Source organism: Rattus norvegicus, chromosome 3, assembly GCF_036323735.1.
Source record: "Rattus norvegicus strain BN/NHsdMcwi chromosome 3, GRCr8, whole genome shotgun sequence".
Taxonomy (NCBI): Eukaryota; Metazoa; Chordata; class Mammalia; order Rodentia; family Muridae; genus Rattus; species Rattus norvegicus.
Window position 1 is genome coordinate 29742417 of NC_086021.1, and position 137897 is coordinate 29880313.

The 137897-nt window shown below is 51.9% G+C and overlaps 5 protein-coding genes, 3 long non-coding RNA genes and 5 other non-coding genes across 31 annotated transcripts in view; 7 read left to right on the plus strand and 6 right to left on the minus strand.

Moving 5' to 3' along the window:
- LOC103691754 (uncharacterized) overlaps positions 1 to 5738 on the plus strand; it is a 22737-nt gene extending 16999 nt beyond the window's left edge. For 3 of the 6 annotated variants that reach the window (XR_010064735.1, XR_591439.4, XR_010064737.1), the window contains one exon: positions 1 to 5738. This exon is cut by the window's left edge. This is a non-coding gene — a long non-coding RNA (uncharacterized LOC103691754). The other 3 variants (XR_010064736.1, XR_005502060.2, XR_010064738.1) reach the window with 2 other exon arrangements.
- A 25235-nt stretch (positions 5739 to 30973) lies between these two features.
- Positions 30974 to 42928, plus strand: LOC120101512 (uncharacterized). The gene is made up of 3 exons (XR_005502062.2): positions 30974 to 31247; positions 35901 to 36012; positions 40567 to 42928. It is a non-coding gene; the product is annotated as an uncharacterized LOC120101512 (long non-coding RNA).
- A 7773-nt stretch (positions 42929 to 50701) lies between these two features.
- Positions 50702 to 50809, minus strand: Rnu6-198 (RNA, U6 small nuclear 198). Its single transcript, XR_005503011.1, has one exon. It is a non-coding gene; the product is annotated as a U6 spliceosomal RNA (small nuclear RNA).
- A 9255-nt stretch (positions 50810 to 60064) lies between these two features.
- On the plus strand, positions 60065 to 72550 carry Egfl7 (EGF-like-domain, multiple 7). Of its 4 annotated transcripts, none has more exons than XM_039104248.2 (10): positions 60065 to 60477; positions 64842 to 65004; positions 68357 to 68481; positions 68645 to 68761; positions 69726 to 69853; positions 70033 to 70128; positions 70281 to 70445; positions 71003 to 71067; positions 71637 to 71799; positions 71916 to 72550. In XM_039104248.2, the coding sequence occupies exons 3-10, from the start codon at positions 68390 to 68392 to the stop codon at positions 71936 to 71938; spliced, it is 849 nt and encodes a 282-aa protein (XP_038960176.1). In that variant the 5' UTR covers positions 60065 to 60477; positions 64842 to 65004; positions 68357 to 68389; the 3' UTR covers positions 71939 to 72550. The 4 variants fall into 4 exon arrangements, 3 of the variants coding, with proteins under 3 accessions (XP_038960176.1, NP_001386116.1, NP_001386117.1); NR_174164.1 differs by lacking the exon at positions 60065 to 60477 and adding an exon at positions 63215 to 63333 and having other exon boundaries at positions 69956 to 70128; NM_001399187.1 differs by lacking the exon at positions 60065 to 60477 and adding an exon at positions 63215 to 63333.
- On the minus strand, positions 70734 to 70851 carry Mir126a (microRNA 126a). Its single transcript, NR_037353.1, has one exon. It is a non-coding gene; the product is annotated as a microRNA 126a (primary transcript).
- Mir126b (microRNA 126b) lies at positions 70758 to 70830 on the plus strand. The gene has a single exon (NR_031871.1). It is a non-coding gene; the product is annotated as a microRNA 126b (primary transcript).
- On the minus strand, positions 72508 to 84153 carry Agpat2 (1-acylglycerol-3-phosphate O-acyltransferase 2). 6 transcript variants are annotated; one of them, XM_039105202.2, is made up of 7 exons: positions 83949 to 84153; positions 83473 to 83597; positions 76614 to 76747; positions 75754 to 75929; positions 75549 to 75644; positions 74132 to 74204; positions 72508 to 73186 (listed from the first exon to the last, which is right to left on the minus strand). In XM_039105202.2, exons 1-7 carry the CDS (start codon positions 83964 to 83966, stop codon positions 73011 to 73013), a joined length of 798 nt encoding a protein of 265 aa, XP_038961130.1. In that variant the 5' UTR covers positions 83967 to 84153; the 3' UTR covers positions 72508 to 73010. The 6 variants fall into 6 exon arrangements, with proteins under 6 accessions (XP_038961130.1, XP_038961135.1, NP_001101291.1 ...); XM_039105207.2 differs by lacking the exon at positions 83473 to 83597 and having other exon boundaries at positions 83949 to 84077; NM_001107821.3 differs by lacking the exon at positions 83949 to 84153 and having other exon boundaries at positions 83473 to 83741.
- A 26140-nt stretch (positions 84154 to 110293) lies between these two features.
- On the plus strand, positions 110294 to 119832 carry Dipk1b (divergent protein kinase domain 1B). 3 transcript variants are annotated; one of them, XM_039105361.2, is made up of 5 exons: positions 110294 to 112219; positions 116028 to 116162; positions 118133 to 118240; positions 118332 to 118508; positions 119007 to 119832. In XM_039105361.2, exons 1-5 carry the CDS (start codon positions 112157 to 112159, stop codon positions 119661 to 119663), a joined length of 1140 nt encoding a protein of 379 aa, XP_038961289.1. In that variant the 5' UTR covers positions 110294 to 112156; the 3' UTR covers positions 119664 to 119832. The 3 variants fall into 3 exon arrangements, with proteins under 3 accessions (XP_038961289.1, XP_038961288.1, NP_001014200.2); XM_039105360.2 differs by having other exon boundaries at positions 116028 to 116153; positions 118851 to 119832; NM_001014178.2 differs by having other exon boundaries at positions 112079 to 112219; positions 118851 to 119832.
- Positions 119833 to 120288: 456 nt separating this feature from the next.
- On the minus strand, positions 120289 to 123188 carry LOC100911266 (uncharacterized). Its single transcript, XR_591441.4, has 4 exons — positions 122959 to 123188; positions 122573 to 122627; positions 121291 to 121346; positions 120289 to 120899 (listed from the first exon to the last, which is right to left on the minus strand). It is a non-coding gene; the product is annotated as an uncharacterized LOC100911266 (long non-coding RNA).
- On the minus strand, positions 121096 to 121226 carry LOC120102017 (small nucleolar RNA SNORA43). The gene has a single exon (XR_005503059.1). It is a non-coding gene; the product is annotated as a small nucleolar RNA SNORA43 (small nucleolar RNA).
- On the minus strand, positions 122370 to 122501 carry LOC134478804 (small nucleolar RNA SNORA17). The gene has a single exon (XR_005503077.1). It is a non-coding gene; the product is annotated as a small nucleolar RNA SNORA17 (small nucleolar RNA).
- A 4937-nt stretch (positions 123189 to 128125) lies between the features above and the next one.
- Positions 128126 to 132888, plus strand: Lcnl (Lipocalin like). 4 transcript variants are annotated; one of them, NM_001408963.1, is made up of 6 exons: positions 128126 to 128531; positions 130068 to 130201; positions 130556 to 130626; positions 130707 to 130814; positions 132450 to 132551; positions 132698 to 132888. In NM_001408963.1, exons 1-6 carry the CDS (start codon positions 128442 to 128444, stop codon positions 132724 to 132726), a joined length of 534 nt encoding a protein of 177 aa, NP_001395892.1. In that variant the 5' UTR covers positions 128126 to 128441; the 3' UTR covers positions 132727 to 132888. The 4 variants fall into 4 exon arrangements, with proteins under 4 accessions (NP_001395892.1, XP_063140616.1, XP_063140617.1 ...); XM_063284546.1 differs by having other exon boundaries at positions 128160 to 128531; positions 132450 to 132888; XM_063284548.1 differs by lacking the exons at positions 128126 to 128531; positions 130068 to 130201 and adding an exon at positions 130267 to 130392.
- Positions 132889 to 135015: 2127 nt separating this feature from the next.
- Positions 135016 to 137897, plus strand: part of Lcn4l3 (lipocalin 4 like 3) — a 4209-nt gene continuing 1327 nt past the window's right edge. The window contains exons 1-4 of the mRNA XM_039106051.2: positions 135016 to 135108; positions 136399 to 136532; positions 136892 to 136962; positions 137043 to 137150. Coding sequence (XP_038961979.2) covers positions 135019 to 135108; positions 136399 to 136532; positions 136892 to 136962; positions 137043 to 137150 — 403 coding nt within the window. The 5' untranslated portion in view covers positions 135016 to 135018. The remainder of the gene's footprint in view (positions 135109 to 136398; positions 136533 to 136891; positions 136963 to 137042; positions 137151 to 137897) is intronic.

A 137897-nucleotide genomic window follows, 5' to 3' on the forward strand; every position in this document is an offset into this window, starting at 1 on the left:
CAGTGCTGAAGAGCTGGAGAATGTGAAGGCAGGGACCATCAGATGCTCTTCCCACTTCAGCACCAGCCCAGGTCCAGGCGAGCCTGCAGCATGGCTGCTGGGTACCTATCCTCTGCTGGATACCGACAGGCCTGTAATGATCTTTACCTTGGTGCCTTGCCCAGTCATGAAGCTATTTGTATAGAACCTACCCAGCGTCCAGCAGAGCAAAGCCTCTTGGAGAAGACGATATGGAGAAGACAGGTACTTTATCTGGCCTCCTTCCATCTAGAGGGATCCCCTATTTAATCTGGGATCTGAGAAACACCTGTTCCCTCTGTGAGCCATTAGGGTAGGAGGGCTGTGGTCTGAGACTCTTTTCCTAACCCTATTCATTCTTTTTCCAGTTTTGTTTTAATCATTTATTCGTTGCATGCATTTGGATCAGAGGACAACTTTCAGGAGTCAGTTCTCACCTTCTGCCATATGGGCTCTAGACATCAAACTCAAGTCATCAGGCTTGGTGGCAAGGGCCCTTACCTGAAAAGCCATAGTATTCTTTCTGAGACAGGGTCTCATGTAGCCCAAGCTAGATCTGAACTCCAGAGATGATCTTGAGCTTCTGATCCTGCTCTCTCCACCTCCTAAATGCTAAGATCACAACACCTTGTTTCTAAGCGCTAAGACCCCTGGTGGCCATTGCTACGGCTTGTTTCTAAGTGCTAAGATCACACCTTGCTTCTGTAGTAAGGGGTTTAGAACCTGGGGCTTTGTGCATATTACATGAATGCCTTATCTCTGCCCTCACTCAGTCATTTGTTCATTTGACATATGTCTCCTGATTCATTTGGCACAGGATGCAGACCAAGCCGGAGAAGCTTGCTCAGAGCCCTACAGGCTGACCAAGGCAGGAGATGGCTCAACATGATATCCTAAGGGGGTCCTAGCCTAGCAGTACACGGTCTAACCCTTATGGTGTCCAGAACCATCGGCTTTGTTGTTGGGATGACCCCGGCATGGACACAGGGTGAGCAGCACCAAATTCACTGGGGACTATGCATAGAAGACAGGTCACGGGTTGGGGATTTGGCTCAGTGGAAGAGCGCTTGCCTAGCAAGCGCAAGGCCCTGGGTTCGGTCCCCAGCTCCGAAAAAAAGAAAAAAGAAAAAAAAAAAGAAGAAGACAGGTCACCTATGAGGCACAAGGATGTGACTTGTTGGGTCCTCTCTGGTGGAGAGAGAAGTTAATTTCTGCTGTCTCAAGACCCCCAGTCTGTGATGCTCTTGACACATAGCACATGCATTGTGGCAGTGGATTTTCTAAGAAAAGGACTTGACTAGCTTGCTGGCCCAGAGAGAGAAACCTGCCTGGTTACCTGTGTGCTAGAGTTTGCCCATTCTGTGACCATCTGTGTCTGCTGTGTATAAATGTTTCCTGAGTTCAGGTGGCACCTGCCTGCCCCTCCCCCAAGCCTTCACAGGCTTTCTATGCTTCTTTGGGCTTGGGGGGATGCCTCTTCAGGCTGGCCAGCCAGCCTCTGCCCGGATCTATGGTGTCCCATCTCACTAGAGCCTGCGATAAGGGCCCAGCTCAAAGCTGCTTTGTTCAGCCAACAAAAGGACATTTCTGCAGCGTCCTGGGAGCCAGCCACAGGCTGGACATGCCAGGGAGGCCCCAGCCTGGTGGTGGCACCAGTTTGGGAAACCCTAGCCCAACCCTGGCTGGGACCTGGGGGTTGGGGACCATGCCTGCCACAGGCTTCCCAGGCTCTTGGACCCACAGGAGGTGTCTTCTTTCTATGGCCATGCCGGGCTCGGCCCACAGCTTTTCCTACCCACAGCTCTGTTCTTGGCTTTGAGGACCAGAGCCTTCTAGGTTCATGGTAAGGAGGCAGGCCACCCATGAGGGACAAGGGTGTGACTTGTTGGGACCTCTCTGGTGGAGAGAGAGAGAGGGAATTAATTTCTGCTGTTTCAAGACACCGGGGCTGTGGTGCTCTGACACACAGCACATGCACCGTGGCAGTGGATTTTCCAAGGACATAGGACAAAACTGGGTTACAGACACTGGTAAGATGTCCTGGTGCCTTAAACCCTATGGCATGGCCAGTAGCCGCCCGGAGTGATCCCCTAAGTCCCTTGGACTCCATGCTAGTCAGGACCCATAGCTGGGAGCTTCTTACACTAAGGCAGTGAACTCCTCAAATGGACCGCATACAATAAGTCCTCAGCTCTGTTGTTCTGACAGCCATTTCCAAATCAGCTGTCCTGTCAGCTGGTCACAAGGAGCCAGTCTCCAGGGACAGCTATTCCCACCCACCTGCGGCTCCTCTCCCCTCCTACAGTCTGGGATCTGCAGGCCCCACCCCTACCCTACTTCCTCCCTCTCCCAAGCTGTCAGTTCACAATAAGCAGCTCCCACGGGCTGTCACCCTTGTCCTGGGTTGTCTGGAGCCAGCCTTCCTTCCCCCTCAAGACTGCTTCCCATAGCCAACCAACTGCTCACCACCCAGCCTCTGTGCCTCAGGTACTCTGGGTCCTTGTTGGGAGCCAAGACAGCCATGTTCAGAAACATGTACAGAGGATGGAAAACTGCGCAGGCCCAGCAAGGCCCACTGTTGACGTCACCACACTCTGGGTGAGTAGGGCGAGACCTGCCCAGATGCTAGTTAGATTCCCATCCCTGTCCCTGGTCTCTGCTCCTTCACCCACTTGAACCTGTAAAGGTTAGCCGCAGCATCTGGTAGAAGCCACTTTCATTGCCACAACCTAAAGCCTTTTGTAGAATCCCTTGTATGACTTTGAGCAAAGATTCCAGTTTGCTGTCCTTGATTCCCCTGGGACCACAGTGTGGAACTCTACAACCCTGTCCTCTTCATTGAGTGGATGGGGAAATAGGGAACAGGATCCCTGGGGGTATTCCTGGAGATAGTACTGTGTGGTATACAGTTGTCTCCATGGACCTTGAGTCCCTTTCCCCGTATCTCCCTGCTCTTCTTGGTCAAAAGCACATCTCTCTATCCATTCATCCATCTATGTAGTATGCAGCTATAAACCTCACCAAGTTGGGTCTTGTGTAAGGCACAAGAATGTCCTTGGGAGCACAACATGCTGATAGCCCCAGAAACATAAACCCTTATTGTGTAATAGTTTCCTCCCAGATGGTAAACAACTCCAAAATATCTTCAGGAAGTCCCTGAAACTGACAAGATTCACTAGCCCCACACCCTTCCTGCCTTGTTTTTTGTTTGTTTGTTTGTTTAAGAGGTACTTTTCCTGGTTGGTATGTCACTAGACCTTAAAGGTAGCCATTTTGTCCGCTTTATCAGAGTGTCTACTTTTAGCTTAACACTTCAGCCTTTTACTGAAGATAAGAGGCGACACACTCCCTTCTGTAACTGCTTTCCCATATGAAATTGGAATGTCATTGTCAGGGCCCAGGAAAGCTGGCCCTTAGTCAGTGGCCAGGATGGGATTCCGACAATGGCACTTTCATCAGAAGCATTCAGATCTCTAACCCAGCTGAAGAGACAGGGAGAAATCACATTGGCTGGACTGTTCACATCAGCTTTCAGCAAGCCCAGAACTTTCCAGTTTTGTAGGACTACCCAGGGCTGACGTGGTGAAGATTGCTTTCGGAGCAGTTTGTAATCTACCGCCAATTTCTGTATAGTATCTAGTAGCTGAGTGGAAATCTGTTGGGACAGATATAGGCTAGGGACAGAAGTCAAAGTTAAGAAACTTAAAGGGAAATCTGACATTTGGAACTTTCAGGCCCATGGTCCTGGTAGTTGGGAAGGTGAGGAGTTCCAAGATGAGGGGGTGGGGTGGAGATCCTGTCCTCAGGAATAGGAGGTGGGGGAGACAGTGTGTTGATTGACAGGAGTACCTGTCTGGAGTTCACTTGAACTGTGAAAGCAGGATTCAAGTTTTATGACTCCTGTGACTCCCTGAAGCTACAAAAAGAGATAAAGGTTTTAAATATACTAGCATTACCAACCAATCATTGTAATCTATCCTGAAATCCACACTATAGAAAAAGCAGCTAATAGGTGCCTGCAAAACCGCTGGGGTTCTCAACTCTTGCTGTGAATCGCAGCAAAGGTGAAGGCTTTAGGTTAATTAGAGAAAGCTCTTTTCTCTGTCTGCGTGGTTAGAGAAGTAGATTGGACAGAGATGTTTTAGCCTGATGAGAAACGTCTTCACGTTTATACTTAGAAGACGCCCAGAAAACATTTAAAATCTTTCACTTCTGGCAATAATAGCAGAGAGTGCTTTTCGGAGTTTATTTCCAGCATCCCAGAACTTCATTGACTGATGTTTAAACTGTGAACTTTCGAAATCTCAGTATAATAATATCATAGAGGGGAAAAGAATTCTGAAACATTGCTCGTTTAAAATTATTTTTATATCTTTCGGCCTCGAATTTTATTTTATGTATTTTATATATATTATATATATTACGTATTTATGTACTTTATTTTCTTGGACCCTCATACTTTATTTAGCCTTTCATATCCTGGATGTTTATAACTTGTATTATTTTTGGATCATTATAATGTCTATAAGTCTTGAAAATTTTAAATCTAATTATTGGGGTTGGGGATTTAGCTCAGCGGTAGAGCACTTGCCTAGAGAGCACAAGGCCCTGGGTTCGGTCCCCAACTCTGAAGAAAAAAGAAAAAAAAATCTAATTATTTACCATTAGAAAACTAACTGGGCTGGAGAGATGGCTCAGTGGTTGGGAGCACTGGCTGCTCTTCCAGAGGTCCTGAGTTCACTTCCTAGCACTCACGTGGCAGCCAACAACTGTCTGTAACTCAAGTTCCAGTGGATCTGACTCCCTTACATGTAGCCCAAACACCAAATATTCATAAAGATAAAAAGAATCTAAAGTAAGAAAGAGAACCAACCAAACGTTACCACCAAAGGCAATGCGGATGGCCATGGTCGTGATGTCACTAGAAGCCGTCTGGGTCCATGCTCCATGCTCCTGCTGACCACGAAGGGCAAAGGAGCCACTTTTGCAGTGGTGTCGATGACCGCACACTCACAGTTGAGAAGGAGGGACACAGAAGGCCTTTGTGACAACCCCTACCTCCTACCGCACACTCACAGTTGAGAAGGAGGGACACAGAAGGCCTTTGTGACAACCCCTACCTCCTACGCCCACGTAATCCCCCCAAAAGTAACAGCCTGGAGAGGAAGCCGCCCAAGAGAAGTCTTTAAAAATGAGATGAGGATGCTGAAGTGTAGCTCTCCACCACCGATGGCCTCGGCTGGCGTGCGGGTGAGGAAGGACTTTCCGTAAGGGACTGGCCACGGCTATTTTGACCATGCTCCACGAGCATGTGGATAACACACATTGAACTTTCCTTTTTTTTTTTCTTCTTTTTTGCAGGGGAGAAGTCACGAGGGTGGGTGGCAGACCTAGAGAAGTGGGAAGTGGTTGTGATCCGGGTGCATGATGTGAAAATTGCTAATAATCAATAAAAATATTACATCGTAGAAGAAGGAGGGAGAAGAGGAAAGGAAAGAAAAGAAAGCTAAGCTAGCTTCCTGGAAGGTTTAGACCAGGACACTTGGAAAAAACACTTTCAACCCGTTGAGCTGCCTGCAGACTGCACAGTTGCTCCAGGTTCCCAGCCCTGTGAGCTGTCACCCACGCTGGGTGGGCTTGGGTGATGTAGGTCTTTGAATCACTTCTGCTCCTGTAAGTAAACCAAATAAAACTCATTGGTTCGCCAAGTTGCCCTTTGACGGGATGGTGTCCCTACTTTGGTCTGTCATGGGCTCCTTATCTGACGTGAATAGACAGGTGTGTTGATCTCCCCAGGAAATGTTTTGCCACACAACACGAGTGCGTACATGGAGACCATGAGAACCCTGGAGTTAGTGCTGAAACGGGGGAGGGGAGGGAAGATTGGCAGGGATGCCTAACCACCTGGGATTGGTAAACTGGGGATGTAATTTACTGTAAAAACCAAGAGTGAGGGGCTGGGGATTTAGCTCAGTGGTAGAGTGCTTACCTAGGAAGCGCAAGGCCCTGGGTTCGGTCCCCAGCTCCGAAAAAAAGAACCAAAAAAAAAAAAAAAAGAAAGAAAGAAAAAAAAAACCAAGAGTGGTTAAAAGCACTTATTGCTGTTTCAGAGGACCCAGGTTCAACTCTCAGAACCCACACCCCAGCACGGACATGGACACCAGGTTCCAGGGAGCCAGTGGGCTCTCGGGCTCTCAAGAGAAGCAGCAGGACCTTTCTGGGTGAAACGAGGAAAGAGTTTGGAGACTCCAAAGGAGGGGGCTTTTGTATCATTTCTGCAGAGCTCTGTGGCTCCGGAGGCCAGAAAAAGAGGACTTGACCCACTTCCGCTACCCGTGTGCTCCCCGTACACTCAACTGCCTATGCTCACGTACCGGGCCTTCTCACTGGCACGGTGGCGTGGTAAAGTGTACAGGTGAAGGGTGCGATGAATTGCAGAAAAGGCCAGGACAAGGTGTTTGCCGTCCTCCAGGACAACAGGCGGTGTGGGGAGCCTGAACCCCAGAGCCAGTTCCTAAGACACTCACCCAAGAGCGTGTGTGTGTGTGTGAGAGTGTGTGTGTGTGTGTGTGTGTGAGAGAGAGAGAGAGAGAGTGTGTGTGTGTGTGTGTGAGAGAGAGAGTGTGTGTGTGTGTGTGAGAGAGAGAGAAAGAGAGTGTGTGTATGTGTGTGTGTGTGTGAGAGAGAGAGAGAGAGAGAGAGAGAGAGAGTGTGTGTGTGTGTGTGTGTGTGTGTGTGTGTGTGTGTGTGTGTGAATTCCAAGTGGCAGGAGCCAACCTGAAAAAGCAAGTCACTCATTTGCTTCTATGGAGGGGACCAATCCAGTCTCTACTCCCTGGGTTTGGTAGCTGGAGGCAATCTTGGCTGCACTGTGCCAAGACTAACTTCTTGCAGCTTGGCAGGTGCCTGCGTGTCTTCTGGGTACACACCTCTCCTCTGTCCAGGTCTGCAATGCTGCTACCCCTGAAGTCTTCAGGAAGAGAGGCCTGTCCTGTGAAGCTTTGTGGTGGCTTTTGGGGTCCCCTGGGTCAGGCCATCTTGACTCTGCTCTGAGTCTTCACTGATGCAGATCCTGGCAGAGCTGCACTGGCAAAGGCTTGGGGTGAGTGACTCTGTGAAACAGTCATTTACTCCATAGAGGGTGGAGGGTGAACTCCAGAAACAGCTTTGTGGGGTACAAACGTGTGTGTGTGTGTGTGTGTGTGTGTGTGTGTGTGTGTGTCTATATGTGAATTTTGCTCAAGTTCTTGCTGTCATGTGTGAAAGTATATATGTATTTGTGAGTATGTGTGTGTGTGTGTGTGTGTGTGTGCGTGCTCACATGCATGTGTAAGTTCCTGGTTTTATACTCTTACTGGTATGTAACCTGTGGTGTGTGCATGTGTAAGCATATATGCATAAACAATAACATTGAGTGGCGGGGGAATGGGGGGACGGAGATCACCCAGGTCCAACCTAGAGGACATGGGTCTCTAGCAAGGGTTGGCCTGCAGAGGCTTGACCCTTGTGGGTTCTCCACAGTGATACAGAGGTGAGCTGAGCTGTGTGGGCTCATCCTCCTCCTTGTGAATCTGCTGTGCTGTTCTCCCTGATGAGAACATCTCCAACTACTGCATGGGGACAGAGGGAAGGCAGGCTCAGGGAGGCCTGAGGTCTGTGCTGGTCAGACTCAGGAGGCCTGGGTTTCTACTTGCAGGCAGATTAACCTGGTGGCCTCCCCGTTCTTGGCCTCCCTATTTGTGCCACACGGAGGGCTTGCAGTGCTCTAGTTCTGATGTTCTTAGCTGTGTCCTCAGTATAGATCTGCACCCCTCCAGGTCCTATTTATTCCAGGCTGGGCTCCCCAGAGAAAACATTTCCTCACAGCACCCCCCCATGGGCGACCCTCCCAACATCTGGTTGGTGTTTGCAGCAAGCTGGGGGCGGAGGAGCATCTGCTGAGGGAATCAGCCGTGTGGGAGTCTGGGTCCTGCTTCTGGGGCTGTGAGAACTGGTGTGTGGAGGGCGGAGCTGGCCTGCCGGTCACAGGGACAGATCACATTTCCTGGCGAGTCCCAGGCTAGTGTGTGTGTGTTGGGGGGAGGGGGTGGCCCAGGACATGACTCAGAGAGTTGGTGAGCAGGCCAAAGCAGTACTAAGATGTTCAGATCAGGTGTTGATGCTGGGGTGGGGGGAGGGGTGCCTCCTCCATGGACCAGGCTTCTGTCTGGAAGGTTTAGTGTTGTCGTCAGTGTCTAACTCTATAGCCTAGGCTAGTTTTGAACTCACGACGGCCCCCAAGCTTCAGCTTCCCAAGTGCTGGGATTACAGGTATAAATTGCTAACTTATAAGTATGGGGGTTATAACGCTGCGGAATGAAATCCAAGGTGTCAGGGGTGCAAGGGGAGTGCTCTACTGACTGAGCCCAAGAGTGCATCCATTGTTATGCAGAGAGAAGGATTTCGGAAGAACATACAGTCCTGGGTGTTCCAGAGGATCGCAGGTGGGTACAAAGGAGGTCCTTAGTACACTGGGGCTGCATCTGGGGTCCCAGTGGACTTACTCCACTCCTAAACTGGTCCTAGCTGGAAGGAGACCCCTAGGTTTTGGGCTTGGGGTACACATCTGCAGGGGTGGCTCAGACCAGATCCATAACCCACTGAGAGCCTCCGCTCAGCCCTTCCGGTGAGGTAATGGGAAAAGCTTGCCTTGGCTGCCTAGCCCCCCTGCCAGAACTGAACATCCCAGAACCCCAGAGCTGCCTGTGAGTTTATTCTGCACTGCGGGGTGGGTGGGACGAGGTGGGATGTCGGAGCTTTGCAGCAAGGGCAGGAGCTGATGTTATGGCCTCCTCCAGCCTCAGCAGGCCTGGCTCCTGGTCAGGTGTGTACGCCCCCACCACCCCCTTCGCATCCTAGCTCCAGCCGGGGCCTGGGGAAGCGTTTCCTGGTTCCCAGACTTTACACGCCAGGGACTTATTTATTGCTGAACGTTGTTTTTTGTTGTGTTTTTTTCACACAACCCTCCCCCCATCCCAAGTCTCAGGAAAGCCAGGCGCCGGGAGCTTGGAGGAGCCTGGCCGGAAAGGGGACAATTAAATCCAGGGGAGAAAGAGTTAAAGCCAGCCCCCAGCCATTTTCCCACCCTCTACAATTCACCAGGAAATAAACAAGAAGGTTTGCTTCCATTCACCCTCGGAAAATTCAAGGATTTCCTCTGCTCGGGTGGGACTGTCCCCCAGATCCCTGGAGCCATAGAGTGGCAGGGCAGGAAGGGAACCCTGGGTGGGCAAGGGCTCCCTGTTGACTGGGAGAAGGCCTCTTGTTCTCTGTCTCCAGAAATTCCAGCTAGGTGGTCGGGGTCACTTGGGACTCTGGGAGACACCTGGGCCTATGGGAATCACACAAGTCACCCAGAGCCACTCAGTATAGAACCTTCCTCCAATCATCCTCCATTTGTTTCAGGGACTCTGATGCAGCCTTAGCAAGACAGCCCCTGACTCTAGGGGGGAGACCCACTCTGAAGTCCACAGTTGCACCTGCATTAAAGCGATGGGGACAGGCTGGTTGTGGTGGTGCACCCCTTTAATCCCAGTGCTTGAGAGGCAGAAGCAGGCTGACTCTGAGCTTGAGGCCACCCTGGTCTACAGAGCGAGTTCCAGGACAGCCAGGGCTACACAGAGAAACCCTGTCTTGAAAAACAAAACAAGCAAACAAACAAACAAACAAAAAAGGTCACACTATCTGCATGCCCCTGTGCAGCCTGGGCAGAAAGGTACTTGATGCCTCCAGGAAACAGAAAAGGGTGACTAGGGCTGCCAGGCAACTGGCAGGTAAAGTAACTGTCACATGCTACTTCCTAGGCTCTGGGACGCCCTCTGGGTGTTGTTGTTATTGTTGAGACAAACTGTCACTGTACAGGCTGCATTGGCCTTGAATCACAATCTTCCTGCCTCAGTCTCCTGAGTGCTGGGATGGCAGGGACACCCCACAATACCTCCAGATACACTGCATCTTCATCTGGCCCTTAGGGAAGGCCCTTAGGAAGTGGATGCCGTGACCCATGATTGGCTATCTGAAGCTGGCTTGGGTTAAACCCAGGGTTGAAGAAGGAAAAGAAGCTGCTGCAGCCGCCCTGGGAAGGGTGGACGGGTTCCCTGCTGGGAATGCTCGGAAGCCTGCCTGTAGGGCACAAGCTTCAAGCTTACTTCTAGGTTTGAAAACCCATCAACCCCTGAGCTAAAAAACCCCACCAGTTCCTGAGCTCAAAATCCCACCAATCCTGGGCTCAATCCAAGCTCATGATGTGGAATCTCCCCAATCTCCATCCACCCTGGAAAACTCTGCCCCCAAGAAACCCTATATAAAGCCTGTCTCCTGCTCAGTTCAGTGCTGTTTCCCATCCGAGCAGAGGCAACCACTCTCTTCTGTCTCTACCAATAAATCTCCTGTGCAAGGTTGGTTGTACAGTGTGACTTTGTGGTATTCCTTGGTTCCTGACTGCCATGATACCTTTCTTCCACTGGGGAAGCATTTCCCCTCAGAGCTGCAACGCTTGAACTCCCTTCTCCTGGCAGGAATGTGGTGGTGGTGGGGGGACCTAGGGCCTTTAAAGTGAAGACAGGCAAAAGGCTGAGAACTGGGCCGGCTCCTCATTGCTCACTTGCTGTAGCCCTGGCCCAGGTAGAAGACATGTTCTCAGGCCTGTGAGAAGGCTTAGAAGGTAATGAGCCTGTGGCTAAGTTCAGCAGCCTGAACTTGGGGCCCAGGACCCACATGGGGGAGGAGAGAACCAACTTCTAAAGCTTAGTCACTGACCTCCACCGGTGCACACATAGCGAGTGCCAACACACACACTCATGCACACACACACATATACACACATACATACACATACATGTATATATATACACAGACACACACAGACACACACGCATGCACACACATACTCACACATGAACATATATATACATATATACATGCAAACAGACACATATGAACACACACATAGACACACACACATGAACATATACATACACATATATACATGCAAACACACACATATGAACACACACACATAGACACACACTCACACATACACACAGACACACACACAGACATGCACACACACGCACGCACATATACATACACATATATACATGCAAACACACACATGAACATTTACATACACATATATACATGCAAACACACACATATGAACACACACACATAGACACACACTCACACATATACACACAGACACACACACAGACATGCACACACACGCACGCACGCACATATACACACAAACATACATACACACATATATACACACACAGATGCACACACACGCCACAATAAAATTTAAAATTATATAGAATGCCTGATCTCCTTTCTTGCCTCAATGTTACAGTGGCCATAGGAGCTCCTTACGTGTGAATAAGGTGCAGAGAATAAGTATGCACCCTGGGGGAGACTGAGACCTAAGTTGAGGAAGGCTTCCTGGGTTTCCTCCCAGAGGGTTGAGGTCTCCCCACCCCCATGCTCCCTCTCTCACCCTTAAGGGCCCTTGGCTTAGAGTTCCACTATGATAAAACACCACAGCCAAAAGCAAACTGGGAAGAAAACGGTTTATTTTGTCTCACAGATTGTTAACATCTTTCGTCATTGAGGGAAGTCGAGGCAGGAACTGGTGTAGAGGCCATAGGAGAGCTGCCCTGCTTAATCCTAGCACTCAGGAAGCAGAGGCACCGAGAGTTCAAGGTCAGCCTGGTCTACAGAGTGAGTTCCAAGACAGTCAGGACTGCATAGAGAAACACTGTCTTGAAAACGATGACGATGACGATGACGACGACGACGACGACGATGACGACGACAACAAATGTTGTCCCTTTCCACGTGTATCTAGGTTGTTTCAAGCTGGCACAAATCAGTCGGCAGAAGTGTCTGTTCAAAAACCTGGCACCTGGCCAGGAGCCTCCTGGCCCTCACTACTGCTCATAAGCAGGCCCCAGCTATCACTACTGGGTAGTGCAGGGATGGACGGACGCAGACCCATGCCATGCCCTGGGAGTGAGCCACTGACTATGAAGATGGTCACAGTTGGCCAGGGATGGTTCTCAACTGTCTCCTACCCCAGGGTGAAGACAGAGGTTCCTTCTGTCTTTGTCCTATGGCTAGATTTGGCAGCTGGCAAACCTTGGCCTGCTGTTGGATTCCTGGGGACCTCTTCGATTGTGATTGGTGCTTTAGAGGAGGCCCTAGGGCAGTCTGGGTTCAGCTCTGGGCCATGAAGTAAGAGTTCACCACGAGTCTAGGTATGTCTTGGCACACCTGCTCGGCAGATCCACTGGGGAAGCAGGTTTCGTAAGGGAAGCTGGTTACTTACCTGCGTTGGAGATGAACCTAGAGTGACTGGAGGGCCTTTACATCTAATCTCTGGGGTGCTGGTCCAGCGATCAGGGTAGAACCTCCCGAGTCCATATTGGCAGCGCCTCACAGTGTAGCCTTAGTTGGGACTAACGTTTGGGATGAAGTAATTTAATGAGGAATCTTGAGTTGATGTTATCTGAAGTTTAGGTCACTCTCAATCCAATACCAGGTGTCTTTCCAAGAGGAGGGAAGAGGGGCAGCAGTTGGAGCAATGCTTGCATGGGCCTGGAGGACTTATAGGCACCGGGATCAGGAAAAGACAGGAAGGCTCCCACGCAGAGCCTGGAGGCCCTGCCACAACTCACCCCAGATCTTGGCAGAAAAACTCTTTCTTCCATAGCCCTAAAGCCTCTTGCTTTTGACACTTTGTTGTGGCAGCTGGGGACAATAACAAGAGTGCTGACTACTGGACACGGGACATGGGGACTGAACCACATAACCCTCTTGCCTCACATGACCAGGCGTTAACATACCTGGGTGTTCATACCGGAAGAGGTGGTGTTGCCCAGCACTGCAGATGCTTCCTGCTCTGAACTGTGCTCTTGACCCAGGTAAGGCGGTAGGGCTTGTGTCAAGTATATTTTAACAATATTTTTTTTAATATTTTATTTATTTATTATATATTATGATTACACTGTCGCTATCTTCAGACACACCAGAAGAGGGCATCAGACTCGTTTCAGATGGTTGTGAGCCACCATGTGGTTGCTGGGACTTGAACTCAGGACCTCTGGAAGAGCAGTCGGTGCTCTTAACCACTGAGCCATCTCTCCAGCCCTTAACAATATTTTTAAAAAGAAGGTCAGAACCTGTAAGAAGTGCTTTAAGGACTGCTCCATGAGGAGTTACAAAGTCAGACAATGGCGTGTCGTCATTGGGTCACACGGACCCCTACTCCCCCTCCCCCTGGCCAGGTCTTCACGTCTTCACAGCAGGCTCAAACCAGTACACACCTACAGGGATGGTTCTAAGAAGCCACATCTCTGTAGAGAGTGGCATAAAAACATCACACTATGGGCTGGTGAAGTGGCTTTGAGGTTAAGAGCACTGGCCGCTCTTCCAGAGGACCTGGGTTCGATTCCCAGACACCACATGGTGGCTCACAGCTGTTTGTAGCTCCAGTTGCAGTGGCTCTGGTTCCCTCACACTGACACACATGCAAAACGCCAACGCGCAGAAAATAAGTGGAAAAATGAATCTCTTAAGAAACATCGCACTATACCAACTCGTTGAATGATGGAACTTGTCACGGCAGCTGTGATGGGACAGGGCACATTGCAGGGGACTGACACTTAGAAGTAAGAAGAGAATTTGGGTAGTGGCTGAGCACTGGTCCCATATGTAGATTTCCTGTGGTCTATCGTGTGGCCTTGATAGACCCCACAGGGCAGAGCAGGGCTGAGCTCAGCTGTTTTAACAGTGTCCCTGGGATGAGTAAGGCTGTGAGTAATTCATTACTATGGAGGGAATGAATGGCTGGATAAACAAATGAAGGAAGGTATGATTCCAATTTCATGAAGCAGGATGCAAATTATAAAAACAGAGAAAAACAGGAGACAAGCAGGTCTCAGGCTGCCTTGCATCTTTGTGTGCACCAGTGTGTGTGCACAAGTATCTGGTGGGGCCCCATTCTGTGTGCGCGTGTGATGTGATGTGTGTATATTTGCACACATGATTGTGTGTAATTTTGTAAGTGTGCCACTTGTATGTGTGACCGAATATGTAACCATGTGTCTATTCATGTCACATGCCTGTACGTGACAATGTGTGTAACTGCGTGTGTATCCATGTATGAGTGTGCACACTTCTTTTGTTACTTCAGTGACTGAGAAACTCTTGAAATCACAGGAAAGATCCCTGGACATTCTATAGTGGTGTGTGGGGTTCTTTAGATTCACCCCCATGTTCTATGAGGGTGGGTTGGGTGGGGTCATTTTTAACCTGAGTATGGCTGCCCCCTCTACTTCCCAGCCCCTGCATACCCCCCATCCCCCTCCGTGTGTAGAGTAGAAAGCCTCTGTGACTGCCATGAACCTGCCGCCTATAACAGGATGATTCGGTGCTGGGAAAGGAGAGGCTATGAAGAAAGGATCCCTGATACCTCATCCTGCATGTGGAGGGAAAACACTGTGCTTGTCACTCAAAGGCTGCACGAGGCCTCTTTGTTCCTCCCAGCACTGATGGAGGGATAGAATTTATCTTCTCAGCAAAGGACGGGGCAAGGGTCCAAGCCTGGGCTGGCCCATTTTTATGTGACCAGAAGGACACTCCTCTCTGGGACCCTCACGCCAGGACATTGCTCTTGCCCCAGCTCCTTGGAGATGTTGTCAAGTAGCCAGTGGTTCACCAGGGTCAGACAAGGCAGGTGCTGTTTTGAGTATGTGCCAGGGGCTTGGCACAGCCACCAGCTGCCTAGTGACAACGGGGGGCACTGAAGTAGGAAGGCAGTAGTGGGCCCCTCTGGAGCTAGCTCGCAGTGTCTCTGTACGGGAAGAGGATCATGTCAGAGGGCAAAGTCTGGCCACTTGCTTGGCATCAGGGGGTGCTTGCCGGCCACTGAAGCTCTGGGTAGGGGACCCCGAAACCAGCATGTTCCTCATTGTCCCTGTCTCCACTCCACTTGGGCTCTAATCCTGGTTTCAGCCTCCATGACAAGCTGGGGAAGGTACATCCCCAACCTTCAGGAAGAGGGTGCTGGGCTGGCTGCAGCACAGGAAAGGGGCTATGCCACCAGGTTCAGGGATGGTTCAGTCTGGACAGGCCTGGGCCACCTTCTTTACCAAACCAGCTTCAGACTGGCCCCAGAAATGGGTCGGGGGGAGGGGTTTACAGCCTACATGGGAACAGAAACAGGGTCCATCTACTTAGCAAAAATGGGGAAACTGAGGACACTCAAGTCTGTGAGCAGGGTAGTGAGGTGTTCTGAGGGCACTGCCCCCTTCTCGCCCTCTCTGGTAGGTTCCAGCTTCAGAGGGGGTATGCTGGGCCCAGGCTGCAGGAGATTGGGTTTGTAAATGTCCTGACTGATTGGGATGGATAATAAAACTAAGAGGAAGTACCTGGAGTGTGGGGCTGGGCACTAGTCAGTTGAATGCTGTCAGGGCCTTCTGGAGATGGCTGACTTGAACAAGTTAGGAGACTTCTTCTGGCCTGTCTAAAGTATCTGGGCCCTTGTGGGCAGCAGCAGGCCTGAGGGATAGGATTGTTGAAATGCCTCTGGGCCCTCATGACACTTGGCAGCTGTCATATGCCACCCTCATTTATCCCAGCCACAAGTCCTCAGCCCTCCCAACAAGACCATCAGGACCACTCCTTGTCTATAGGACATTTGTCCCTGGAGTGGTCTGTCATGTAAGTAGGTTTCTCAGGACTCGAGACTCCTGCTGGGTATAGGAAATCTCACACAGTGCAGAGACGAGAGCCCTGGATTTCTGCTAGCCCTGTCCTAGACTCCATGCTCTACACTGGAAGAGCCCGTAGGTCATGTGCTGCCTTTGCTGACCTCGGGCTCTCTAGCCACCCCTGCTCAGACCAACTATGGGGTTGGTGCCATCCCTCTGCCCATCCTCCTACTCACCTCCACAGTGGAGTCCATGGTAGACCTTATACATACAGAGCAAGTCATGGAGAACTGGCCCATCTCCGCTGGGTCTTGGGCTGTCCTCAATGTCAAGGGACAGGAACCTTTTGGTTGCTGCTTAGGAGCCCGAGATATCCCCACACACATGCTGTGGCCTCAGTTCTTCAGGGCGAGGCTCCCTGTATCTCTTCCAGGACTGAGTTGGGTAATCGAGTTTAAGGGCATCCCATCCTATTTTTCCCATGCCAGAATCCAGTGAGACTCAAAAGGAAGGGCGAACTGGCTTGGGTCTGAGACCCCTGTGACTCTCCCCCTAAGCCGCTTTTGCACTTGATCCTGTGACCTGTGGTCTCAGGCAGAGACCCCGCTGACAGTGAGTGGTGGTGGCCAGTGGAGTTCTAGTGGGCTGAGGGCCTTGGGTATCCTCACTCCCATGTCCAAGAGAGGCCTCTGAGGTTGAAGGTCAAGTCCCTTATCCTATGGCCAACTTGGCTGGGGTGCCTGGGAGGAACCTATGCTAATGGCCATTGTTTGTCCCTGTGGCTTTGGCATGCAGAGGGAGGACTGCCTCCAAGGAACTCATTCAGCTGCCTTAACCCAAGGCAGAGGGGCCTTGGCTGCAATACAAAGGCCTCTTTGTCTCTGGCTGCTGGACCCTGCAGCCCCACTGTCTATGTCTAGAGCCATTTTTCAGTGTTGGTGACACTGAGGTAGCTGGGAGGCAAAGCTTCCTCTCTACATCCATGACCAGCTACCCCAGGGTCTGAAAGAGTGGACATCCCCACCCTACCAAGCCTTGGTCTCTTGAAGTCCTCTGAACACCATCCTAGACCCAGGGCTTGAGGCCCAGAAGCACAGTACACAGGGCCTCTGGGCTCAGGGTAGCTCTATTCTATCATCAGCTCCCCCATCCATTGTAGAGGGCTTGCACCCATATGCACGCCTCTCCATCGGTTGAACAAGTCAGGATCCGCAGACGTCAACACTTCCTTCCCAACTTCCTGGGGGTACTCTCTGACACCCAGACACGTAGCCTAGGGCACCAGCATCCTTCCCATGGACACAGGGAGCTGGAACATCCCAGGCAAAGGTGGGGAGGTAGCGGCAGAGACAGCTTCCCCTTAACTTTAGTGGGCTCTCTGCAAGGTTGTGAGCGTTAGGTGTGCTATGACTGCCCATGCCAACCCTGGGAGTCACTGAGAGAGCCTGGACAGACCCTGTCTTGCCCTTGAGCTGCCAGGCTGGTGTGGGTGACACAGAATAAGAAACTGAGGCTGGGCAGACTAGCATGGAAATTCTAGAAGGGTGCAACATGTGTGGACTTCAGAGGCCCTGGTTGTAGACACCTGGTCAGGAGGGCACGTGAAGGGCCTTCCTATGCACTGGCTCAGCACTGGCAGGTGGCAGCAGGTGGCAGCTGTGGCTCCTGTGGCTCTGGCTGTGTTTTTTTTTAAGTATTGTAAAAGGAGCTCCCCCCGCCAGTCCACCCCGCCATGGCCTGGTGTCATGGGAACCAGTTCTGGGCCTGCACCTCTACTCCCAAGAGGCCTGCAGAGCAAGAGAAAGGAGGGACGGAACATCTGGGATGGGTGGTCCCTTGTTGATCACATGGCAAGAACCATGGGAACCCTGAGAAGGGAGCCCTGATTCAGCCTCTCCATGGTTTCCTCCAATCCTCTTACCAAGGCTCTTTGCTTACTTACGTTGAGCATAACCACACCCAGCATCTAAGTCCGGTCAGTTAGCAGACACTTGCACCTAGCGAGAATGGTGTTCTCGCCTCGGTACCCTACTGGGCTCTAATATAGCAACTCTGACCCAAATGCCTGGCACTGCTTAGCTGCCCAGAACAAGAGCAAGTGTCCATGCCTTCTCCCCTGGGTGATCTCCTCATGACAAGCCCTTGGCTCTTCTATCTGAGGACCACAAGCCCTGGAGAACACTAGGACAGAGCTTTCTGCACAGTACCCTAGCCACACGCCAGGTTTTACTGGTTCTTCAGTACTTAGCAGGCCCTCTTCCAGGCCTCCTATAATCCTGGGTGCCATTCACGTCCCAGCTGGGGACACCATGGTTGGGCTCATAGACTGCTGGCGTCTACAGGGTGAAGCGGATGGATTCGTTCACAGTGTACCTGGTTGGAGCATCCATACAACAGTCAGGACTTTTGCAAAGGTATCCTGGACTTCGGGCTCTTTTGGATATGGAGGTTGTACGTCTGAGTTAGAGAAACTGAGGCAGGGGGGAACTACACACAATTCCAGACTGCATAGCCAACTGTGGCTATAGCTGAGATCGGAGCCTAGAGGTTAGGCTCTTTCTATGCTGGGATCCTGGGACCTAGTACTGGGCAGAGTGGGTGACTGTAAGAGACTGGCCAGCTGGGAACAGACTGCCCTGCCCAGAGCAACTTAAGCTGCCCAACTGTCAACATACTCTCGTGCCCAGGATGCTCCATGTTGTCTGACAGAGCTGGACACACTCTGTTCACTGGCCCAGCCTCCTGCTCCTCCTGCTCGGAAATGCATTCTTTTTAAACGTTTGTTTGTTTTATTATGTTTTGTTTTCGAGGTCTTGCTTGGTAGTCCAGGCTACCCTTGAATTCATGGTCCTTCTACATTGAGTGCTGGGATTGTAGATGTGCAGTGTTCCACCTCTGCCCAGAAGCTATTTTCTTCCCTTCCTTTCCTACCTTCCTTACTTCCTCCCAGACATCACCCCATTTGCTCTTTTCCACTGAGCCCCGACACTAGGGGTTTGAATTGAATGGAGAGTTTGCACATGCCCGGTAGGTGCTCTGCCATCATGTTTTATCTCCAGTGCCTTTTCTTTTATTTTAATGTGTGTGTGTGTGTGTGTGTGTGTGTGTGCAAACACATGTGCACATGTGTGTACATGGTAATGCATATAGACCAGGCTGCCTTCAAACTAATAGAGGACTGCCTGCTTCTGCCCTCTGAGTGTCAGGTTAAAGGCACTGTGCTGGCCCTTTCTTTGTTTTGAAACAGGGCCTCACTAGCTGGCTCAGGTGGCACTCTGTAGTCCAGGCAGGACTTGAACTTGCAAATCTTCTCACCTCAGCACTCCAAGTCACTAAGATTACAGGCTTGTGCCACCTATCCTGGCTTTAAACTTTGTTTTGAAAGCAAGGTCTCAATATGTTGTACAGGATGACTTTGAATTTTTTGATCCACCTGCCTTAGCATTCTGAGGGCTGGACTATAAATGGACTATAAACACCACATCTGGCTAAGGCCCAACCTATGATTCCTCTTAGGGCAGGCTGTGGAGGCTTCCTGGTCCCTGAGATTCTAGAACTCTAAAGCTGTGACCTTCCACACTTTCCTAAGGAGAAGGGCTACCGTGTCTGAGGCTGATAAGTCTGCAGCCCTAAGAGGACAGGATCAGAGGTGAGGGTGGGCAGCTTAGGAGTGGAGCCAAAGTACAGAGGCATCCAGATGTGGAGGGTACAGGGAGGTCTATGGCTGTAGGCACTGTCAGAAGGTTGTCTCAGATGCTTGACAAGTCCTTATTGAGCTCTGAGACCCCCACAACTCCAGGACCAGGGTTTCCTGAATGACTATACCTTGAAGCACATGAATGGGTTGTATTCCCAAAGCTGTTCCTAAACAAGAGGCCAGACTCGCTGCAAAGCTCTGTTCAAATCAATGGTGAAGAATGAAGGGAAGAAGCGGCCAGACCCTCCTCTGTCAGCAGACCCCTGGCTTCCTCTATCCACAGGACGCAAGCTCCCCTGCCTGAAAGCTTGTCCCCAAATCTGATGCTCATCCCCAACTATGCCCATTAAGAGCCCTCAAACCCTCTGCCACTGCACACCAAAATATACCCAGGAATTCTGCACACCATTCCTGGAGTTGCCTCCACTCCTCTTTGCTAGGGTCAAGGAAACCTCTTCCTCTGGGAAGCCTAGTGACCCTAACCCACCCTGGGTTGAACTGGTCCATCTGAGATGCTCTGCCAGATCCTATCTGTGATGGAGCCTTTCCGAGGTGTTCCTTCAAGGCAAAGCAGCTAGCTCTAGACCTTGCTAAGGTCTACCAGACACAGAGAGTGGTTTTTGTTTTTGTTTTGTTTTTGTTTTTGTGGTAGGGAGATAGAAGGAGGGAGGGACGGGAAGATAAAGGGATGGAGAGAGAAATAGAAGGAGAAACAGAGAGAAGCAAGCAGATATGGAAGGAAGAAAAAGTGAAGGAGTCCCAGCCCTAAGCGTGCTGCCCCATCAACATGGAGCTAGGCTTCAGAGCCAGCAATGGGGAACTGGCATGTTACTCGGGGATAGAGTGACTGTAGCTCAGTCTGGACTGTGCTCCCCCAGGAAAAGGAACCTCACCTAGCCCAGGATCGTGCTCTGCTCCAAACTCCTAGGTCAAAGGAGATGTTGGCAGGAGACTGGGCATTAGATCATCTACACTCATATCCTCACATTCCCTAAAGACAGAATATGCGATACTAGGCAAAAGGGAGCAAACTCAGCAACAAGGAATATTGCAGGGCGCTGACCCTTCTACTTGGCCTTCTTAGAACATCTTGGGGTACAGCCGCTCACCCTCCTGGGGTGACAAGTCACAGAGCTGAAGACCCTGCTCAAGTCAGGAGTAAGGCCAGCTTTGTCCTGGGAGTCAGGACTGGTTTTACTCCCTGTGAGAGAGTGAAACTTGCTGTAATTGCAGCTTGAACCATCTCACCTCCCAGGCTGCCCCACTTCAAAGGCAGCTGGCCTCAGGCAGCCAGGGAAAGTTTCTGGGTGTCTGTGAGCCCTCCCTCTCCACCTACCCTTTCAGGAGCATCTGCCTCAGGCAAGAGGTGCAGCCTGGAGACTCTAGAGTCTCACTCCAGCCCCTTTGCTCCTCGTGGGCAGGAAGGGGTCCTGAGAGTGGGCAGGCTGCCCTGATTAGACAGGTGGCAGGTGCTGAGGCTCTCACTGTAGCATGCTAAACAGTCCTGGTTTGGGGATCAGCTCCTTTCCTGGGGCAGACCCCACTTTCTCTCAGCTCTCTGTTCACATCCATCTTGACCAACTGTCCTGGGTATCCTGCATACTAACTTTTATCCACAACGAGCACACGGGCACAAACATAATCAGACAGACAGTTCCGGGGCTGTGGCCAGATGGGAAGGAGTGAGCGGGAAGAAGCTTCCCTAGAAGCTCATGGAGCAATGGCCTAGGGGATGGATGTGGGGTGTGAGGAGGCAGTACCCAGGTTCCCAGGACATGGCTCAGTAGGTAGAACCAGGGGCTAATTAGAAAAGGGGGCTCTGTAGAGAGGTGGTCTCCAGACTTGACGTGGATGGTTCCCTCTGCCTCTCTGGCCCAACCTAAGCCGGTCCTGGGTCAGCACTGGCTGGTTGAACAAGTCTCTCTGGCCTCCTACCTCCTTCAGGGATACCTGTGGCCTTTGAAGCAGCTCCTGCTAGCATGCTATAGCAGAGCTCAAATAAAACAAGCACCTGATGTTGATTTCAAAGGGGTCTTTGTTCCAGCCTGTGTCCTGCTGGCCTGTGGGCCTGACAGGGCTCCTGGTTTACCTGTACTTCTACAAGCCAGATGACTTGGCAATGGCTCCCTCTCACACCAGACTCTTGTCTGTCCTTGGTCAACACTGGGATTCCAAGATATCTCTCTCTCTCTCTCTCTCTCTCTCTCTCTCTCTCTCTCTCTCTCTCTCTGTGTGTGTGTGTGTGTGTGTGTGTGTGTGTGTGTGTGTGTGTGTGTGACTACAGACCATACTTCCTAGGAAAATAGACACTGCAGGTCTCTGAATGGGAACAAATGGCAAATGGGCTGGATCTGTCTCCTGGGTGGGGGAAAGCCAAGCTGACAGCTGGCCCACAGCCTCGCCAAATGGTGTATGTGGTATGGACACCTGGCTCCCACAAGGTCCCCCACTTCTAGAGGTGTTGTACTCCTCTTAAGTCATGGACAGGGTACAGAGTGGCCAGAGAAGAGAGAGTCCAGTGATACTACGATCTGAGCTGGAGTTTGCCCATTTCTATTCTGTGAGATAGCCAAGGCCCCTAGGTAGGGCTGGAATGGTAGCTTCAGCCAAGTGGAGGCCCCAGCAGCCAGCTTTGCACCCATCCCTCTCTACAGCTGCCCCTGAGGGCGGTCTTGGAAACTACTAGAGCTCCAGGCCCTAGTCAGCTGCTGGTTCTCACATTTCTCTCTGGGTGCCCCTCCCACGCATCAACTGCATGCCCCAGGGCAGTTTTATCCTGGCCTTGCTCTTTCCCTGACTCCTATGGCTCAGCTTCCTTGAGACCCATTGCTTGGCAAGTACCTAGGTGGCCTCATTCCTACCTGCCAGGGCTCCTTAGCTTGGGTAGGGCTTGTCTAGGATTCATTCCTCAGCTTGAGGGTAACATGCCAGGCTTCTGGGGAGATGCCTCCCTAGGGATCATCAGTGTGGTAGATTCTGCCTTCCCAGAGGACTGAAGGTGACTCTGACACCCTCTTCCTCAAATTTTTCCTGAACGCACGTTGTGCACAGGGCCCTTGGTACTCTGTGTTCCACAGAGTCCTACCCAAGCCCCAGATACAGTCCCTGAGAACCATACTGCTAGGTCTGTGGCCACTGGTCTTGGGCTTCTGGGTACCTCTAGGCTGCCTTGGAAGCCACTGGTGGAGCTCAGGGTTCAATCTTCATCCTTACCCTGGCTCTTGTCTTTCTACCTAGCCATTGTGGCAAAAACTTCTTCCCAGGCCCTGTGAAATGGCAGGCCTGACTCCATATAGGGCAGTCTACAAGGACAATGGCATCATGGGTAGGGAAGACTACAGCATCCACAGTCCTTGTGGAAATAAGAGAGCCTGGCATGTTGAGTCAGGACAGGAGCAGTGGTTTCTAAGGGGCGAATAAACAGGGCTAAAAGGTCTGAGGACCTAACATCCTATAAGAGCACAGTGCCACAACTCAGCCAAGCCTTGAAAGACCACAGTATCAGGGACCAGCTGCTCTGGAAACAGGAGAGCTAGGGTACTACAGCTGCTCCTGTCCAGATACCCCAGTACCTGCCGGGTGCCATCTTGGAGGGAAACAGTGACCCAAACTTTAGTTTCCCCACAAATGTAGATGGCACACTCACCTTTCAGGCCATTGGAGGAAAAATGACAGGCATTCAGAATGGGGATAGGGTGGTCCCTGGAGGCTGCTGTGCCAATGCGTGTAATGGCTCGTCAGGGTATAGAGTTCTTTATGTGTGTATGTCTGCGTGTGCAAGCGGAAGCCAGAGGTCAACCTTGGGTATCATTGCACACACCGCCTCGTTATTTTGAGACCAGTCTCTCATTGGAACTCAAAGATTAAGCTAGGCTGGCTGGCCGGTGAGCCCTAGGGATCTGCCTGTCTCTGCTTCCTCAGTGCTAGGATTATACGTATATACTATTAAACCTGGCGTTTTAAAATGGAGGCTCTGACCAACTGAGCCACCTCTCAGGAGTGTCAAGTCAGCTTATTTTCTTGTCTGACCTCAAGCCTGATACTTCCATACCCACCTAACTGGCAATGGTACTCACTGTGAGGCTGGCCTCCCCCCAAGAGGTTATTGGGAGTGTTTGGAACAAGGGTGCTCGCGCTGCATATCCAGACCAGCTGGATGAGAAGCTGACCAGCAGGATGCTGTGCATTTGACCCTGCCCCAGGCTTCCTGGGCTGCGGCCAAGCACTCAGAAACAAAAGGCCTGTGGTATGAGGGAGACCACAGAGTTGGAGCCTGTGACGTCTGGATCCGGAGTTAGGGAGCTCCAGACTCTTGCAGAAATTTCCAGAATTCTTGATAACCTTCTAGAACTACACACGTGAGTTTTCAGTTTCCAGGTTCTCTAGCTCAATAGCCAAGCTGAGCCTTGAGCAGAGTGTGGGACTTGAGGGTAGAAGGGTCCTGTGCCCCTGGAGAAAGCCTAGAAAAAACTAGCCAGTGGGGACCAGCTTCAGATATCCATCTCTAAACCCACGTCTCCGCTGGAAGCCGGTACCAGATGATCCTGTCACTAAGCATGGCCACAGACTAAATGTCCTGCGAGGATATCACATCCACAGAAAGCAAGGCATTGAAACCTGCAGCCCAAAAAGCTTAGCTGTTTGAGGGGAGCTGGGCCTGGCTATCGTGGATGGCAGATACACAAGCGTGACTCAGCTCTCAGACGGACCAGCCACAATAAGGAAAGATGGTCTGACAGCTGCTGGTCTAGGAGGAACCTAGAAGGAACTCAGAAAGCTGCGGAAGTCACATAGCAGGCCACAATTTATGTCACTGTCTCAGAGACAAGTCTACAGAATGGGACCCATCAAGCAATATCAACTTGAGGTGCTGTGGATGGATGGTTGGGTCTGCGGGGGTGTGCCAGCCTGTAAAAGTTCCAGGTGAATTAATTCACAATAAAGTTGAAAAAAAAAAAGCAAAACTAAAATTCTTGCCCTGGGTCCACAACTTGGGTGCCAGGTTTATGTGGGCCTGGGGCAGGGCTGTCCCTTCCCTCATGGCCTTTTACAGTACAACGGGAGTGAAGAGGGAGGGTTTCATCTGGCTGCAGTTTGCTCAGCAGGCCGGGCCCCAACTGTGACCCTGCTAGACCTCCTCCCTCCCACAATCTTCCCAGAAGGAAACAGAAGAGCAAACAGCATTTGGACTGCGGCCCAGGAAGCCTGGTGGGGGCTGCCCCACGTCCCACCCCTGCTAACAAGTGGCCTGTGTCCAGCATCAAGGCAGAGACCCTCTGAGTGGTGAGACCCAGGACTGCCCAGACCGTGGGAAGGCTGTGCCCACTGTGAGCTCCATATATAGGGCCTGTCACAGACCCTGAGTATGAGGGCCTTGAAGAGAGACTCAGGAAGGAGACTCATGCAGTCCCCTTTGTGGGTGACATCCAGGCCTCTGACCCCTGTCCAAGAGTGAAGGAATGCTGGGCCAGAGAGGTCTAGGACAGCTAGGCCGTCCATTGCCTGGTGGCCCAGAGAGTTGTCCTTTCTCCAGCCCTCTCTCCTTTCCCACCCAGTACTGGCCTTAGCCACAGTCACACGTCTTCCTGTAGATGACCCCATACTGAGTCCTGGGCCATCAGGATACAGAGGCAGGGGTTCCCAGAAACTGGCATGTTAGTCACCAGTAGCCAAGGTAGCTACCTACTGCCCAGCCCCACTGGCTGACCCTGGGTCCTGTGGGTCACAGAGTGGGTTGCTGTTCATGCAACCCCCTGAACTGACTGTATGTCCCCCAGGACTGACTGTGCACCCCTAGGACTGTCCAATGAGGACAGACCACATGCTCTTAACAGTGACTACATGTCTTCCTGGACTGACCACATGACCCCAGACGTCATGTGTCTTTGAAATGTCAGTATTGATCATTTACCTCACCCCCCTTCCCAGGACAGAGTTCATGCACCCCAAACTGATCACATTATTCTAGGACTAATCATACCCTCATGACTGCCCATGCAGCCTATGTGACACTAGGACTAACTTTCCACTCCCAGGAATGACCATGTGTCTCCAGTACTGAGCACATGTTCCGGAACTGTCCATGTGCCTTTTGTAACCAGCTTCAAGTGGTGTCAGTCAGAAGCCATGACCCAAAGCACTTTAACCTCTGCTTTTATTGTTCCTGTTGGGGTATAGGACACTTAGGTACCCCAAAAGAAGAGGAGTATCTCGGGGTCGGCTGAGAAGTCGCCCTGAGAGATTGCTGGACAGAGTAGGTATAATATATATAGGATGTGTGATATTGGGCCTTTTACAGGGGCTTTCTGGCTTCTCTTGAACCTTCTGTGTCCCAGAAGCCACAGGAAGCTAGGAAAGGCAATTTCTGACTCCCAACAACTACAACTGGGGGTGTGATTGTCAAAGAGACCAGAGGAAAGGATGAAGCTACACAAGTTGAGGCAGGCCCCATGAGCCCAGACCTGGGCATTAGGGGGACATTAACCCATCCATGCCCATCTCCTTAATGGGGTGAGGACAAGGGAGCCAGGCCAGATCTATCACTTGGCTTGGGCTATGGTAACAGAGTCACATAGATTAGCAGCTTAAACAACGTGAACTTAGGGTCTCAAGGTTCCTTATAGCCAGATGTCAGAGGTAGAGGTTGTGACATAGATTGCTCAAGGCCCTGGACTCCATTTCTCATGCCACATATATGAAAAGCGGTCTGAGATCAGAGGGTCACTGTTGAAGAAAGTTTTAATCCCACTCTGGGGTTTCCATCTTGCCAGTATTAGCCTTAAAATACAAAGGCCAACCTGTAGGTCACAGGGCTGGTTCCTCTAAAGATATCCTTCTAAGACTGCAAAGGCCATCTATTCCCTGGTCCCTGGTGTGACCATCCTTCCCGGTGTGTCCTGGTCTCTTCTTGTAAGGAAGACATCTGTCATATTGCCTAGGGATTTCTCTCACACCCCACTTCTTAACACAAGCTCTTTAAAGGCCCTGTCCCCAAAAGCTACATATTGAGGCCCTGGGGGTTGGGGCTTCAACACAAGAATTTCAAGAGGACACTACTCAGCCCCTGAAACCACTGGGGATGAGGCTAATCCTGGGGGACTTCCTCCTCAGTAGGGAGTGCTCTCTTGCAGGATCAGCCTCCTCCCAGTATCTCAGATCTCTCAGCCAGTATACATCATCCAAGGCAAGAGAGAACTGGCCTTTTGTCCCTGATGGAGCTCTCTCGGTTTTCATTATCTAAGGAGACCCATGCTTCCCAGATGCGCCCTCTTCCCTGCGTTCAAGGTCCCAGCTGACCCCAAACACCCCATTTGGTCCCACCATGAAGCCTTTAGCCACTCCCCTCCCGGGAGGCTAGCCATCCTGAATACCTCACCTTAGCTGTGGTATTGTTTCACCTTCCTTCTGGGATCAAGGGCATGCATGAACAGAGTAAGGGAGGCAGCACTGTGACGTCAGTTACTGTTCAGTATGGGGCTTGGGGTAAACTGCCTAACCTCTCTAGGCTGCAAAACCTCATTAGGAGAATAGAACCACTTACCACGCAGGGCTGCTTTGAGCTTGCCCTGGGCTGGGTCAGACTAGATAAACAAGCATCCCTTTGCACCTAGGACGTTCTCAGGAGCTGTTCCTCTGGGCTATCAGAACAGAGGGACCCGGAGGGTCCCAGAGCAAGCTCCTCACTGACCAGAGGGTCTGTTGGCAGCTACACCCTGTCCCCATAGCAAGGACATTTCTCTCCAGCTACCCCGCCAGACTCCATCTCCTCTTCTAACTCTGAGAGACCATCTAGATTGACCTAAAGGCCTCTCGAGGCCTTTTCTGTCTCCTAAGAAGCTGGGCAACTCTACCAGCTATTCTGAGGGCCATAGCGGCTCTTACAAGCATGCTTCCATATGCCCCACCTCTGTGCTCTCAGCAGGGGAATGGGGGCCACAGGATGCAGAGGATTTTGCTGTCTCTGGCCACGAAAAACCTTCCTCACATCTTTCTGAAGCCTTTGGGAGCCATACATTCCAGAGCCTTCTCCCAGAGCCCCCACCCTTTCTGTGTTCTCCCCATTTCGGACCCAGAGCCCATGCCTCATCAGCTCACCACCACCGTAAGGCACTTCCCTCCCTCTAAAGGCTTCCCACAGTAGTGTGCAGCTGTCCACACAGCCTGCAGAGCCACCTGGGAGCACTTTCTACTGATCTCACCCCTCCAACCTGCCTTCCCAGGCCCTGAGCTGTGGGATCAAGCTAGGGGTTGGACAGAACTTCCTGCATGGCTTGAATGCTGTCTTGTCTGGAGAACACATCAGCTTCCTGTGTTTGGGTTTTAAGAGGGGGACAAAGAGGGTACCATGAGGAGCCCCTCAGGACTACAAAGGACATAGGGGAACCATGTGGGTTTGTGAGAAAGGACCAGTGGGGTCTGTGCTCTCGGTGTGAGGAACCCAGCAGGATGCCAGGTCTGGGGCTGATGCCCAGGCTGTATTCGAGACACACATTGGTGGATGGAGTGGCAACAGCCCACTGGTTTGGGGGGGTCTTGCCAAATACCCGCTGCGTGGATGTTCTGTGTCTCTGCTGCAAGGCCCATGTAGGATCAGCTCAGGCCTGCACGCTACAGGGGATGGGGCTGACTGTGACAGAAGACCTGGTGAAGGCGGCTGTGTCTCAGTGTTCAGGGAGGGATGTGCAGTAAGGGAGTACTGGAGGAGGCTTAGACCATCCTCGAGGGAACTTCTTACTCTCTGGGCCTGAGTCTAATTTGTGAGTTGCCTGGCAGCTTGCATGGGGGTTTCTCGATCTCGGCATAATCAGGAGGAGGACAGAGCTGCTCTCAGACTCTTCCTAGGGACTCCCTGCACTCAGAGGCTGAGCCAGGACACCTTCTGACAGGTGCAAGGAGTCAGGCCACAGCTGTGTATAGAACCTGCGTTTCGGGGGCAATTAACTCCCCAGCAGCCGAAACCTGGAGGAAGATGAACCAGCTTCTGCCCAGGCCTGCTCAGGCCCAGCCCAGCATCAACAGGGCAGCCCCACCCGCTTGCTGGAGGCCACAGGTGACTAGAAATGGGGTGGTTTGCAGGGCTGGGTGATGCTGGGGGTTTGTGAGGAAGAGAGTTGAAGCTGAGTGGGGGATCACTTTCTCATGGAAAAGATGATCAAACAACAAGTCCTGAAATAAAAAATGGAAAAAAGCTGTCAGGCTCCGGCCTGCAATCAAGGCAACTTGTTAGATTCTGTGAGACCTGTCTAGAAGGCCTGAGACTCAGGCCGCCGGGCAACAGGGATGTCCTGTTTTTCTTTTGTTCCCTCTACATTTGCCAGCTTCCCCACATCAACAGAACCTGCGGCTTGTAAGCCTTTGGCTAAGCCAGTTCTGCGTGCTGCAGGCCGTACCTGTCTCCAGACTTGGCTTGGGTGACAGGTGTAGGTATGCTGGCGCCCACACAGTTTCTTTGCCTCCTGCACATCCTCTGAAGTACACAGGTGGCCCTGAGGCCACCTCCCAGAAGAGAACACTCAGCAGAATGGGCCCTTGTGGACAGGACAGGACTGTGATTGACCCATCCTGGTGGATACCCACTATTTGGTAACTGGGCCATACATGGACTCACTTCATGTCCTGTTTCTTCTCTCTGGGAAGAAATTACCTAACAGAACAGAACAGAATAAAACCCACAAAAACTAAGGAAAGAAAGAAAGAAAGGAAGGAAGGAAGGAAGGAAGGAAGAAAGGAAGGAAGAAAGGAAGAAAGAAAGAAAAACAGACCAAAGCAGGCTAGTCCTCTGTTTCGGCCAGCATGAGGGAGGCCCCACTCAAGTCTCTGTGGGTGGCATTGGGTTCAGGCCCTGAGTTATGTCCTAACCTCCATGTCTACTGGGATAGGCAGCTGGACACAGGCTCTGGACACAGGGACCATGGCCATAGCATGAGGCAAGAACAAAGGTTCTGGGCTCTGCCAGACTGTCCTAGCTCTCTCCAGCTCCACTGTCTTAGAGCAGACAGATCTGTGTGGTTTAGAGGTGTCAGTGCCAGGACAGAAAACAGCTCTCTAGGTAGAGAGCAGACACTCAGTTAGAAGATGTGTTAATCAGATGAGGCAATCAACAATCTTACAGAGTGCCAAGTGTGTACAGAATTCAAGAAGTACCTGTCACCTGAGGAGACAAACGCCTCTGAGGGGAGGGCTGTCATCCAGAAGGCCTTCCTGGAGGGAGAAGACTATTTCCAGAGTTTTCAGAGGCTAAGCAGTCCTCTGTGTGATGGGAGTTGGTCCTATCTGCCCTGGCCGTTTCTGGTGAGGACAGATGAACCTGTGGGCAAGGCTCCAGGCTCCTTCCCAGTTTGTGCTTCTGTCTCTGTGTTTTGGGACAGGTCTGAGAAACACTGTGCTTTGGAGTTCACTGGGGAGCCAGGCAATCTGGGGGGGCCGAACCCATCTCACAAAGCCTGTGGCTCCAGTGATTTACTAAGCACATGGGCTCTCTGGATGGGCAGGATCGTAGCAACTGGGCCTCTGCTTGCCCTTGGCTAAGGCCTCAGCAGAGCAAAGAGGAAGCAGGCACAAGTTCTGGTGAAAGAGGGATGTTTGTGTAGCTGACCCATGAACTTGTGCAATGGATGTGGGGCCCGGAAAGCCTGCTGTCTGTGGCTGCACGCGAGGGGCAGCTGTGGGTCATCAGGAGTAGCCCAGGGTGTCTCCACCAAGCCATAGCAGGGTTATAACCCCCCGGCTGGGCTTCTACCCTGCAGGCTGAACCAGGCAGGGGATCCTACCACAGGCTTGCCAGTCCTCAGCTCTGCACCCACCCTTGATGTGGCTCCTGTGCCACCTACTCTAGAGCCTGGGGGACAAGACCACACTCCTCACCATATATGCAAACACTGTCTTCCCGCCAGACCTGGCTGAGTCCTTGATGTCTCTCAGAACAAAGCTGGAGGCCTGGCCCTTGGGTCAGAGCCAAACTCTGGTCTGAATGATGGTCTGTCTAAACTCTGCTCTCAGAAGTCCCTGTGGGAACTGAAGCAGGTCCTTTGGGTGAGCACTGGGGCAGCACCCTGGGTAGACTAAGTAGAAAAGGTGTCAGGTAAGACCCGGGGCTAGGCTGTGAGTGAAGAGCCGTAGTACCCCAGAGAGCCTGGAGCAAGGACAAGCACTGTAGTCACTGAGTTTGGCATCTACCCTGACTAGCAAGAGAGGCTGGGAAGGAGCTACCCCCTGCCTCTGTGCCTATGGGAGGGTCGGGATTGTGTTGAACAGAGCAACAGCAACAATTAACATAAGATGTTTTGGGGGAGCCCTTCTCATCCTCCACAGAGAGGTTCCAGAGGGCAGGTAGGTGCCCAAGTGCCCAGTTGCCTCCAGGGGTAGCAGTGTTCTGAGGGACAACCCTGAAAGTGCAGGGGAGGGAAGGGGACAGGGTCGTTGATTACTGTGGCGTCCCTGATTAAGTATAGAACAGAGCCAGGGCTCCACCCTGGCCACCACTATCAGGGCCTGTGTGCATGACCTCAGCAAGCCAGGCTGGCATGGGGAGGAGCGTGGGTCCCCTGTCCTCCGGGCGGCATTATCTGGAGCTGCCTTGCCCTGCCAGAGATAATTGTTTATAGCTGGAGCAGATGGTGGGAACTTGTCACAGGGCCAAGGAGGGAGATCTCACAAACATGGTCAGGGGCTGTGGCCCTGGCCAGGGAATCTCAGAAGTCTACAGGGGCTGATTCGGCCATAGTGGCTCTTCGAGGGAAACCGAGGCGAGGAAAGGGAGGTGACATGCCCTGCGGTTGCAGGTACGTGCAGTTACATGGACTACACGCAGTTACATGGACTACACTGGGCCCTCCTCCTCTCATCATGTGGTCACACCACTGCAGGCCCTGCTAGGTGCTCTCTGGAAAGGGGGACATGGTTGGAGGGACAGCCAGCCAGTTTCCAAGAGCTTGCCTGCCATGTTCCAGGCCATACTCCCCCACCAGGCTCTTTGCAGACCAGGCATAGGATTCATGACTGGAGACCAGGAAAGAGACCTGCTTACCTCAACATTACTGAAGGGACACCAGCAAAGGCTTCCTAGGAGCAGACAAGGAGTTGACTCTCCATGTGGGGGGTCTCAGAGAACCTGGGGCTCTTTGGGATCCCATAGAGCCCCTCATCCTACACGGAGCCTTTCAGTCACCCCCACCCTCCTCGGTCCCACCCAGTGCCCGCAGCCAGCCTTCTTGCTCCTCTTGCAACATCATATGAAGGCTGTGGCGGAAACCCTCGTCACTTTCAGGCCCCAACCTGCTGCCTGCCTCGGGCTCCCAGGCTCTCTCCCACGGGGGAGGGGGTATCAGCCCAGAGACCCTGTGGAGACATGTCCCTGAGCTGCAGGTCCCTGAGAGAGTGGTGGTGGGCACTGCTTGTCTCTGTTGCCTGGGAAATAATGCCCTATGCCCAGACCCCAAACAACCAGGGCCTCACAATAATCACTGGGTCCTGCTGCCTTGGTCTCTGCATAGTCAAAGGGTCCTCTGCCCAAAGCCCCCATCAGATGCCTGGGGATGCCACTTCTCAGCCTGGTCCACTTTGGGGAAATGCGTGTGAGCGAGGGACACACTGAGATCGGCTCCTCTTCCTGGTCCCCAGTTGCACCCTATGCCCTCGGGAGGGGGTAGCGTCCTATTTCTCAGAGACCCTGGGTGCCTAGCGGAGTTTTGCCCAGGCATGTCTGGAAATTGAGAAGTCTCTTTGGAGTATGGACCAAGCTAGAGAGAAAGGCAGTTTGGGATAGACACACGGGTGGGGGGCCTGGGACCTACATGTAGCCAAGACCCAAGCAGCCCCTTCCTTGCTGGCTTCTCCTGGCTGCAGGCAGGTGGGTGGTGGCCCCATGCCCTGGACTTCCTGTTCACATCGCAGGCTGCCGCAGGTGGGGCCAGTGACAGGGTTTTCCTTCCTCTGGGCAGATGAAGCAGAGGTAGTAAGTTGGGGATAAACAAGGAAGGTACTCTCCCTGCTGGGGCACTGCTAGAGGGGGGGTGCGGGGTGCGTGGTATAAGGGACTGACTTTAGACAGAGGCTCCCGGAGGGAGCAGCCTCCTCTCTGTGCCAAGGAAATACTTCTTTGGCCTTTCTGGATGCGCCTAGCAAAGCTCTCCTTGCCATGATGCAAGCTGTGCACTGCTCACCGGACTCAGCACTGCAGCAGCCAGGCCTACCCCAAGGCTCTTTCAACGGTGCACATTGGAACTCAGACTAGTGTGGTACCCTATTACCCACCTACACTTCTTCCTCAGCTCCCTGGTCTCCTCTTTCCTTGGTTTCTTCCTTGCCCCACCAGTGTTTGATCATGGTACAGGCCCTGTCTGACCTCTCTATTGCACTCACTGTTCTGAGGGCTTTCCTACAGCTACTAGGGGGCTGAGAAAAGCCTCTCCAGGGGCCTCCGCCCTCAGTGTCCAGGACACAGACCCAGGGAAGCTTGGTGACAGTGGGGAAGGGCTCAGAACAGAGATGGGCGAACAAAGGGTGGCACCAAACAGCCCAGGGTGGGCCCTGGTCAGGGCCGGGCACAGTCTCAGGTGCCCATCCACACCTACCTGCCCCTTCCTGCCTTGTAGGGCACCCAGCCTGGACCTTCATGGCCAAAGCTCCCTTCCTCGGCTCCTCAGGATGTATCTTTTCAGATATAAACAGAGCATAACTCTGTGGTCCAGGGCATGTCCACCTCTTCCAAGGGCCCCCTGCCTTTGACTCGACCTCTTCATGTCCTGGAACCTGGACAGGCTCTGAAACCACACCAGGGTGTCCTGGGCAAGCTATTTATTAATGCCAAGGTCAGTGCCTGAAGACCACTATTTAGCTTCTCTAGTGGTAAGTTACGGATGATGCCTCTCAGGGCAGCTGCTGTATCAAGCAGGGCACATGCCCGGGCAATGCTCGATGCAACTAGATGCTAGGGATGGATCCCCTGGTCCCTAGAGCTCTCTCTCTCCCATCCCCAGGGAGCCCCTCTTACTGTCTCTCCATTACCGAGTGGCTCCTAAGGGACCAGGGATCACCCAATCAGTGTGCCAAGCCCCGAGTGTCTCTAGTGTAGTGGTTCTTTACCTCCATCCCTGAGCCGTCACGGCGGCCCCAGAGGACTCTAGATGTAGCTCTCCATCCTCATACTAGGGGACAATAGCCTTGGGAGTATCTAGATTCCATAATTCTGATTTCCACAACCCTGGCCAGGCACCAGTGTCCTTTGCCGATCATGTGGTCAAAGTTCCCAGTTCTATCTACCTCCTGGCAGAAGCAATTACTGAGCACCAGCTGTGTACTGTACAATGGCGATGTGGGCAGAGCCAATGGGGTAGATAGGCTTGCGTCCTGGTCAACTTGGGGGTATAGAGGGAGGGTTCCTCCCTAGCCCCAGTGGTGACCTGGACAACCAGCCAGGGAGCAGCTGGGGCTGGACAGCTTTGTGGCTTCCTGAGGGGGCACTCGCTGGTGCTCACACCTGGCCACCTGCCACTCTTCCCTCCTCTGCTCAGCATGTTCTCACGCTCAGAGCTGGCACAGAGACCAGGCCACGCTGAGACTTGTTGTCTTGGTCTTTGGAAGGTAGGAGAGGCTCTCCTCTGGGCCCGGGGGGCAGGAGCTGCGGCAAGTCTGGACATGGCAGGAATAGAGAAGTTGTAACACGGGCCAAACAGCTCTAGGAGGCCCCTGAGAAACATACCTCCCAGACCCCAAGCCAGCTAGGGCATAAGCGCCTGTCTGTCCTCCCTGAAGCTAGTCTAGAGGCCTGGACCAGCCAGGGTCCTGGCCTTCTCTGGTCCTATCCCCACCTCTTGAAGCTGGGGTGAGAAAGCTGGTTGGGACATGCTTACGCAGCCTTGCTCAGCCGTGTTCTTTATCCACCACAGACAGTGGCACCCTCATCTCAGGCCCCGGTGAGACTCCTTGGAGAGAAACACAGTGATGGGAATGGCTACTTGGGTGCACAGATCTTGTCTCCCCACCAGGTGGTCATCTCTTTAGGTCCTGTCACTAACAGACTGGTAGTTTCTACCTCACTGATCTTATCTAATATTGGATTCAGTCCCTGGATGTGTCTAGCTACACTGGTGGATTTCCTTGGCCCCAAGGAGAGCAAGAACTACCTTGCTGCCCGGCAATGGCTCTGCCCTCTGATAGTTAGCTGCATACCTCTGGTAACAGACCCGAGGGGAGTGAAAATCCCTAGAGTCAGGCTAGGCCTCTGACCCCTGAATCTTCTCTCTATCCCACTAAGCCCTGGGATGGGCCTGTAGTTTTAAGGACGTACTCCTCTCTGGGAGTCCCCAGGCTAACGAAGTCCCTCCAGTGACAAATGGAACTCCTGCACATCCCCCACCTGTCAGAGCTGCCCCAGCAGAGGGCCCTTGGATAGATTCCATGCTAGCTGCCACCTATCCTCACTCTGTTATCACTTTGGGAAACTGAGGCCCAAGGAAGCACAAGTCCATACTCAACCTCAGGAATTGCTACTTCGCTTGGGGGAAATAACTTGGTCTTTTAGTTCTGGGGAGCAGACCTCCCAAATTCTCCATCTTCTAATCCTTGCTAGGGCAGGAGGATGATGGACCCATGAGCAGGGGTTTTTCTGCAGGAGCCTCCTGTGGTGGCAGAGGCAACACCTAGGAGGGTAAGACGCAGGCCCCCTAGACGGCAGCCCCCAACACTCCCCACCCACTGGCACCTTCCCAGGCAAGCGTGGGAATGTGGCTGGCAGGAACAGGCCTCTCCCCCGGGAATCAGCACCTGGGTGCTGGCCAAGAACACTCTGATCTGAAGAGGAAGCACAGCTCCGTTGCCCAACACGACCCAAGACCACTGGAAAGTGAGGAAGCCTTGGGTAGATGCACACTGTCCAGGCCGAGCCTTGGGACGATCCCCAATTCCTGTTATAGTCAGAGCCTGGATTCCAGTCACAGTGTGAACCCTGATTCGAGACACGGATGGAGGCTTTGCAGAGGCACAGACTGCCCTGGTCATGAGTAGCCCTCCTGACCGCTGATCCCAGATACAGATTAACTTAGGCGATTCATGCACTAGTCTTGATGCTATCTGCCTAACAGTTTTTGACCCCAGCCACAGACACATACATAATTTCAGATACAAGTTTGTCTTTGGTCCTCGTCACAGCCTGAGCCCCTCAACAACATCCAAGGCGAGCCCTGATTCTAACCCAAGCAGAGCCCTAATCAAAGCCATAGACCCGTCTCTGATCCTATCTACAAACTGAGCTGTGGTCCTGTGGAATCCTGATCCCAGCCACACACTGACAGAGCACTGACTAAACCTTGATCCCTGCCACACACTAAGCTCTGACACAAGCACAGAATAAAAGACTGACCAGGACCACAACCTGAGCGTGGCTCCTGACTTTAAACTGATCCGGACTCCAAGGTGAGCTGGCTTTCTCTTTGCAGGTTCCCAGCTCTAGCTGTGCCTGTCTCAGCCCTGTGTCCCTCATTCCCTAGACTGAAGACCCTGTGGGTTAGTTGCCTTAGGGGAGGCGAGGTGAGCAGCGGAACACAGAAGGTAACACCCCGTCCCCACTGGGCTCTGAAACTTTCCTGTGTTCATTTTCAAAGTAAATTGGGGCAGCTAGTGCAGGGTTAAGGACAGAACCCAGCTGTAGACCTGCAGAAAGGCTGAGGAGCTGGGGGATAGGGGAGGGGAAGAGGAGAGGGGGCTCCCGGGTCTTCTGAATACTTGCTGTATCATAGCCTTTCTAAGCTAGCTCCAAGGAGTGAACAGGATTCACTGGGCTTTGCCCAGGCTAGTCCACCCTGTGCCCAAGTACGTACAGCTGTGGATGGTGTGCTGAGCTCTGACTAGGTCAGTTACACGCTAGGAGCAGACCTCAGTTTGACAGGTCCAGACATGTGAGGCAGGTGCCTGGGTGGGGTGCTTTTCAGATGGGGGTGGTCAGAAGAAACAGAGACAGCAGAGGGAAGGGACATTATAGGGACTCAGCCAACAGACAACACCAGCTCCCCCATGCCTGTCCAGCTCCCCACGCCTGCCCAAGTCCCATGCTGATAATCTTGTACTTAGGGAGGAAGCTGCTTGTCAGAGATGAACTACTCCTCTAATCTCTGCACCTTATCTGCCTCCTATTTGCCCCTATCTGCCTCCTATTTGCCCAGTGAGAGTTTAAACATTAGGTCTGGAGGTCAACGGAGTGGGGAGGGATGGCTGATGTTTGCCCAGCTACTTTCAGCCATGTTATAAATAGCCTGGAGCTTCTTGGCTGTGGGTGGTTGCAGGGTCCTCCACAGGCACCGCCTAGCACTTGGGCACCAGATGCCAGGTGGCAAGCCTGAGGTATTGACATTCCCCAGCTCTGTGTTTGGCTTCCGATAGAGTCACCGACAATGGCAGGGTTGGAAGAGCCTTTTCTCATAGGGAAGCCCCCTGCTCCCTAAGGCTACTCCCTGAGGTTGTCTGGAGCCACACCTGCACCGTGGGAAAGCCCCAAGGTTGTGTTGTTCTACGGAGAGCCTCAGGGGGTCCAGGGCTGGGCTAAGCCTCAGACATAGGCTCTGGCTCTCGCTCTACAACAGACAACTGGTTAGACTTGGGGAGTGGCAGGAAGTAGAGCCCTGCCCTGGGTCAGAGCCCTTCCATGGAATGCCAGACTCTGCCCGAATGAGAAACCTGCCGCTGATGTATCCAGAAGGTGTCACTGACAAGAGCATCATGTAACTAAGGAGCCTCAGTTTTCTGGCTATAAAATGAGATGCTTAAAGCACACCTTTAACCCCGAGGCAGAAACAGGTAGATCTCTGTAAATTCAAGGACAGTTCAGTCTACATAGTGAGCTCCTGAGCAACCAGAGTTACACAGTGAGAACGTGTCTTGAAAGAACAACAAAACAAAACAAAACAAACAAACAAACAAACAAGTTAGGAAAAAATGGTTTGGTGGATACAGTATTTGCTGAGCAAGAATGGGAAGCCAAATTTGGATTGCCAGCAACAGGCAAAAAGTTGTAAATGTTGGGGCCCATCAGTAATCCCAATACTAGGGACAAAGACAGGCAGATCCCAGGGCTCTGCTGGCTGATTAGCCTAGCCAAAATGGTGAGTTCCAGGTTTGGTGAGAGACTCTGTCTCAAAACATAAGGTATAGAGCAATAGAGAAAGACACCTAATGTTGACCTCTGACCCTCATGTATACATATATGAGTGAGCACCACCATGCATACATATATATACATATATGTATATATATGTATGTATATATATAGTATACACACACACACACACAAACACACACACACACACACACACACACACACACACACACACACAGGTTTGCTCATGGTGTCTCATCCCAGCCTTGTGGAAGAAGACAAACACACTGTCAAATTGTCAGCAACTCTCAACTATATGTTCTGTAGAGCTCTGGGCCACCCCACAGGCCACAAGCCAAGAGAGCATGTTGGGGAGCCAAGTGGGTTTGCTGTCATTGAGGGCCTCAGGGGGACAGTCAGACCTGCAGGTGCCATGTCCATGTATGCCTGGCCCTACTCTCAGTCCAGCAGGATATCCATCCTAGAGAGTGACATCATGACAGTCAGGCTAAGGTGAGAGAGCCCTGGGGCTGGTGAGTGTGGTACACAAGGTCATCCTCCCTTTCCACCACAGAAAATCCCAGCACTCAGGAGGCAGAGGCAGGCAGATCTCTGTAAATTGGAGGCCAGCCTGATCTACAGAATAAGTTCTCAGGACAGTCAATGCTTTACAGAGAAACCCTGTCTAAAAAGTCAAGACCAAAACCAACCAACTAACCAAACCAGAACAAAGCAAACCAACAAAGCTCTGTGTCCCATCTACTGGGAGAATGAAGACTATTCTGAGCACTAGACTGTTGACATCTCAGACAGTGTCGACGTCACTCTGAAGGGGTGCACAGTCACTATGAAGGACCCCAGAGGAACCCTCGGGAGGGACTTCAATCACGTCAATGTCGAGCTGGAAAGAAAAAGAAGAGGCTCGTGTTGACAGATGGTGGGGTAACAGAAAGGACTGGCCACTGTCAGAACCATCTGCAGTCATGTTCAGAACGTGATCAAAGGTTTTATGCTGGGCTTCCGTTACAAGATGACGTCTGTGGATGTTCCCTTCCCCACCAACACCCTTATTTGGGATAGTGGAATGGGTCTTTGGTTGAAATCTGAAATTTCTTGGGTGAAAAAAATACATCTGCAGAGCCTGGATGAAGGGTGTTGCTTGCTCTTTTTCTCAACCTCAGAAGGATGAATTCATCCTTGAAGGAAATGATATTGAACTTGTTTCAAAGCCAGCGGCTCTGATTCTTCAAGTCGTAACAGTTAAAAACAAGGACGTCAGAAAGTGTTTGGATGGCATCTATGTCTGAAGAGGGCCCAGAGTGACGAGTGGAACCTAAGCTCTGGAAACAAGATCCCGATTATGAGTATGATTTGCGGTGTCTTTTGGCATGATAAATGACATACTTGAAAAAAGAAGAAGGGGGTTGGAGGGATGGCTCAGCGGTTAAGAGCACCGACTGCTCTTCCAGAGGTCCTGAGTTCAATTCCCAGCACCCACATGGTGGCTCACAACCATCTGTGAAGAGATCCGATGCCCTCTTCTGGTGTGTCTGAAGACAGCTACAGTGTACTCATATATAATAAATGAATAAATCTTTAAAAAAAAAAAGAAAGAAAAAAGAAGGAAAGAAGACAGAAAGGGAAAAGAAAGTCAAACTAGCAAAAGCAACGCTATTAATACTACAAGTAAAACATTTTCTTACCCCCAAAGGTTACTTTTCTACCTTGTTTTAAAGGAAGTTAAGATAATCCATGTGATGCTATCAGAGGTACCCTGCCCCTGATATTGTTAGTGACATTCTGCTACACGTGCAGACAGGAGCCTGGCATAACTGTCATCAGAGAGGCTTCACCCAGCACCTGATGGGAACAGATGCAGAGACCCACAGCCAGACGTTAGGTAGAGATTAGGGAATCCTGTGGAAGATGGAGAGGAAAGAATGAGGGGACAGAGGGGTCAAGGACACCACAAGAAAACCTAGAGAATCAACTGACCAGGGCTCGCAGGAGGAGCCTGCATGGGACTGAACTAGGCCCTCTGCAAATGTGTAACAGTTGTGGATCTTGGTCTTCATGTGCTTCTAACAGTGGGCTTAGGGGCTGTCTCTGCTTCTATTGCCTGCCTTTGGGACCCTTTCCCCCTACTGTGCTGCCTCATGTAGACTAAATAGGAGAGGATGCTCCTAGTCTTACTGCAACTGGATATACCAGGGCTGTTTGGTAACCATGGGAGGCCTCCCTTTTTCTGAAGAAAAATGGGAGGAAGAGTGGATAGGGGTAGTGGAGAGGACTGGAAGGAGAGGGGGGAGGGAAGCTTCAGTAGGATGTAAATTTAATTAAAAAGATAATTCATGTGCTATGCATGTCCATTGGGTCATGTGACCTAGGTCTGGCTGGGCAGGTTGGATGTCAGAGAGCAGAGAGGTCTGTCAGGATATAAGGGTAGGAGATTGAAGGTAATCTGAATAGCAGAGGACAGAGGGGCCCAGTGGCCCTGGACAGTGGAGCCTAAGCCCAGGGTCTGTTCTGAACTTCAGAGCAGGTCAGACTGGACTAGGAGGGTGGGGATCAACATAACAGAGTAAGAGGTGAGGACATAGTGATGAACTGAGGCCACAGCCTGGGGCCTCAGGGAAAGGCTGCTGGGGTGTAGAAGGCTGTGTGTGCCTGGTCCCAGGCTTCCACAGGCTCACTGAGCAGAAAAGGCCACTAGATAGACCAAGAGGACAGACCTCAGTCTGCAAAGACAGCCCTGGAGAGCTTCCTTAAAATCCAAGGGGGGAGGCATGGGCTGAGGGAAAGTGTCTTCACCAGTGTCTCAAGCTGGGGTCCGGGTACCTGCACAGACAAAGCCCTGTGCACGTTTCTCCTCCCCTGGCCACCTGGGGCTGTTTGCCCAGCAACCACACAGGTCAGCCTCAAGTTATCCCTCTCTTTCACTTGTGAATAACAGCTCTTCACATCCCCAGGGAGATGTGGCCACCAGTGACATCTGCTTTCTCCTGTTCCCACAGTCCTTGCCCTCCACAATCTGTCTTGGCACCCAATTGGGGCTTGCCATACTTGCGAAGGCTCTCGGGGACACTGAGGCATGCCACCAGGCTGCGGCCTCAGGGCTGTGGACCTGCCTGCAGTCCTGTGAATGCCAGGTGAGCAGCTCGAAGCCTGCAGCCAGACACCCTGAAGTTGGAACTGCTTCTCAGAAGAGGAAACCCAGACACCACAAATCTCTGGACAAAGCCTGTAGCTCTGTCCTCCCCAGCCTTTGTATCTGAGTGCAGAGTGCAGAGCCCTAAGCTGCCTTCCAGTGCCGTAAGTGTGGACACAGCGCCGTGCCTCTGCGTAACAGAACTCTGCACGTGCAAGCTCAGGTGTGGCTTGTTTGGGACTCTGGAGACTGGGGTCCTCCCTGGACATCGCACCCACTGCCTGTTCTGCACCCTGGTTTCTCTGACAGCACAGTTACCTGTTGCTCTGGGCCAGCTGGGAGCCAGACTTGGCTGTAGCCAGTGCCAGGGATGGAGCTGAGCAGAGGCGGTAAGGCGGAACAGGGATGGGCTGTGATGGGACCTTGGCAGCGTCCCAGCCCACTCTTCTGGGCACACAAAGGCCTGCTGACCATATGCTGCTGCTCTGATTTGTTGGGGCGAGGGCTAGAAGCGGCTGACACACTCCACCCTACCCACCTTGGCACAATGGGACACCCTGCAGGCAGGCTGTGCATGTCCTTGTGCCCCATTAGCCTCTCAGAGACCCCCCTCAGCTGGGCTATAAGCATCCCAGCTGCCGCAAGCCAAAGGAGTTACAACTCAGCCGCCTGCTTTGCTGCCTGAGCATGAGGTACCCTGTGAGGGGCTAACCAGGGGATGTCAGTAAATGGAACCTGAGAGCAACATCAGCTCCGGAGGCAGCAAAGGGAGGGTGGCTCTCTGCTGGCCTCGGGAGCTCCAACACACATCCTTGTCTGCCTTGCCAAAGGCTTCTCCATTCCACAGTAGCACTGGTGTGGACCCACCTGTGGCCCTGTGCTGACTTCCAGTCAGGACCGTCAAGTCTGTCAGCTCTTGAGGTCTGTGTCTCTGAAAATGGGGAGCTCCCCTCTGAGGGAAGGCTGGAGAAGAGGCCTGGACTACAGCCTTCCTTCCCTTCCCTTCCCTTCCCTTCCCTTCCCTTCCCTTCCCTTCCCTTCCCTCCCTCCCTCCTTCCCTCCTTCCTTCCTTCCTTCCTTCCTTCCTTCCTTCCTTCCTTCCTTCGTTCGTTCTCCCCACCACCATCATGTCTTCTCCCATCCTGCACAAACCTTCCTCGTGCCCCTTGGTAGGCCATGAGGATACTGAAGGGCTTCCAGAGGCTTGGATATTGATGGACATTGGGTCTAGGCTGGGAAAGAAGCTGAGGAAGGTACAAAATATGGGGACCTGGGAGAGAGTGGGATCATACACACCTGTGTACACAGTTCATGTCCATGACTGTTTCTAAAGCCACATTGTCCCCTTGTGGTCGCCTGTGGTTCTGCATCATCTGGGTTCTCTCCCAGACCAGAAATGAGAAATACAAGGTGCTGAGAGCAGGCTGCCAAGGATGCTGCTGGCCACTTGGGGCCTACAGGGCCCCAGGAAGGAAGGAGCTGGGGAGCCCCTTGCTCTAAAACATTGTGGTTTGGACTCAGAGCCAGGGTTTCTGGCCTGGAAACCTTCACTTCCCTCATACACCCCAGTGTTGGAAAGAAGAGGACTCAGGACCTCTCCAGAGAAGGGCCAGGGCCAACAGAGGTAGGTTAGGACCTGCTCTTCCCCGTGATCCAGGCCTGTGTGAAGGTATGGCAGGGCTGCCACCTCCAAGGGTTGTAGATGAAGAGATTAAATACCAATAAAGCAGAAGAAAAATGAGTGGATAGAATTGAAATTAAGGGGCTGGAGAGATGGGTCAGTGGTTTAGAGCACTGACTGCTCTTCCAGAGGTCCTGAGTTCAAATCCCAGCAACCACATGATGGCTCACAACTATCTGTAATGAGATCTGATGCCCTCTTCTGGTGTGTCTGAAGACAGCTACAGTGTACTCATATAAATAAGAGGTAATAAAACATTTTTTAAATAAACAAGTCTTTTAAAAATGAATAAATAAATAAAATGGGCCAACCAAAAAGTCAGTGTAATGCGGTTAAATCTGGAAAGACTTATAAAAAGGTAGCTCTCCAAGGAAAAGACATACTCCACCAAAGTCAGGATCCAAAGACGAAGCGTTGCCTCACACTCAGCAGACACTGGGAAAACAATATTTCAGTCAGGAGCCACTGCGTGATCAGCACTGAGGAGGAAAAGACCAGAGGAGAGCTCATGGTTAGCCCAGGGAACATCGTGGGATGGGGAAGAAAGCGGAGACAGGAAAAATAATGTATCAGAGTTATAAAACACCTGATGGTCAAAATTTTGGCAACTCAGATGACATGTAAAAATTCCTCGAAGGACAAAAATTACTAACACTGACACGGGAAAATCCTGCACCTACTAAAGTTCAATTAATAATCAAAAGCACTTGCACAATCAAAACAGCCCTGAGATTCCACCTCACACCAGTCAGAATGGCTAAGATCAAAAACTCAGGTGACAACAGATGCTGGTGGGGATGTAGAGAAAGAGGAACACTCCTCCACTGTTGGTGCAATTGCAAACTGGTACAACCATTCTGGAAATCAGTCTGGAGCTTCCTCAGAAAATTGGACATTGAACTACCTGAGGACCCAGCTATACCTCTCTTGGGCATATACCCAAAAGATGCCCCAACATACAACAAGGACACATGCTCCACCATGTTCATAGCAGCCTTATTTATAATAGTCAGAAGATAGAAAGAACCCAGATGCCCTTCAACAGAGGAATGGATACAGAATATGTGGTACATCTACACAATGAAATATTACTCAGCTATCAAAAACAATGACATCATGAAATTCATAGGCAAATGGATGGAACTAGAAAATATCATCCTGAGTGAGGTAACCCAATCCCAAAAAGCACACATGGTATGCACTCATTGATAAGTGGATATTAGCCCAAAAGCTCGAATTACCCAAGATGCAATCCACAGACCCCATGAAGCTCAAGAAGAAGGACAACCAAACTGGGGATGCTTCAGACCTTCTTAAAAGGGGAACAAAAATATTCATAGGGGGGATATAGAGGCAAAGTTTGGAGCAGAAACTGAAGGAACAGCCATTCAGAGCCTGCCCTACCTGGGGATACAGTCCATATATATATATACAGCCACCAAAACTAGATAATAGCTATGAAGCCAAGAAGTGCATGCTGACAGGAGCCTGATATAGCTGTCTCCTGACAGATATAGCTCCTCAGTCAGAGCATGACAAATACAGAGGCGAATGCTAGCAGCAAACCATTCAACTGAGAACAGGGTCCCCATCGAAGGAGCTGAAGGGACTTGCAACCCCATAAGAACAACAATACCAACCAACCAGAGCTCCCAGGGACTCAAAGACACCATTAAAGAGTACACATGGACAGACCCGCGGCTCCAGCTGGATATGTAGCAGAGGATGGCCTTGTTGGGCACCAATGGGAGGAGAAGCCCTTGGTCCTGCCAAGTCTGAACCCCCCAATACAGGGGAATGTTGGGTGGGGAGGCAGGAATGGGGGATGGTCAGGGAAGGGGAGCATCCTTATAGAAGGGAGGGGGATGGGATAGGGGGCTTATGGCCTGGAAACCCAGAAAGGGAATAACATTTGAAATGTAAATAAAGGGGCTGGAGAGATGGCTCAGCGGTTGAGAGCACCGACTGCTCTTCCAGAGGTCATGAGTTCAATTCCCAGCAACCACATGGTGGCTCACAACCATCCGTAATGGGATCTGATGCCCTCTTCTGGTGTATCTGAAGACAGCTACAGTGTACTTGTATATGATGGATGGATGAATCTTTGAGAAAAAAAAAAAGAAATGTAAATAAAAAATCCAATTTAAAAAAGAAAGAAAGAAAGAAAAAAAGGAAGAAAGAAAGAAAAAGGCACTTGCTGCCAAGCCTGAGGACCTGAGTTCAAACCACAGGTCCCTCTAACCTCTTCATACATGTTGATACACATACACATAAATAAAAATAAACAAATAAAATGTTTAAGTGTGAAAAAAAAGGGAAAAGCCCTTGCCCAAGATTGGGGATGAGACTTAGTTGGTACAGTGTCTGCCTGTCACGAATTAAGCACTAGGTTTGATTCCCAGGGCCACATAAGACAAAATGAAAACCAAAACAAGCAGAGGACAGGGTGAGATGGCTCAGAGGTTAAAGGTACTTACCACCAAGGTCTATGGTCTAAGTCTAACAGTTGGAAGGATCCTGTTCCATCCCTGAGACCCACAAAATGAAAAATTAGAACTGACTCCCAGAAGATGTCCTCTGACTTCCATATGAGCATGATTACACACACACACACACACACACACACACACACACACACACACACACAGGTATATACACACACATAGACATGCACACATACACACATATCTCACACATATACACCTCACACAAATAGTCACACACATCTCACATAGACACACACAGGTATACACACACATACACACAACATACACACAGACACATACACATACACACAACATGGACAGACACACACACAGACACACGCACACACACATCTCACACATCAGATACACACACATACACACGACATACACACAGACACACACAGACAAACACACATCTCACACAGTCAGTCCTGCACATCTTACACATACACACACACATATATAGACAGGTACACACATACACACATACATACAGCATACACACAGATATACACACACAGACACACACAGACACACATAGACACACACACACACACACACACACACACACACGCACGCACGCACACTAAACTTGACTGATGTAGTGATGCACACCTGCAATCCAGTGCCGGGAGAGTGAGAGGAGCAAGTGTGGGACTAGCCTGGGCTACAAGACCCTATGTCAAAAAAGGTGGGCACAGGACAGTCAGGCTGAACAGAGGGTTAAGAATGTGTGCTGCTCTTGCAGAAGACCCAGTCATCTGCTAGCATCCTTATCGGGAAGTTCACCTTGCTTCTAACTCTATCTCCAAGGGATCTGAGCCCTCCTCAGCAATCCACCGCACACACGTGCACATACCCCATACGACTTAAAATAAAAATAAATCTTACCCTCTCATCACTCTCATGAGCTCAGGGCCAGTCCTCCTTACTGCTGAAGAGGCTCATGCACCCGAAACATGGTCAGACTTAGGTTCAGCCTATGCGGAAGTCAATGGCAACACTTAAACACATTTAAACCTGTGGCACCTCACAGGCCACACCCACACCTCCACATGGGGGCGAGGACACAGTACCTTCCTTTTCTAGGGGCAGGCTGGGATGGCAGCTTCCCACAGAGCAGCCTAGCAAGGTTCTTCCTGGCCATCAAGGCTGGTGCATGATGAGGGTGGCCTCTGCAGGACAACACCGTAGTTACAGCAGTTATAAGCCACCAAGGGGAGTTAAAACGTCCACCCAGCTGGCCTCTGAGCTGCCAGGGTCACCAGAGAACTGAGTGTCTGAGGCACGTCATAGCCCAGAGCTGGCCAGGGAGCCTCAGGGAGCCTCTTTCTGTACTTACCTCTCTAGTGTTGGGGTTACAAACACTCAGTAGTTTGTATAGTTCGGGCTTTGTGTGTGATTTTGTGACTGGTGCAAATCTGACTCAGGGCCTACAGCTTTCCCAGCAAACACTTTACAGCAAAATCTCTGTCTGTGTGCTTGGTTTTGTTTTGGGGTTTTGTTTATTTGTTGGCTCGTTGGTTGATTTGTTTTTTTGTTTTTCGAGACAGAGTCTCTATACGTAGTCCTGGTTGTCCTGGAACTTGCTGTGTAGACCAGGCTGGCCTTGAACTCAGAGACCCGCTCACCTCTGCCTCCCAAGTGCTGAGATTAAAGGCCTACACCACCACCACCAGGCTTCCAGCTTTTTTTTTTTTTTTTAATTTCATTTTAAATTAAAAGGATATGTGCATGTCGTTTAAGAACTTCCCCAAGATGCAAAGAGTCATTCACTGCTCCATTCCAGGAAGTAAGCATCGACTGGTGTTACCGTTCTCCACGTTGTCCCCTCTATGAAGCCTTGAAAGGGAAGGGAGTTCACACACAAGTTCCACCACACTCAGCAGAACCGACAGTTGCAGAAGGATGAACATTTGCAGCTCCATTTTTCACAAGCATTCACGTGTCAAGTTGACGTTCGCTAACTCCCGTGTGCCCAGATATTTGACACCTATCATTCTGGACATATCTGTGGGATGTTTCCAGGTGACACTGGAATGACACTGAGTAAAGTTGATCACCCACCCTGGTAGCAATCAGGGGACCTTGTCTAGTCAGCAGAAAGCCAGAGTAGAGTGGAGAGGGAACAGGCTTGGAGATATGGCTCAAGTGTAGACGGTGGTTCTGGTGCTAAAGGTCCTATTTCTTATTGGTTCTTGATGCAGCAATAGAGATGCTAGTGGCCAATGAGCTGGGAGGAATAGGCGGGACTTCGGGATCCCCTTAGTCAAACTAGAGACGCAGAAGAGAAGGATTTTTTGTCAACTTTGGAGTGAGCAAAGATGACCATCTATGTGACATCTCAGGTGGAGTGGCAGGAGACTAGAAGCAATTGGGTCATAAGGCAGGTTGAAAATTATATTAATGGTATGTGTGTTTCATCCATGGATCCAAGGGAATCTGGGTGGGGGCTGGTAGTGCAACCCATTCCCAGAGCTTAAAGCGGGGTAGCAGAAACTACACGATACACAAGAGTACATGCTTACTATGTGGGAGGCCTAGTTGGGTTCTTAGCACTGTGGTGGGAGAGGGTAAACGCAGAGGGATCAGTTGTGGTGGTCACGATGCATCTAGAACACTACCTGGGCCGACTGTCACTCCCACTCATAACTTGAGATGTGGAGGTGCTGGAGGGCAGGAGAGCAGAAGTGTGTGTGTGCAGGGGGAGGCAGAGAGAGATGTAAACGTTAGGACCTCATTTTCCACCCTCTGGTCAGAAGCTGACCAGAATAGTAGTTAAGAGCGCTGGCTGCTCTTCCAGAGGACCTGGGTTCAATTCCCAGCAACCACATGGTGGTCCACAATCACCTGCAACTCTGGTCCCACAAGATGCACATGCATATGCACAGATGAAACACCCACACATATAAAATAAGTTAAGAAACCAACCAAATAAAAACCATAGGAGTCGAGCACCCCGACCCTCCTGTCTCCTGACGCTGCGTTCCTGGGCAGGATTGCAGTGTCATGGAGCTGGGTTGCACAGTGAGCAGACCCAGGAACTGAATACAAGTGGCAGGCTGGACTCTTGGCACTCCCGGGTTTTGCTTGGAACCTCCTTGTCTTTATCAGGGTTACTAAGGCTGTGATGAAATACTGTGACTAAAAGCAACTCAGAGAGGAAAGGGTTTGTTTGGCTTACATATCCTAAATCACAGGCCAGTGAGGGAAACCGAGGCAGGAACCCAATCCAGGCAGGAACCTAGAGGCAGGAGCTGATACAGAGGCTATGAAGAATCGTTGCTTACTGACTTGCTCCTCATGGCTTGCTCAGTCTGCTCTCTTATAGAAACCATTAGACCAGGGGTGGTACCTCCCACAATAGGCTGGGTCCTCCCATATTAACCCTAATTAAGAAAATGTCCTGCAGACTTGCCTATAGCCCAATCTTTGTTTATTCAGTTGGTTTTGTTTTGAGACAGGGTTTCTCTGTATAGTCCTGGCTGTCCTGGAACTCACTCTGTAAACTGGGCTGGCTTTGAACTCAGAGAGCCACCTGCCTCTGCCTCCCAAGTGCTGGGATTAAAGGTGTGCACCACCATTGGCCAGCTAGAGCCCAATCTTATGGGGAGTTTTCCTGATTGAGGCTCCCTCCTCTCAGATGACTCTAACTTGTGTTAAACTGACATAAAACTAGACAGCACACCTCCTCTTTGCTTTGTGGGTTCATACCTCAAATGCTGAAATCCAACCTAGGCCAGCTGGTCCCAGAGAAAAAGCAGGGCCCTAAAAGAGACCTCCTGTGGGCAGAGCCTGGCAGGCATTCAGGGAAGTGCTGTCTCCAGATTAGCTCCCTGAAGAGGTGCCCACCTTTCAGAACAGTAGCAGTCAACCAAGCAGGATGTTGTGCCATACTGAATTAGTAAGACCTTTCATCTTTGCGTCTCAGGGACCTTTTGAAGGAAGCTATGCAAAGTCGCCTCGCGCGATGAGCTGGCAGTTTGTTGCTTGTGCTTTCCACACTCCGTGGTTTGGAAGCGAGGCGTGACTGGTACCAGGAAGTTCTGAGTTATTCCTGATTCAGGATCTTTGCCTATATGTGGAAACACCGCCCCCGTGTGGTTGGTTGGTGAACTGCATGAGCGGGGTCTGCCTTTTCTGCTGAGGCTTAAAGGATCCCAGTCCCAGGAGTCCCCAGTGGTCATGAGAACAGGACTCTACCCAACTATGTCCCTGGAGGGGACAGGTATTGGTGGCTTGGAGGTGGTGGCCCCTGGGCAGGTTGGCTTAGGCTTTGTGTCTTGGGTGAAGACTCAGAGATACCTGGAGTCTGAGCCCCAGTCTCAGTGAATGTAGTACAGAGATGAAACCCAAGTAGGAGCCCAGTCCCAGGGCTCCAGCAGGCAGGTCCTGTGGAGTGTAGGGTTGGGCCTAAGCAACAATGGTCAGCAGCCAAAGGGTCAGGCCTCCACAGCACAGCCCTCGCTTCCTGGAGGAATGGGTGGTGAAGTCAGCAGGGGAAGTTAGAGGCCACTGGGGCCTCTGGTTCTGGGATTCATGGAGTCAGAACCTTCCCCAGGCCGAGCCAGGCCAGGGCTAGCATTCGGATGAGTTCCAGACATGAGTGTAGGCCTCTTCTTGGGCCACGTCCCACCCTCCAGTCTCCACAGCCCAGGCATCACAGGGTCAGAGCAAGCCCTGACCACGTGTTTGCTGGACTAGGAACTGTGGCACAGATGGGTCCAACAGTTATGACAGATCCGGTCAGCCACTGTAAGCTGTCGGCAGCAGGCTGGCCTTGCCCCGGCTGTTACAAGGGTAAAGAGGAGGAGGCAGGCAGAGCCAGGACTCCAAAGTCTCTCCAGGGTATGAATGCCCTGCTCAAGTAGGCTGTGTGGAGTAGGCTATGTGGAGTAGGCTGTGTGGAGTCTCAGTACTCAGGAGGGGTGGGCGGGAGGATTACAGGCCTCAGGCCAGCTTTAGCTACTCAGTGAGACTGTCTTAAAAAGAAAGGAAAAGAAATAGAAAGGGTGAGATGACTCAGCAGATAAAGGTCCTTGAGATGACTCAGCAGATAAAGGTCCTTGAGATGACTCAGCAGATAAAGGTCCTTGAGATGACTCAGCAGATAAAGGTCCTTGAGATGACTCAGCAGATAAAGGTCCTTGAGATGACTCAGCAGATAAAGGTCCTTGCCACCAAGCCTAAAGACCTGCACTCCACCCTCACAGTAGGAGAGAAGTGCGTGATCTTCTGTACACATGTACTCTAGCACACGTGTATGCATACACATACATTTGTACCGACACACACACAAAACGAATAAACTGTTGGTTAACCAAAGTGAAAAGAGAACCAGAGAGAGGATGGGAGGGAGCTGTGATTTCTGCTGGGGTGGAAGGAATGAGCTCAGGCTGTTGATCCCGTTTTACAAACCAGCAGCAGCAGCAGCAGCAGCAGCAGCAGCAGCAGCAGCAGCAGCAGCAGCAACAGTAGCAGCAACAGACAGACCATCCAAGAAGGACCTGAGCAGACAGCAAGGTTTCCAACCTACTGCCTGCTTCCCCAGGAGGGAAGGCGGGAGGGAGCAAGGGAGTGCAGCGCCCCTTGCCACAGCCTAGCCTGCCCAGTGCTGTTCCACATCCACTAGAGGGCGGCTGCGGCCTGGGCGCTTTTCTTCTTTTTTGGATATTTTATTTATTTACATTTCAAATGTTATCCCCTTTCCCGGTTTCCCCTCTGCACACCCACATCCCATCCCCCGTCACCCTGCTTCTATGAGGGTGCTCCCCCACCTACCCACCCACTCCTGCCTCATGGCCCTCGCATTCCCCTACACTGGGGCGTCAAGAAAAAGTAGGGAAACGCTTTACCGGTTTGCCTGTCATCTTTGCCCAGGAGCTATGCTAATCTTCTCTGTATCGTTCCAACTTCAGTGTATGTGCTGCCAAAGTGAGCATGGGGCTTGGGCTCTTACAGCACCGTTGCACAAGGACTGGGAGTTTGTTAGTCGACAACCCTCACCTTCAGCAGTTCCAGCTCCCTTGGGGACTGCAGAGCTTTGGCAGTAAGTGCCAGGGTGGGAGCTTGTATGTGTGTTGAGCTCCCTTCCTAGGTTAGTATGACCTGCAGGGCTCACAGCTTCTCTAGGCCTCCCTCGGTTCTCTCATCTGACAAACGTGGATGGTTTTGGCTGCCACGGTGCAGCCCAAGGCTGAAATGATGTCCATGCATCTTTCCAGAGTGGCTGCCAACTGCCCTTTCCCTTTCCCTGCTGGGAGTAGGTGTTGGTCCCCTCGAAGGCCTCCCCTTTCTCCTGCCCCTGGTAGCATAGGGGACAGACAGGAAGGCGGGCAGAGTAGAGCAGCATTTCCTCTTGGGCCAGGGGGAGCAAGTGCAGGCCCTGATAAGGCACACATGGCCCTCTGCACGTCCGCCTTTTGTCCCAACCCCACCAGCCTTTCCTGCTCATGTCTGCCAGGGCGGGAGGACTGTGGCCTGCCTGTGTCTCCCTTCCCTCTGCACCTCTCAGCCTGGGATGGTAGAGAATCTGAAACCCCAGGCACAGCCACTCCTGGAATGAGCACACACAAGAGAGTGTTCACATTATAGGTGCAGCCCGGGCCCACGGAGAGCATAAGGCCCTCACCAGGGCTCTGGGTTCTCCTCTTGGGTGGGGTAGGGTGTGGGAGGTAGACAGCCCTCCTACTCTCCTTGCCCTGACAGCATTAGGCACTCCTGCATCTGACTCCACTCTAGGGTCCCTCTGTGACTTTCTAGCCTGGGAACCCAAAGAGGCATTGGCCTGAGAGCAAGTCCCTAGGCTGCTCTGTCTGTCTGTCTTCCGTGACACTGCGCCCCAGCCCAATGAAAGACTGAGAGACTGACATCCTTGCCCCCGTGGTCCTCACAGTATTCAGTGACCAAGCAGTGACCACCTGGAGCCCACACAGTAACATTAATGACCACATTGTGAATCCTTTGTGACCATCTAGCTATCACAGTGACCACCCAATGACAAGCTAGTTGCCAGTCGTGACCACTCAGTGGGTACTGAGCTGATGGAAGGACCTCAGAATAGCTTCACAATAATTACTGGCTGCCGATGGCCACACTGACTAAAGTGGCCATACTGTGGACATCCAGTGACACAGTGACCACAAGGAACACAGAGTGAACTCAGTCCCCATGCAGTGACCAAGTAACTACAGTGGCCATGCACGAAATGGGTCACTGTGTTCAATGGTGGTTACTAGTGGTCATTACATGTCCTTGTAGTCATGGTGACTGCATGACTGTTATGACTGTCGGTGACTACTATGGTCACTTGGCAGTCACTGTGCTGCTGAAATTCTGTGATCACTGTGGTCACTGGATGATCACTGTGTGGTCTTACCTGGTCTTTGGGTGACAATGAGGTCACCAATGTCACTACATGATCACTACCTGGTCATTATGTGTTTATCACATGCTCAATGGACTGTGTGGTCCTCATTGAATACTCACTGTGGTGACCACATGGTCACTGTCAGTATGCGGTCCCTATGGCCATTGAGATTATCATGTGATCACTACACAGTCCTTGCAGACACTGTGTAGTCAAAGTATGAAGTATGATTGTTGTGTGGTCATCACGCAGTCGCTACGTGCCTGGCGGCTGGTTGCTGAGTGACCGCTTTGGCAACTGCAGCCACTGTGAGGGTTCTACGCTCAGGCTCTACGCGAGCGAGGTCACAGAACTGTCTCCCCTGCCTAGTTAATTCTGCTGGGGTGAGTGATGGGCTCTCTCTCTTCTGGGCGGTGCTCCAATGCAAGTGCGCGTCCTCCCCACCCGTCATGGCCAGACTGGAGCTGACAGCTGCCCTGGTTGCTGTCATAGCTCTACAGTGAACACGGGAGGGTGATGTCCCTTCCAACACTGACCTCGTGTTCTTTCCCACACCCTTTAAGGGGGCTGCTGCTGACCTCACAGTACTTCTCCTTTGACATTTAGAGGAGCCCACACTCCTTCCCAGGTTGCTTTTTTGCCATCTGTGAGTATCTTTTAGTAGAATAAATGTACTCACAATGTGATCAGCATAGTCATTTGTTCCAAAACTTTTTCCTCCTTCAAGCTGAAAATTTCCCCATTAACAGCCATCCCCGTGACCAACTCCTGTGACTACTGAGAAGCTATTTCTGTTTCCCACATTGGACACCCCAGGTACATGGAACCACTAGTGTGTGTCGTACACCATCGGCTTCCTCCCCTGGGCACCTCCTGGGCAATTCCCCCATAGAATAGCATAAACCAGAACTTCCCCACCCGCCTTGAGACAAGGTCTCACTATGTAGCTGAAACTGGCTATATAGACCAGCTGGCCTCACACTCACCAGTGCTGGGATTAAAGCTTGCACTGCCACACCTGGCTGTTCCTTAATTTTTATTTACTTGCTTGTATTCTGGGAACAGAAGCCAGGCTCTTGTGCATGCTCTGTAAGTAGTGCTCTGAGCCCCCGGCTGATATCACCCATCTGTGGCGCTCTCCTCCTCACTCTTGTAAATCCTAGTCCAGGCCAGGTAGACGGAAAACCCACTTCCAATCTGTTTGGAGGCTACCTGGGAGCAGAACTGCTGGAAGGTATGGTAATTTTTAGAAATTGGGGCTGTTTTATTCTTGTTGACACAGGGCATCGTGAGTCCTTTGAACCTTCCTCTTCCTCCCGCCTCCTCTTCAGCACTGGCACTGCATGCTTCTCTGTAGTACCAGAGTTGGAAGCCAGGGCTTCACACTCACTAGGCAAGTGCTCTACCGGTCGAGTCACATCCGTGACCACGGTGGCCCCTCAACCCACGGATTCCCATTCAGAAGTAGAAGGGAACCAAGCACGGACTCCCCTGTGGCATGCGGCATCTCAAAGGTGATGAAGAGTCCCTGTTGGACAGCTCCAGGGTCATGGAGATCCAGGGAGGAGTGGAGACTTTTCAGGGATTTCCTAAGGACTGCATGAGGCATGGGGGTGCTTCTGTGGAACAGAAAAGTGTCTCACAATAGGTCCACGGTGGTGGATTCCCCAAGCCCAACTGCCCAGTACTGGAACCGGCTGCTTGGTGCTCTAGGGGTAGAGAACTCCATGGCAGACAGGGCCATCACACTCGTCGGAACCCTAAGAATTCTCGGCACCTAAGTACAAGGAGAGTTCCCAGTTGTGATGGCTGAGGTCTCATGGTGAGGGGAAGACACACAGAAATCTCTCCACTTGGTTCAGTCAGTTCTGTTGTGAACCTAAAACCGGTCCAAAACAAAGCATAAGTCCTCTTAAAAATCCTCTGCTGGGCTGCAGGCTGGCCCCTCTCATCTCCTCGGAGACTGGGAGGTGGCTTGGGATGGGGCCACCCTTTCAGTCCTCAGGACCTCCTATCATCAAGCTGTGTGTGACTAGCACCACAGCCCCGCAAACACCAGGTTTTGGGGGCATTCGTTCGTGAGCCCTGATCCAGGTGTCTCTTCTGAAGACTCCAAACTTCTTCACAGTCCACTCAACAATTCCAGTTTTCATTTAAAAAGAAGAAAGAAACAGGTAGTCCCTGTCCTATGGTAGCCTTTCCAGCCACCTTCTAGGCACAGGTTGGGGCTTCTTCTCCTAGTAGGAAGCAGCTGTGTATCCTGCCACACCCTACCCGGGGACGGGGCAGGAGTAGCTTGTTAGTCCAAAGGCCTTGCTGGCCTGTGACCTGGGCACTGTGGGTGTGGGCTCTGTCTATCAGTGGCTTGTGAGGCTGGAGTGGTGGCCATTTCTGAGACGCAGCAGCGGTGTGGGCAGAGCTCTGGAAGTGGCGTGTACGCTGCTTCTCTAAAATTAGCCCCTGTCCAGATGGCAAAGGTGGCTGTAGTCCTTCTACTTCATAACAGAGACTTAGAGGAAACCAGTACAAGCTCGGGGGGTCCTCTCTGAGCTCAGAGGTCTGCTTGTGAATACTCTGCTCTCTCAGGTCTCCGTACGTACGGTGGTGTCCGCACGTGGCCTGCGCACCCAGCAGGAAGGCCCCTTAAAGACAGCTTGGAGCTGTCTGGGCGGCTCCTCAGGTTCCTGACCACCAGTTCCACCTCACGGCTAATCAGTCCTTAATCAACTTTCTACCAGCCTCTACTGCCCACCAGCCCTATCATCCATCAACACACTCTGAGCAGCCCCCGCCCACTCATCACCCCCCACTCGCCAGCCTCCAGCTGCTTATCAGCATCTCCCTCACTTACCAGCCCCTGACTCGCCAGTCCCCCACAGCTCCCGGATCACACGTGCCTGACCCTGAAGCCTGAGCGGGGAATTTCCGGCCATTGTCCAGACTAGAGCTGGCTCAGGAAGCTGTGATCTTCAGAAAAGAGTGATGGTGGGGGAGGGAATTGGGGACATCCTGGCTGAGTCCAGGAGGGGCCATGTGGGGTGGCATGGGGCTCAAGGCGGGTTCCTCTTTGTGTACGGTGACTGCCAGGGATTAAGAAGGCTGGGCACTCCACCTCTGACTGGCAGAGCCTAGGGCCATCATCATATACTCGCCCTCAAGGCAAGGGAAGAAGGAAATAGAACACTGGAGGAGCCCAGGAAGCCATGCTGGAGACACAGAAGTGACCTGGCCTCAGAGCTTCTCTGGCTTACCTAGTACTTGCTAGAATTGGAGTCAGGAGCATGGAGAAGCCAGAGGACAGCAGCACTAGCCACACGCGCGCGACTCAGGGACTTGTGTTCTAATCTGGCTTTGCGTATACTGCTGTGTAGTTGAGTAAACAGTGGCCTTCTCCTCAGCCATGATTTCCTCCTGGCATGATTAGGGTTGGGAGATTCCTCACCTCCACGCGGTATAAAGACTGGATGACTTGGTGTCCCTAAGACAAAGAGACGCCTATAGACTACACAAGGAGCTGGGGTTCCCAGGGGCCTCGGGAGACCCTGAGCACAAGCTTGATTTGATCTGGTGTTGTCCTGACACAGGATCTGGCCCCTCCATCCCAGATGAAAGGACCATGGTCAGCAGGGCCACCGCTGCTCCGGAAAACTGAGGTAGAACAGAAGAAAAAACCAACCAACCAACCAACCAAACAAACAAACAAACAAACAAAAAACAAAAACAAAAACCTAATTCCTAAAGAAAAATTCCTTTAAAAATTCCAGGAACCGGGGCTGGGGATTTAGCTCAGTGGTTAGAGCGCTTACCTAGGAAGCGCAAGGCCCTGGGTTCGGTCCCCAGCTCCGAAAAAAAAAAAAAAAGAACCAAAAAAAAAAAAAAAAATTCCAGGAACCATCTTGGGGTTGAGGATAGGGTCCTAGCCAGGCCAGCTTACCCACAGCAGTCCCCTGCTAAGATTTGTCCCCCTGGGGTCTGTAGGAAGACATTCCGTGTCTTTGGCCTTTGGGGCTATGATAGAGGCTGGTTCTAGGGCTCTGTTCCCAGTCCACACAGCCAGGGCTCTGGGCCAGCTCCTGGGCCTTTATGCTTACCTAGCCCTGATACCCCATCAGGTCAGAACTGTCACTCCCACCAGGATTTTGGGTGCTGGGTGGGATTCCTTGCTGTATTGACCACCTCTCCTGTAGGTGGACTTAAGGTCGCAGGCACTGCCCAGTTCACCCTGCCTGTCCCAGGCCAGCGGCTCAGGTCAGCTTCTCTCTTTATGCCTCCGAGCCTCAGCAAGCTGAGGGATCTGACCCAGGCTGTGGGTTAGGCTCAAGAGCTTTACAGGGGTTGGTGGGGTTGAGATCCGTGCCTGGCCCAGAGGCCACAGCAGCAACAGTTCCCACAGGTCCTGCACTCTAAAACCTGGACAGGCATTCTGACAGAATGGTGTACTGTCTCCACACCAGAGGCTGTGGATAGTACTGTGGAAAACATCTGGCTCTAGCCCTCCAAGAGATTCAAATAACTGATCCCAGGCCCTAAGCCCATATGCACTGTTACAATGTTGTTGTTGAATACAAGGTTGTTCAATGATCTGAAAAACCACAGCGCCAGGTCTAAACCAGCTAAAGGAGGGCGTGGTCCACAGGAAAATGGACACTCACCGTGTGCTCCAACCATACAAAGGAATGTGGTTCAGCCATAGTGAAAGCTGTGATTCAGGCTATGACTTAGGGGAAGCTCACAGCTACATGGGAAAGAAGGCAGACACAGTAAGTACTGTCCCAATGCGGGCTTGATCCCTAGAGACAAACAAAACATTTGAAAGTCACCTGGGGGCTGGGAATGACCTGGCGGTTGTCACAGCTGTAGCTCCCTTGAGGTAGTGGCAATACTCTGGAGTTGACTGTGATGGTCACACAAGCTCTGATTGCCCCCACACTGGATCTTACATGTTAACGGGTGGACTGTGTTTATGAACATCTTCTTGTTAAACTGTTATACTACATAGAGGAAGTTATCTGCTGAGACCCAGCCTGGGCCTTCATAGGGCTCTCTTCCCAGGCTGTCCAGGGCTATGAACAGGAGCCCAGGACTCTCTGTTAGTGGTGCTTACCCCCAACATCCCTGCCACACTTGGCAGCCAGAGTCAGCATCCTTGAGGAACTAAGAAAGTGGGATTGGGAGGTGACAGTGTGCTGCTTGTAGCCATATTGCTACAGTGACAGAACCAGACTGCACTAGCAGCAGCAGCTCCAGGAGACCCTTGTCTGATTCTTGCCGGTGCTGGCGGAGAGGTGGAGAGATGCCTCGAACCCAGAAGCCTCAGCTTTGCCTATCTGAGCCTCCATTTCTCCACAGCTGAAGGGAGACCTGACTTCCTAAAGACTGAGATCAGTCCCTCCACCCCTACTCCCATCATGGAGCCTTTGAGCTTTTCCTCAGGAAAAGAACTCAAGCTAAATTTATGCCAGGCCCCCTCAGGCTCACAGAAGGCGAGGTCAGGCTTCCTGCAGCCCCAGGCCCTGACGTAGTTCCCCTTCCCCTCAGTGGTGCTTCCATTGTTCTCAGGGGCCTGATTCCCCATCACCCACCACACACACACTTCCTGTTTCCTGGCTCAGAGGAAACAGAGATTTCTGGCGGGCTGCAGATGCCTGCTCCCCCACCCCCCAGCTTTTAAAGGATATTAAAAATAACCAGGGCTTGAAGCTGAACAGCATGGGTGCCTGAGGCAAGAGGAGTCTTAGGGCTGCCACCCAGCCACTGAATTTGGAGCCATGGGTCTGTCATGACAGTGTCGATGAAGATCTGCACCCTCCCCAGAACTCCTGATACTCTCCACATTCTGACCTGGAATACGGGGAACCGCCATGGAAGCCCCAAACTGCTTTACAAGTGGACACCAACTCATCCTTTCCCAGAGACCTGTGCCTCCACTGACCACTGTGGCTAACTGGTGGTCACCTAGGAGAGAGGTGTCCCCCTTACTCCACCCTCGCAGAGCCTGGCAAAGCTTCAGCCTGGGCAGTCTAGCCCCTATAGTGACAGCTCTGTGACCTTGAACAGATTTTCCCTTGGGGTTTGGGGGGGGGGGGTAGTGAGACAGCCCCTCCCCTCCAGACATGGCCAGTAGCACAGGGCCTGTGTGGCAGGCGTCACTGCCTCCCCAGTTTCTCTTTTTTTTTTTTTTTTTTTTTTTTTTTGGAGCTGGGGACCGAACCCAGGGCCTTGCACTTCCTAGGTAAGCGTTCTACCACTGAGCTAAATCCCCAGCCCCCAGTTTCTCTTTCTCTCTGCTTCTGAGTGCCCACAGTGATTCTCGCTACCAGAAGAGGACAGGATGGCTCTAATGGGGGCTGAGATGTTGACCCAACACTCACTTCCACTGACCAGACCCAGGACCTGAGTTCTTGGGGACTTCCCTTTGCACCCTGGAGATAGCGTATGTTTTCCCTGTTGTTAAGACCCGGATTGCCATGGAGCTCAGCAAATTGGGGTAGGAGGAACCTAGATCCCAGAAAGAAGCTACTCAGAGACATTCCCCACCTTTTCCCAGTCCATGACACCTCTCTCCTCTCTTGAGCCCCTTATGAAGCTTCTGCCAAGGGTTCCAGACTCTGGCCAGCTCCTCCAGGGCCCCCAGCACAGAGTTAGGAGCCAGGGAATCCGCTTAGGAAATCAATCTTTCCCTAGGGTAGAATTCCGTTGCTCAAGTCCTGACTCCGATAAGGCAGTAACGTGCAATGCCACAGTGCATTCAGCAGAGCAGTTAAAATGACAGCAGAACACAGGCTGCCTGCGAGGGTGTGAAGGGAATCAGGCCGCCTGCCTTTCCTGGGGTCAGGAAGCCCTCAAAGATGCCTCGCTACAAAGAATGCATGTGTTCAGGCCTGGGAGCGTCCGGAGTTCTAAGAGGTCACCCCATAGAGTGCAGCAGCGCTTATGGGTAAACGTTGGGCTATGCTCCCGTGGTGGACTATAGCATGACCTGAGGTGGAGAGACGCAGCAGCCACAAGTGACAGCCACACCTGCGGCTCTTACCACATACCATGGGCCTGTAGTGGTCAGGATAGTGGGCAACCTGGGCTGCACCGGTGAGGCTCTGTCTCCAGCCTGAGTCTCTGGGAACAGGGCTGTGTTTGCAGTCTCTGTATCACTAATACCCTATAGTGCCAAGTGGCCACCAGTCAGGTGGGGCTTTTATTTTGTCTGGACATGTCCTGAACTTCTTCTGTTCCCCCAAGGTTCCCCTGTCCTTTTCCTGCTTCTTGGAGGGTGGGGAAGGACCCAGGTATGTAACCCATGGGACTTTGTCCTGAATGCGGAGAGAAGCTTTAGAGGCAGGCACACTCTCACATCATCTCTGTGAAGCTTCCTGAGACACAAGCATGCTGGGAAGGGACTGAGGTCCAGGAGGGCCTTGGTGGCTTGTGGGATGGAGACAGTGGCAGGGAAAGCTTTTGGGGAGAGGAGGAGAGGTTACGGACACCTCACAGCCACGGGACACTCTGGTCATGCATACTTCTGACCTCTGGCTTACAAACCAAGTGGAGCACACAGCAAGGGTCAGCAGGGATGTATGGTGGTCCCCAGGAAGAGCACGGTGGGGAAGTGGGGCCACGTATCCCCAGCAACCTCCACTGCTTATGCCTGGCTCATTTCTGTGAGCTTCTGAGAAAGGCCGTCTCCCTGGCAGCTGGATGCACTAGACAGCCATAACTTGTGATGCCTACTGGAGAGAGAGAACAGTGAGGGGAGGGGCAATGGAATTCAGCTCATGCCATAGACCCCATCTCTCTACAGAAGCCCCCCTTCCGTGGTTCGACTCCGTGGTGAATTACCTATCAGTTCACACAGCACCTTGCTTGGTCATGTCCTTTAGAGCCCTCAATGAGGATTGGCCATTCGGCCAGGCGCATCCTACGATGGGAAGTTGGGCCCAGCCTTGGCTGACAGAGCCATCCTGTCCCTAGGCCAACCACCAAGCTGGGAGATAAACAGGAAGCCCATTTCTCTGCTGTGCACTGTGCTAGTCTTTCCTTCCTGAGGTGCAGCTGGCTCAGACGCCTGGGCCTGCTGCCCCTCAGCCTCCCACTATTCAAGATGCCTATGCAGGTCTCTGCTGGGACCTGGGTCTTCCCTCTCCTGGAGCTGCAGAGGCCAGAAGTTCAGTGGTGAAGGGTTCAAGGAGAGTCCTGGGAGACCAGGGAGGCTTCTGTCCACCCCCTGTCCCTGTTCCCTGTGGGAAGGTAAGGCAACTGTGTTCCTTTAACCAGCGACCTCAGAGCACTGACAGGCTAGAAGGTAGTTGTAGTTGAGATATATGTGGAAACTGAGGCACAGTGTGGAGTGAAGAACTTTAGTTTCCTATTGCAGAGGTTCCTGACTTTAGTGCCACTTTAATCAGTGTAGGGCTCTTGGTCCAGAGCGTTAGGCCCAGATATGGGTCATGCCCATCTGGTCTCCAATCTGAAGGAGCTGTGGGAAATGGAGGGTATATGGGATGTCCTAGTGGGAATGGGTGATGACTGCCTGAGGAGGAAGTGGCCCTGGCTCCTTCCGAGGTACAACGACAGGAAGCAAGTTCCACCAGTGAAGAGAGGCCTGAAGGAGTAGACACTTCAGGAGTAGGGAGGAGAGTCCCTGAGCACCTCCCTAGACCACAGCTCCATCTATGGCTCCAGGGGCTGACAATCAGTGCCTCCTCCCCTTGGAACCCCTCCTTCTTCTGTCCCTGACACGCCCGGTGTAAGGTGAGACTCCAGCCTGCCCTCTGTATCTGTCTCTGGGATTAAGGGATGCCAGTGAGTCAGGTTCCATGATGGCTTGAGATGGCATTCTGAGGCTCTGAACCAAGGCTCTCTTGTCTTGGGTACATCTCAGTCTGGCCAGGTTGGGGCAGGGAAAGGCAGAATAGTCAGAGGATCAATGCATACACTCAGGCAACTGACTAGCAAAACTATCCACACTGGCTTGTGGACCTTCACCAGCCTCTACAGGCAGACCTAGGGGGCTCTGGTTTGGAGTCCTCCCTCCACATTTGTAAGTTGGGCAGTTTCCCTATGCACTAAGCACCACAAGGAGCTTAGACCACGACTCTGCAACCCTCCGCCATTGCTGGCACAGCCGGGCCTCACGATTTGAATTCCCTGAGGAAGAGGGCTCTACTCCTGAGCTCACCTATCTTACCTCTGCTCAGCTGGTCAAGTCCCTTCCCTCTTCGAGCCTCAGTTTCCCTTTCAGTATGTAAATGGAATCTGGATTTAGCCAGCTCGATGTTTGCTGGCCCTTTTGTGGATGAAGGGAAAGGCTGGTGGCTTAATATAGGAGCTAGGACAGAGAGGGGCAGGCCCAGGTGACATGATACGGGGGCGTCTCTAGGACGGTGGGCATAGCCTGCCTGACTCTGGTGGGATACGCCAGCCCTCCTAGACAGGATAAGCCCTTGGGTGGAAGCAGAGGTCAAGCAGAACAAGCCAATGGAGGGCTGAGGGCGTAGCTAGTGTGTGTGACTGAAAGAGGAGGTGGGAAAGGGGCTGACACCTATCAGGTACATATAGGACAAGGAAGCTTAAGAACTACCTTTAGACCCTCAGACCAACATTTGAACGCCACGAACCCCTTCAACCCTTGCGGCTCTATTGAAAAAGAGCACCCCCTGGGACAATCGGGGAAACTGAGCTCTGGGACACGAAGTGCAGTATCTTCATTGGCTGGAGCCCTGTTCTCAGCACACAGGTTGAACGATAAAGCATGTCGGGGGTGGGGAGGAGGATGCTGAGGATGGAGGCAACGGTTGGTCGGTCGGTTGGGGCAGTACCTCCAACTCAGCAGGAAGCTCCCAGGCTGCCCCACCCCCATCCTAGCCCAAGCTGTCCGGCTGGGTGGGGTGGGAGAGAGGCAGGGCACAGAAACAAGGTACCCGAAGCATCATCAGGCAGGCTGAGCCAATGCAAGTCTGATACTGCAAGGACAGCCTGGGGTAGAAAGGTTTGCTCTAGGTGCCCTCGGTTACAAAGGTCTGGCCATGTTCTCGGCAGCGGCCCAATCCTTGGCACTTTATTCCCCCCATACCCTTCTTTCCATGGGGTCTGTGTGCCTGGCCTGAATCCTCCACCATTGGGAGCTGGGACCCCAGGGAATTAGAGCTCTGCTTTTGCCACTGACCTTCTCCTTCCCACAGCCTGCTAGGAGGATAAGGGAGGGGAGGAGAGCTTAGGAGCACTCTTTGCTTCCGGATCTTAGGGGTACTCATCCCAGAGCACTTGTGCCAACGGAGCCTGCAGGCTTTCACTCCATCTGCACACTCTAGAGTCAGGTGGCTCTCTGGCAGCCTGGGCAGCTGCCTTCGAAGGAACAGCCTGGGATCTAGGAGAGTCTGAGCTGGTGTTTGTCCCAGCCCTGGGCCTTTGGACCCACGGAATAAGCTATTCTCAGACCATGTGGCCTGTCTTGCCCACCCCTAGCTCCCATCCAACGGCAGGCCACCAACGCTCCTCCCTGGTCACGGCTCCAGTGGGTCAGGCTTTTGCTTTCAGATGCCTGTGTCACACACATTTAGGGAAGGTCCAAGATCCTGTGTCCCAAAGAAGCAGAAGGCTACTTCTGTCACCCACATGAATGTGTCCCACCATCTCTGTGGAACAGGAAGGTCCTGGTCACACACTCCGTTTCATACTGTTACCAGATAGGTTGCCCCTGAACATAGGTGGGGTCTCTGACTGCTCCGGGGCTAGACCCTGGAGTCCCAGGGGAACAGCAACCCCCTCCACAGTTTGGTCAGCCCCCCTCCCTTAATGACCCCCTCAGCCCTTGGCCTCCTGTTTGTTCACTGACGGATCCCCGTTATCAGCAGAGAACACACACAGGAAGTCCGGCGGGAAGGGCCCATCCCAATCCTGATTTACACGGGATGGAGCATAAAAAGCCACCCTTCTTCGCCCGGGAGGAGCCTCTGTGCACTAGCAAGCTGTCGTGCAGGCCATGAGGAAGGCTTCGGCTGACAGGAGAGGCATGCAGACCTCAAGCAGACGCTCCCTTGAAGGGCAGGTTGCATTCATGGTTGGTTCATGGAGGCGGCCTTGGCTAGGCCTGGGCGGCATCAGGTATGCAGGACGGCACTGCAGGGTAGTAAGTGGGTGGACGGGGGTCTTGAGCACCCCAGAACTGAAACAGATGGGTCTGCTCCACTGGGAGGTATGCTGTTCTCGCTTTAGCCATCCCTATCTAGCAGAGGAGAACTTAGGACCTGTGGCCCGGCACTTGCTCTGGGTGGCTGAGCCTGGATTCCACCCCTTACCCCTGGATGCCCAGCAACATAGAACCAATCTCTGAAGGGAGAAGCCGAGAGCGACTTAGCACCCAGCCTACCTCCCGCCCCACTCTTTTCCTCTTTGGAGGATCCCCTGGGTAGCCACCAGAGCTCAGCCCAGCAGGACCCTCTGATCGGGGCTATGTCCTTCATTATGCTAAGACAGGGCTGGGGTCAAGGAAGTATTTCTGGGCAATGGGGGTGCCGGCCAGGCAATCAGCCCCTAGAGTGGGAACCCTGAAGTCACGTTTGTAACGTGGGTGGGCCATGCGTATCCCATCCAGGGGCACAGAAAATGGGACTAGGATGAGCCCATCTCTTGTGGGCTTTAGGCTTAGGGACAGCTTCATGGGGTGCAGTGGGGTTATCTGGGTGATCTTGTCAGCCTATCTTGTCTTCTAGCGAAACCTCTTGTTCTCCTACTCCCTATTCTCCCTGTTTCAGGCCCCAAACCACAGTGGGGCTTCTTGACACGCACCCCCACCCCCTGCCGCCCCTAGTCAGTAGCGCCTCTGGGAAGTACACCTTTTCTAGACTAGACTCTGGTTGGGTGAAGGCAGAGGGGACCAGTAAAAAGCTACCTGAGTTGCCTTCTGCCCAACAGACAGGAGAGAGGGAATGATTGGCCAAAGGTTCAAGTGACCACAGCTCCAGGAACCAAAGTGGGATAAGGAGCAAGAGCTGTGCCCTGTGCCTCCCTCTCAGACACAGCTCTTTAGTGTTGAGACTGAACGATGATGCCTTGCCTGGCCTTAGAGGGCCAGGAGAGCCAGGAACCCATTCACAACAATGCCACAGGCCCTTTTGCCAGGAGGATCTCTAGTGGTGGGCGGGAGCCACTGGAAAGAGGAGGCATCGTTCAGGAACCCTTCCTTCCTTTCAGCTTCTGCTCACAAACAAGGTGTGTCAGAGCTGCTAGGCTTTCCTGTTAGTGTACGGGTTCTTTACACTGTGCTCAGCTTCGTGAGGGGAGGGGGCAGCAGTTCTACTCAGCAGGGTTCCTACCTATCATTAGAGCTCAGGGGTGGAGGCAGAGGTCACATTTGTCAGATGGTGGGAAGGTGGGGAGTCAAGAGTAGGAGTAGCTAGGCTAGCCTGTAGTTGTTCTTGTCAGTGGCTGCTTCAGCAAGCAGATCCTGAAGGCTAAATCAAACTGGGGCATGATGGGGTTACAGGGGGTCTGCAGGAGGACAGCAGGTTAAAATATCATAGCCATATGGAAGCCTGGACTCCAGGTTTCTTCCCAGCCCTGGACATGAGAGAAAGCAAGGCCCCAACTCATATTCCATCTCTGACCCACAGCCTCCAACAGCAGCAGCAGCAGCAGCAGCAGCAGCAGCAGCAGCAGCAGCAGCAGCAGCAGCAGGAGCAGCAGCAGCAGCAGCAGCAAGGCGCTGGCCGTTCCGCTCACCCACAAGAACAGCTGCCACCAGTACCCTGGGGATGACTAGAGGCCGGACCACAGGTGAGTCCTCAGTAAACCTCCTGCGTAGCAGCCTGGAGTCCTGCCTTGCAGGGAGCACGCATGTGTTAACCAAGATGCGGCTAGGGTTGGAGATGTTGACAGGCTTAGGCACCCAAAGAGCTGGGAAAATTACAGAAGCAGCAGAGTTGCAGAACTAATTCAGAAATGGAGACTGGGAGAGAGGAAAAGATGACCAATCTAGAAGTCTGGGAGTGCAGGGCTGTCAGCTCATAGAAGCACCAGGGGAGGGGTGGTCCTGACTGTCTCAAACAACGCAGTGATACCAGTGAGAGTGGCCAAGGGGTGTCAGGACAGAGCCCTGGCAGGTCTCCCCAGTAAAAGCTATGGCTGCCAAGAAAGATTGTGGTCACACCTCGATCTCATCTGTACTCTGCCCAGCGATCCCGGTCTAGTTTCGTGGCGATGCCAACCTTTTGCATGGCTGCAGGACCAGTTTGACGTCATCTTGTCCGGCATCTAGTTGTAGTCTTTTAATACCATTCGGGAGCAAGTCATCAGTCAGGAAGCTCGAGAGTTAGCCAACTTCTTGTGGGGGCCATTCCTGGCTTCCTGACTCATAACATGTTTAGTCCTACGTCCCCAGTAGCCATGTGATCACTCTGCAGGGCTGGGGACAGTCAGGATGCACGAAGGGGGCTCACACGGCAGCACTCAGAGGTTGGATTGTATCCAGACCACCCGGGTCTGGCTTACTTGCTATAACATTCGGGAACTGCTGCTGCAGAGACTCAGTTTTCCCATCCACGAAATGGGGATAGACTGATCGGGGAGCCCGTGGGGCGGGGGTAGGGCTCCAGCGCAGCCACCAGGTGGGGCGGGGCCGAGGGTGGGGCGGGGCGGTACTCCGGTCCCTCACAGCGTGGCGGCGGCGGCGGTAGCGGCGCGTGCGCGCCCCGGACCGCGCGGTGAGTGCGGAGGTAGCTGGGGCGCCGGGGGGCAAGGGTATGGAGGCAGTCAGGGCGGGGCCGGGGTGACCCGAACTGTCGGGTGCCGAGCTCGGGGGCGGCCACTCAGGCGACTCCGAACGATCGCAGGGGCCCGAGAGGTGAACGCGCGGGGGCCGCGGCTGGGCCGCGCATGGACCCCACGCCCCAACCCAGGTCCTGCAGCGGCCGGTCAAATGAGCCCAGCGGCCTTGAGAAATGGCGACCCCTGCCGGCCGCCCGTAAGGATCTCCCCTTACCCATCCTGGCTATCCAACCTCCACTTGGTCACAGCGCCCCACAGCATAGCTCAGTCCAGTCGTCCTGGGTCGGGGATGGGGGTTGCCACACACTACCCCTGCCGCTATGGAGCCAGGGAGGGACACCCAGGCCATGGAGAGGGCGCCCCCACCGAATCTGGTCGCCTGTCTGGTCTCTCCACACCAATCTCTGGGCGCTGATGTCCAGACACTTCTGTACCAAAGGGACCCAGGTCACTCCTCTGCCGACCCAGCCCCCTACTCCAGCCCCCTACTCCAGCCCCCACCCCCCACCCGGCACAGGGCTGTTGAGTCGTAGGTGGGGAGGAGAGATGGCTGTTAGGGCCCATGGTGATACTTGAGGATTCAAGATTACTTGTCAACCTGCAGGCCACACCACAGCCTATGCCTGATGCCTGGCAGAGGGCACCCAGTGGCTGAACACTAAAGGAAACAAACTTCCAATCCAGTGCTGCTCTGGCCTCTTCTGTTCTTTGGCAAAACGTGACTTTTTAAAAATCGCTTCTATCGCTTGAAAACACAGTCCCCTTTCTAGACAGCGTATCTCTACCAAGGTGCTGTGGACTAAGATTTGTCGGAGAATGACATCTGGAGAGGAACCCCGCAGGCCCCAGGGGCTAGGCACACAAGGATGGTAGACTTCTGACACCCTCTTGCCCATGCCACATGCTGGCTATTCTGAGGACCGCTTGGTTTTTGCTCGGCAGGATAATTCTCACCCGCTGAAGGTGCCCACCCCCTCACCCCCCCTTCAGGGTTAACTTTTCCGATCCAGGTCAGACAGATTGCAACATATACCCCTGCCCAGGTATTTCCCTATGGTCTTCTTTTCCCCACATTAAGTCTCACTCATCTCAGAGCCCCTTGCCCTCCTGCTTTGCTTCAACAAATAGGAGGTAGAGGCTCCTGGCCATCTTCCTATCTGGGGCTGCAGAGCAGGGCTGAGTAGACAGAGTAGCTCTGAGAAGTGGGTAGGATCTTGCTCTTCCCTTGAAGAAGGGCTTGGCCAGCAGCTAGAGTAAATGTCACCACTGTTTACTACCAGAACTACTGATGGCAGCAGGGGGGCTTTGATGTCCTAGTGATGTCTAGTGTGTCAGTTAAGAAAACTGAGTCTCGTGGTAAGGGATTGGCTTAGGCTCATAGGCACGTTTCCTGGCCCCCTCCTTTCAAGTAGGGAGTCTGTAGGGTTGTGCTGGTGGAGCCGGTGAGGGGAGCTGCCCCTTTAGGAAGCACTGAGAAGAGCCTTGAGTGGAGTCCCGTCAGCCCCCCACCCCCACCCCCGCAGGAGAGAGACAGCTGCCCCTCCCCTTTGCTCAGGTCTGACCCAGCCACTTCAGCAAGTTCACAGACCTTATATCAGGGCTGGGGTTGGTTGAATTCCTCACTGGTCTTCCTGCCTCTCGACACATACATAGCCAGAGGAGGGCTGGAGATGGGCTCCAAAGGCATGTTGTGGGGAGGGTCCGTTATGTCCCAGGGGCAAGCACATTAGGGCCATTGCCCTTGCAGCTTTGGGGGGTGTTTGCTCACATGCCCCTGTGAGCTGTAGATCCCCCTGCAGGTCAGAATATTCACACCCCACAATGGCTGTGCCTGTGTACACCTACAGGTAGCTGACATGTGTATATTGTGAAGTCTGTAGTGCTCTGGGGGCTTTGCATCTGGCAAAGAACCCCAAGCCCCAAAGAGCCACATAGGGTGGTAAGTTTCCTGCTGTGCTGGCTTCAGCTCCATGCACAGCATTCCATTTTAGACTGTGGAAGAAAGATACCAGAAAGCCCTCACTCCTGCTCAGCATACAGTGAGGGAGGACTGGCTGCTTGGTGGCTCACTCCAGCCCCACTCAGAACCTTAAGGTTTGCCCCTGACCCTAGCACGATTCAGGTTCTTCCTGCCCCAGGAGTCCTGGTTGGTCAGCAGGCCTAGCTCTCTGTGGTTGATAAGGTATCAGCTTGGCTGATAGAGATGGGTCAGAGACAGGAGAGAGCTGGCACTGCCGTTGGATGCTGTCCCTGGAATAGGGATGGCCTCGGAACCCAGGAAGTGGCCAAGGTACAGACTCTGCTGGAGGCCTGCGTCAGGAGGTTCCATAGGAGATTGACAGGATCCAACCTTTTGCCTTAGGCCACAAAAAGAAGAAGGCTACCCCACTTACAGATGCAGACCATGTGGGGGTCCGGAGAGCTGCTTGTAGCGTGGTTTCTAGTACTGGCAGCAGGTGGTACTACTGAGCATGTCTACAGACCCAGGTGAGGAAGGGCTTGGGCCTTGGGGTACTAGGGTCATGACCAGAGGCCCTTAGCTCTGCCCACAGCATGCCCCAATACTTGGAGAGAATCCCCATGTTTCTACATACCTGGGCTGGAAGAGTCCTGGCTCTAGACCATTCCAAGCTGACCCCATTCCCTGTAGCCGTAGAGTGTGTACCGTGGGGGTTTCCGGAGGCTCCATCTCAGAGACCTTTGTGCAGCGTGTATACCAGCCTTACCTCACCACTTGTGATGGACACAGAGCCTGTAGCACCTACCGGTGAGTGCCTACTCCTTATACCGCCATTTCCAAACGGGAATAATCTCTGGGGCCCAGAGCCTGCCTCACCCTGAGCTGGGGACCTGAGGCCAGAGCAGCGAGGCATCCTTGAGATCAGGGATCAAGGTGGCCTCTCAGTTTTGGAGGCCGGTACCCAAGGATGTGTAATCCACCCAGGATTGCCCTGAGAGGATGTCACCTCCAAGGGCACATCCCATATGGACAGGCTTTTCTCAGCACACTTTCCCCTCCACTTTCAGTGGTTACTTCTTCCTTCCCACAGTGACAGCTACAAAGTCTGTATTCACAGGGACAGTGCTTACCCTCCCCAAGTCCTTGTCATCCTGATCCTATTCTGGAGCCCCATCAGGAACCCCACTCCCCATAATGGTCCTAGGCAGATCCCATTCGGACCTTCAGGTGTCTCATCGGGCTAACAGGACATTCCGGGCACTCCCTTGGCCTCAGGACACAGCCAAGTCCTTGTTCTGATGTGGGGAGTTCAGTCTCCTCCCTGCCTACAAAGTACCTGAAAAAGGCCTAGGTGCATGAGCTCCCTCCCAGGCTCAAAATGCCAGATTTCAGAGGCTCCTGAACCCCCAAAGTTAGAGGAGTGCTAGAGTCAAGAGAGCAGCTTAAGCACCAAGGGCCCAGAGTCCAGAGAAGGAAAGCCAGGCTCCAGCCGGCTCTGAAGTGACCATTGTAAGGGGGGGGGGCAGCCCTGCTGTACTTCCTGGGTCTGTGTGTCGTAGGCCAAGTCATAGGAAACTTGATGGATCAAGTGGCACACAGAGGCCTGGTGAGCCAAGTGAGCTGGGGAAAGGAACCTCTGAGCCCCTGGGAGTAGTGATGCTGGCCAGGTATCCTCAAACAGATGATATAGGCAGGGTGCATGCTTTCCAAGGAAGGCTTGGCTAGGGTCACTCCACATTGGACTTCTCTGAACTATACTTACGCACCACAGAACCATCTACCGGACTGCCTACCGGATTGCCTATCGCCATAGCCCGGGGCTGACTCCCAGCAGGCCTCGCTATGCCTGCTGCCCTGGTTGGAAGAGGACCAACGGGCTCCCTGGAGCTTGTGGAGCAGGTAAGGGGCAGTGTGCACTGTGCCTGATATGAACTTCACTTCCCACTGCCCAGCAGTATCCCTGCTGCCTTCTACCCCTCAAGCCATGCATCCTTGCTGCAGGGCAACCCTTCCCTGGATGCCGCAGGGTTCTGGGAACTCCCCTGAATGGGTGACAGACAGGCCTCTCCTACCCACAGCAATATGCCAGCCACCGTGTGGGAATGAAGGGAGTTGCATCCGCCCAGGCCGCTGCCGCTGCCCTGTGGGATGGCAGGGAGATACTTGCCAGATAGGTAAGCCTCACTCTTCTTGAAGGGTCTTCTTGGTGTCTTGTGTATCCTAGGTTACTGCCGGCTGAAGCAGGTTCTCACCGATAGGTGGATCTGAACAGGGCTCTGTGGTCAGGACCTTGGCTTCTGTAGAGTGACACCTTCGTTTCTTACAGATGTTGATGAATGCAGTACAGGAGAGGCCAGGTGTCCCCAGCGCTGTGTCAATACTGTGGGAAGTTACTGGTGCCAGTGTTGGGAGGGGCAGAGCCCATCTGCAGATGGGGTGCTCTGCCTGCCTAAGGAGGGGCCCTCCCCGGTGGCACCAAGTCCCACGCCAGGTAAACTTGTCTTTCCGACCTGCGGTGACTGGCCTGGATAGTGAGCACTGTTGTGTGGTTGAGCTGAGCATGGAAGCTACAGAGGGCAGCTAGCCCTGGGTGGAGGCCAGCACTATGCTGAGGGCTGATTCCAGATATCCTGGACTGGTGGGGGGAGGTTCCTCACCTGGGTGGGAGGGGCTGCTTTCCCCTGAAGAGGTTTCCGGAAGGTATTGTGGGGCGGAAGGCATAGCTGGGAGCCTCACCTCGACCAACTGAATGAAAAAAGAGCCCCACCCTGACTCTGGCAGCCTGGAGCCGTGTCTTTGCCGGTGACAGCACATTATTACTTTTGGTACGCGCTGTGACACTTCAAACTCGTACCGTGAGTAATAATGCGTGGTCAACAGCGCAGCACCGGGAGTGCATCGGACCTGGGTAAGGACCATTGTTGGCACTCAGGGTGGCCAGAGAGGCTTTGCATCTCCAGACTCTGCTTCCACAGCTGTGGCCGAGGACTCAGGCCTCTGTGGGACAGGAAATCCCCCTCTCTGACTAGCGCCTGGATCTGCCCCCAGGAGTGGACAGCGTGGTGAGAGAGGAGGTGTACAAGCTGCAGGCCCGGGTTGATGTATTAGAACAGGTGAGGCTTGGCTGGGAGTGGGTCTTGCTGGTGTCCCCAGTCCCCAGTCTCTGGAGCTGTGGTTCCAAATCATGGGGGGCTGGGAGTTTTATGGGGAAAAGGTCGTAAGGATGCTGGTTTTTTTTTTTCCATTTTCTTTTCTTTTTTTTCGGAGCTGGGGACTGAACCCAGGGCCTTGCGCTTGCTAGTCAAGTGCTCTACTACTGAGCTAAATCCCCAACCCCGGATGCTGGCTTTCTTACTGTGCTAGGTAGCACTGTATGGGATTCCTTAGTCTAGGGCCCACTTAGATTGCTATACAAGGACTCTGGTAAGTCTCAAGCCACAGACCCCAAGACTCTCCTAGTTCATCTCTGGGGTCCCAGGTCTTTGTAGCTAGATTGTGGATCTGTTAATCACCTGTGTCTACTAGACGCTGGGGTCCCTCTATTGCAAGCAGGGCCCTGCTGCTACAGCCCAGTAGAAAGAAGCCTTACTTCTCACACATGCCCTTACTAGTCTTCCTTACGTTCCCAGGGAACAGAGGTCAAAGAGGTCACTAGGCTTTTTGCAACCTTCCTTTCAAACAGAAACTGCAGCTGGTGCTGGCCCCACTGCACAGCCTGGCCTCTCGGTCCCCGGAGCATGGGCTGCAAGATCCTGGCAGCCTGCTGGCCCACTCCTTCCAGCAGCTGGACCGGATTGACTCACTGAGCGAGCAGGTCTCCTTCCTGGAGGAACAGCTGGGGTCCTGTGAGTCCCCCAGATCCTAAGGAACCCATTAGGGGGATACCAGGGCTGGGTGGACGGCACCACCACTGGGATGGGCAGATCTGAAAGTTTATACCCTCTTTCCTCTCCTTCCCTAGGCTCTTGCAAAAAAGACCTGTGATGGCTTCTCAGTGCCCATGTTGGATTGAGCTGTTACCCCTACGTCCCTTCTAGCCTGAGTTCAAGTGCTGTCCGGTGGTGCCTGTGAGCAGAAGGCCCTGCTTGTTTATCCCTCTCTCTTAGGAGGTTCCTAGGCCCTGGGCATGGGGAGGGGGGTCTTGTGTGGCTCTTAAGTGAGGCTTCCGGGAAAGGAATAAGATCTCCCTGCCTAAGAAGTGAGGTGGGGGCTGTCTCCACCTTTGTCATATTAAAGCTGGGACTTGAGCTGCTGTCACTGGGTGAGTCGGACTGTGTACACACTGTACTACTGCCATGTAGGAGCTGCAGTGGGCAGTCCTGAGGCTCTCTTCAGCCTATGCTGATGCTGCCAAGCCCGTGGTCTGCACACCCTTCAGTTCTGTGGACCCTGCATTCACTGAGCAAAGCAATGCTGGCTGATCACAGCTCACCTGCAGGCAGTTAGGGAGGAGGGAGCTCAGACACCGCAGCCCCAGGGATCGATTCACACACCATCTTTCCCACCCTTCATCCCTGGATGGGGACTTGGGAAGAACTCTTACCACCCTCTGGTCTCTAGGCACTTCTGAGTTCATTTATAAAAAAAAGAACCAAAGTACAGCAGTGATTTGTGACTGAGGCCGTCAGACGGTGGGGGTGGCAGGCTCTGCCCTCTGGTGCTATGTGAACCGGCTTCCTTGAGACTGGAAGACCAAGTTCCTCCTCTTCATGATGGCCTGATACAGGCCACTGCCTGGTTCCTGAATGTTTGTCCTGCATGATGGGGTGGGCCTTGGGTAATGCGTTGCCCATTCCTAGGTGCCTCGTGGTCTTGTGGGTCAGCCCTCTTGCTGGATTCTGGAGGCACAGGCTCGAGATGGGAAATTACATAGGGTCCTGGGTTTAAGGCCTATGCCAGAAGGGGCTTCCTGATTCCAGGCCCCAGGGAGAGCCAGGCCAGCACGGGAGCAGGCTATGATGATGCTTGGTAAGTGGGAGGCTGCGGCCTTCTGTCCACTCTTCAGCCTCTGCTTCCCATTGGTCTTCCCCCAGCTCCCCTGGTCCTGTAGCCTGGGCTACTGGGCTGGCAAGACCCCAGACTCCTTAATGGTAGAGTTCTCTTGGGGAATCTCAGAAATCTGTAGAAAGGTGGCTCTCATGGACTGGTAGCAAGTGTCCACAAGTTTGGTGACATCAGCATCCGTAAGGCCATTGGTAGGGACAGCATCCAGCACTTGTACCCTGATCGTTCCTGGGGAGGAAGCAGTGGATGTCAGGGGCTTAGCAGCCCCACAGTGCTGTCCATCACCTCTACTCACCTGGCTTCTCCTCAACTCCTGGGCAAGGCACACATGCTTGACACCGGGGCAGCATGTGCGGCCAGTAACTTTTAGCAACTGTACCTTCCCCTGAAGCTACTCCCTATAAGTACGTATCTCTGCCCCCAAAACTGGACTCAGTGACCCCCTAATCGTCCCCTGTCACACTTGCTCCCTCTGTCCTCCTTGGTGCTGGGCACTTGGGGCTCAAATGCTGGAGACAGAGCCTGGCTCGTCCCACTGCTCTGACTCTACCCTGACTCCTACACGTGTGGATGCCAGTGCTCCCCAGTGGAAGAGGCAGAGGCTGCACTTGGGAGCTGCCCCATCTGTAGGGGAGCCTAGACAGCTTAGCATTCCCACTCCTCACCAGCAGGGGCCACTGTAGGTCCCTACTTCTGTTGTCCAGCCTCGACTGTTTAGAACCTGTTTTCAACTGAAAAACTGAAAAACCCGTTTAGAAAGAGCAATGAGATGATGGAATGGTTGTCCCAGACTCATTCATTCACTCACTCACTCACTCACTCACTCACTCACTCACTCACTCATTCATTCATTCATTCATTCACCAGAAGTGGGAACGCTGCTAGTAGAGGCCCAAGTACTGCTGAATTAGAAAGGACCCATGAGGGGTGGGATTGTAGCTCAGTTGGGGGAGTGCCTGTCTCCCATGCATGAAACCCAGCACCACATAAACTAGGCACAGCCATCATCAATCCTAGCCCTGGGGAAGTAGAAGCAGGAGTCAGGGTCATCCTCTGCTACATAAGGAGTTGTAGGTCAGCCTGGGATACATAAAAGCCTGACTCATGAGTAAATTACAGAGAGGGAGCATGGCAGGGAGGCTTGTGAGGCCCTGTGTGTGCTTGACGGCTCACCTGAGGTGAAGAGCTTCGTCTTAACATTGTAGAAGGAGGAAAAGGAGGAGTACACCACAGGGATGATGGGTACCTGTGGACAGGGATGCATCCTGAAGGATAATACTACAAGCACTTTGCTAAGTACCCTTACGCCTCGCCTCCCTCAGGTGGCCTGGAGTCTCACAGACTCATCCTGTTCCCCACACCACCTCCTCTAGGAAGCCCCCTGGGCTAGTACTTGCTTGTCACACTGCTCGCCCCAGCCCTGACTGAGCTCACACATGACCTCTGTCCTGGACCTACAACTCCTTATGCAGCAGAGGATGACCATAAAATATCCTCGAAACCCAAGGGGGAGTGGGTTTCAGTCAGTGCTGGGGAGGTGGGTCCCCCTCTGCCCTCCACTTCCGTCTCTCATTCCCAGGAAAGTAGGGGAGAGGGGCTAGAGACTGTTGGTGTTCCTGGAAGGCCCCAGGGTCAACTCCAACGGTGGCAGGTAGTACTGGCGGTAATAATTAACCTGGGCGCCAGAGCCTGGGCAGGAAGGTAGGTAGGCTGCACCTTAGTCAGGGTCTGGGGGAGGGGCAGGAAATGATCTGTCTGGATTCTTCTGCCACCACCACAGCCCCTAGTTTCTCTCCCCAGGATATACTAATCCCTCAAGGTTAAGGAAGGCATGACTTCAATCCCAGACACAAGGACCACCTGGTCACGGTGGTCAGAAGTCACAGTGCAGTTTCCTGTTCCAGCCTGAGTTTCCCAAACCCTGGAACCGGTGGGACCCTCAGGGAAATGGTGCATGCCACCTTGTGTAGGTAGGCTCAGGCACCAGGAGACTGCCTGCCACAGGGGTTGATAGGGCTGACGTTTTCCAGGCAGCAATCAGTAAAGCAGGATAAAATTCCTTCCCCTGTCTGCCTGTTGTGACTTTCCCCACACAGCAGGGACAAGGGGTGTGGCAGACGGACGCTCAGGGACGCTAACATTCCCTACCAGAGGCTAAGGGGCAAGGGAAGTCCAAAGTCCAGGACAGAGGTCATGTGTGCTGCTCAGAACTGGGTTTGCCACCAGCCTATGCCTGCTCCTCAGCCTCACTAAGGTCAAAAACCAGGGCCTGGGGCATCGGGGCTTTGTAGGCAGGCCTGCCCCAGGGTGCTGAGTAAACCACCCACTCCGCTTTTCAGGAACGCCTGGATGAACCTACCTGGGCAGCTAGGGTGAGGGGAGACTGGCGATCAAGCTCTTAGAGCTGCCAATGGTCACCAACCTGTCCAAGTGGCAGGGGCTGAGCTGGTGGGGAGGCCCTTTCCTAACAGGGTGGGGGAGGTCCCTGAAGGCCAGCAGTCCCCGGTCTAGCTAGGATATCATCTTCAACCTTAAACCACCCTGACCCATGTCCCAGCCTCCCACCCCAGGAGGGCAGAGCCTGGCCTACCTGGGCCTGGATGGCCAAGTAGAAGGCACCTTTTTTAAAGGGCAACAGGTCTCCATTGTCGTTGCGTGTACCCTCTGGGTAAATCCACACTTTGAGCTGCCAGTAAAAAGGAAAAGGCTGCCTAGGCTGCCCACAGCCCACAGCCCACAGGACTACCCCGGAGAGCTGTACTGTCCCCTGCAGGCTGTACTGTGCCTATACTCACGTTCTCCTTGACCATGAGGTCGCCTAGGTCGGCCATCAAGGACATGGCAGTTTTGGCTTGCTGGCGGTTGATGAAATAGACACCCCCTAGGTACATGATGAGGCCCACGGGTCCTGTGAACATTAGCTCACGCTTGGCAATCTGCACACAGCGCTTAGGGAGTATTTCCATGAGACCTGTGAGAAACAGTGAGAGAAACAGTGAGAGGTGGAAACAGGAGAGAGACATAGGAGACAGATGTGAAAACAGAGATGATGACAGAGGACTAGAGCAAAGGAGAAATGGAGAGAGGGAGAATGAGAGGCAGACACAGATGGATAAGTAGGCAAAGGAGAGGCAAAGGAAGCAGAGACCAGAAAGAGACAAGAGAGGGAGACCCAGGAATGAATGGACAGAGAGAGAGAGAGAGAGAGAGAGAGAGAGAGAGAGAGAGAGAGAGGACACAGAGAGGTGGAGAGGCAGAGACAAGAGATGGAGATAGACACACAAGAGAGAGAGAAGAGGAGACAGAGACAGGGGAGGATGTAAGAAAGAGCGGAGTCACAGACAAAACATAGAGGCAGGGTTCAGGGAGAGGGAAGGTGGGGTGAGGGAAGGAGAGAACAGCTTCAGAGCCCTGGGGAGACATTCCCTGGGCGAGGAGCTGGTGGCCCTGTCAAGGCCCCTGTTGCTGGCCTGGCCTTTCCTCACGAGGAGCAGCCTGAGTGGTACAGGCCTCGTGTCTGGCACAGCTGGTTGCTCTTACTGCCAGCTTGAGGGAAGTCTTGTCCTGCACCAGCCCCAGACAGAGACCCCAGCCCACCGGGGCCCAGGCTGAAATGGATCGCCGTCTCTGTGGCCAAGCCTTGGTGGCAGCCTACCCATCATGTCTAGGATGCTCTGGTGATTAGAAATGATGACACAGGGACCGTCCACCTCCAGTTTCTTCTGTCCGCTGACCTCAAAGCGAAGGCCATACACGTACTTGAAGGACCGAACAAACCAGCTGATGATGCTGAGGGCAGAGATATCAATAACCAAAATGAGCTTTTATAGCGAAGGGAGGGCAAGCTGGGGAGAAGCACAGGACAGGAAGGACGTTGGGCAGGCAGAGTCCTAGGATAAATTAGCCCTGCTCCCTACTCACAAGGGTACCTGACCTGTTCTCTACTCAGCCCCAGTCACTGAAGAGAGACTGTCATAGGCATTGTGTATAGGGCAGAGGTGGCCTATCTCCTGCTTTGACTGTGACAGAGCAAGGGAAGTGGACCCTGACACATTCCATTCTACATGCCATGGGGCCCCGCAGTCCTGCGAGAAAGGGTCCCTCCGGGTTATAGCTATCTTCAGACAATGCAGCAGGTTCACACTGGTTCTTCTCAGCTACTTTAAAATCCACATGCCATTAAAAAGCATCCATTTCAACCACTTTCATGTACTCAGTATGTGAAGGCTCCAGGGTTAGACGGCGGCCGCCACTGTCTGTCCACAGAACTTTCTCTCTCCAAACTAATATGATGTCCTGATAACCCCTGACCCCACCTGTCCCAGCCCCAGGAAACTCTCGCTGCTCTGTGTCCCCATACTTGCTTCCTGCAAGGCTTGCCCCATCGAGAACCCAGCAGTGGAAGAGCAACCCTCCCTGCCGAAGAAACTGAATCTTGGAGAGAGAAAAATGCTAATCCGGATGATGACACTAGTCATTGCTTCCCTGGGGCTGAAACCTGGCACCTCTCCTCAGGCCCGTCAGCCTCCGCTAGTTCCAGCCATCTTGTCTTGGGGTCAGACATGCTCATTACTGCAAAGGCAGGTGGGCAGACCCCAGCCCCTAGAGGGTGGCCACTGCTCCCCCGCCCCCAGTTCCTCCTTTTTTTTTTTTTTAAAGATTTATTCTGTGTGAGTACAGTGTCACTGTCTTCAGACACACCAGAAGAGGGCACCAGATCCCATTACAGATGGTTGTGAGCCACCATGTGGTTGCTGGGAATTGAACTCAGGACCTCAGGAAGAGCAGTCAGTGCTCTTAACCGCTGAGCCATCTCTCCAGCCTAGCTTCTCATCTTTAAGTCACAGTTGCTGGAATCCCTGAGGGGGTGGGAGGTGCAAAGGGACAGGGAAGATAAAGAAGACAATGTGTCAACACAGAGAACTGTCCAGTCTCACCAGCTGTGAAAAGGCAGAGGCAGAGGTAGGAAGGATCCTGGCAGACGCACACTAGAAAGACTTAACAGGGCTGGAACACAGTCCCTTGCTCCCTCTCTGGGTTAGAGCCAGATGTGTCTGGAGGGCAGAGGTTGGTGGCTAGCCAGATTCCCAGGAATCCTCTCTAAGGCAGCACCACAGAGATATGGATCATCAAGATTCCAATCTGAGAATTTGGAAACACCTGCAGCACGGGGCAGAGGAAATGCACTGGGATCATGATTGACTCACTGCAAAGAACACATCTCTTATTGGAGGCTGTGTGCATGTTGAGGGTGGAGCTCAAAGTCTCTGGTAGCCACACCCACCAGTCAGGGTGGAAGCTGAGCTGTCCCTTTGAGGCTGGATCTGAAGCGCTCCGAGACCCCAGACTTCCCAGACATGGTGTCACATGGTGACATTGCAAAACCCACCAGCTCATGAGGAAGCTCCACGTCTGAACTCACGTGAAGGGCCACAGCCAAAGGCGGCCAAACTACAGATGATGCTCCGAGGAGTTACTTCTGGGTGTATGCACATGGCACATTCGACACATTAAAAAGAAAAAGAGGGGCGGGAGAGAGGGCTCAGCGGTTAAGAGCGCTGGCTGCTCTTCCAGGGGTCCTGAGTTCAATTCCCAGCAACCACATGGTGGCTCACAACCATCTGTAAAGAGATCTGATGCCCTCTTCTGGTGTGTCTGAAGACAGCTACAGTGTACTCACATATAATAAATAAATCAATCTTTAAAAAAAAAAAAAAGAGGTCAAGTCCAAGAAACCTCATTAGCAATGTGTGTAAATCGTCTTCTAAACCTCAGATCATCCAAAATCTAAACAATTTCATTTCCATGCTTTCTCCACGCCCATCCCCCAACCCACTTTTAAAAATTAGGGTCTGGCATAGCCTAGTTTTACTAAGTAGGGAAGGATGACCTTGAACTCCTGCCCCTCTTGCCTCTACAGTGCTAATTCTGGGCTTACAGGAATGCACACTAGACCTTGGCTTTATGCAATGGTGACTTCAAGTATGATAGGCAAGTAATCTACCAGCTGAGCTATCTTCCCCGTGAGTATCTTGGATAAGGAGGTCAGTCAACGGGGCTGGGGATTTAGCTCAGTGGTAGAGCGCTTACCTAGGAAGCGCAAGGCCCTGGGTTCGGTCCCCAGCCCCGAAAAAAGAACCAAAAAAAAAAAAAAAAAAAAGAGGTCAGTCAACCTGTAGTTGTCGCTACGAACTCATATTCCCATGTCTTGCTGCAAAGGGAAGAGTTTCCAGCTACATCCAGACTGTGCCCACTGCTAGTAGTGGCATGTGTGTATATATATGTCCTCTGTCTGTCTGTCTTTCCAGTTCTGGGGGTGGATTAGGGTGATGGGACCCAGGGCTTCATACAATATTGAGCTACAACAATGTGTGAGACAAAACAGACAACATTATGGGCTGGGAGGGTGGCTCAGTGGTAGAAAACTGGATCAGACGGCATAAGGCCCTGGATTCCATCCCTCAATTGATCAATAAACAAGTTTTTCCCAGAGGAAGGTGTCAGCTAAGCTCTACAGAGGTTATGTAGCTGACAGACAGCAGAAGTCTAAGTAGGAATCCTCCCCATTCTATCCTCTCTGTTTGATGGGAAAGACACCATCAGGTACCATGCCGAGGACTTCAGGCCTTTCATTGAATTCTGCTTACACACAGGGGCTAGATAGTCCTTATACCCACTCTTCAAAGGCTGCACAAATTCAGGTCAGCAAGGTTAGTGACCTGTCCCAGGACTGAGGAAGCCAAGTGGACCCAAGTCCACCTCCTAACACTGTTTCTAGCCGAGGCGAGGTGTATGGTCAGAGGGCGCCCTGGGGCAGGACCGGGGTTTCCTATGCTGTCAACAATGTCTGTTGGGTTCCAGCAGTCCATCCTCTGTCTTGTCTGCCTGCTTTGTTGGTTTGGCACCCTCGCCCCACCCAGCAAGTGACTCCCCTGAAGGGATGTGTCATTCCTAGTATGAGCTGCCAACCCAGTCTAGTCCTGGCCACCTTATCCTCTCCCCTAAAGGATCTAGGTCCTCCCAAGCTCTGCACCTAAGACGAGATGCCACATCCTCTGGTCCTCACTCCCAGCTGGGCCTGGCTGCACCTCTAGTGTTCCTCAGTAGGGGCTGAGTCAAAACCATCAGAAGCTAAGAGACTGGGGATAATGAGTGCCCAGCCTGGTTGCTCTGGAGGACTCCTGAGCTGCTTTGATCGGACAGCCTGTAATTCAGTCTGGATCAATGCATTCCATCTATGACCTGGCCTCCATGTTTCTGTCACCTTGTGCAAGGGGAAGGATGCCAAGAATCACCTTGCACGGGGCTGGCCGATGTAGTAACACCACTCTGCGGACCTGTAGCCTATTGATTGGGACACGGGCAGAGCTAGAACAAGAATAACTCCAGGAAAGGGGCCCTCTAACCTGCTGGGGCCCCTCCCATGCCTGCCCCAGGCAGCTGAGAAGCAGTTCAAGATCAGGGCCTATACCACAGGCTCAGTAGTCCTTGTGGAAGGTCACTGCCCTGACGTCTGGGCTTGAGTTTGATGGGTGGAGACTTGCTAGATAAAAATGGGAACTTCATGGGCCAACTAGGGCTACCTTGCTGGAGAATGGCAGGTAGGGGAGCCACTGATGGGTCTAGCCTAGAGGATGGGAGATCCTACTGGGGCCACTTGGCAGGGCAGTTTTCTGACAAGTGGTTCAGGAGTGAAGAACAAGATAGGGGCAGGAGGTTGGGGCTAGGATAGGGCTTCTAGTCTCAGCAAACACCCAAGAGAATGAAGGTAGTCAGTGCCAGGGGGAGGGAGGGAGGGGGAGGGGGAGGAGGATGGAGGGATGGGGGCTGACTCATTACCCAAAGGGAGCAGAGATAGGTTTCATTGTTGTCAAAAGGTCAAGACTGCCACCACTGAATCAGGTTCACGTTAGTAATGCTGTATATAATTCTGTTTCTGCTAACCTGCAAATGGCCAGCACTTGCCAGCAAGATGCTGACTCTTATGGCTTATGCCAGACCTAGGCAGCAGGGAAGGGGCCAGCCTTGCTGTGGCTGTTAGGGGCTTGGTCAGGGCTCAAAGCTAAAGTTCAGCCTAAAAACTAAGACTAGTTCCTGCAGGTGCGAGGTATCCATTGTCCCCCACCCAACACTCACCCTCCACAGATGCTTGGAAAAGATACAGTGTAGTTACAAGATGCACCACTAGAACTTGGAGTTGGGAAGAGAAGCCTCTTCTTGTTTTACTGAGGTCATGGTCTCATGATCTCAGTCTCTCTCTCTGTCTCTCTCTGTCTCTCTCTGTCTCTCTCTGTCTCTCTGTGTGTGTGTGTGTGTGTGTGTGTGTGTGTGTGTGATGGCTAAATTGCTCTTGTTAAGGTGACCCAACTTTGCAGCTGAGCAAAATTCTATACAGCCTCCCTGGGCTTTACCCCTTGTCACATGGTATAACCAAGGCCTCTGCCTCCTGCCACCCAAGACTGGTCTGCACACAGGGAAGGGTTCCGCATGCATAGCCCTTCCTTAGTTTTAGCCCTTAAGCCATGTCTGAATTGTCTCTGTGTTCCTAATGCTGTTCCTTGTTATCTCAGAACTCTAAATCAAATGAAACCAGGTGCAGCCCAGGGTTGCCCTTCCAAGAGCCCGGGATCTGGCTTACGGATGTATAGTGCCCTCAAATTAATAACAGCACTTGAGAGGTAGAGGCAGGTGGATCTCTGAATTTGAGGCCAGCCTGGTCTACAGAGTGAATTCCAGGACAGCCAGGACTACACAGGGTTTTCCCTAAACCCTGTCTAGAAAAATAAACAACAAAACAAAACAATAAGGTTATAACCACAGCCCTTAGTGCAGCAGTTCTCAACCTTTAGGGGTCAAATGACCCTTTCTCAGGGGTAGAATTTCAGATAACTTGCATATCAGACATTTATGATTCAAAACATTACAGTTATGACATATCGATAATTTTATGGTGGTGGTGGTGGTGATCACAACATGAGGAACTGTATTAAAGGGCCACACTGTATTAGGTCTCGAGAAGCTGTGCCTTAGAAGTGTCTGTATGCGGCACCCATGGGCAGCATCACATCTGAGCAGCACTGCAGGATGACAATAGAATTCATTACAGAATTGCCTCCTGGGGTTCTGGCTGGGCAAGCTTGGGCTTTCACCTCCTTCTTTCCCCCAAATTCGCTCGGCCCCCAAGGCTTCCTCAAATTGCTTTTCTGAACCTTTTCTGTACCATCTGTTGCCAGGCAGAGTAGCATCTGCAACCCAAACTAGGCTGGCTTAGCCCAGGGAGGCACGAGATGGGGATGGGTCCCTGTGTGGACTGAGCAAGCCTCCATCTCTTAAGACACCCCCATCCCTTTCTCTCCCACTCATCCCCCTCTACGGTCACCCCTGGGGGATGTCGTGCTCACAATGCTCCAAGGGCCCTGCTGTTCCTATCTCAACTCATCGCCTTATGAGGATTTAAGACAGGGACCCTAAGACAGCCATGGTGGGAAGGTGGGGAGCAGGTCTCCCCACCCTGTCCTGTGCATCCTGAAAAGTACATAGCTAGGGTACCCCTGTCTTCTGTGCAGGGCTCTCCCCTGCCTGCCTGTTCCTGGAGTCTGCTCCCAGGGACAGTGGATGGAGGGGACAGGTCACTATAAGCACCTAAGAAATGAGGAATGATCTACAAAATATGGCTGGTCAGGACAGCACCCTAAATCCAAAGACGACAGATACAGCAAAGAGTCAGGAAACCATCATTCACGGTCAGTCCCTGTAACTACTGCAGGGGAGGTGGGGCTTCAGGGGCCACAAGGTCCGAAACACCCAGCCAAGGTCAAGGCCAGGACATTGCAAAACCCACCAGCTCAACAGTCCAAACGGGGCAGAGAGAAATGTAGCAACAGTCTCCAGCAGTCTCCTGGGAGTGTGGACAGGGAGAAAGGACAGGAGGCCTTTTTCTCGGGCAGCCCCCATTGCAGAACAACCTAGCCTGATCCCCCTACCTTCTGCTTGTCCACTAAACTTCCTTGCTTTGGGAGATGGACAGAGGAGGATCCTGGCCAGAGCCTCCTTCCTTCTTTGCTAGTAAGCTAGTCCCAAAGACAGCTCAACTCCCACCCCCAGAAGAGGAAGTTAAGGACCAGGAGAACCTGTGGCTACACCTGGGCACAGGTGTCTTCTAACCGGCGGAGAGGTGGGAGCACGAACCGGAAGCCTGGCTAGGCCTCGGTTTCCCTGTTGGTGAAAGCGGGATCCGGCCTGTCTCACCTTCGTCCGGCCCCCTCCCTCTCCTAAAGCTAGCGGCGCGCGCAAACCGGACACTCCACTGCGCGCAGGGGGCGCCGGAGGTCCGAGCCCTACTGCCGTGCACATTGTGACGCGCGCTTCTAGGGACCCGGGACGGGAAGCCGCGTCGTCCGAGGCTCCGGACCGTGGGGACAGCGGGGCGGGCGGGGCAGGAAGGAAAGAACGCGAGGAGCTCAGAAGTTAGGAAAGCGGAAGCGCGCGCCCATCCCGGCGTCCGGCCCCCTTGCCTCATGTTATCCACGGTGCGGCCGCCGTGGCGCAGCAGGCAGACGATCGAGGCCGCGGCGGAGAAGGACAGGCAGAGCACGCAGTAGAGACCGACCTTGACGTAGAACCTGGCTGTGCGGTTCAGCTGCACAAGCAGCAACAGCAGCAGCAGCGCCGCCGTCAGCCACGGCCACGGGTCCATGGCGGCCGCACCCCAGCCCCGACGGCGCCGCTGTCCGCCGCCCGCGCCCCTTTTGAGGAGCGCCGAGGGTAGAGGGCGGGCCGGGCTGGAAGCCCAGAGCTAGGTGCGGCCGTCCCGCCCCGTTCCCGCCCCGCCCCTCCGGGCCTAGCCCTGCCGGGGGGCACCGCGCCCCGCTCCGCCCCGCCGCGTCCTGGGCGCGGACCCCGCCTCCCGCGGACCTCCGGGTGTCTCCCTCTCCGCCCCGTCCCGCCCTGCCACCCTGCCCCTTGCGGCCGGACATTGAGGTTCCCTCACTCGTCCCGCGGCTCCCATCTCTGAGCAGCCAGGTGGCCTGGGCTCTGGCGCTGTCTCCCACGCCCCTGCACCGCGGCCCAAGGCCAGGAGTCCTTAGCCGGGCACCGCAGCTCCTCAAGGGCGTACAACCGGCCTAAGATGTGCCCATTATGCTAGTCTTGTCACCACACAAAGGACCATTGACCGGCTACTGAGTGACTAATGGTGACCTGGCTAGGCCACCTCGTTGGTGGCTTGCGCCCTTTAGGTTCCCTTGAGCAGGGAGACTGAAGCCCCACCCCCCATGATGCAATGAGCTAGGGGAAGGCAGAAGGAATAGTCAAGAGTTTTGGAGTGGGAGTAGGGGTGTCCCCGGGGACCTTCTGGTGCTCGACCAGCAGTGTGGATCAGGCGATTGTGTTCCCATGCGCTCAGCTCAGCCCGCAGTCTAGCAGGGCCTCTTGTAGTTGATGCTCAGTGGGACACTTGTTACTTGTAACAGGATATCTGCCTTGGGCTTGCAGGCCAGGCATATACACCCTTCCTAATCATGTTCTCAGAGTAGCTGTCAATGATGACAAAATGCATCCAGCTTCCTTTCTGGTGATGTTGGTCTGCACCTAGGAGTGGAACCCAGTGATGGCTGTAGATCCTGATGTGCCTACCCGCTCCCCTGTGTGCTCCCCTCGCTCCCCTGTGTCCAGGCGTTCTGAGGGAATCTCCAACCCCTGTTTTCTCAGATACCAAGATGGTAATTGTAATATCTACCCACATAACTGTGCTTAGCTTTTAAAGCAGGGCCAAGGCTGTGCCAGGGTGAATAAGCTCCTCCAGCTCCAGGCCTCAGATGGGGCTTCTGTGCTCATGAAATTGCTGGTGTGTGTGTGTGTGTGTGGCAGTGCGGGGAGGGGGTGGGAGGGGGTGGCGGATAGGGGGTAGGGGCAGGCTTTTCAGCTTCTCTAGAAGAAGACCCAGATTTGCTTGGAGAGAATGATGGGGGAGGGGCGGGGGGGCTACACTGCTGCTAGGATCACAGCTGGGAGGGTTGAGATTCCTAAGGGCATTCAGTCCTCACAGCTCTGCAGCTCCCTCAAGGAAGTGTATGCGGATCCCTTCCTGCCCTTTTAATTCTGACCCACCGCTGTTGCCGTATTGGTTTATGCCTTTCAGGTTTAAAGATTTATCTCACGTGTATGAGTGTTTTGTGTACATGTATGTATGCATACCACCTGCATGCCTGGTGCCTGGGGAAGTCAGAAGACAATGCTGGCAACTGAGCCTGGGTCCTCTACAAAAGCAGCAGGTGCTCCTAACCACTGAGCCACCTCTCCAGCTCCAGGCTGCCTTCAAACCGGTTCCCTAGGTGAGGATGACCTTGAGCTCCTAAATCTCCTGCTCCCACCTCTCAAAGGAATTTACCGCCAGGCCAAGTTGACGGTTGTGGTGGGGTCCCACCCAATTGAACTATATGTGACCCCAACCCTGACCACTACTTACTATTTTGAGACAAGGTCTTACTATGTTTGCAGCTGGTCTACTCTAGTTCCTGGACTTCAGTGGTCCTTCCTCTTAGTCCCTGAGTTGTATTCCACACCTTGATGCGGCCTTTACATTCTTCTTGGTATTTCATTCTACCCTGGGGAGGGTCTCCACTGGCGTCATCTCCTCCTTCCTCCCCCTGCACCGTACTGCCCTAGCATATGTAACAGTTCTCAGTAAAGACTCCTCACAAGAGCTAAGGTACCCATTTTACTGATAGGTAATTGAGGTAAGTTACCAGCCAGGGAGTGATGGAGGAGGAGGCTGGTTCCACAGATCAGCTAGGGTTTGGAGACTGCCCTGCCTTCTGGGCTGAAGGGAGTGGTGGCAGCTTGAGGAAGGGGCATTGGATCAGTCTGTGGCATCCCCAGAGGCAAGGCTAAAAGAGGCAGACTCTTGACTTCTCTTCAGTCTTTTCCCGCTCTTAGCCCACTAAATGTTGAAAGATTGTATCCAGTTTTCATCTTATGCAAGGGGGAGGGTTGTTGCAAGGAAACTTTCAATAGAGTCACATTCTGAGGCTATGGAAACTTTTCGCTTTTAGAAGTGAAACCTAGGGAATCATGAGGAATTGTTGGAATATACTAAGAGATTTCCCTTAAGCCAAGTGCTTCTCAGAAACTCAGGGGGTGCTGAAGCTTCTACTGTTTACCCAAGAGAGGGGTAGAAAGGAGGGTGGCCCCCACTACCCTGGAGATACTGGGGGGTGTGTCAAGCAGTTAGTGCCAGACAACTGTGTGTCCCAGCCTGAGGACAGCTGAGAGCCCTCCTGGGCATTTGCTGGGAGGCAGCCAGCCAGCACATGACACCAGGTGGCATTGTCAGGGCTGAACTGCCTTCCTTCCTAAAGTTCCAGACCCAGAAGGAGCCTGTGCTGGCAGGGGGATGCCTGGGAACCTCGTGCAGGGGATACTTGTACAGGGAATAGACAGGCAACCAGAGGTTGAGCCCAGCCCATCTGTCCCCCTCCCCCACAGTGTCCTCTCCAGGATCTGGTGAGGCACTGAGGTCTTTGCGTTTCTTCTGGGGAGCAGAGGGGAGGAAAGGAATATAAAGGGGGAAAGCTCTGTACTTTCTGGAAGCTGAGGTAAAAAGCTGGGTGACTCCTGACTGTGGTATATCAGGCAGGAAGGGCAGGGCAGGGCAGGGTACCCACTTTGAAGTCTTGTTGACCTGGTTACAAGTTCCAGGCTACCTAGTGCACAGGCATGCAGTTTCCTCCTATGTAAAATGAAGAGGCTAGCCTCAACCAGGGGGTTGGAAGAATTCAAGCTTCACTGTGCTCCCGAAGGGTCAGGTTGGGGTGGGGGTACATGTAGGGGCACTGGGACACCCCCCCCCAGGGAAAGAGAAGAGCCAAGACTGAAGCCTGGGGTGGGACAGGAGGCAGAGTAGGAGTGGCCTCTGTGAGTCCTATTCTCTCTAGTGAAACACTCCAGGGGTTTGACTCCTTAAAGGGGAACTCAGAGTAGAGGAAGCTGGAAGATAAAGAAAAGGAGGAACAAGAGGAGGAGGAGGAGAAGGATAAAGAAGAAAGGGAGGAGGAGGATGGGGAGGAGGAGTGGGAAGGACATGAGGGGGAGAAGAAAAAAGAGGGGCAGGAGGAAAGGAGCATGGACAAAGGAGAAGGGGGGAGGGGAGGGGAGGAGCGGGAGGAGCAGGGAAACAGGTGGAGGAGGGCAGAGGGGACTGCCTCTGGCCTGTCCCCTATGGGTCCTCTCGGAGAGTTCCAGACTGTCAGTGGATGTGTCACAGGAGCACTGACGCCATCCTTGCCACCTGTAAATAAAGCAGCCTGTGAATGTTTCATGGGCTTGTGCTTAAAAATAAATGAGGTGAGGAGGTGCAGGGGTTCCTGCCTGGGCAGGGGAGTGAGCATCCACAAATCCCCTAGGGAACGGAGGGCAAGGGAGGGTCAGGCTGGGGGATATGTCCTCATTTGGAAGATCATACCTCCATAAGTACTGTTTCAAACTCTGGGTCTCCAGCCTGGGAGTGTGTTACTTTTCTCATGGCTGTGGCTACAGTACCCGAAAAGCAATTTAAGGAGGGAAGAGATTATTCTGATGTATTTATTAATCAGGAAAAGACCCACTCCGTCGTGGTCAGATGGCAGGGAGGGTCACATTGCTTCTGCAGGCAGGAAGCACAAAGAGAATGTTGTTGCTCAGAGGCCTTTCTCCTTTTTCTTTGGTTTGGAGTCAAGCCTGAGGGGTGGCTCTTCCCGCCTCAGTTAGCTCAATCTAGATAATTCCTCACAAGATATGCCTCGAGGCTTCTCTCTGGAGAACCTGTCAAGTGGACAGTTGATATTAACCTCAGGGGTAGGGCACAGTGATGCTGAGGGGTTGTAGGAGGTACTGGACCCAAAGAGGAGCAAGGGCTGGCCTGGGAGGAAGGCGTGCAGGGCCCAGAAGAGTCTCCCGGCTGTTCCCACCTTGCATCTAAATGATACCCTCAGGTGGTTGACAGGAGCTAGGCTGAGAGGGCCCCTGGCCAGTAAACAGACCTTGCTGTTCCTTGAACCAGCAGCCTGGTGGCTTACTCACCTACCCCCATACTTGGACAGGTAAAAGAGGCCTAGAAAGGGGAGTACATAGCCCCAGGGACCCCAACAAGTTGGGGGGAGGTGTTGTACAGTAAAGGCCCAAGCCCAAAGCCAAGCTACCCAGCCGTGCCATCTTCCCCCTAGATCCCCTCCAGCCAGTTGCTCCTCTTTGGCCTTGGGGTTCAGGCTGTGTAAAGGGGACAGGGGCATAGATGCTTTGCGACATTACACTGGATTAGATGTGAGACATGAGGTTTCCAACATGTGAGGAGGAGGCCATGGCAGACGTGCAAGGCTTTGGCAGAGTGTGTTAAAGTCCTCAGACCACCTGACCTCTAACCCAGCTGGCGTTTGCAACGTAGTCAGCTGTACTGGCTGTTCCTCAGGCCACCAGAGAAGGCCAGGGATAGAGTCCAAGCAGGCAGTCCTATCTCACCCCATACTGCCCAGGAGGGAGAGACTGCCTCTGGCTAGTCTTGGGGTGCCTGCCTTGGGTTATGGACACCCGATAGGGCAGAGGAGCCCCATTCTCTCTCTTCTATGGAGCCAGCACTCTGCCTTGTGGGCTCTACTCTCTTGCCTTCCTATCCTCTGGATTCTAGAGGCCACAGTGGAAGCTACCCAAGATTTGGTCCCATTCTGTGACTGAGGTGGAAGTGACAGAATGGCTGGAGGGCCCTGGTCTGGCAGGCATGTGAACTTGTGGCTGTTCCCCTCCAATCTGCTCCAACTTCCCTGCAGCCTGGTCAGAGGCAGGCAGCAGGCTGTTTCCCAACCCCTAGCTACAACTAGTGCTTTCAACAGCTCTACCCAGAAGCCTTGTCGAAGGACTCACAAGCTCTGTGGGAACCACCACCCTGGCAAGATGAGGTGCAAGCTGCACCAGGCTCTCAACTGTGCAGTCTGAAGCCTGCTTGGATCCGACATGCCCCTTTTGACTAGAAGCCCAGGTTCCCCCGGGTCATGGATCCCTCCTTTTGTCAAGTAGCAGGAATGACAGTGCTGGGACTATCCTTGTGTGGTCTTTACCCAGAGTCCTACTTTGTTGTGTCCCCGAGTGGCCCATACAGACCTTCCATGGAGTCCAGAGTGGGCAGAATTGGCCTGCTGTCTTTGTTCCTCTGGTAAGGGCAGGCTCTGGGGTGTGGGGCCCATGAGGCCCGTGTAGGTAGGGGAGGCAGCATCCCTGAGATCCTTCCAGGCCCTGTTAGGGCAGAGCAGGTGGTTTCTTTACCAACTTCATCCCAGCCTTGGTTTATCCCATAATCTCTCCTCTTTATCTGGTTCAAATAGCTTCTTTGTGCCTCTCCTAAAAAGCCGGTTGGAGAAGGATGGAATGAAGGACCCTCCCTCTCATATCCTGCAGACAGGAAGGTTCGAAGTTTGGGCGAACCTAGGAATGTGAGAGTCCAGAATTGCTGAGTTAAGCTTGGGGTTCACAAAGAAGGATGGCTGAGGGATTGAGACCATTCAGAAGAAACTTCAAGATGGGTGGTGTGCCTCTAGGATCAGACAAGTATCCAGACAACGCTAATTCAATGATCTTTAAAGGGGCTAGGGCACAGAAGTGACATAGGGCCTCAGTGTCTGTCATTCTTGTCTGATCCTCCATTTCATTTTTCTTCTTTTCTGTAGAGATTTTTTCCTTAGGACTAAGGATCTAGGATCTCTGAACTCATCTTTTCCCCTTTGTGAGGAAAGGCAAGTGGCAAATCCCCAAAGGCTGTAAACAGCTTCTGACTCACATCAGATGGATTCATGACATGAAAGACCCAGGGAGACTCCAACTGGAGGATAGGACACACACACACACACACACACACACACACACACACACACAGATACACACAGACACACAAACATAGACACACACATGACATACCTACAGAGACACACATACACACAGACACACACACAGACACAGACACACCTACAGAGACACACTTACACACAGACACCCCCCACAGATACACACATACACATGCTACAAAACACAGACACGCACAGACACACATACAGACACACACACACAGACACACACACACAGACATACCTACAGAGACACACATACACACAGACACACACAGAGACACACTTACACACAGACACCTCCACACACACACAGATACACACATACACATGCTACAGAACACAGACACACACACAGACACACACAGACACACACACACACACACACACACACACACACACACACACACACACACACATTGGTTTTAGGATCCCGGGCAGGCAGAGATGAAGGCAGGTGTCTGGATAGAGAAGGAAGTGTACAACTTCAGCTCTGCAAGCTGTGGGCTACTCAAGACTAGGGAATGTTGACAACGTTCAGTATGAGTGCACCCACTCCAGAGCCAGCAGACCCACTTCTCTGGTCTTTGACCAGCACCCCACCCTTTACAACACGAAGGTCTCAACCTGAGAGTCTTTGGTGGAAGCCAATGAGTCAGGCAAGGTCCAAGAGCTCACACCACCTTGCCCCACCCTGCCTGAGCAGGCACCAGAGCCATGGGGAGGGCAGGTGTGGCCTCCTGGTGTGCTAACCCAGCTCCAACTTCCTGTCTTTTGCTGTCCTTTACCTAATTCCTGAGAACTACCCTCAGTCTTTGGGGTTGCTTGTACTATGCCTGGGAAGCTTGCTGGAGTTAGCAAAGAAAAGCCAGACCTGATATGGCTTTGGTTCCAGATGAGCATGCCTTATTGCATTTATCTGAAATTCAAACCCAGCAGACACCTCCGTACTTCTCTGGCAACCCCTTGGTCCTAACACACTGCCCTCTATTGGACAGGTATAGAACAACAGGCACAGAGTCCACCAGTCTTTCAGAACTCAGGTCTGAACTGTCTCCACCTCCCAGAAACAGAGGCACCTCCAGAGGTCAGCATTGCCTTGAAGCCAGTGGGGCCTGGATTCTTTGTGCCTACCCTGGAGCTGCTGAGATAGTGTCTGGAGGATTATAGACTAGGCTGGCTTTGAACTCACAGAGATCTGGCAGCTCTGCCTGTAGGGGTAGCTCCAATTGTTTAGGGCGTACTGGGTTGCAGAGGGCCTTTCCTCCAACCCTTGTGTGTGCTTCATTTCCCTTTTGGGCTCTTCACCTTACACACAGGGTTCTTAGCTGCTTGTGAGCAGATCAAGCCTTCCACCAGTGGACAGAGGGTTCATTCCTATGTCCACACCGGAGAATGAAAGTCATGCCCTCTCAGTCAGCTCTCTGAGACACTGGGCATGAACTCTGTCCTAGTTTTTACAGCTCCTAGGAGTCACCTTCTCCCCCCGCCCCCTTCCTTGTCTTTACCCAGCATAGCCAGTGCTCTCCATGCCCCAGAGTTTTGGCTGCCTAATAGCCAGACCTGAGGAAGCCAGAGCTGTGGTGTGACTTCAGGGTGTTATGAATCTCCACCTTCGTGTTTGCTCACGATCCTCCCTCTACAAAACAGCAAGTGTGCCACCTGACCACACAGGGGAGAGTCTTTGGTGGAAGCCAAATCTTCAACTCTGTGATCATTCCTTCTCCTCATCCTTCTCCGCCTCTTCCTCTCTCTCTCTCCCTCTATCCCTCCCTCCCCTGCTGGGGACAGCATATGATGACAGGGACTGCCAGCAGTAGGCCGGGATGGAGACATCTCAGTAGCCCGCAGCAGCTCTTTGTAAAAACAGGTTGTTCCCACTTCTCCTAGACAACGGCTGGACAACGGCTGTATAGATTTCACTTGTGCCTGACTGCTTTTCACTTGGCCTTGTTGTACATAATTATTCTATTATATCTGACTTTCCTACTTTTTTCTCCTTCTGCTATGGTGAATTCTGTGAAACTAGATGTAATGATTCTTAACAATTGGAAATTGATGCATAGGGGCACAGCACAGCACAGCACAGCACAGCCCTAACGGCCCAGGTGCATGCTGTGTGTTCTCGTCTTGGAAACAATGCAATAACTGCACAATGGTAGTTCCGGATTAATGCTTGACTTGCAAAGAAAGTTTGAAGAAATTATTAGAAAATGAATTAGAGACAACATTGGGACCCAAAAAGTTATTGAAGTTAGGAAGTAAGTTTTGCATAACATTTGAGAGTGGTTGCTGGATAAGGAAGTATAAAATATAAACTAAGTCAAAATACCGGGACTCTTACGAGAGTCATTATGTGCAAGGAACAGAAAGCTATCGGAATTACTGAGTTCAGGGTTAACTTGGTTCTTCCTGGCCACTGCCTGACAGCTTTGCCCATGTCATTTATCACTAGAACTTCACAGGAAAATGCAAGTAGCTGACCTCAGAGCTTTGAGCTCTGAAGTATAAAAGTCAAAAGTTAAAGTTTAAATAATGATAAGTTCACAATTATTATTATTTTGGCCACAGGCCTGGGAGTAGGGGAAGCTTGAAACTTTGGGGAACAATCGTAATTCTTAATTCTTTGTGGGATGTGGTTATTCTTTTGAATATGATTTGGCAGTAATTATAAATGTCTTTTATCTACCTGCTTTTGGATTATCAATAAAAGACTGGGGCAAGAGAAAAGCTAGGGAGTGAGTGAGAGAGCATGCGTGAGCATGTGAGAGCATGTGTGAGCATGTAAAGAGCATGTGGAGAGTGAGTGGAGAGAGTGAGGTTTACATGAGATTGTGTGTGTGTGTGAGAGAGAGAGAGAGAAAGAGAGAGAGAGAGAGCATGAGAAGAGAATGTGAAGAATGAGTGCAGAGAGAATGTGAGGTGTGTGGAGAAGTGTGTGTGAGAGTGAAAGGAGAGTGCGTGTGGTGTGTGTGAGATATGTGTGAGGTGTGTATGAAGAGTGTGTGTGAGAAGGAAAGGGGAATGACCAGAGGTGTGCATGAGTGTGGGAGTTCGAGAAAAGAAAAGCACAATGGAGAAAAGCAGAGTGTGCAAGAGAATGCAGAGTGTGTGCGTGTGTGTAAGCTGTGAGAGAGAGAGAGAAGGGGGGAGGGGAGAGAGAGAGAGAGAGAGAGAGAGAGAGAGAGAGAGAAACTTTAAATCTTGAAAAATTGCCTGTCAGTTTGTACCCAGAGTAGACTGTGTATATTTATCATGCGCCTTCCAGATACCCCTGCCTCCCCATCCTATTTGGAGGCTGGACTTCAGCACTCCCCCTCCCCCATTCCTTTTTACTTTTTTTCAAGACAGAGTCTGTGTAGCCCTGGCTGTCTTAGAACACACTGTATACAGCAGGCAGGCCTGGAACTCAACAGAAACCAACCTGCCTCTGCCTCCCAAGTCATGGGATCAGAGTTGAATGCCCAAGGCAGACCTTGACCTTTTGACCTGTCTGCCTCTACCTCCCAAGGGCATGTGCGTCACTCTTTGATTTTAAGAGAGGAAACATTTCCACTGTCCATTCCGGGTTTGACTACAGCTTACATTTGCTACCGTCCGTGGAGTCAATCCAGCTTATTCCCCGCCAGGCTTACCAGAAGATTGTGTGTGCCTCTGACATGCTATACAGTACCCCTGTGTCTGGGTATCTGGAACCCCACCCAGTCAGGAGATCTGGCTTCATCATTCTTCCTGGGTGGATAAGAACAGCTTCTCATTTACTGTCCCCCTCAGAAGGGTCTCTCTACAACCCTGTGTGGATTGTCGGGAACTCCAGTAAGTCTTCTAGTCTCTGCCCTAGCCCTGAGCATCTGGGGTAGGAGGATTGAGTGGCCCCTACACCCGTCCCTGTCCTGCTGCGGGTGGCATCTCACAGTGCCAGCCTGCTGTCTAGGACTGGTGACAACTTCAGTGCAATTTGTCCAGCCTAGCTCTCTAGTCCTTAGCTCTCAGTGGCACTGGCTCCCTGGTAGCCAGCCTTAACTCAATGGGGGAAGGCGGGGCCTGAAGGGTCCTTAGACCCAGGAGCCTGTGTGTGACTCCAGACAATTGAGACCTGCTGCCCCTGAGTCCTTCTCCTAGTCTGCAGTATCATAGGCCAGCAGGAGGTCACAGTCACAGGTCAGTTTCTTAGCTACCCTCAATGGCAAATTCCTCACAGGATTAACAGGGCTTATCCTCCAGGAATTGCCTTCTTCCTTTGTTTCTTGTTTCACACTCCCTTCCTTCCCTTTCATGTTCGTGTGTGTGTGTGTGTGTGTGTGTGTGTGTGTGTGTGTGTGTGTGTGTGTATGTAAGTATGTATGTATGTATGTATGTATGTATGTATGTATGTATTTTTTTTTTTAAGACAGGCTCTCACACTCTGCTCCCAAACCCCGTGGGAGAGAGACCTCACCGCCTAATCGGGTGGGCACTCCTGAGGCTGCGGAGCGGAGGAGGCCACCGACGCTGCCCGCCCCTGCCCACATCCCTGGCCCAAGAGGCAACTGTGTGGGGCCTCTGGGTTACCGTAGGGGAGGGCCCAGGAGCGGCGGGACCCCTGCGCCTGGGACACCGCCGGAACCTGAAGGAAACAGACTGGATAAACAGTTCTCTGCACCCAAATCCCGTGGGAGGGAGAGCTAAACCTTCAGAGAGGCAGACACGCCTGGGAAACCAGAAGAGACTGCACTCTGCGCACATCCACACGCCAGAGGAAAACACCAAACGTCATCTGGAACCCTGGTGCACGGAGGCTCCCGGAAAGAGTGGCGCAGATCTTCCCGGTTGCTGCCGCCGTGGAGAGGACTTAGGCAGTACCCCACGAGCAAACTTGAGCCTTGGAACCACAGGTAGGACCAACTTTTCCCCTGCAAGAAACCTGCCTGGTGAACTCAAGACACAGGCCCACAGGAACAGCTGAAGACCTGTAGAGAGGAAAAACTACACGCCCGAAAGCAGAACACTCTGTCCCCATAACTGGCTGAAAGAAAACAGGAAAACAGGTCTACAGCACCCCTGACACACAGGCTTATAGGACAGTCTAGCCACTGTCAGAAATAGCAGAACAAAGTAACACTAGAGATAATCTGATGGCGAGAGGCAAGCGCAGGAACCCAAGCAACAGAAACCAAGACTACATGGCACCATCGGAGCCCAATTCTCCCACCAAAATAAACATGGAATATCCAAACACACCAGAAAAGCAAGATCTAGTTTCAAAATCATATTTGATCATGATGCTGGAGGACTTCAAGAAAGACATAAAGAACTCCCTTAAAGAACAAGTAGAAGCCTACAGAGAGGAATCGCAAAAATGCCTGAAAGAATTCCAGGAAAACACAATCAAACAGTTGAAGGAATTAAAAATGGAAATAGAAGCAATCAAGAAAGAACACATGGAAACAACCCTGGACATAGAAAATCAAAAGAAAAGACAAGGAGCTGTAGATACAAGCTTCACCAACAGAATACAAGAGATGGAAGAGAGAATCTCGGGAGCAGAAGATTCCATAGAAATCATTGACTCAACTGTCAAAGATAATGTAAAGCAGAAAAAGCTACTGGTCCAAAACATACAGGAAATCCAGGACTCAATGAGAAGATCAAACCTAAGGATAATAGGTATAGAAGAGAGTGAAGACTCCCAGCTCAAAGGACCAGTAAATATCTTCAACAAAATCATAGAAGAAAACTTCCCTAAGCTAAAAAAAGAGATACCCATAGACATACAAGAAGCCTACAGAACTCCAAATAGATTGGACCAGAAAAGAAACACCTCCCGTCACATAATTGTCAAAACACCAAACGCACAAAATAAAGAAAGAATATTAAAAGCAGTAAGGGAAAAAGGTCAAGTAACATATAAAGGCAGACCTATCAGAATCACACCAGACTTTTCGCCAGAAACTATGAAGGCCAGAAGATCCTGGACAGATGTCATACAGATCCTAAGAGAACACAAATGCCAGCCCAGGTTACTGTATCCTGCAAAACTCTCAATTAACATAGATGGAAAAACCAAGATATTCCATGACAAAACCAAATTTACACAATATCTTTCTACAAATCCAGCACTACAAAGGATAATAAAGGGTAAAGCCCAACATAAGGAGGCAAGCTATACCCTAGAAGAAGCAAGAAACTAATCATCTTGGCAACAAAACAAAGAGAAGAAAAGCACACAAACATAACCTCACATCCAAATATGAATATAACAGGAAGCAATAATCACTATTCCTTAATATCTCTCAACATCAATGGCCTCAACTCCCCAATAAAAAGACATAGATTAACAAACTGGATACGCAATGAGGACCCTGCATTCTGCTGCCTACAGGAAACACACCTCAGAGACAAAGACAGACACTACCTCAGAGTGAAAGGCTGGAAAACAACTTTCCAAGCAAATGCTCAGAAGAAGCAAGCTGGAGTAGCCATTCTAATATCGAATAAAATCAATTTTCAATTAAAAGTCATCAAAAAAGATAAGGAAGGACACTTCATAGTCATCAAAGGAAAAATCCACCAAGATGAACTCTCAATCCTCATCTTCGGTTGGTTTATATACAAGTGTGCAATTTCTAGGCTGGAAAGTAAAATGATGCTATCTGGTGCTGGATAGAGGAGCCTTATTTTTTATTATGGCAGCTTGCTATTTTTGTAACATGGTGATTTGGTTGAACACAATAAAGTACAGTAGTAACTGAAAAAAAAAAAAAAAAGACAGGCTCTCACTGTGTAGCCCTAACTGTCCTGGAAATCTTTATATAGACCAGTCTGGCCTCTGTCTACCTCTGTTGGGATTAAAGGCATGTGCTACCACACCAAGCAGTCCAAGGCGTTCTTACCTGCTTCTTGACTCAAAAGTGAAGGTCTCCTGAACTGTATTAAAAAGTTGTTCAGTGGGCTGGAGAGGTGGCTCAGAGGTTAAGAGCACTGGCTATTCTATTAGAGGTCCTAAGTTCAATTCCTAGCACCCACATGGTGGCTCACAACCACCGATAGTGACATCTGATGCCCTCTTCTGGCCTGCAGGTGTACACTCTGAGAGAGCACTCATATACAAAATAAATAAATAGCTAGCTAGATAGATAGATATTTAAAAATAAAAGTTGTTCAGCTAGGCATGGTGATACACACCTTTACTCCTAGCACTTGGGAGGCAGAGGCAGGCAGATCTCTGTGTGTTCGAGGTCGGCCTGGACTACATGGTAGCTCCAGTTTAGCCAGGGATACACAGTGAGACCCTGTCTCATAAGTGGAAAGAACCTGTTCTGGGACTCCGGTAGCTCCACTGTTAGGGCATGAAGCTCTGGGTTTGATCCCCAGAATCACTTGAAAGGGTGTGTTGATGTACATCTCAACATTCAGGATGTGGTAGCAGGAAGATCTCTCTTGGCTACACAGAAAGTTTGAGACCAGCTTGGGATACATGAGACCCTGTCTCAAGATATATCTTTTTAATGAGATTAGTTAAGTTTTTCGTCCTCTATTTTAGGGCTGTTGGGCATTCATGACTGACATGCGCATACTCACAAAATGAAGCACTTGTCTTTGACTCGGGGACATCAGTCTTGGGAGCTGTTCTGGCGCGCTTGTGCCCTGTGTGAACACAGGAGTTCTGACTTCTGGGTGGGCTATTAGTACTTCCCAGCTTCCTCCTTGGTCCTCGATCCAGGATGTGTTATAGATCCACTAGAGCTATGACTGTCTTTTTAAATATATGGTCATTTAGCAGAGGATGGTCCCTCATGGTGTCTAAGGACTGTATCTGGTGTGGCAGCCTGGGCTTCTGTTATTTTTCCACATTGTCCCAGGACATCATTTGGGCTCAGGGAAAGGCAGAGAGACAGAGAGATGGGGCAGGAAAGAGAGACAGTAAGATCCTTCCTATGTCTCTTGCTATTCACTCCTAGGACTGAAGCGGCCTCTGTACTTCTCTCTGCTGAGACCTCAACTGGATTTTCCTTCACCCCCAGAACCCCCAACCCATGCCTGCCTCCCATGTCTGTCTCCATTGTCTTCTTCACACCTTACTGATTAGAATTCTGAGAACAGCAAGAAAATCCTGCTTGCTGCTGCGTATGCTTGGGGGTTTAGGAACAGCCCAACTACAGCTGCCCACTTTACTGCCCTTCCCTGTCCTCAGCCACTTCTGGCTTTACCAGACACTCCCATTGCCTGCTGGGAAAAAGTAGACCCCAGACTTCCAATTCCTGCCAGGGCCGAGAGACCAGTGCATCTCTGCAGAAGGTGCCCTTGGCTACTGGATAGATGGATGCTGGGGCACTGGGGCCTGAAGTGGTTTGTCTTAAGGGATGGAGACAGGCCAACTGGCAACTGCCACACAACCCAGGACTGACCAGGAACCCAGGACATTTAGAGGTGCCAGAGGGCCTGCAGAGATGGCCTGTCTGATCCTACCTCTCCTGCCTGCCTCCTTTTCTTCTGCTTCTCCCCACCCCCTTCTCTTTCCTCTCTCACCCTCATACACTTATCTTTCATGGCTTCTTCCCCCAAATCAAAATCCAGATCCTTTAACTTCTAGACTCTGGGGTTTAGGGCTCTGATCACCTGCCCTATCACAAGTCCATCCCTGCTCCCACCACGCCCTGTAATTCCGGTCTGGGGTGACTGGTCATGGGTTGGACCTCAGCTGCCTTCTTTCTGGCCGAGAATCTCGTTTACTCTGGTCAGGCAGGGACACCTAGTATGTTGACAGCTCTGTACAGATCTTTCCCACTTCTGTCTCCACCACAGAGTTCTTTTTCTTTTTAAGGTTTTTTTTTTTTTTATTTTATTTATACAAGTACACTGTAGCTGTCTTCAGACGCACCAGAAGAGGGCATCGGATCCCATTAAAGATGGTTAAAAGCCACCATGTGGTTGCTGGGAATTGAACTCAGGACCTCTGGAAGAGCAGTCGGTGCTCTAACCGCTGAGCCATCTCTCCAGGCCCACCACAAAGTTCTTGCCCCTCCTCTGTATTACAGTGAGCCATGGTGCTGCAGTGAGCCTGTCTCCCTGCTCCCCTGTGAGGTTCTGCTCACTCCTCTTCCCAGCCTGGCTGCTAAGTCATAGGAAAGTGCTAAGACACAGAATGAATAAATGAACAGAGGAGGGAAACTCAGGAATGGGGTTGATGCCTCCAGGGCCAGCCTGGGGGGTCAGAGGGTCTGCCAAGGTCACTCTCCAGGCGCGTGTTGCTACCCACCTGTTTCCCTGCCAGGGCAGACACCGTGTATTGCTCAGACCTCAGAATGCTCTGATTAAACACACAAAGAGGCTGCTGCCAATTCAGGGCCAGCACATGTCACTGTTCATGCAATCCTCAGCTCTGCTCCAAAGGGACTCAGAGGTCACCCGCTCTGGGCCAGATATGAATGACTGAGACCCTCAACATGGATTCACACTGCCCTCAACTCCATCCCATTTCAATACGGAAACTGTTATGTTACTTTTATAGCCATAGGATAAAAGAGAGGTGGGTTACAGCAAAGTCGAGCCTTAGACATTCTTAGCTTGGGGGTTGCTGGAACCTGGTGGTATTTAAGTTAACACATTTCAGAATTCAGTTTGGTGTGATGGTCACAGGGATGTTAAGTCAGACACAGGAGAGCAACAAGTGGCTATTACAGGGAGGGGCACTGAAGACAGTATAAGGTAATTTTGCTGCTCAAGCTGCAACATTTCAACTTTCCACAATCATGAACTTCAACACAGTTGTGTGTCTGTACAGGTATGAGTACACCTGTGTGTGTGCACACGAGGCCAAAGGAAGATGTTAACACGTATACATTATATATCACAATGGGTCTCAGTATGACATTGCTGTGCTGGTTTTTGTCAACTTGACACAAGATGGAGTCATCTGGGAAGAGGGATGCTCAACTGGGAAAATGTCTCCATCACACATGTTTATGTAGCATTTTCTTAGTTAAGGATTGATGTAGAAGGGCCCAGCCCTACTATAGGCAGGGATACCCCTAGACAGGAAGTCCTGGGTTATATTAAACACACACACACGCACACACACGCACACACACACACACGCACGCACACACACACACAAACACACACACAAGCACACACACACACGCACACATACACACCAACACACACACACACACGCACGCACACACACACGCACACACACACACAGGCTGAGCAAGCCAGTAAGAAGCACTCCTCTCTGGCCTCTGCTTCAACTCTTTCCCCTGGGGTCTTGCCTTGAGGTCCTGCCCTGACTTCCCTTCGTGATAACTGCAAGCTGGAGACAATAAGTCCTTTCTCTCCAAAAGCAACCAAATAAGTTGCTTTTGGTTAGAGCGTTTCATCACACGACAGAAAACCAAAACTGTGCATAATGAGTTTTGATTATACTCGCTCCCCGTTACCCTCTCTGCCCCGCCACTTGTGGTGCACCCTTTCCTCCTTTCCCCAGTAGAACCACTTCTGTCCTTACACAGGGTTCCAGATACCCCCTCCCTCTACCTTTTCAATGTTTATTGATTATTTGGGAATTTTACATCATCCACTCTGATCACACTCATTTCTCAGTCTTCTCAGGTCTGCCCACCGCATCCTTGTGATGCCTCTTTTTTAAAGATTTATTTATTTTATTTTATGAGTACACCGTAGCTGTCTTCAGACACACCAGAAGAGGGCATCAGACCCCATTAGAGATGGTTGTGAGCCACCATGTGGTTGCTGGGAATTGAACTCAGGACCTCTGGAAGAGCAGTCAGTGCTCTTAACCACTAAGCCATCTCTCCAGCCCCCTTGTGATGCCTCTTAAAACAACAACCACCCTAAACCCCAAAACCACGTCTAATTTGTGTTGCCGCTATCCTCACTGGAACACGCTCACACTCCCAGTGGCCGGACCCTCCACTCCCCACTCCCCTTGCCAGAAGCCATCAGTTGTGGCGAGCTACACATCGATATTCTTATCAGATTTCTAAGAGTTCTCTTCAATGGCTTCCTGTTGAGGCTGTTTCTTTCTTTCTTAGGGGTTGGATAGGTTGGGGAGAGGGAAGAAGGGGTTGTCACAGAAGCCCTGTGTGTTTCTTGCTCTCAGCTGTGAGTCTGCAGTTACTATACCACTGCAAAAAAAGCCCTCTTGTTCTTTATAGACAGCAGGAACACGGTTCATGGCGACAGCATGGAACATGGATATCCACATGGCCTCTGGCATTAGCGTGTGTATGAACTTTGCATGGTCTTTCATGGCAGTACAGACCACAGATATCCACGTGGCCTTCGGTGGTAACATGGGCCAAGGACATCAGCACAGACCCCAGCTGAAGCAGTGTAATAGGACCACAGACCCCAACACACACACACACACACACACACACACACACACACACACACACACACACACGCATGCACACGCGCATGCACGCCCGCATTGTGTGATGTATAGCAATGGTGCCTACATAATGAGAAAGGGCACTGGAGGCTCAGATCCAGTGGGGAGGCTAGCACTGGGAGACCTGCTGGAAGTTTCCATGTGAGAGGTCCCAGGTAGGACTGCCAGGAGCAGGGATACTCATGGGGGAAGGGGTGACTCTAACAGTATCTACAGGCCAGTATCTGAGGCCATGCCTTCCACACAGGCTGGGGAGGGGTGGTTTGCTGTGAGCCTGTGTTCAGAGGACACATGTGAGAGCAAAGCGGCTTTTCGACTGTTCCCCCAAAGTGGGCTGTGATCTTGCTGGACTGGATAGGAGCTATTTGGAGTTAAATAGTTTTTTAGGGACAGAGCCTAATTATGTAGCCTCAAACAGTCAACAGTCCTCCTGCCTCAGCCTTCTTGGTGCTGGAATTACAGGTATATGGTAGCGTGCCCAGCTCAAACATGGCTTATGATTCTTGCCTTAGAATTTGTGGATCTCCAAGCATATGGTGTGGTCCTCTGTTCTGTTAAAAAAAAAAAACAAAATAAAACCAAAAACTAGATCGAAGAAGAAAGGAGAAGCCAGCTGTAACTCCAATACTTAGGAGCCTGAGGTAGGAGAATGGCAACTTTGAAGTCATCCTGGGCTACAGAATGAGAGCTCACCTGAAGCCAGCCCTGGTGAAAGGGAGAGTACAGTCCACTTTATGTAGTAGCAACGTCTATAATAAACTGTCTGGAATGCCCTACTCCTGGTCCACCTACCCCGATCGCGACACCACTTGTCAGATTGTGGAATTACAGGTCACTCATCCGCTTGCTTCAAAAAAGTTGAGGTGCAATTCACAGACACAAAAGTGAGGATTTATCTGTTCGTAGCATCTGTTTCCTTGCTTGTGAAGTGTGTATGTGTGCGTGCACCCATGCCACAGCACTGTTTGGCCTCAGAGGGTGACTTGCCACAGTCAGTTCCCCCCTTTTGGGGTTCCGGGGATGGAGGCCACTTTGTCAGGTTCCATAGCAATGCCTTTGCTGATCTCACCAGCGCAGTTTTCAGAAAAGTGACAGTTTTGAGTGTCACTGGTAGAGTTTGCTGCTGACCGCTGCCATCCTCAGCACAGAGGCTATGGCTACTTGTAAGAACCCCTGACATCCGGTTTGTTGACTTTCCCTCAAGGAAGGAGGGAGTAGAGAGGGTCAATAGAGAGTCCTGCCCCTCCTTCCCTGCTACATGTAATGCACCCTAGCTGCCTGTAGTGGCGCTAGAGCCTGGGGACTGGGTCATGGTCCATCTATGCAGCTATGGAGACGCCATCATTCTGGGCGGAGCCTTTCTAGTCATCTGGCTACTTGGGGGTGGGTGACCTGGGAACCTGTGAGCCTAATAAACTCACTGGTTCACCAAACTAGATTTGGGTGTTACCTTGGTTTGTCATGACAGCGTTTGCTCATGTCTCCCCAGGAAAAGTTCATGCACCACATCACAGCCTATACCCACTAGGTGGCTGGCCATGCCCCACTTCCTGTTACCGTCCTGGCGGCCTGATGACTGACTGCCAGTCTTGTCTGTCTTGTCTCTGGATCTGCCCAGGCTGAACATATCACAGCAATGGAATCCTACAACGTGTGACTTATAGCTAGCTTCTTTTCCTAAAAGTGGGGTTTGTGAGGCTCCCTGGTGTGAGACAGGCATGTGCCACTGACCCAACAGTTTTTATGGCTGAACCACATTCCACCACCTCGTTTATAACATAAGGCATGGTGGGCATAAGCCTGCTTTAACAGTGGTAGGAGGTTGAGGAAGGCTGCCAGTCTAACCTTCTAGGGCCCTACCCCCACTTCCCCACCCTCAGCTCTGGCTCCCATCACCCACCTACCTTCTTTTATCAGCATCATTTCCCAGAGGCACCAGAATTTACAAGAAGAAAGTCAGAGGTGAAAACTGTGCTCTGGGATTCACCATGAAAGAAAAGCAAAACTCAGTTGACTTCATTTGTGATTCTAAAATAAGTGGGTAAGTGGGTGTCCCTCCCTTGGAGTTCTTTCTTTTCTGAGGGGGGGGGGAGAGGGAGAGAGAGAGAGAGAGAGAGAGAGAGAGAGAGAGAGAGAGAGAACTTTTAGACAGAAAAGGAGGGAAGGGCAGAAGAGAGATGGGGATCAGTCATAGCAGGTGATTTTAAAAATAGATTTATGGGGCTGGAGAGATGGCTCTGAGGTTGGGAGCACTGATTGCTCTTCCAGAGGTCCTGAGTTCAAATTCCAGCAACCACATGGTGGCTCACAACCATCTGTAATGAGATCTGATGCCCTCTTCTGGTGTGTCTGAAGACAGCTACAGGGTACTTATATATAATAAATAAATAGGGGCTGGGGATTTAGCTCAGTGGTAGAGCGCTTGCCTCGGAAGCGCAAGGCCCTGGGTTCGGTCCCCAGCTCCGAAAAAAAGAACCAAAAAAAAAAAAAATAAATAAATCTTTAAAAAAATAGATTTATTTATTTTATTGTATGTGTGAGTGCCCTCTCCCCCCTCCCCTTTCTCACACACATAGGCAATGCATATGTACTAAATATATACAACAGACCCTGGAACTGGAATAATGAGTGGTTGTAAGCTCCTGATACGGTGTTGGAAACTAAGCCCAGGTCCTCCACAAGTACAGTACATACTCTTAGTCACTGAGGGATCAAGCCTACCCACGCATATGATAATTTATGAGTTTGTTTTGTGAGACAGAGTCTCACTATGTAGCCCTGGCTGTTCTGGAACTTACTATGGAGACCACGTTGGCCTCAGACCCACAGAGGTCACCTGGCTCTGCCTCCCCAGTGCTGGGATTAAAGGGCGTGTCACCACACCCCGCTCTACCTCTCTGTTTTATAAGCAGCGCTGTGGACTGTGGATGGGCCTGGAGCATGCTAAGCTCCACCTCCCCTGACCCAGAACAAGCCCCTTGTGATTAGGGGAGAACAACACCTGATTCAAAAGATGTCTTCCCGCTTAAGGGCAGAAAGAGCTTTTTATTAAGTAAGCCAGTGAAAGGGCTGTTTGGGAGCCACTGTCCTATCACTATAACCTTGATTTCCCAGTTGAGAAAACAAGGCGTTCCCTTGTTGGCCATGAGCTTTGGTATAGATGATTCCATTTTGGCTTTTATCCTGGCCTGCAGGGCTAAGTGCAGGAGCCTAGACCCAAACAATGGCCTTATTTCAATTTAGCAGGAGGGATGGCTTTAAGCCAGGGCCTGAGACACCACAGGTGACCCTCAAAGTCCCCTCACTTAACCATCCATGGTCCTTTCAGTGAACTGAGATGGATCCCCCTCCCCTTCCCCGATTGAGACAGGTTTGTATGTACGTCAGGCTAGCCTGGAACTCAGAGATCCACCTGTCTTTCTCCCAAGTGCTGGAAATAAAGGTGTGTGCCACTACGCCTGGTGCACTTTTCTTTTTAAAGATTTATTCATTTATTCTATATAAGTGCACTGTAGCTGTCCTCAGACACACCAGAAGAGGGCATCGGATCCCATTACAGATGGTTGTGAGCCACCATGTGGTTGCTGGGATTTGAACTCAGGACCTCTGGAAGAGCAGTCAGTGCTCTTAACCACTGATCATCCAGCTTCCATCTACCAAGTACTGATGTTAAAAGTGTGTGCCTGTCAGTGGGTCTCATGATCTGTCTTAAAATCTAAGGAAAAGACAACATCTTTGAATAATAGTAAGTATGTAAAACCATTTTACTCAATATTTAAACTTGGACAGAGAGGGGGATATCCCACCACTTGCTCTTTAAAACCTTATTAGCCATGTGGTTATCTTCTGAACAATCCCTTGTGAGAGGTTAACACTCAGACAGATGGATCTAGAGAGCCAATGACAGGTAGCATCTACCCTCACACCCACCCTATCATCATTTTACCAGGGTGTGGTACAGTGGGGCTCTCAGACCTCCTGGGAATAGGCCACACATAACAAGAGGCTGTAGAGATGGGCTGGGTCTCCCTCCCTCCTCTGGAGATTGAACCCAGGACTTTGGGCATGCTCGGCAGTTATGCGACCACACACATTTCCAGTTCTTGAGGCCTCCTTTTCAGTCATGAAAGTCTTGACCACTCAGGAGCTCAGCTTGGAGTTGGTGGTGCTTGCCTTTGATCCCAGAACTACAGAGGCAGAGGTAGCAAGTCTCTGTGAAACACTGAAGCAGAGCCCCTCCCTCCCCAAGGTCACCCCTAAATGACAACTCTCAGTGACAGCTGTTTTCCCACATCTGCATCTCTGCCAGTATATACAATTTCAACAGGAAAATGGTATCATACTAAGCATTTGGCTTTGTAACTTGATTTTGTCACTGCAGTATATCGAGGTGTTTACTTAGAGCCTATGAATGAGATCTTATTTGGAAACAAGGATCATTTCAGGTATAATTAAGGCAAGGGTGTGTGTGTGTGTGTGTGTGTGTGTGTGTGTGTGTGTGTGTGTGTGATGCGTGCATGTTCATGCATGTGCCCATGTGTGACAGCCAGAGGCAATCTTGGATGTTGTTCTCAGGAGATGCTTGTCTGGTTCTCTGAGACAGGGTCTCTCACTGAGACCTGGAGCTCATTGATTAGACTGGGCTGGGTGACCAGCAATTCCTCCTGCCTCCACCTCCACTGCCACCGCCATGCTTAGCTTGTCTACAGAGATTCTCAGGATCAGACTCAGGGCCTCACATTTGTGTGGTAAGTGCTTTGTCAACCAAACAACTGAGTCATCTCCTGGGTCAAGGCAAGGGCTTGAGATGAGACCAGCCCAGGCAGCTTTCTTCCTAAATGTCCTTGAGGAGAGAAGACAGAGGCAGATACTGGAGAGCTGTGGCCATAAGCCAGGGAACACTAGGAGCCATAGGCCCTGAGTAGGGGAGGTTGGGTCCTCTTCTGGAGGACTAGTGTGAATATGGTCCCGGACACGCCTGACTTCTCACTTCTGGCAAAGACCCTTCTCCCAAATAAAGTCACAGCTCAGGTCCTAGGGAATAGGATATGGAGAGACTTGGGAAGGCAGCCAATGGATCACTCCATCTGCCCAAGAGTTGAGACAAAGCACTTGTCTAGTATGCACAGGATTCTGGAGTCCTTCCTCAGCACCACACATGCATATGTGTAAACACACATACATACACACATGTACACACATATATTCAGACACATATACACAGTACATACACATAGATACATACATACATGTTCACACATACATGCATATACACATGTACACATACACACATACACACATCACATTGCTCAAAATGGTAGTGCCAAGATGAACCAGGTATTCTTGAAGGCTAAGTGCAGAGAGTAAGTGAATGACGAATGCATAGCACAGGCACTTGGCGTGAAGTGGGCACGTGTGCAAAGGCCCTGCTGGAATGGGCATGCCGCCTAGTACCACAGTCCACACGTCAGTCATGATGTTGAGGCTTCGCTCACCACTCTACTGACGGGGGCTTTCAGTCTGAGATCACAGTCTGAGGGGTTTTTTTCCCCTGGAGTTTCTCCCTGTCATTAGCTGTCTTGGCCCCTAATTCTTGAAGAAGAGTAGGATTCAACTTGGTTTCAAGCAAACTTCTTCCCAATATACATGGAGATATGATCAACGTACACAGCATTTAGTTGAGCCATGCGGTTGCCATAGCAACTACACCAGTACAACAGCACAGGTGAGTCCCTGGAGGTAAGGCGTACTTTCTGGTGACCTTGCCCATGCTAGTCTTCAAGGGCTGTGGGTTTTAGCCAGTGGCTTTGCAGCGGCACAGAAAGTTGGCTGAGGAAGGGAGAAGTTTGATTCTAAGTCAGTTTGTTATTTCACTAACTGCAGGCTCTTAGAAGTCATTTCCTAGTTGGGGAGGAAGTCCTCTGATTTTGTGGAGGAAGTTGGAGGCTCACTAATTAGGGAATGGGTAAAAGGTCATCCCAGAGTCAGTCCTGGAATGCAGGGCGCAGCAGCTCACACTTGGGAAGCAGAGGCAGGTGAATTAGGAGGCAAGGCCAGCCAATTTGAGGCTAGACTGGGCTATGTGAAAACTTGCTTCAGAAACACACACACACACACACACACACACACACACACACACACACATTATTCCTATATCACGATGAATGCAGGAAGAGAGGAATGCAAGGGACACATACTTTGGTTTTTTTTTTTTTTCGGAGCTGGGGACCAAACCCAGGGCCTTGTGCTTGCTAGGCAAGCGCTTTACCACTGAGCTAAATCCCCAACCCCCACATACTTTGTTTTTAAGATAAGGTCTCACTTTAAAATTTTTTTTTATTTATTTTATGTAGATGAGTCTACCATCACTGTCTTCAGACACCAGAAGAGGGCATCAGATCTCATTACAGATGACTGTGAGCCACCATGTGGTTGCTGGGAATTGAACTCAGGACCTCTGGAAGAGCAGTCCGTGCTTTTAACCACTGAGCCATCTCTCTAGCCCAGGTCTTATTTTTTTTTAAAAATGAGTTTTATTTTTAAAATGTGTATGGGTGTTCTGCCTGCTTGTAATATACTTGTATCACGTGCAGTGCCATCAGAGGTCAGAAGAGCGTGTGGAATCCGTTGGTGCTGGAGTTACAGCTGGCTGTACACGCCACCGTGTGGGTGCTGGAAAATAAACCCAGGGTTTTTGGAAGGACAGTAGGTGCTCTTAAATGCTGACCCGTGTCTTCAGCCCTGAGGTCTCATTTTAGCTCAGGTGGCCTTGAACTTGTAGCCTCCTATGACAGATTACATACCACCATGCTGTCCAAATGCTATGTTTCTACCCAACATCAGTAAAATTCTATATAAATGGATGTTTCCAAATGTTCCTCTCTGGACTTAGCTTAAGCTGCCTCAAAGTCCTATTCTGGTGTGAAAGCCAGCCAGGGGGCCAGTCCTCAAAAATCAGACAGAAGTACTAAGCAATTTACAAGTTATAATTCTGGTTATAGAATGAAAAGAATACATCAGGCCATGCCTTTAATCCCAGCACCTGGAGACAGAGGAGGTGGATCTCTGAGTTGGAGGCCAGCCTGATCTGTAGAGTGAGTTCCAAGAAAGCCAGGGGTGCACAGAGAAATCCTTTCTTGGACCAACTACCCCCAGCAGCCCCCCCACAAGAGACTGCTGCTCTTCAAAAGGACCTGAGGTCAATTCTCAAAACCCTCATAGTCCTTCACGACCAACTGAAACTGCAGTTTCAGGGGATCTGTTGCCTTCTTCTGACATCTGTGGAAACCAACCATGCATTGCACACAGACAAAATACACATAAAATGAACAAAGCCAATAATTTTTGAAAAGTAAATTCTGACACATGCTACAACGTAAACCCTGGGGTTAAGATGCTCAGTAAAAGAAACCAGTGTTGTGGACTCTATTTCTGAGGTCCTTAAAGGTATTAGCAGCAGAGAGAAACTGGAGGGGTGGGCGTCAGGGGCTTGGAGAGGGGGCAGGAGTGTGTCTGTCAGGGACTTGGTGGGGCAAGGCAATGGTTTCAGTGTGAGATGAAGAACATGGCGGCAGTTGGTAAGCACAGGAATGTGGGTAATATCTGCTGTGCTTATTTACCACAATAGAAGAAGTAAAGAAGAACAGACCGGACGGATTGGATTCAGAGGCTGTACTCTGTAATCAGCAATCTCAAGCACCGGGCCAGTGGATGCCAGGCGACAAGGTGAACACAGGGGAGGAACAGGGCATTCCCAAGGTCACAGAGTCACCTTTGAGATCATTACCAGTCACAGAGGGAAGGGAACACAGGGGCTTTATGGTTGGGAAACCTGACAGGCTTCACCCAAGGCACAGAGGTAGCAGTGACTCTACTCTCTGTACGCTGAGTACTTCCCTTCCCCTCTCAGATCTCAGATTACCTTTGAACTCCCCTTGTAGTTGAGGATGCCTCTGAACTCCTGATCTTACTGCCTCTACATCTGGAATATTGGGATTACAGCTGTGTGTTTCAGTATTCATTTTATATGCAGCTGGGGGTGGAATTTAGGCTTTATGCTAGGCTAGCACTTTACCTATTGAATGACATCCTCAGCTCTTGAGGGCTCATGACTATCCTTTTAAGTTTTTTTGCCAGACGTGTACACTTGTGGCCTAGTGTAGTAGGCAGGTCTGGAATCCTAGCAATTGGGAAGTGGAGGCAGAATGGTCAGGAGTTCAAGCTCATCCTTGGCCTCACAGGGAGATTAAGATCAGTCTGAGCTACATAAGAGTGCCTTACAAAAACAACACAGAAAAATGTGGGACTTGATATTGTGTCAAAGTCTACCTGATCGCCACTTAAGAACCAATTCTCAGGAACCAAGAGTTTGTGTGGGGGAGAGCGTTTACCCGGGGACTAGTGCCCTGAGACACCGGAGAGCAAGAAGAGTCTGGAGAGGTTGCTCAGCAGTTAAGCGCACTTGTTCTTGCAGAGGACCTGGGTTCAGTTCTCAGTACCCATGTGGCAATTTTCATCTGTAACTCCAGTTCCAGGAGAGCCAATGCTCTCTTCTGACCCCTAGGGCACCAGGCACACATGTGGTACACATAAGATACACATAAATTCTGGCAAAACTCTCAGACAAATGAAATAAAAATAAAATAATCTTATGAGCTCAGTGGTGAAGAGCACTGGCTGCTCTTCCAGAGGACCCAGGTTCAATTCCCAGAACCTACATGGCAGCTCACAACCATCTGTAACTTCAGTTCCAGGGTGTGGCGTGAGCGTGTGTGCACGTGCGTACACACACACACACACACACACACACACACACACACGCACATAAAAACAGATCTTAAAAAAAAACCCTTAAAAACAAAACAAAATCTTATAAAAAGTAAAGTGGAGAGAGTAAAACATCTGACAGACCTTTGGCTTACACACACACACACACACACACACACACACACACACACATACACAACAAACACATATACATACAGGTGTGTGTTACAGACATTACAGATGGCCATTGTACCCCTAGAAGACCAGACTGAAATATAAAAATATTTACCTATGCCACAAGTCTGTCACCAAGCTTCATGTTTTTTTATTACAAGATTTGATTATTTATATGTGAGGAAAGGTGAGGGTCATGCATGGGGGAGGGGTGGTGCATCTTTGTGTGCACATGGAGGCCGGAAGTGGGTGTTGGGTGCTTTCTTCTCTCACTTTCCATCTTCTCCTTTGAGGCAGGGTCTCTCCCTGAACCTCAGGCTGTTTTTCAGCTAGGCTGTGAGGCAGCGCGTCTGAGGAACCGTTCTAGATTGGCTCACCTCAACCTGTAACCTGGGTTACAGGTGTTTGCAGGATGCTCGACTGGCTACACTGATGCTGGAACTTGAACTTCAATCCTTATCATTTCACAATAAGTGCTTTTAGCTGCTGAGTCATTCCTCCAGCCTCCCTGTCACCAAACGTAAACTACACTGTTTATCTGACCTGCAAAATCAAAATTAAAGACGCAATAAAATAGTCAAACTGCCTAAGCAGCTCGTTTATAATTGTTGCCGTGAAATAATCCCTGCGTGTTTCCCTTCTTCCTTTCTCCCTCCTTCCTTCTTTCCTTTTCTTCTTCCTCCCTCCCTCCTTCCTTTTTTTTTTTTTTTTTTTTTTTTTCCGGAGCTGGGGACGGAACCCAGGGCCTTGCGCTCGCTAGGCAAGCGCTCTACCGCTGAGCTAAATCCCCAACCCCTCCTTCCTTCTTTCTTTTCTCCCTCCTTTCCTTCCTTCCTTGTTTCTTCTGTCCCTCCTTCCTTCTGTCCCTCTCTTCTGCCCTCTCACCCTTCCTTCCTCAAGGAAGGGTCAAGGCAGGGTCTCCCTTTGAGTTTCTAGTTAGCCTGGAATTTGAAACATAGGCCAGGCTGGTCTTGAACTTACATCGATCCTTCTGCCCCAGCTTCTTCTTGGTTTCTGGGATACAGACTTGATATTTTCCAATTGTTTTGTGACCTGCTCTTGGCTCCAGCTCTCTTCCGCCTTTCTAGTTTATAAATCCAACCCCTTCAGCAGGGCTCATGGGACACTTGCTCCACTTTTATGAAGAGAAGGCTGGCCTGGTTCAGTAATTGCGAAGTAATTAGCATCTTTAAACTAAAGCTGTCTTTTATCACCATTTTGCAAAGTGTATATATGGGCAGCACTGGGGCACAGGGGAAGGCGGTTAGCCTCCGTATTCCCTGGGAATGGAAATGCTAAGTTCAACAAGCCCCTCACCAAGGGGTCAGCTGCTGCCTTCCTAATCACCCCAAATGAGAGTTACAGAGAGAGGCGTGTCTGTCCATGGGCAGAAATCGGAAAAGACTGGCTCTCAGGAGAAGTTGCTGACCGTGGGGGCTGTGGATCCTTCCCTATGCCTTGGTCCCAGTCAGCGGTGGTGGCCGCAGGACTGACCGCACGTGCATACCGGAGAGGGATGGGGACCGATCCATCAACGTCTTTTACCCTTGAAAAGGTGGAAGAAATGCGCAAGCGCAGGCGGGGGCCCTACAGGTCTTCAGCGCCAGCCCTGCCCCGGTGTTCCGTGCTCGGTCCGGGTTGCTGTAGCGGTCCGCAGAGACCGCAGGGGGCGAGGTCCCCAGCGGAAGGGCTAGAGTAGATGTGGGGCCGCGCGCCGGTCCTCCCACGCGCGTGCACGCCCCTCCGGTTTGTCTTCGTGCGCGCACGCGCGAAGCCCCTCCTGTCCATCTTGCCGCGCGTGCACGCCCCTCCTCCCGGCCATCTCCCTGCGCGTGCGTCTCAGTTGGTCCTCAGAAAGGCACGCGCCTCGCCTTAAACGTGGGCCCAGGACGCGCGGCCCGCATGGAGAGCGAGCGGCGGCCGCTGCGGGCCTGGCCGGGCTGGGGCTGAGGCCGAGCCAGCCGCGGGCTTCCGCAGCCCGGGCCGGAGCCCATCATGCGGCGGCTGCGGCGCTTGGTGCACCTAGTGCTCCTCTGCCCTTTCTCTAAGGGCCTGCAGGTAAGCGGCAGCCGGCCAGGTGCTGCCACACGGGGAGGGGCAGGGCGTGGGACAGCGAGGGGTCGATGGGTGCACGCGGGCGCATCGAAGTCCTTTCTTCCCTTTGCTACTTCAAAAAAAAAATTCCGGGATAGCAAACTTGGGACATATCCAGCCCCTGGCCAGTCCTTGAGACAGCTGGAACTAGGGGCTATGGTGACCTTGGGCCAGTGGAGGACCAGCTCCTATCTGCAGAAGAGGCCCCTCCGCTCATGCTTTGAGGTGATGGGGTCAGGCCACTGGGCTCCAGCCTCTGGTTGCCCGGGTCCTCAGAGCCCGTATTCACCAGTCCGGCAGAGGTCTCTCTGCAGGGCCGTCCCGAGGATGCTGGAGGATGCTTGAGGATGCCGGAGGATGCCTTTGTCCCGGGGCCTGGCCTGCCTTAGACTGTTTTAGATAAAGGGTGATGACTGAAGCCTTTTGGATGCAGAGCTCTTCCAGGCCCAGATGCCCTTGTCTGCCCTCTTCCAGAGGCCTTAGCTTGCTTGTGCTATGATCCATGCTCAGTTCTGGGTTGGGTGTGACCTGAGGTGTATGGGGGACCCTTCTTGTGCCAGGAGATGGGGTGTATCCAAACCCCTAGCACTGAAGGATAGATAGGCCCTGACTCAGCAGTGGGTGGACCCAGGAGTGGCAGGAGAGGAGTTTTGGACAGTTCCTAGTGGGGCTGGCTCAGAGAGACACTCACTAAGTGTCTGCCTCAGCTTCCCTGACTGGGAAACACTGGGGCACCTGGCGCATGGCCTGGGTTTCCTGGGCAGAGAGTTCACTGTGCAGTTACTACCCCTGTAACAACCTTCTCACCTTCCCTGGAGCTGGACTGTTCAGCCCTGACAATTACGGGCCTAGGGCCTGCCAACCTGTACCCCACTAAGGAGCAGAAACCTGTGCGAGCTTTTGAGTACCTCTGTGGTAAGACCTACCCTGGGGTAAGGATCTGCAAAGGCTCAGGGATCCTGGAGAAGAGCTGGGTTACACAAAGGCCAGGTAAACCATCTGGGTCACCTGCTGTCTCCCGTGGCCCTTTGCTCTAGGAGTGGCTGGAAACCCTTTGATTTTGCTCACAGCAACAGTGTCCCCTGCAGTTTCTCGGTCTTCCTGTTTTCGTTTTGGACAAATACGCAAGGAACGGCTGAGTGCCAGGCCAAGAGGGTCCCAGGGGATGTCCACAGAGCCATGCCCCAGAGTAGGAGGTATCTCCTAGAAGAACCTTCTGGAAGAATGTTCTAGAAGAGCTGAGCATTGTTCCTGTGGAAGAGGTTCCTTTTGTTCTAGCCCCGAGGGAACTGGGTTAAACTTGAGCTCAGCATGACTCCCAGGTCCAAAAGTGGGATGCTGGCTGGTTCTCTTCTCAGACTCTGGCCGCTGGTACACAGGAGGCCACAGGAAATGTTTGACTTCAGTAGTAGTTCCAACTCTAGGGTTGTTGTGTCGGTCATTCAGGCCACTTAGGGGCAGGGAAAAGCTTTTCCTGTGGTGGACTTCCTTTGTAACTTTGTAGCCCTCAGGGTAGGAAAGTGGCCAGGTCCCTGCAGGAGTCCTCTCTGCCATAACTGTGATTCCAGCCCCTCAACAGGACCCTCCCTGGGTTATGCTCATCTTAGGTGAAAAGTCTGAACAAAGACTTCCAATCCCTGAATAGGGACATCCACCAGTCCCTGACCAGGAAAGCCCACCAGTCAAACCCTGAGCTGCCCCAAGCCCAGGACTTGAAATCCTAACAATTCTCAGTCTGGAAATCTTCCCCCTGGAAAGCTCCACCCCAAAGACCCCCTATATAAGCATTATGCTTTGTCTAGTTCCCTGCTATCTGTTTTCTCCGGAGCACAGGCAGCCACTCCTGGATTTGTCCCTCTTCTCCCTGGTCCCTCCAATAAATCTCTTTTATAAGATTTGCTTCCTGGTGTGGCTCTCTCATTGGAAGATGACAAGCAATAAAGAGAAGGGAAGGGAAGGAGCGGCTGGGGATCCCCTCCCCTGGATCTGCACTGCCTCTTCTGAGGAGGCTTCCTCTCAGAACTGTGTGGTTCCTGGGCTTCTGAGTCCCAGAACATTTTCCCACCTGAGCAGAAAGGCCAACATGCTGCCCCACAAGTCTGGCCTTCCTTTTCACTCTGCTGCCTGGTCTCTGTGGCTGATCAAGGATATCTAGCCCCATGTGACAAGCTACTTGGAAGCCCAGTCCCTTCCCCGCAGGGACTGCCATTGTCCAGGGTAGGCAGGGGGGAGGGAGGTGGCATCCAGCTGTCTCTGGCTGTCAACTTTGGACACTGCTTGGAGTACTTGGTGGAAGCCAGTGTCCTTAGCACCTAGACCAGACCTCTTCCTACCCACTAGTGCTCTTCTTACCTGTCAGCTGGGAAAATCAAGGCGGAGGGGTGAGGCTGACAGGCTGACCTGGCACATCCACAGAAGTAAAGGTCTTAGGCTCACCCTCGTCAAGAGTTGTGAAGCTGGGACTATCCACTTTTCTTTTTTTTTCCTGGTTTCTATCTTAAAAATGTTTTTCAGACTTATGAGTATTTTAGCTGAATGTATATATGTATATCATGAGTGTGTCTGGTGTTGGAGGAGGTTGGAAGGAGGCATTAGGTCTCCTGGAACTGGAGTTACAGATGGCTGAGTGGGTGCTGGGAACCAGGCTGGTTTCTTCCTATAAGAGCCCCACTGGTAAGACTACAGAAGTGTGTCCACCACACACATAGCTTTTTGTTTGTTTGAGACAGGGTTTCACTGTGTAGCCTTTGTTGTCCTGGAACTCACTCCATAGAGCAGGCTGGCCTCGAACTCAAGAGATCCATCTGCCTCTGCCTCCTGAGTGCTGGGATTAAAGGCATGTGCTACCACTGCTGGCTTTTTGTTGTTTTGAGGCAAGGCTTCTCTGTGTAGACCTGGAGCTCGCTCTGTAGACTAGGCCAGCCTTGAACTCACAGAGATCTGCCTGCCTTTGCCTCCCAAGTGCTGGAATCTAAAGGTAGGGGGACACCACCACCTGATACACACCAACTTTTTAAAAGAAATTGTGGCCAAATGCATAGCCTGAAATATCCTATCCTGTTCATCTCTACTTGGACATATGTCGCAGTATGCATTGACACTCACGTGGAGACACTGGCACGGTCCATCACAGAAGGCTCACCTTCCCACCCCGACTGTTCCTACAGCCCACCCTGCCCCTGACACTCACCGTTTGCCTCTATGCATCTGAGGACTCTGGGGAACTGAGTCTCACAGGAGGTGTCCTTCTGTGACATCATCCCGGGGGTGGCAGGTGCCTCACTTACTTCCTGCTGAGGTTGAGTGGGGTCTCTATCTCGTGGATGGATTCTGGCTGTTGACCCTTGCTGTGACTGTGGGTGCATGACCCCATGTCTTTCACTGCTTCCCAGGGTGCAGGAGGGTTGTTGGGCCCTGACCCTTCATATTCCTTTTCCTGCTCAAGGGGACCAGTGGGAAAAAGGGTCATGTCTGTGGAGTGGCTGAACTAGCCTCAGGCTGATGGCTCAGCTGCTCAGCTGTAAAAGGTATTTCCATTCAGCTTAGGCTTCTCCTCACTTTGAACCGTCTACCTGTCCCTGACGGAGAGCCCATGGCTGCAGACCCTGGCATGTGCACAATATGGTTGAGTGCTGAGCTGGACAGCTCTCAGCCCTGGAGGTGGTGAATGCTACCTGGGTTGAAAGGCTGTGAAAGGTCCAAAGGCCACACTTGGCTGTGGGTGAAGAGGGTCCACAGATGGGCACCTCCTCACCCAGTCCCTCTCTCACAGGGCCGGCTCCCAGGCCTCAGGGTCAAGTATGTCTTGCTGGTCTGGCTGGGCATCTTCGTGGGCAGCTGGATGGTCTATGTGCACTACTCGTCCTATTCAGAGCTCTGCCGAGGGCACGTCTGTCAGGTGGTGATCGTAAGTCTGCCTGGGCCCTGAGCCCTGACCCTCGCTCGTGGGGTCCTCAGAGATTTGGTGGGGAGGTGGGCTTGGAGGTGGGGGGAGTAGAGAGGGCTGGGAGGTCAAGGGGAGAGAATTGGCTGCTGCACATTCTCAGGGTGAACTTAAATGTTGAAACATGGCTTGTTTTGCAGAGAGACTAGAATGGCCTGGAGAGGGCTGCCTGGCCAGTCCTGAAAGCAGGTTGTGAGGCGGAGTGTGTTGTGTCCTCTCTAGGGAGCTGTTGTTGAAGTGTGGATGTCCTGTGAGTGCATGTGTGGGGGTACATGCTTGCACGATAGTGCCTGTGTGAGTGTGCCCACTCTGTTCCTTGTGATTGGTGATGGGAGCCAGACAGGAGACAGTGCCTTCTTCACCCCTTGGTTGTAGTCTCAGGTCCTAGACAGGCTTTCAGCAGGTGGGAACTACTCAGTGCATCCCCACTCTGGCCCACTCTTCAGATGGAGAAACTGAGGCTTAGAGACTGGGAACAGCAGGAGTCCTGAGGACAGCTGAACGTACCTCAGTTTGTGTGTGTGTGTGTGTGTGTGTGTGTGTGTGTGTATACGTACACGTGTACATGTACGTGGATTCTGGGGTTAGTACTGAAGCCATTAGACTTGGTGGCAAGCTTTTTTCCTCTTGAACTCTGTCCTTTCTGTCACCTTGGAACGCTGGACAGGGTTAGTAGGCTCTCGCCTCTCCGTCTGTTGAGTCCAGGGTAGCAGGGCCCTCCCATCCCCCAGAGTCCTATGACTGGTGTTGATGGGGTCTTGGCAGAGGCCTGTACTGGAGGGCTTGCCCACAGGGTGGCGGGATGACGCCACCTGTTTCTATCTCTATCTGATGAACCGGTTTCTTGTGGCCGTAGGACACAGGCCTTTGTGGGTCACATGGCTGAGTCAGTGCTTCTGACTGGCTCAGTTTCTTGGTGAAGGTGGGGGTGGTATTGGGTACTTTTTTTTTTTTTTTTTTTTTTTACCCCCTTTTCAACAAGCCTGGCTCTGACTAACACCAGGCTCTATGGCAACCAGTGATGTATATCCAGGAATTTACCCAAGTGAGAGCCAGGCTCTTCACCCTTAGACTAGGGACTGGGTAGTGCTGATTTAATCTGATGAGAGGCTCTCCTTGAACCTTTGGCTAATGAGATAGCCTGGGGCAAGTCTGGCAGGAAGTTAACCCCCCCCCCCTGCAGTTGTGGGCCCCTGGATGCCATTTCTTTAGGGATGGTGACAGATAAGCCTGGCAGTGACTAGCAACTGAAGGATTGGACAGGCCGTTTGAGGTACTGGGTCTCCTTGGTTGGTGGCTCTGAGTCCAGATGGACCCTGAGGTAGACATCAAGGCCTGGCCCTACCATGGGCTACTTCTGCCTTAGCCAACAGGGCAGGCTTAACAGGACAGAGGTCAGAGTGGATTTGAATGTGCTGGATAGAGAATGTGGACAATTCTCAGGAGTGCCCTGAGCGGCCTCAAGAGTTCCCAGCCATGCTGGGTCCAGAGCTTGGACAGCCTCATTCTATGGGGGACCTTTGGGCTTAGGTGCCCAAAGGGTGCTGCTCACTGGGGAAAGCCTGAGGCTTAGTCATTGGGCACGATCAGGGTCCCGTGTGGGACTTGTGGCTTTCATCTGACCCTGACCACAGCTCTGCTGCTGAGGACCCAGCTGGGCTGCAGTGAGAATCCTGTTAGGGGGAACCTGCCTGTGGTCCTGGCTACCTGTTTACTCATGGCAGTGTCCGGCGGCACCCTTCTCTGGGGAGACAAGCCATTTCCAGCAGCCTCTACATGCTTCAGGACAGGGACCCATCCATGTCAGTGCTGCTGTTGGTTTCCCCCTCCTCCCTTTGCTTGTCTTTCCTTCCTGGGGGTTCCTAAAGGAGTGTGGCTAGGCTGGGTAGGGCTGTGACCATGCTCTAAGCCATACCCTGGTCCTGTCTCCTCAGTGTGACCAGTACCAGAAAGGCATCATCTCGGGCTCTGTCTGCCAGGACCTGTGTGAGCTGCAGAAGGTGGAGTGGAGGACCTGCCTGTCTTCAGCCCCAGGCCAGCAGGTGTGCGGCTGCGCATGGGGGGTGGACTGGCGTGGATTGCTGCCTGTGTATGCTGGGCATCTAAGGGCAATATTTCTGTGACCTCTTCCAGGTGTACAGTGGGCTCTGGCAAGACAAAGAGGTGACCATCAAATGTGGCATTGAAGAGGCGCTGAACTCCAAGGCCTGGCCAGATGCAGTCCCGAGGCGGGAGCTGGTGCTGTTTGACAAGCCCACCAGGGGCACCTCCATCAAGGAGTTTCGGGAGATGACCCTCAGCTTCCTGAAGGTTAGCGGGCAAACCTTTACTGTAGTCCACAGCAGGGGATGTCTACAAAGACCTGGGCAGGAGGCAGGCAGGGAAGCATCGTCCCAGGGCTTGTGGGAACAAACTGGCAGCATGGTGAGGGCTCAGGAGTTTGAGGACTCCACATCCAGTGTAGTTAAAGTAGGGACTAGGAGATGGGAACAAGGGTCAAAGCTAGTGCTGTGGCCTGTGTGCACAGCTCAGAGAAGAGCTGGTGTGTATGGTACAGGCAGCACTCCTTGATTTTCTAGAGACCAGGCTAGACCAGAGTGCTCTTCCAGCTGAGGTATGCTTCTCTGCTTTCCTTTTGGTCTCAAATGGCAGGCTAACTTAGGAGACCTGCCCTCCCTGCCAGCGCTGGTTGACCAGATACTTCTTATGGCGGACTTCAACAAGGACAGCAGGGTATCCCTGGCGGAAGCCAAGTCTGTGTGGGCCCTGCTGCAGCGCAATGAGTTCCTGCTGCTGTTGTCCCTTCAGGAGAAGGAGCATGCTTCCCGGCTGCTGGGCTACTGCGGGGACCTCTACCTTACCGAGAGCATCCCTCACGGCTCCTGGCACGGGGCAGTGTTGCTGCCTGCCTTGCGCCCCCTTCTACCATCTGTGCTGCACAGGGCTCTCCAGCAGTGGTTTGGACCTGCATGGCCATGGCGTGCAAAGATCGCCATTGGCCTGTTGGAATTTGTAGAGGAGCTCTTCCATGGTTCCTATGGTACCTTCTACATGTGTGAGACTACACTTGCCAATGTGGGGTACACAGCCACCTACGACTTCAAGATGGCTGACCTGCAGCAGGTGGCCCCAGAGGCCACTGTGCGTCGCTTCCTTCAGGGCCGCCACTGTGAGCAGAGCTCTGACTGCATCTATGGGCGAGACTGCAGGGCGCCATGTGACAAGCTCATGAGGCAGTGCAAGGGTGACCTCATCCAGCCCAACTTGGCCAAGGTGTGCGAGCTGCTGAGGGACTATCTGCTGCCCGGAGCCCCTGCGGACCTTTATGAGGAGCTGGGCAAACAGCTTCGCACATGCACCACACTGAGTGGACTGGCCAGCCAGGTTGAGGCTCACCATTCTCTGGTGCTTAGCCACCTTAAGACCTTACTCTGGAGGGAGATCTCCAACACCAACTACTCTTAAGGCTGCAGGCTCCGGCCACTTGGGCTCTGCTGTGGGTGGAACTCCCACAGGCTATCTACCCCCCTGCAATCAAGTCTCCCCACTCATCCCAGCTCAGCAGGAGTCCCTGTCAGAGGCTGGCCCACTGGGGCCATTCCTCTGAATATGTAAATAAATGGCTCTTATGTGACACTTGGTATAGTGTGGTCAGCTGCTAAGAAGGGTGACTGTAGAGCTCTGGTCTGGGCACCAATGAAAGGACATAAAGTCATGGTCTTTAATGCTAACCTTTGTTTTCTAGAAATTCTGCACTATCCCAAGGATCCAACCTGTGGACCTATGCATTTCTGCCACAGGCATCATGCTCTACCAAGGAGCAATATCTGCTATGGCACACAACAGCAGCCCCAGTCTGGGCTCCAGACACTTTAGCTGAGCAGCATTTCTGTAGTGCTGTCCTTGTGCCTCACCCCCCACCCACCAGTCTCCTGGCTTAGGGGAAATGTTTGCTCACAGTATGCAGAAAGCTTAGCTCCTGTTAAAAGCCAGTTCCAGCCCAAACTAAACCTCAAATCTTACCATTCACTCTGGCATGCTTTATTTTCCAGGGGAGATAGACGAGAAGAAACTTAATAGCAAAGGAAGATTCCAGCCGTAAAAATTGACAAGTTTATTTATGTCACAGCATCTACTACAGCCAGTTCCCCTCCTAGATCACTCTTTCTCCTTCTTAGTTTTTCAAGACAGGGTTTATTTGTTTAATAGTTCTGGCCACCCTGGAACTTGCTTTGTAGACCAGGCTGGCCTTCAACTATAGGGAGGGACCACTATCACCCCCCCCAACTCATTTTTTCTTTTTTTTCGGAGCTGGGGACTGAACCCAGGGCCTTGCCAGGCAAGCGCTCTACCACTGAGCTAAATCCCCAACCCCCCCCCCCAACTCATAATTATATCTTTTAAGACCGTGTACAGTCAGGTAGAGATGTTGAGTTTTAGAGGTTCCCCATCTCCAGTGCCACTACCACACACAGACCAGTCAAACCCAGGCCAACCCAAATCCAGTCCATAACTTAAGACATAGGCTGGCTACCAGAGTTAAGTTCAGAGCTGCCCAAAGCCATATGGGGAGTTCTGTAGGACACTGGTGAGGTCAGAGGACATACCTCAGGCCCACGGCCTAAAATCATATCTGCACTCATCCCGATCAGCCATCTTGGCCAATAAGTAGGCCCCCTTCCTTCTTCCTGGCTTCTGGATCTGGAAGATGAAGAAAGGACGGATAATTTCTTGTATTTTCCCAGCTTCTCAGAAGGTCTTCTAGAAAACTCACACACACCTCCAAAGTTCTGTCTTGCTAAAATGCTGACCATGTGACCCTTTGGTGAGCCCTAGAGGCTTGGCATCTGGCCAACAGCAAAGCCAAACCCCAGTGCCATTCCACTGTGGCTCTGCAAAATGTCAGGCTACAAACCATTCTTAGTGCTCACTGGCTTCTGAACACTGAGCGTAGAAATAGCCACTTGCTCTTTGCCCCAATGTCACAGGCAAAGCCGAGCCAGGCCTGTGGTGCTGTTCTAGGACAGCATCTTCAAGGCAGCCACGTACATCCCATCTGAGCACGCTCCAGTGGGTCCAGCCCACCTCTTACCTCAACTGAGTCATTGCTGGGCAGTTAGCACAAGCAGAGTTTAGTCACCAACCTTCCTGTATCAAAGAAAACAATGTAGACCCTCTTAATCCATGCGCTGCACCACCACTGTTAGCTGTCCCACTATACTCCCATATTCTGAAGTCACGGTGCAACATGAACCTATTACCAGGCACTACTTCCCTCCCCATTATCAGTTTCGCTTGCCTGTGGTACCAGGGATGGAGACTCCAGCCCTGCTATTGTGAAGGCCACAGAACGTGCAGTCTGCCTTTCTGGCACCAGCCAGCAAGCAGCGGAGATATCTAGTTTGAAAACCCATCTTCTCACATCAACATAGCCGGCCAAGCACTTCAGAGCTTTAGCTAGTAACTCCACTCATCTCCTCAAAGGAAAGCTTTGGGGCTATACTGGCTGTTTCTGTGCCAACTTGGAACAAGTTCCAGTCATCAGACTCAGCTTAGGAAATGCCTACGGGTGAGCCCAGCTGTAAGGCATTTTCTCAATTAGTGACCAGCCCATTGTGGGCGGTGCCATTCCTGGGTCGGTGGCGGAGCACGCCTTTAAAACCAGGCAGAGGTCAAAGCCCAATCCCTTGATTGGAGTTGGAGTGGTGGTTCAGAGCACTGAAGGCGGAGTTCAATTCCCAGCAACCACGCGGTAGTTTATAATAGGCTCTGATGGCCTCTTCTGGAACAGTTGTACAGGCAGAGCAGCACTCCTACGGTCTCTGCACCAGCTACCTCCAGGTTCCTGCCTTGGCTTCCTTTGGCAATAAACAGCAACGTGTAAGTGTAAGCTGAATAAACCCTTTCCTCCCTAACTTGCTTCTTGGTAATGGCGTTTCACAGCAATAAAAACCCCTAACTAATCCACTGTTGTTACTTGAGACAGTCTCTTGACCCAAACTGTGTCCCAGGATCTTTTGAGGGTTACTGGTTCCACGATTTCCAACAGACCAAATTATCTGAAACTTCTCTTTACAGACGGGCCCCTCTATTGGGTATATGCAGAACCATCAAATGACCTAAGCCAGCCATCAACCGGGGGCGACAATCCCACCTCCAGCTTTAGGGAGCATTGTCAGGCTACAAATCATTCAGATGTTCACCGGTCAGAACACTGAGCGTAGACATAGCCTCTCTCCTCTCCGCCACCTACTGACACAAATGTGACACAGCCGCCACACCTGCAACGCCTCTAGGGGCAGGGTCTTGAACCAAGTGCCTGGTACCACACCACGACCGTTAATCCGAAACTTCGTAACTTTAAGTCAACTTACCCAAAAGTTCAACACATCCTCCCGGGAGGGCGCTTACTTTCAGCAGACAAACTTCCTAGAGAAGGAAAGGAAGGGAACGATCATTCTGCACACACCTCGGCAACATCACATTGGGAGACTGCACCAGGCCTGTATTTTATCCCTACTCCAATGAGTCCACAGATTTGTTGTCCTTGCTAGGGCTTTCTACAAATAAATTTGCGCCGCTTTCTCCTGTCTCTCCAACTCTGCGGCATTACGCTAAACAGGAAGGGGGCACCCCTCTAGAGCCCCACCCAGGGCTTCCCGCGTACTAGCCCAGACAGGACCCTCGGCTTTCACTCCTGGGACTTCTGGGGGCCGTCCACCCGGCCCTCGGGCACATCATGAACTATCCTTCCCCTTACCACATGACTAGTCTGCTGCACGTATTAGGGCGACTAAACCCTCAGAAGGAAAGCACGGTGCGTCTTTGTTACGATCGTCAGTACGAGACGCAATCTTCCCGGTGGCCGGCCAAGGGCTATGTAGGGTCATCCGCGGCGCCCCAGGCCAACAACGGAAGCAATAACGATAGGAACCTACACACCACACCGTCATGGCCGCTGAGAGGCCGAGCAGCCCCACGCCACGTCCTTTATAGAAGCGACTACGGCAGCCTGCGAGGGACTCTCGCTGTCCTCCAAGTGCAGCGCCCTCTAGTGACCCCTTTGTTCCTCGCCGGCGCGTCATAGGCCAGTCCTCCAGAAGCTCAAGGACTTCTGTATTGCTTGGTCCTACATTCTGCCTTGCCAAGTGGATCTGAGAGACTAATTTCGAGTGTTGACAAGCGCACAAGACTTTTCAAACGACCCATGAAGTCCTGCGCCTCCTTACGAAACTCCCTGTTTTTTGTTTTTTGTTTTTTTTTGTTTTTGGTGGGGGCAGCGCTGCTTTCCAAGTTCTTAGTGATACCAAAGCTTCCACACAAAGAGGGAGGACAAACTTTGGCTGACCAGTATTTAGGAGCCAAGGAGGTGACCATTTGTGCCCCTTTTACGAGCAAGCTTTGGGGATGAGTCAGTAAAGAGCTATGGAGTGTCCATGTATTTCAGATGCTTCTATCTTGGCCCACCTGGGGGGCTTGTCTGTGGATCTGAGGTGCACAGCAGCTTCTTGAAGGAAGCCTGTTCTCTGCTTCAGGATCGTGCTTAAAGGCAGATAATACACTCAAATGACTTGCTGCGATCTGTGTACAGATCACAAGTCTAATAAGTCCTGAAACTGATGAGGGCTCCCAGGTGATGGGGTAAATCGTGAGCCTGGGGACACTCCAGTCAGCACTCTTCTATTACTGGTAGGCCAGGGCAGCCACACTTGCCGATGGTCCCAAATTCATAAATTCTTATTTTGCCTGCCTGCCTACCTGCCTTCCCACCTCCCTCCCTCCCTTCCTCCTTTCCTTCCTGGTTTTTGATACAGTGTCTCATACAGCCTAAGGCTTCCTTCAAACTTGCTATGTAGTTGAAGTTAACCTGAACATCTGATCATCCTGCCCCTAACTTCCAACTACTAGATTTGAGGGGTGAACCATCATGCATGGCCCGAAGCCTTGAATCTTTACAGTAGACGTGAGTGTGGGGCCCATCATCATCCAGATGGGAACTAAGACCTCAGGAATAAGAAATGTTCCCTAGTCACACGATTACAATGAGGGAGGGAACTCTGGAAGTATTTCTGAGCGGCAGAGGTCAGAGGAAGCTCATTTGATCTGTTAAGCATTGACCAGATCCATCAGGGTGAACATTTTTTTTGCCAATAGATCTGGTAGGAACAACAAGAGGCGAGGCTTCCTCTTAATTCACTTCTGTCTTAAGGCCACGGAGATTCAGGTGCCTACCATACCATTGGCTGTAGCGTTTGTGACTGGGCGAGATCCCATGCCAGAAGAGATCCCTGCATTGGCCCTGAGATGCTAACAGGTGTGGAGCCATCTCCAGCTGACGGAAATGGAAGGAAGCAGCTGCTGGAGCACCATCCACACAGGTATAGCCAACTCAGAGTCAGCTCTGACACGGACTCCAGGTACAGGCAGTAGCATTTCCTGGGCTAGCCATAGCACAACTCGCTGTGAACTCTGGATCTCGAGTCAGCTCCCTAACCGACTGAAGCCGTCGAGCTGTGCTGGCTCGGGTGTCAACCCCCAGCTGCAACAAGGTCTCTGAGGACAGAATGAGAAGCGGCTGGATTGCCACAGCTGCCGCCAAGTTCACCTTCATCACAGACTCCTTTCGGAGACGCAGCATCATTCCAGCACGAATGTTAGATCTTGAGCCTGCTTACTGTCCTGGAGTTCCAGCATGAGACTCAGAGCTCCCAGAAGCTGCAGAAGCACTTCGAGTTTCAGCTTCTGAGGTAGACATAGTCCTGGAGGCCTCTCAGGAGCCAGTGTTGTCTGCAGAGCCAACTCTAGCCAAGGGTCAGGGGCAAGCGAAAGCCAGAGCAACCTCTGCCACAGAGCACAATCTCACCATGCAGCACAGTTTGAAGAACTGGTCCCTTCTTTGTTTCCTGAAGTGCTTGACAAGTCATCGATGCTTCTTCTTCAAGAGCTTGGGAAGACTCACTGTGGCCAGCTGGCTTAGGCTTCTATTTACAGAAGAGTTTTGAGTTACAAATCTCTTGTTATAAGATGTGTTATTCAGAGTTCTCCAGGACACAGAGCCATAAAGATATTTGGTGGGTAAATATCATTGACTTATTACCTAGATGGGGGGGGGTTGAGAGGAACTTATTTCAATGAATTGGCTCTTAAAGTATGTAATGGCTAATCTTTTCAAAGATTTATTTATTTTATGTATATGGGTGTTCTGCCTGCATATATGTATGTGCATCATGTATGTGCATCAGATCCCCTGGAACTAGAGTCACAGATGGCTGTGAACAGCTCTGTGGATGTTGGGAACCAAATCCAGATCCTCTGTCAGAGCAATCAGAGCTCTTAACTGTGGAGTCATTTCCCTAGTCCCCAGTGATGGTTAATCTTGATTGTAAGTTTGGTTGGTGGAGACATTTAGGAGATCAGGACAGTACTTCTCTGAGTATGTTTCAAGGGTGTTTTCTAAGACGAGCAGATCATGAAGGCTCTGACCTGTTTTAATCCATTAGTGGGTTCAGAATTGAAGAGACTATTGGGAGATATCCAGCTGTGCAGGATAGGGCTTCATTGGAGAAAATACATCACTAAGAAGACAAAGACATATCTATCTTTGAAAGATATATCTTGGCTCTAGACCCCACCCTCACCCCCTCTGCTTCCTAGCCGCCATGAATTCCCTCAATCCATTAGGCAGCCTTGATTATTTGTTACGTAATAGGTAATTGGGCTAAGGTTCAGAGCTGAGCAGGCCCAGGCCCAGAGCTTGACTTTAGGACTCCTTGCTAATCTCTGTCCTCCACTGACTTCTCTTTGTATCCAGGGTCCTGCACCCCCCAGACTAGAAGATCTTTCTGCTTAGGTAGGGTAGGAGTGAGAAGGGCTGATTCTGGGCTTGGGCCTTTCCCTGTCCTGGGGCCTGTCTGTTTGTTAGTACCAGGAACAGAGGATCACAGAACTAAGAGCTCAGAGTCCCCCCCTGAAGCTCCTGGATGCAGCCTCCTTCAGTGGGCCTCATGGGTCTCACAGGATCTAGGTTCAAATCCTGGTTCTGTCACTCTGCAGGACAGAAAGCCAGTTCCTGCGTTTCCTGGGATAGAGTTGCTTCCCTCTGAAAGCTCATGAGTTGGGGCCTCTGCTGTCCACTCCAATCTTCTCTCAGTTTTTGTCTAAGTTCCTGTCAAACTCTGCTTCCAGTATTTAAAGGGTTTTCAGGCCCAAGGCATCAAACGTTGATTCATACTTGCTGCAAACAAGTTCCCAGAGGCTCACAGAAGCACAGAGCTGAGCTGGACCATGCAGCTGCTGACACTGCAGGGCTGGGTCTGCTCTCTGAGGTTCAAGTCATGATGCCTCCTCTGAGTCCTGCTAGTACTGAGCAGGTGATGGTCCTGGGGAGGGAGGACTGAGGATAGGAACTGGCTTCTAAGGCCATGTTTAGCAAAGCCATGGTGCCACTTCTGTTTGTGTATGTGCATGAGTGTTTTGCCTGCATGTATGTTTGTACATCACTTGTGTCTTGGTGTTCACAGAGGCCGGAGGAGGACGTAAGATCCCCTGAACTTGGGGTTACAGAAGGTTTTTAGCTGCCACGTGGGTGCTGGAAATCAAACCTGATTCACTAAAGAACAGGCTCTTGTCTTGGCCTTGCGTCCTGCTACCAGTCACCTTGTGTCTTAGTTATCCGTCTTGGCCTCCTTTTCCGTTGCTGTGATAAAATACCACGACAGAAGCAGATTAAGCAGAAAGCATTTGGGGTGCAGTTTAGCATGATAGGGAAGTCACGGTGGCAGGGTTGAAGCAACTAGTCCACACGGCCTGTCAAGGAGCAGAGAGTGATGAATGCTGGCGCTCCGGGATCCTAGCCCAGAGAATGCTGTCACCCACAACGAGTTGGTCTTTCACTGCAATTAACCTAATCAGGGACAGCCAGAGGTTCATCTCCTGGGTGATTTCAGATCTCATCAAGTGGCACATTGAGTCGAACTGTCCCGATTCCCGACTAAAGCAACTTAAAGAAGGAAGAAATAGTTTTGGCTTACAGTTCAAGGGGATACAATGCAATCCTGACACAGAAGTCATGACAGTCGTGTTTAGGAAGCAGCCGGCTGCATTGACCGTACAGTCAGGAAGCAGAGAGGGAGGTGGATGGGTGCTACTCAAACCTGCTTTGTCTTTTTCGTTTAGTCTTGGAGACTTCAACCATGGGATGATGCTACCCAGACTCAGGGTAGGTTCTCCCTCCTCAGTTGGCTTTCGTGGCGATTCTAAATCTCATCAAGGTGACAGTCAAGACGAATCACATCCTGGTTCTGGAAGGATAGCTCAGTGGTTAAGAGCGCTCACAGCTCTTCAGAGGACTTAGGTTCAGTTTCCAACGTCCATGTGATTGATGCCCTCTTTAGGCCTTCATGGATACCCACACACATGTGCCACACACACATAAATAAAAACAAACCGTAAAGAAAGGTGAAGAAAACATGTTTAGTCATGCTTTTTTTATTTTTAAATCCAAATAACTCCTCTTTAGTTCTCAGTATGCAGGCGACATGATATGCATGTTACAGGATTACAAGGTGACAAGACAGAAACATCAGTCAAAAAGGCCAGAAGGACTTTTTCCATAGCTAAGGAGGTCAGGGTGTATTTTTGTTGCAAGCACAGTTTATAAGCTTGTCTGAGAGCTTCTGCTTCTGTGCTGACCCAGATCAAGCCCCAGCAGAGCCTCTTCCTGGGGCCTGCTTATTCTTCTGGTGTTTCTGTCTCACCTCAGGAGGAAGCAGCAGGCAGGGAGACTTCACTCAGGGTGGGGACTGAGGTGGGGACTGAGGCCTGAGCGTAGACAAGCAGTTCTTGCATATCCCTCAGGACCAGGACTGATCCTGGCTCCTGAGGAAGGTGTGAGCCCCGGGGTGGGGGTGGGGGTGAGGGTGAGGGGTGTGTGTGCTTGCATCACCCTTGTGGCTCCAAATTCCTAGGTAGGGCACTTCCCACGCTGGGAATATTCTCACTGGACCAGGGTCCTGAGACGTGCCAGAGGCAGTCATGAGGAAGGCTAATTCTACAAATTAGCTCACCTATTCACATCGATCCAAACAAAACTTCAGTCTCCTGGACAGAGGGGTGTGGACAATGACTTTGGTGTGGATTGGGGAAGGCAGGATTCTGCTTCCAGAGCAATCCTGCAAGTCAAGCAGCAGGAGCAGCAGGAGCAGCAGCAGCTGAGAGGCCAGGAGCACAGAGCTGAGCTGGACCATGCAGCTGCTGACACTCACTGCAGGGCTGGGGCTGCTCTCCTTGGTCCCTGCCATGATGCCTCCTCTGAGTCCTGCCACTACTGAGAAGGTGATGGCCCTGGAGAGTGAGGACTGAGGATAGGAACTGGCTTCCAAGGTCAGAGCTTGGACTGGGTGTGTCTCCGGCTTGCTGATGGAAGCCACAGGTGGTGTTGAAGAGATAGCTCTCTCCTGTGCTTGGTAGGATCTTCTCAGATGGCAGTGGGGCTTGAGCAGGCACTAGGCCACAGTCATGCCTTCTTCTTACTGTGTGCCCTTGGAGACTAAGAGCCTGCTGGGGGGATGGGGGAGCTTGCTGGGTGGATCCTGTCCTGGCTCTAACCAGACTCCCAAGGATAGGCTTCCTTCCTTCCTTTCAGTGTGTGTGTCTGAGTGTGTGTGTGTGTGTGTGTGTGTATGTGTGTGTGTCTGTGTGTGTGTATGTGTGTGTGAGTGTCTGTGAGTGTGTATGTGTGTGTGAGTGTGTATGTGTATGTGTGTGTGTCTGTGAGTGTGTATGTGTGTGTCTGTGTGTGTGAGTGTGTATGTGTGTATATGTATGTGTGTGTCTGTGAGTGTGTATGTGTGTGTATGTGTGTGTATGTCTGTGAGTGTGTATGTGTGTTCGTGTGTGAGAGTGTGTATGTGTGTGTTTGTGTGTGTGAGTGTGTGTGTATGTGTGTGTATGTGTGTGTGACTGTGTGTGTGAGTGTGTATTTGTGTGTGTATGTGTGTATGTGTGAATGTATGTGTGTATGTTAGTGTGTGTGTTTGTGTGTCTGTGTGTGTGTCTGTGAGTGTGAGTGTGTGTGTGTATGTGTGTATGTGTGTCTGTGAGTGTGTGTGTCTGTATGTGTGTCTGTGAGTGTGTGTGTCTGTATGTGTGTCTGTGAGTGTGTGAATGTGTGAATGTGTGTGTGTGTGTGTGTGTGTGTGTGTGTGTGCTTCAGAGACACTTTTTTTTCTTTTTTCTTTTTTTTTTTTTCGGAGCCGGGGACCAAACCCAGGGCCTTGCGCTCCCTAGGCAAGGGCTTTACTGCTGAGCTAAATCCCCAACACCCAGAGACACTTCTTATATTCTTCCAATAAGTGGATTCCAGATTTCATCCAGTTTAAGGCCCCTGTGACTGTTGTGTATCTGGGGACACAGCACCAACTGCCTAGTGACTTAAGGAGGACACTGAGGAGTCCATTCTTGGTGGAATCTTAGCACGTTGACTCTAGACAGTGAGGCAGACCGTGGTCAGCTGGTACCGTCATGGTTATCTCAGGTCACCTCCTCAGCCGTGTCTCTTCTGCCCTGTCCCTGAAATGAAAGGTCAGCCCTGTCCTCCACATCTCACTTCTCAGCTCCTTCTGGATAGCTGTGCAGAGTCTGTGGTCAGGGCTCTTCCTGGGAAGTGTTTCTCCCAGGAGGCCTCTGCCCTGTCTGTTTGGTTCTGGCTGTGGCTGCTGGTGAGGGACAGCCGTGACCAGGACTCCTGACATCCCAGCATCTCGGACCCCTCCATGCTGCACCGAGACCTAACCACATGCTCCTCCTACCTCTCACCCTCCTAATTCCTCTCTCCCTGCAACCGCGTGTACTCGTGGCCTCCGACTCTAGCTCTTAGGCAAGTGGCACATAAAGCGCTGGGCAGGAGACATGCCTATCCCTGAATGGAGATGGAAGGACCCACTGCCTCCCTTCACCTTCGAAAGAAACGGTCTTGACGAGCTGGAGTTCAGGATGAACCTGACGTGAGTGGCCTCTGTGGGGGTAGCCCTGTCTGCTGCTGCTGAGCAACTGTAACTGTGGCTAAGTGCATACCGCCTTGCCTTAGCTACTCACTGAGGGAACGAGGATCCTCTGTGCTGTCTGGGCAACAGCCTGCTGAGCTCTGCAAGCGTGGGAATGGTGCTCTGAGGACACTGAACTGAGAGTTCATGAGGTCAGGAATCTCACTGGCTGTGTTCTGTGCCAGTGCTGAGTAGGGTGAGAGGATTTCCAGCATGGGGTTGCTTGCTCCTGGAGAGGCCGGCATGGGCCCCAGAGTTAGGAATAAGGAAGGGCGTGTGCCCTGGGAAGAGCCACATTTGGACTCTGTGTTCTAGGAAACCCATCGGCTGTATTCAGTACAAGCTGCCTCTGTATGAGGGGGAGGACCCTGGCACATTCCTCACGTGTAAGTGGCTAGGTTCCAGTTCTTACTTCAGGGAAGGCCCGGCGGGAGACCGACTTCTCACGTGGCTGTGCTGCCCACAGGGTGGAGGCATGTCATCTACATCCACTTCCTGCCCGGGAAGAGCTTCGCCATTGCCTACTTCAGGGGCAAAATGAACTATCAGTACTACCAGATGATGATGCTCATGGGTGAGTTCCACTCTCTGTCTCTGAGGACGGATTCTTGGGCACAGACAGGAACCAGGCCCATGTTTTTCTGCTTGGTGTGCTTCATTCTACTCCTGGGGAGCCTCTCCTGCACTCCCTGAAGTCACCAGGAGGGGGATGTGTACGCCCTTGGCCTTTTTTGATCTTCAGTTCTCACAGGACCAATCCTAGCGTCAGAAATTCCCACATACTCTTGACCCAGGTAGCCCCTGACCACTCATCTTCCATTAATCAGCCTTTTTACGGTCCTGCTCTGAACAGGTGGCTCATTTAATCACTGGGGACATTGGGCAGCACGAGCAGTCTTCATGATGGGAGGGATTGTAGCATTCATAGGGTGGATGGAGACAGGAAGACGACCCAGCACCCTGCTAGGCGTAGGATGTCCCCCAAGGAAAGTTCTGTTTTCCAAGGTCAGGAGTGCCAGGTGGAGACCTCTGCCTGCCACTGCTATCAGCACACTGAGGACAATGTGTCCTTCCTGCAACCCTCACACACTTATCTGTGTGAGCATTCAGCAGCTCTGTCCCCATGATCCTTTGTAACTCGGGTGTCACTAAGTGGACTCCTCTGCCAACCTTTGGTCTCCGCCTACCTCCTCTTCCCCTCCCGTGCTGGCCCCAATGAACTCACCAGTTGGAGACTCTGGGCATAAAAGGCCCCGAAGTGGCTTATGCAGGGTTTTAGGGTATAGCAGGGTCCAAAATACCCTGCCATTTTGCTTACAAACAAGGATTTTAGAGGTCCTTGGACCTTCCTAAACACACCTTTGTTTCCTCAAGCCACTGCTTACTACGGTACTGCACAGAATTTCTCATGTCCCTCCTCTTTCTGGCTGTCACGATTTCATTGGAGGCACAAACCTCCACACTAAGCAGGGCTTCTGGCAAAGTTGTGATGTGCAAGGGCCTTGTGTTGGATTCTGAAGTAATGTGATGTCTCCTGTTGGGAAGGATTCTGGGTGCAATATCTAAAGTACAGTGTCCCAGAGGGAAGGCCTGGGCTAAGGATGTCCTCCTCCTCCAGGAGCCCTAGAGAAACTGAGGTCTAACAGGGACCCTCCCATTGCTGGATAAGTCTTTCTTCCACGAAGGATGGGGGTGGTGGAGTAAACTTCTTTGGCCCAGATGGAAGATGGGGTTCCACTAGGAGAGGCTGGTTCCTGGTTTTGAGGAAGAACAAACTGATGCCTAGACCCTTTGTCTTCTCACCTGGTACTCTTTCAGTAGTGCAGCTCAGGGTAGGGCAAGGCATCCTTGAACTCAGGAGGAGTGTCTGTGCAGAGATTTTCACATGTGTCTCCAGCTCACCAGGACTGGAAGGGTGGCAGGCCTGTCCTAGGACGTCTCAGAAGGGAGCCATCTTGGGGTTTTAAGTCCCACAGCATAATCATTCAGTTCATTCAGTTCTGATGCCTGGTGTTCTATGTAAGCTTCCTCCTGGCTGCCCTCAGGTCTGGGCTGGGGAGATGCTGTACCTGGCACAGCAGCTCCAGTCAGTGACTGGGGCTCTTGGGAGGAGCTGCCTGTCCAGCCTGGAGTGGGGCTCCTCTCTTCTCCTTGTGGGCTTGGAGGCTCCGCCCTCCTAATACTCAGCTTCACCCCATCTGCCCTGCAGGCCGCACCCTGAAAGCTGACCCAGATGCTCCGAGGATCTTCAAGGAGTTTGTGATGAGTAAAATGCCCCAAACTGGAAAGATCATTATCCCTCCCCATGTTGGTAGGAGGGAATTTCCTCTTTTCCCCCTTTCTCCATCCTCACCCAGGCCTGTGCTCTGGATAGTTCTCCTGTCCAAGAGCGACCACAGGAACAGCGTCACACTTTGTAGCTCATCTACGTTTGCTCTGCCTTTTGTCCCTCTACAGAAGCCTGTGAGTTGGTCCAAGATTCCTAGTGCACTGAGGGAGTGCTGCAGAGTGCATGCAGGAAGCAGGAGCTGGGACCCTGGCTGACCTCTGCACCTACATGCAGAACTCTCAGTGTCCAAGAGCACAGGCCCAACACCTACTCGTCCCCCATAAGTCTGCATTCAATAAATTTGGTCGATATCCCTCAATCACGTGTGTCTCATTGGGTTCAGTGGGCCCCAATTTTTTGTGTTAATTAGGTGTGGACAGATACTCAAATATGACCGTGATCACCAAGAAGGGAAAGATGGTCGTTTACATTCACAGGTCCCTGAATTAGTGCCATGCCACAGCACATAGGGCCACAGGGCACAGCAAGGGACAATCCGAGCAGATGTAGAGGAGCATGGGGTTGGGGGCAGAGCTTACATGGTGGTTAGTGGTGTGGAAGGGGTGAATAGGGTACGGGCAGGTAGGGGAGGTTGGCTAGCGTAGGTCTCTGCAGAGATCAGGCTCTCAAGATGTTCCTCGTGGTCTAGACACCTGGTAAAGAAGGGTGGCTTAAGTGTGAAAAGGTGGAATAAGTTGGATGTGGCTTCTGTGCACATAGAAGGTAAGGCTTGCAGCTGAGGTATTTGCTAGCTGTAGAAATTCACTCTCTGGGAGTGACGTTCTCCGTGGTCAGAGAGACCCAGAGGCAAGAACTCCAAAAAATTCAGAAAACATAAAACAGCATGAACATGACCGAGTCCTGGTTAAACAAGGTGAGGAATTGGTTAACATCTCCATAGAAATTCCCACAAATATGCCCAACATTTTCACATATTGTAGCCTTTCTTCTGGGCTCAGTTAGCTCCATTCAGAGGACACTCAGTTCCTCCCAAGACTATCTGCCCAAATCCAGTGAAAGCAGGAGGCCATGGCTGAAGGATCCTGTGTCACTTTATTTGACTTGAGAATGAGGTTTGTTTGGGGCAGGTCCTTGTACAGTTGGAGCCACTTAAGTAGTGGCTATAGTGGACTTGCTAAGTAGAGGAGGGAGGCCCTCAGAACATCAGGCTAGACCTTGTGTGAACATGTCCTTCTCACTGATGTGCTCTCCAGCTGTCCCTCACAAAGGGAAGGTGACACTGTGAGGCAGGATGTCCCTGAGTCCAGGATGGGTATGAGTAGGGAAATTTGTACCCTTGCCTTGACACAGGATGGGAATCCTATCTTCCAGGCTCAAACCCTACCATTTCCCCTTAGCTGTTGGGGCAAGATGTGGACAGTAGGTGGTGCTGGAGGGCTGTAGAGACCCTGTGTGGACAGTAGGTGGTGCTAGAGGGCTGTAGGAACCCTGCTTCTTGGAAGCTCAAGGCTCTCCTCCTTTCGGACATGCAGAACACAGCCCACCCTTGCTCCCACCACCCTTGTGTAGAATTACCTCTGGTTCAGTTATTTCTACCTTCTTTCCTGTGTTAGAAACAAAACCTGGCTGTTTATTTTCAAAGATGTCTTGAACCAGCTTAAATCCAACCACAAATGATGATTAAAAACCTCAAATCCTGTTAGTGCCCACTAGTCCAGCTACCTCTCTCTCCTTCAAACTGGTATTCCACCGCAATGCACCCAAATGATATATTTAAACACACACACACACACACACACACACACACACACACACACACACACACACACACAAAACACGTAGTCTCCCAGCTGCTTCTAGATGCCATCAGGTTGACAATGGAGATGAACCATTGCATCACATCTCGGAACTTAAACAAGTAGTTCCTCACACTACGTTCACATTGTAAGCACAGTCCATCACTTTGAGAAGTTCTGTCCCATGCAGACTCCTGTGCAAGCCCCAGCAGAGTGACTCCTTTCTCTTCCTGAGACCTTTTCATTCTCCTGGTGTTTCTGTCTCACCTCAGGAGGAAGCATGAGAAGTGGAGATTTCACTCAGGGTGGGGACTGAGGCCTGAGCATAGACAGATAGCTCTTGCCTATCCCTCAGGACCAGGGCTGGTCTCTGGCTCCTGAGGAAAGTGCGAGCCGGGGTGGGGGGGTGGGGGACTTGCATCACCCTTGTGGCTCCAGATTCCTAGGTAGGGCACTTCCCACTCTGGGAATATTCTCACTGGACCAGGGTCCTGAGATGTGCCAGAGGCAGTCATGAGGAAGGCTAATTCTACAAATTAGCTCATCTATTCACATCGATCCAAATAAAACTGCAATCTCTTGACTGAGATATTGGTGCATGTTGGGAAGGGCAAGATACTGCCCCAGAACCACCCTACAGGACAAGCAGCAGCAGCAGCTGAGAGGCCAGGAGCACAGAGCTGAGCTGGACCATGCAGCTGCTGACACTCACTGCAGGGCTGGGGCTGCTCTCCTTGGTTGGAGCCATGATGCCTAATTTAACTCCTGCCCATACTGAGCAGGTGATGGCCTTGGGGGTTGGGGTGGGGGAACTGAGGGTAAGAACTGGCTTCCAAGGTCAGAGCTTGGACTGGGTGTGTCTCGCCACGGTGGTGTTGAAGAGATAGCTCTCTCCTGTGCTTGGTAGGATCTCCTCAGATGGCAGTGGGGCTTGAGCAGGGAGTAGGCCACAGTCATGCCTTCTTCTCACTGTGTGCTCTTGGAGACTGAGAGACTGCCGGGGGGATGGGGGAGCTTGCTGGGTGGATCCTATCCTGGCTCTAACCAGACTCCCAAGGATAGGCTTCCTTCCTTCCTTTCAGTGTGTGTGTCCGAGTGTATGTGTGTGTGTGTGTGAGTGTGTATGTGTGTGTGTCTGTGTGTGAGTATGTGTGTGTATATGTGAGTGTGTGTGTCTGTGAGTGTGTATGTGTGTGTGTGAGTTTGTGTGTCTGTGTGTATGTGTGTGTATATGAGTGTGTGTGTGCGTGTGTGTGTGAGTGTGTATGTGTATGTGTGTGTCTGAGTGTGTATGTGTGTATGTGTGTGTATGTGTGTGTGTTTGTGTGTATGTCCGTGAGTGTGTATGTGTGTGTGAGTGTGTATGTGTGTGTATGTGTGAGTGTGTTTGTATGTGTGAGTGTGTGTGTATGTGTGTGTATGTGTGTGTGTATGTGTGTGTATGTGTGTGTATGTGTGTGTGTTTGTGTGTATGTCCGTGAGTGTGTATGTGTGTGTGTGAGTGTGTGTGTGTGTGTGCATGCTTCAGAGACACTTCTTATATTCTTCCAATAAGTGGATTCCAGATTTCATCCAGTTTAAGGCCCCTGTGACTGTTGTGTATCTGGGGACACAGCACCAACTGCCTAGTGACTTAAGGAGGACACTGAGGAGTCCATTCTTGGTGGAATCTTTAGCACGTTGACTCTAGACAGTGAGGCAGACTGTGGTCAGCTGGTACCGTCATGGTTATCTCAGGTCACCTCCTCAGCCGTGTCTCTTCTGCCCTGTCCCTGAAATGAAAGGTCAGCCCTGTCCTCCACATCTCACTTCTCAGCTCCTTCTGGATAGCTGTGCAGAGTCTGTGGTCAGGGCTCTTCCCGGGAAGTGTTTCTCCCAGGAGGCCTCTGCCCTGTCTGTTTGGTTCTGGCTGTGGCTGCTGGTGAGGGACAGCCGTGACCAGGACTCCTGACATCCCAGCATCTCGGACCCCTCCATGCTGCACCGAGACCTAACCACATGCTCCTCCTACCTCTCACCCTCCTGATTCCTCTCTCCCTGCAACCGCGTGTACTCATGGCCTCCGACTCCAGCTCTTAGGCAAGTGGCACATAAAGCGCTGGGCAGGAGACATGCCTATCCCTGAATGGAGATGGAAGGACCCACTGCCTCCCTTCACCTTCGAAAGAAACGGTCTTGACGAGCTGGAGTTCAGGATGAACCTGACGTGAGTGGCCTCTGTGGAGGTAGCCCTGTCTGCTGCTGCTGAGCAACTGTAACTGTGGCTAAGTGCATACCGCCTTGCCTTAGCTACTCACTGAGGGAACGAGGATCCTCTGTGCTGTCTGGGCAACAGCCCGCTGAGCTCTGCAAGCGTGGGAATGGTGCTCTGAGGACACTGAACTGAATACTGAGTTCATGAGGTCAGGAATCTCACTGGCTGTGTTCTGTGCCAGTGCTGAGTAGGGTGAGAGGATTTCCAGCATGGGGTTGCTTGCTCCTGGAGAGGCCGGCATGGGCCCCAGAGTTAGGAATAAGGAAGGGCGTGTGCCCTGGGAAGAGCCACATTTGGACTCTGTGTTCTAGGAAACCCATCGGCTGTATTCAGTACAAGCTGCCTCTGTATGAGGGGGAGGACCCTGGCACATTCCTCACGTGTAAGTGGCTAGGTTCCAGTTCTTACTTCAGGGAAGGCCCGGCGGGAGACCGACTTCTCACGTGGCTGTGCTGCCCACAGGGTGGAGGCATGTCATCTACATCCACTTCCTGCCCGGGAAGAGCTTCGCCATTGCCTACTTCAGGGGCAAAATGAACTATCAGTACTACCAGATGATGATGCTCATGGGTGAGTTCCACTCTCTGTCTCTGAGGACGGATTCTTGGGCACAGACAGGAACCAGGCCCATGTTTTTCTGCTTGGTGTGCTTCATTCTACTCCTGGGGAGCCTCTCCTGCACTCCCTGAAGTCACCAGGAGGGGGATGTGTACGCCCTTGGCCTTTTTTGATCTTCAGTTCTCACAGGACCAATCCTAGCGTCAGAAATTCCCACATACTCTTGACCCAGGTAGCCCCTGACCACTCATCTTCCATTAATCAGCCTTTTTACGGTCCTGCTCTGAACAGGTGGCTCATTTAATCACTGGGGACATTGGGCAGCACGAGCAGTCTTCATGATGGGAGGGATTGTAGCATTCATAGGGTGGATGGAGACAGGAAGACGACCCAGCACCCTGCTAGGCGTAGGATGTCCCCCAAGGAAAGTTCTGTTTTCCAAGGTCAGGAGTGCCAGGTGGAGACCTCTGCCTGCCACTGCTATCAGCACACTGAGGACAATGTGTCCTTCCTGCAACCCTCACACACTTATCTGTGTGAGCATTCAGCAGCTCTGTCCCCATGATCCTTTGTAACTCGGGTGTCACTAAGTGGACTCCTCTGCCAACCTTTGGTCTCCGCCTACCTCCTCTTCCCCTCCCGTGCTGGCCCCAATGAACTCACCAGTTGGAGACTCTGGGCATAAAAGGCCCCGAAGTGGCTTATGCAGGGTTTTAGGGTATAGCAGGGTCCAAAATACCCTGCCATTTTGCTTACAAA

Coding starts and splice junctions, on each gene's coding strand:
- Egfl7 (XM_039104248.2), top strand. CDS start 68,390: ATGCAGACCATGTGGGGGTCCGGAGAGCTGCTTGTAGCGTGGTTTCTA. Junction 70,129..70,280: donor GGGAGATACTTGCCAGATAG/GTAAGCCTCACT, acceptor CGTTTCTTACAG/ATGTTGATGAATGCAGTACA. Junction 70,446..71,002: donor GGCACCAAGTCCCACGCCAG/GTAAACTTGTCT, acceptor ATCTGCCCCCAG/GAGTGGACAGCGTGGTGAGA.
- Agpat2 (NM_001107821.3), bottom strand. CDS start 83,654: ATGGACCCGTGGCCGTGGCTGACGGCGGCGCTGCTGCTGCTGTTGCTG. Junction 76,748..83,472: donor CGCACCGTGGATAACATGAG/GCAAGGGGGCCG, acceptor CTCTGCCCTCAG/CATCATCAGCTGGTTTGTTC. Junction 73,187..74,131: donor GACGAAGCTCTTCACCTCAG/GTGAGCCGTCAA, acceptor CTTCCTCCCCAG/GAACGATCAGGGTACAAGTG.
- Dipk1b (NM_001014178.2), top strand. CDS start 112,157: ATGCGGCGGCTGCGGCGCTTGGTGCACCTAGTGCTCCTCTGCCCTTTC. Junction 116,163..118,132: donor ACGTCTGTCAGGTGGTGATC/GTAAGTCTGCCT, acceptor CTGTCTCCTCAG/TGTGACCAGTACCAGAAAGG. Junction 118,509..118,850: donor TGACCCTCAGCTTCCTGAAG/GTTAGCGGGCAA, acceptor CTCAAATGGCAG/GCTAACTTAGGAGACCTGCC.
- Lcnl (XM_063284546.1), top strand. CDS start 128,442: ATGCAGCTGCTGACACTCACTGCAGGGCTGGGGCTGCTCTCCTTGGTC. Junction 130,202..130,555: donor GAGTTCAGGATGAACCTGAC/GTGAGTGGCCTC, acceptor TCTGTGTTCTAG/GAAACCCATCGGCTGTATTC. Junction 130,815..132,449: donor CCAGATGATGATGCTCATGG/GTGAGTTCCACT, acceptor TCTGCCCTGCAG/GCCGCACCCTGAAAGCTGAC.